This window comes from Chiloscyllium plagiosum, unplaced genomic scaffold (genome assembly GCF_037043375.1).
Source record: "Chiloscyllium plagiosum isolate Xiang-an unplaced genomic scaffold, Cpla_swu_hap1 HiC_scaffold_12, whole genome shotgun sequence".
Classification (NCBI taxonomy): Eukaryota; Metazoa; Chordata; class Chondrichthyes; order Orectolobiformes; family Hemiscylliidae; genus Chiloscyllium; species Chiloscyllium plagiosum.
Genome location: NW_028270150.1, coordinates 37,713,953 through 37,836,600, shown reverse-complemented (window position 1 = coordinate 37,836,600; position 122,648 = coordinate 37,713,953). Strand labels below are relative to the sequence as shown.

General features: G+C 43.3%; 1 pseudogene across 1 annotated transcript; it reads right to left on the bottom strand.

The window, feature by feature from the left end:
* Positions 1 to 21,499: 21,499 nt before the first annotated feature.
* LOC122555274 (NXPE family member 3-like) lies at positions 21,500 to 90,093 on the bottom strand (annotated as a pseudogene). Its single transcript, XR_006313221.2, has 6 exons — positions 89,798 to 90,093; positions 86,770 to 86,960; positions 73,883 to 74,668; positions 60,173 to 60,246; positions 48,934 to 49,143; positions 21,500 to 25,913 (listed from the first exon to the last, which is right to left on the bottom strand). The product of XR_006313221.2 is annotated as an NXPE family member 3-like (transcript).
* Between the last annotated feature and the right edge of the window lie 32,555 nt (positions 90,094 to 122,648).

The window sequence follows — 122,648 nt, the reverse complement described above, 5'->3', positions numbered from 1 at the left end:
ATAGACCACATCTACTGGGTTTCCCTGGTCTAACCTACTTGTTACCTCTTCAAAAAATTCCAACAGGTTTGTCAGGTTAAGCTGATTGGCCTATAATTTTCCATCTTTTGCCTTGATCCTTTCTTGAACAAGGGGGTTACAACAGTCATCTTCCAATCATCCGGGACCTTTCCTGACTCCAGTGACTCTTGAAAGATCTCAACCAATGCCTCGCTATTTCCTCAGCCACCTCTCTCAGAACTCTAGGGTGTATCCCATCGGGCCCAGGAGATTTATCAATTTTAAGACTTTTTAACTTTTCTAGCACTATCTCTTTCGTAATGGCAACCATACTCAACTCAGCCCCATGACACCCTTTAATTTTTGGGATATTACTCATGTCTTCCACTGTGAAAACTGACGCAAAGTACTTGTTAAGTTCTCCTGCTATTTCCTTATCTCCCATCACTAGGCTTCCTGCATCAGTTTGAAGTGGCCCAATGTCTACTTTTGCCTGTTGTTTGTTTCTTATGTACTGAAAGAAACTTTTACTATTATTTCTAATATTACTGGCTAGCCTACCTTCATATTTGATCCTCTCATTTCTTATTACACTCTTTGTTGTCCTCTGTTTGCTTTTGTATCCTTCCCAATCTTCTGATTTCCCACTGTTCTTAGCCACTTTATAGGATCTCTCTTTTTCTTTAATACATTTCCTGACTTCCTTTGTCAGCCAAGGTTGTCTAGTCCCTCCCCGGTTAATCTTTCTTTTCTTGGGAATGAACCTCTGTACAGTGTCCTCAATTATACCTACAAACTCCTGCCATTTTTGCTCTACTGTCTTCCCGGTTAGCCTCTGCTTCCAGTCTATTTTAGTCAGTTCCTCTCTCATGCCCTCATAATTACCTTTATTCAACTGTAACACCATTACATCCGATTTTGCCTTCTCCCTTTCAAACTCCAGACTGAACTCTACCATATTATGGTCGCTACTTCCTAAGGGTTCCCTTACTTTAAGATCTTTTTATAGAGTCTGGTTCATTGCAAAGCACTAGGTCCAGAATAGCCTGCTCTCTTGTGGGCTCCATGACAAGCTGTTCCAAAAAGCCATCCTGTAAGCATTCCATGAATTCCCTTTCTTTAGATCCACTAGCAACATTATTTATCCAGTCCACCTGCATATTGAAGTCTCCCATGATCAATGTAACCTTGCCTTTCTGACATGCCTTCTCTATTTCCCGGTACATGTTGCGTCCCTGGTCCTGACCACTGTTAGGAGGTCTATACACAACTCCAATTATGTTTTTTGTGCCTTTGTGGTTCCTCAATTCCACCCACACAGACTCCACATCATCTGACGCTATGTCATTCAATACCATAGATTTAATTTTGTTCTTAACTAACAAGGCAACCCCACCCCCTCTGCCCACCTCTCTGTCTTTTCGATAAGTTGAAAAACCATGGAGGTTTAACTGCCAGTCCTGATCCCCTGTAACCAAGTCTCTGTGATGCCTACTACATCATAATCATTCACTATTATCTGTGCCATTAGTTCATCGGCTTTGTTATGAATGCTACGAGCATTCAGGTAAAGTGCCTTAATGCTAACTTCCTTATCATTAGAGATGTTGGAAGTCATATGTCCTAAGTTATCCTTGCTTTTTACTGCATTCTCAGTCTGCCTCAATTTTAAATCCGCCTGGAAACATGCTATCCTGCTGCTTATCTTGCCATTTACCTCCATACTCCCTGTCGCTTTCACTTTCCCTTCCCCCCAACTCAGAAGTTTAAAGTCCTACTGACCACCCTATTTATCCTCTTCGCTAGAACATTGGTACCTGATCGGTTCAGGTGGAGACCATCCCAACGGTACAGATCCCCCCTGTTCCAAAACTGATGCCAATGCCCCATGAAGTGGAATCCCTCTTTCCCACACCAATCCCTTAGCCACGTGTTTACTTGCCTAATTTTCTTGTCCCTATGCCAATTGGCACGTGGCTCGGGCAGTAATCCGGAGATTATGACCCTTGAGGACCTGTGCTTCAATTTCCTGCCTAGTGCTTCGTAATGCCCAAACAGGTCCTCCACCCTAGTCTTGCCTATGTTGTTGGTACCAACGTGGACCACAACAACTGGATCCTCCCCCTCCAGCTCCAATATCCTTTCAAGCCGGTCGGAGATGTCTCACACCCTGGCACCGGGCAGGCAACACACCATGCGAGACTCCCGATCCGGCTTGCAAAGGATACTATCTGTCCCCCTAATTATAGAATCCCCTATAACCACTACTTGTCTATTAGCTCCCCCCTCTTGAATGGCCTTCTGCACCATGGTGCCTTGGTCAGTTGGCTCATCCTGTCCAGAGCCCTTTTCCTCATCCGAACAGGGAGCAAGAATCTCGTACCTGTTGGACAAGGTCAAGGGCTGAGGCTCCTCCACTCCTGAACTCCGGTTCCCTCTACCTGCCTCACTTACAGTCACACTCTTTTGTGCCTGATCACTAGCTGAATGTGAATTACTTAATCTCCCAGGTGTGACTGCCTCCTGAAACAAAGCATCCAGGTAACTCTCCCCCTCCCAGATGTGCCGCAGTGTTTGAAGCTCAGATTCCAGATCATCAACTCTGATCCGGAGTTCTTCCAGCAACCAACACTTGCTGCAGATGTGGTCACTGCCGTTCACAATGGGATCAGCCAGCTCCCACATCATACAGCAACAGCACATCACCTGCCCAGCCATCTCTGCTTAGTTAGTTAATTACTTACTTTGTACAAGTATGAGTTAGAATACCTTCTAATACCTCTCTGCTATAGTTTTTCTTTTAACCCTAAATAAGGACTTGATGTATATACACACAAAAAAAAACGAAGTAAATTTTTAACTAGTCCCTGGTAAAGAAATAAAAATCCTTACCTTAAAAGAAAAAGCAGAGTAGTTAAGAAGGTTAGAGGAGGAGGGTGGGTGGGAGTTACTACAGGTGTAGAATCTCGGGTTTAGCCGTCTTCCTGACTTATATACTCACTTTTCCTTCCCGGCTGCCCCTCTGCTTGCCGTCACTTCCTCTGCTGCTCCCGCTCTTTCTGTGGAGAGAGAGTAAAAAAACACACCGCTGCCCGCTACAGGTAAGCAATTTTAAACAAACTGTCTTACCTTTGCTGTAGTCTCCCGGGTTCGCTTTTACTTCGACGCTGCTCCCACTGTTTGTTTAAATTCCCCACAAAGGGAAACAACCCCTCCCCACCCCCCCAATCAGGCTTCACAATTGTACCACCAACATTTCCCGTTCCACAAAGTGAACTGGTTTGATGATTCCTTCCCTTTCCACCCTCCTGATTTCTGCCTCTACCTTTGCCTGTAAGGCAAATGCCATTGGGTGAAACTTGCAGAATCATGGAATTGCTTCCTAGTCAACACGCAAGGTGATCTTGGCTCCTTTGGTAGTCCCTAGACCTTCCTGAAAAACTTCCAGGTATTTAATTGGGACTTTACTCAGGCAGCCATTTTCTAATCGAAAAATGTTGAATCAACCCCAGTGAATCTTTCTCAACTAATTTTGCCTCATCAGGCTTGAGTCTAAGCCTTTTACCACAATCAGTGGTGACTGATCCAGTTGTTTCTCTTATGAGACCAGAACCAAACCTGTACCCTTTTCAAAGTTGCCTCATTACCTACCTATCCCACCTCTGTGACACCCCTTTCACCTGATTCCATCCCCATTCAAACACCTATTGTTCTGGGAGAGCTTACAGTTGCTAAAATATCCTGGAACAGACTGGCATCTGTGGCACCTCTTTAAAAGGTGGCTCTGCACCCAGACAAGCACTGTTAGTCCGGATGTGACCTGCACAGTTCCTGATATTTGTCTGGACATAGAGGAAAGTTTGGCACCAGGCTTTGCAGAAGTGAACTGTAGGTCCCAATGGATGGGGTGGTGCGGGGGTGAAATGTCCTGTTACCCCAGAACAAGCAGAGGAGGTTACAATACCAGACTATGCCAGCCTCAGCTGAGGTTGCCACCTGGGTCAGTGTGGTCTCAGTGATCAAGAGGGATATATAGAACTGTGGGAAACTGTCGGTTTTTCATGCCTCAGCATGTCATCATCTTCTTTCTGATATTTCACATTCACTCTATCCACCTCCCACTAAGGATCATGTTCTACTGTTCTATTACCTGAAACATCTGCCCTTCTCTCACTACCACCCCACAACAACTCTCCCTATAGCACTAATGCTGCAAGTCCTCAGTGCTGCTTACTCACCCACCCAGGTCACCTTCCACCTGCACCAACATGAACTCCAAGGGGACTGGCATTATTGCCAGATTATTAATCCAGGGACTCAGCTAATGTTCAAATCCTGCCGTGGCAGATAGTGGAATTTGAATTTCATAAAAAATACTTGAAATTAAGAATCCACTGATGACCATGAAACCATTGTCAATTGTTGGAAAAGCACCTCTGGCTCACAAATGTCCTTCAGAGTTTGGAAGACAGACAAGCTCCCCTGGTCTGGCCTTCATGTGGGGGCGTGTGTGGTGTGGATCGGGACTGCGAGCCCAGAGCTGTGAAATAGATTAATTTCTCTTTTTGTTTAATATATACTATTGTGGAAGGACTGTTAATCTAAACTTGTTATTTTTTTTTATTTTTCTATTCCTTTTTTGAAGAATCTGTACTAGCTGCCTCAGCACCTAAGATGGAGCCATAAGTGGGGACTTGTAAACTTTTCACTGTATTCATGTGACTACATGTGACAGGAAAGCTAATTCAAATAGGAATGGGCAATAAATACTTGCTTAGCAATGATGTCCTCATCCTGCGAATGAATAAGCAAAAAGCTGTGCCACCCATTTTCACCTCCTCAGTAACCAGCTTCTCTTATTCCAGGAAGTGAACAGCTGTTGATGGGATCGAAAGAGTTAAGACTCGTAATGTGCTGCCAGAAATTCAGCTCCTCACCCGTCATGTTGACAGCACCCGACTCTTGTCTACTCTGAGAGCAGGCTGACTGTCTCCCATTCCCTGAATTGTTATTGGAGTTTGCCCATGACTTACTGTGCCAGGACCCCATGACCGAAGGCTACCTTTGATTGATTTGACTGAAGACTACTGACAGCCATGACCAAGCTTCCTGACTTTGTGTCTGAATAAATTGACCAGGCAATACAGAAGTACTCAACCATTTACCTCAGGTTGAGGGGGGCAGAGCACAGAAAGGCAAGTAAACAGCCCAGAGATGTGGCCTGGTCATGCCCAGGAGCTGGGTGTATGTACCTGAGTGCACAGACTCCTTGCTGCAGGATTATAATGATAAGTTAATGCCAGTGCATTAAGGTGTGCAGTATTGAATATCGAGATATACTGTAAATGGATTGGAAATATGAGGGTTCTTAGAGTCTAATGCTTTCAGATATCAACGTTCATGAAAGTGGGGCCAGTGCCCTGGTCACCATAGTCTAGTGATCAGTGGTCAGAATATTGTGTGCTCTCAGATGTTGGTGTCTGGTGTCTAACACAGAGTTCCTTTGGAGCAAACAACAAGTTTAACTTGCTCCGACTTGTTATGGACCAGGCCCGACACCTCAAAGCATTTTTAGCAGGTGGCCCAGACCCTAACTTTGCAATTTGATTTATGTCAGTGTATAGTGGATTTTCCCAGAGAGAATTAGCTGGTCAGCCTACTTAGTGATTAAACTAAACAGAATTTATTTAGAAGATTACGGAATGAAACACAAAGACCAAAAAATAGAATACCAAAATAACTTATCCTATCCGAACATGATAGCTATCCCAACTTACTGATGGTGTTCTAATACACTTGCACCAATCCCAATAAACACCCCTTGGCACAAAAGAAAAAAAATGAAACAACGTCTCACAGGTTCAAAGTCAGAAGAGAAGACAGAGTGGCAGCTTCTCACAGAGACTGCAGCTTAACTTAACCTGACTAATCGAAACAACTACGCAGATAGCCCTCCATTTCCATTTGATTATACCGTTTTTTTTCCAAGCCTTCTGCAGAGTCATTATCCGTTGGGTATAAACAAACAGGGCCTCATTAAACTATCTAAACCCAGTCTAGTTAGAGTCTGACCAATTACCCCCTCTCTGGAAAAAAAACTCAAGGGTACAGTAATCCTTGAGAAAGGACCAGCTTTGTCATACCTCCCCCCTTAAAACAAATAAACCATCATTATCCAAAGATGGCTTCATTTTTCAAAACCCCCCAAAAAAGAGAGGTTAGTTCCCTAAGATACACATATACACTCACTGACATTCACTAACATGCACAACTACATTCAGATTCAGTCCGTGGCATTCCCACCACTGAATGCCTTTGTATCTCATTTCAGTCTCAACAATGCATCGGCAATCATGTTTTCTCAACCTGCCACATGCACAATGTTTAAATTGATGGCTGTACCAACAAGCTCCACCTAAACAGTCTGGCATTTTTGTCCTTAAATTTCTCCATTAAATACATCCATTATTGTTAACAAATATTGATTCCCATTTTTTGTTTGAGGTTCATGCAATCAATTAAGACTCTTGTTAAAGATTCCTCAACTGCTGGAATAGATATTAAAGATTCAGGTTTTATTACTGCCTGTGGTTTTCCAGTTACCTGATATGTATGACATGTCTGGCAAAATTCAACTACATTCATGTGCAGTCCAGGCCAGTAAAAATGCCTTTTATTTTAGCCTGTGTTTTCCTCACTCTTAAATGACCTCCAAGTGTTGCTCATGCACCACTCACAGCACCTCCTTTCGATACCCCACTGTCAATATGATTTGATGAATTTCTGCCCATTTCTCATCTGCCTGACTATGCAATTTCTAACACCATTTTTAAGGTCATAACATTCAGGGATACATTCAGATTCCTTCTCTGTATACGCCTTTTGATATAACTGCTATACATTTTCAAATTTCTGCTGTAACTCAATTAATTTAGCTGAGCTAAAAATGTCTGTATGGTTATCTAGTTGCTTCTGTTTTATCTCAACCATCTGATCAAACAGACCCTCTGCTAATGCCACTTCAACTGCCTTATCTACACTCTCTGATCTCTCCTGTTTCAACTGATGACTTTGTGACCTTGTTACTACACAGACAGGAAAAAATTCAGGATGTGTGTCCTGCATTATTTCAGTTGCCTGAGTTTCCACTGGCTTTTCAACCATAATAGCAAGCACTCTTACCAGTGAATCAAATATATCATTAGGAAGGACAAATTATATTTCTGGAACTGAGAGTTTGTCCCGTACTCCAACCACACATTCTCCACTCTTTTCTGGACACTCTAACCTCACTTTACATAATTGAGGCTTTTTGTCTCACCATGAGTTCCTGTTACTAATACCTTTTCTGGCAATAGTCCTTCAGAAGTACTTACCTCCTCATCTTTCAGAATCATAGACTGAGAGGATCCTGTGTCCCTTAACATTGTAACCTCTTTCCCTGCTACTGCTGGCCGATGTGAATAAACTACCTTTGTAGGTATACCTTTTAAGCAGATCTGCACTGGGCTTTCTGTTACCAATCCAACATAACTCCCAGGCTAGTCCTGGTTTCCTACATCCGGCTTTCCAGTGCTTCTCCTAGCCCACCAACACTGTGATTTTGTGTGCCCTACTTTACTGCAATGAAAACACCGGAGCTTTTTAACTTCTTTGTCCCCTTCAAGGGTTTCCTTTTTACCCTGTGGTAAGTTATCCTTATGACTTTAACTGAGATCTACCTTTCCCTTTCCTCATGAGGATTTCTCTTTGCCTCAATTTCTATCCCTCATGGACTGAAATTGATTCTGGAAGCCAAACGGTGTTTTATAGATCAACTCATAATCATCAGCCACTTCAGCTCCTGACCTTGTTGTTTTAACTCTTTGCTCATCCACATGAGTTTGCACATGAGTTTACATCAGGAAGTGAATTTTTGAATTCCTCCAAAATAGTTATGTCTCTAAGACTGTTGTAGGTTTGCTCTATTTTTAACGCTTTTATCCACCTGTCAAAATTACTTTGTTTGATCCTTTCAAACTCAGAAAGGTTTGACCTGCGTCCCTCCTTAGATTCCTGAAACATTGTCTGTAGACTTCTGGTACAAGCTCATATGCACTTAAGATGGCTTTCTTCACCTTCTCATATGCCCCAGATGCCTCCTCTGATAGTAAAGCAAACACCTCACAAGCTCTACCTACAAGTTTTGAATCAACAAAACTCACATGGTCACTGGCCACTGCATTTGTTTAGCTGTTTTTTTCAAATGAGATGAAAAAGGCTTCCACCTCCTTCTCATCAAACGTAGGCAATGCTTGAACATATTTAAACAGTTTCTCACTAGGCTTCTGACTACCAGGGGCTTGCTCATCCTCACTGTCTTCAGTCTTCATCTCCATCCTTTAAGCTGACTCTCCTTTCTAAGTATCATTTTCTGAAGATCAGACTCTCTCTTTTTCCTTCTCTTCTGCTAAAGCCTTTCATACATTTTCTTTCTCGTTTGCTTTTAATCGTAACTCAAACTGTTTCATTTCTGCTGCCCTTTCCTTCACTCACCTCTAACTCAAGCTGCTTAATTTGCATTTGAATTATTGGTGTTTCCAGCAAGTTTAAATGCTGAGCTATTGTTGCAATCATCTTTCTTCGCGGATGGAGGTAGCTCCAACTCCAGCTTCTCTGCTAATTCTCGCACCTTTTGTAAAAACCCCCAAGGTCACTTCTTCCGCCTGCAGAAATCTCCTGATAACTGAAAGAGCCATTGCTATCCCAAGCTGTGTTTACCCAACCAAATCAACGTCCAGAATAAAGACACTAACACCGACCACACACTGCCTCCGAGTCAAAACAATTTGGGTTGTTTCAATGTAATCACTTCTCATTTTTCTAAACTTCAGAGTGTAGAGCCCCAGCTTGCCTGGCTTTTGTTCATAAGACCATAGCTCCATGCCAGGGATCATCCGAGTAAATGTTCTCTGAACTGCCTCCAATGAAACAATATCTTTCCTGATAGAAGAGGAAAATTACTCACAATATTCCAGATGTGATCTCACCAGCACCTTGTGGTAAGACTTCCCAACTGTTTACTCCAACCTGCTTGAAATAAGGTCCATCTTGACTACTTGTTGCTCCTGTGTGAAAAAATTATGTATTTCATCCACAAGTAGCCCCAGGTCCCTTTACTTTGCAGATTTTGGCAGTTTTTCTGCACTTCATTTCTCTATCAAAGAGGAGAACAAGCCAAATAGATCAACAGAGAGAGAGAACAAAGGAATGATGTAATGCAAGAGAAACAGAGTGATGTTTGCAGAAGAATGGTTTTTCTGTCCAAAGCAATTGGGTAGAATTGGTCAAAACAATTCTGCCGTGAGATCAATAACTAATTAATTTATTTGGTTGCCTCTGAGTAAATTATTTTAAATATCACATCATGAACATTGATTTCATTACGTATTTCCTCCGCATTGCCACAGAGTGATTTTCAGTCTATGTTCACTCAGTCAGACTGAAGTATTCCTCACAGGGGGGACTGCTAAATCTGTCACAGTTTATTCTCCCCAGTCTCACCTTGAGACTTTGAGATCAGACAGACCAGCATTGGCAGAGCACCAGGAACAGGTCAGCAGTCTGACTGCCTCTTTATTGGAGAATGGTCCAGAAACCTAAGGTGAAGATAGGTCAAAGAACAACAAGTTGTTCACAGAATAAGTGTAGGTAAATTAATGTGATATAGGATTTATCAGTCGTCTGTGTTTACTGCAAGGTGCCTCTGTACGATTTAAATGCTAGTCAACAGCCATAAAAATCTGTGGTTTTGTTTTGCATTTTGCTGACGAAATTGCTGATTCCTTCCAGTTTCATATCTCTTCACATTAGAAATATTGTGGTATGCATCTTGTATCTATTGTTTTCTATTTTAGATCTCAATATATCGTACCTTGGCAATCCTATCAAGGTGAGTCCTAATCTTGCTGTGAACTTGGAGAATGACATTGTGGGAGAATATCACCCTCATGGCCCTCCGATCCAATCCAGTGCTGTCTGGAATTGGCTGGTTGGGCCATGTCCAAAAAGTCCGCGGGTACCTTGGACGAGTACGCCGCCACCATCGCAGATTTTATCAGCAAGTGTGTGGAGGACTACATACCGAGGAAGTCAATCCATGTGTTCCCCAACAGGAAACCCTGGATGAATCAGGACATACAGAACCTGCTAAAAACCAGGCATAAGGCCTTCAGATCAGGAGACTCATTCAAATATAAGGAATCCAAGTATGACCTTCACAGAGCCATTAAGACAGCCAAGGATCAATAACAATTCAAACTAGAGACCTAGATAGACACACAACGACTATGGTAAGAACTGAATGACATCACAGGTTCTAAAAAGAGACAGTGCAAGATAGCAGATGATGACACATCCCTTCCATATTGTCTCAACGCCTTCCATGCTCATTTTGAGCAGAATTTCAGCGGGGAGGTAACAGCTATTCCGACAATTCCTGATGAACCTATTCCAACATTCACTGCATCAGAGGTCAGATTAGTTTTCGTTCGTGTGAATCCAAGTAAAGCAATGGGACCAGATGGAGTACCAGGCCGTGCACTCAGAACATGCGCAGATCAACTGGCAGAGGTCTTCTTGGACATCTTCACCCTCTCCCTGCAGCAGGCCACTGTCCCTGCCTGTTTCAAGAGGGCCATCATCATCCCAGTGCCTAAGAAGGCTCATGCAGCATGTCTCAATGACTACCATCCAGTGGTCCCACCTTCGGTGGTCATGAAGTTAGGGCCACTGGGCAGTAGTCATGAAGTGCTTTGAAAGGCTGGTCATGGCATTAATCAACTCCAGCTTCCCCACTACTCTTGACCCACTCCAATTTGCCTATCAAACCAACATCCACATCAGATCACTTGCTCCTCACTCCTCCCTAGAACATCTTGACACCAAGAGCAGCTATGTAAGAATCCTACTCGTTGACTACTGTTCAGCTTTCAACACTATTATCCCCTCGAGACTGATTACTAAACTCAGTGATCTCAGACTAAGCCCCACTCTCTGCAACTGGATCCTCAGTTTCCTGACCCACAGGCCCAATCTTCATCCTCACTAACACTCAATACTGGAGGCCCCCAGGGATGCGTACTCAGCCCCCTACTGTACTCACTGTATACCCATGACTGTGTCGCCAATGCCCCAGACTATTTTCGTTTGCAAGTTTGCTGATGACACCACCATAGTCGGTCAAATCTCAGATGGCAACGAAACAGACTACAGACGGGAGGTGGAAGACCTGGAAAAATGGTGCATTGAGAACAACCTAACTCTCAATGCTGGCAAAACCAAGGAACTCATTATTGACTTTTGGCAGGATGTTACTCATGCGCCCCTACACATTAACAGCACAGAGGTGGAACGAGTGAAGAGTGTCAAGCTCTTGGGAGTGATCATCAACAACAAGCTTTCTTGGACTCTTCATGTGGACACACTGGTTACAAAGGCCCAACAATGTCTCTCCTTCCTCAGGCAGCTGAGAAAATTTGGCATGACGGCGAATACCCTTGCCAACTTTCATAGGTGCGCCAACGAGAGCATTCTGTCTGGATGTATCACTACCTGGTATGGCAACTGTACCATTCAAGATCGGAGATAGTTACAGAGAGTGGTGAACTCAGCCCGGACCATCACAAAGGCCAACCTCCCATCTATAGAATCCATCTACCAGGCCCGCTGTCAAGGAAAGGCCACCAGCATTCTCAAACATCCATCCCATCCTGGCAATGCTTTTCTACAACTTGTTCCATTGGGGAGAAAGTACAGAAGCCTGAACACATGCACCAGCCGATTTCATAACAGTTTCTACCCTCCTGTTGTTAGAATACTGAATGGACTCACAAACTCTTAATATTCGCCTATACCTGTGTTTTAGTTTTTGCCGCTGTTTACCTATTATTTATTTATCTATGCTATGGGAGGAAGAATGACAAGTTCCTGCATAAGCAATTCAGGGTGTTAGATAGAAAATTAAAAAGCAGCACCTCGAGGGTAGTAATCTCAGTATTACTCCCATGCCATGAGCAACTGAGGCTAGGAACAGGATCAGAGTAGATCTCAACACATGGCTAAAGAGCTGGTGTATGGAGGAGGGCTCCAGATATCTGGGTGTTTGAGATCTCTGCCAGGGTAATTGGGACCTGCACAAGAAGGACGAGTCACACCTAAACTGGAGAGGCACCAATATCCTGGCAGGGAGCTCAGATAGTGCCACTTGTGAGGGTCTAACTAGTGTGGCAGGGGGGTTGGGAACTGGAGCAGCAGGTCAGCAAATACAAAGACTGGAGAAGAGCTTGAGACTAAGGCAAATATAGCTAAGAGGAAGAGCAGTCAGGAAGGGATTGCTAAGCTCAGCAGAACTGGAGGCTTGGACTGTTTGCTTCAATGCAATAAGTATAACAGGTAAAATGAATGAACATACAGCCTAGATTAATGCATACAATTATTATGCTGTTACTATCACAGAGACAGAGTTGATGAATGGACAGGATTGACAGCTTAACATTCTGGGATTTCGATGTTTTGGGTGAGACAGAGGAGGAAGCAAAAGAGATCATGGAATTGCATTACTGGTTCGGGAGCATATCGTAGCTGTGTTGGGGAAGGATACCCTGGAGGGATCTTGCAGCAAGGCATTATAGATGGAGCTAAAGGAATAGGAAGGGTACAGTCACCATGCTGGGATTGGACTACAGACCTTCCAGCTGCCATTGGGAATACAGAATGGGATCTGTGTCAGATTCTGAAAAGATGAAAATACCAGGGTTCTTGTGGTGGGTGAGTTTAATTTCACCCGTACTGACTGGAATGTCCATGGTGCCAGGGATTCAGATGAGGAGCAATTTGTTAGGTGTGTCCAGGAGGGTTTTTTTTGAAACAGCATGTGGATGGTCCAACAGGGCAGGGGCTCCTTACTGGAGCTGGTATTGACAAATGAGCCCAGTCAGGTGATCAAGAGCTTAGTGGGGGACAATTTGGGAATAGCGACCAAACTTTCATATGGTTTGGATACTTTTGGATAATAACAACAGTGAATCAGTGTTAAATTGGGGCAAGGTCAACAAAAGCCAAATTAGGCAAGAATTGGAGAATTTAGTTTGGGAGCGACTGTTCGAGGGTAAATCCGCATCTGACTTTTAAAGACCACTTGATTAGAGTGCAGGACAGGCATGTTCCTATGAAAATGAAAGATGGAATGCAAAATTCAGAAATCTTGGATGACGGAAAATTATCAGGTTAGTGAAAAAAGGAAGCATACCTAAAGTCGAGGCAACTATAAACAAACAAAATCCTTGAAGAATGTAGAGAAAGTAGGGAGAGCTCAAACGGGGATTAGGAGGGCTAAAAGAGTCTATAAAATGTCTTTGACCAGCTGGGTTAAGTACTTTACATCGATATTCACCAAAGAGAGGGACGTAAGAGATGTTGATGCCAGTGGAAAGTGTGTAATACTCTCAGGCGGGTCAACATAATGAAGGAGGAAATGTTCGTGAATATTAAAGTAGACAAGTCCCTACGGCCAGATGGGATCTATCCCAGGATACTGTGGGAGGTAGGGGAGGTAATAGTTGGGGCCTTGACAGATATCTTTGCATCCTCTTGGGCCTCAGGCATGGTTCCAGAGGTGTGCATAATGGTCAGTGTTCCTTTGTTAAAGAAGGGAAACAGAGGTAAGCCAGGTAATTACAGGCCAGTGAGCCTGACATCAGTGATGGGGAAGCTGTTGGAGAAGATACTGAGACATAGGAACTCTTTACATTTGGTGGTGAATGGGCTTGTTAGTGATAGGCAACATGCAGTTGTGCAGGGAAGGTTGGTTGAGTTTTTTGAGGAAGTGACAAGAATGATTGATGAGGGAAGGGCAGTAGATGTTGTCGACATGGACTTTAGTGAATCATTTGATAAAGTACCTTATGTCAAGCTGGTACAAAAAGTGACATCTCATGGGATCAGGGTGAAATGGTGAGATGGAGACAAAACTGTCTTGATCATTGAAGATAGTGAGTATCAGTGGAAGGGTGCTTTTTGGAATGGAGATAAATAACTAGTGCTGTTCTTCAGGGATCGGGGCCTTTTGTTGTTTGTAATAAATATAAATGATTGGGAGGAAAATGTAGGTGGTATGATTCATATGTTCGCAAATAACACCAAAATTGGCAGAATTGTAGATAGTGAGAAGAATTGTCAAAGCATACAGCAGGATATAAATAGATTGTAGATTTTGGGAAAGAGATGGCAGATGGAGGTTAATCTGGACAAATACGAGGTGATGCATTATGGAAGATCAAATTCAGGTGCGAGTTATACAAGAAATGGCAGAATCCTTAGGAGCATTGACATACAGAGTGTACAGGTACATGATCCCAGGTGGATAAAGTGGTCAAGAAGGCAGAAAGCACTCTTGCCTTCATCACCAGCAGCATCCAATAAAAAGGTTGGCAAATTATGTTCCAAGGGGATCTAAGATGGCAGCGATCTAAGAAGATCGCACTGCAGAGCTTCGCCTCGCAGCAGGAGCAGGACGATCCTTTAACCCACCCAACCCAGGTCATCAAGATTTCTTGGGGTGTTGGAAAGATTGTGGAGCCCCAAGAAACATTTAAAAATTGACTTACCTGTATTTTCAGCTGTCCAGAAATGCCTAAAAAGGGAGGAGGAGCATCCGAGGCCGGGTCTACAGCCCAGCCTGCAGCAGCCTCCGAGCCGATTACTCTCCAGGACCTGGTGAACCAGCTCTCGAAATCTCGATGTTGGGGAAACAGATTGAAGAGAAACTGGCTCCAGTCTCTCTCATGCTGCAGAAGCATGAGCAGCAGCTGGGAGACCTGGAGAAGAGGACGGATGAGGTGGGGCACAGGGTCACAGTGGTGGAAGCTGATGCCAGTTCATTCAAGGAAGAGATCCAAGCCCTGAAGACGCAGGTTCGTAATTTGCGTGACCAAGTGGATGATCTTGAAAACAGGGGCAGGAGAAAAAACATTCAGATCATCGGTCTGCCCGAGGGTAAGGAAGGTGAGCAGCCTGCGGAATTTGTTGAAGATTGGCTTCCGAAATTCCTTGACATGGAGACTGGCATGAGAGGATTGAAGATAGAGAGGGCTCACTGGGTCGCAGCGCAGAGGTCGGGTCTGGGTCAACGCCCTCCTCCTTTCCTAGTGCGATTCCATCATTACTGGGATAAGGAGAGAGTCATGGAGGCCTCCAGACTCCAAGGGAAGGATCCAAAGGCCCTAATTTATGAGGGGTCTAAGATCATGTTTTTTCAGGACTTTTCAGCGGCAGTGATCCAGAAACAAAAATCGTATGATGGTGTCAAGAGAAGATTGAAGGAGCTTGGGATTCAGCAGTGCTTCGGATCACCTTAGATGGATCCATGCATCTCTTTGACACATCGGAGAAGGCAAGAGACTTTGTGGACAAACTAACCTAATTTAGACAATTGTAGTATGTATAAATATCATTGCTTGGGTATGTGTTTATCATTCTGTAAAAGAAATGGAGGAAATCCGGTTGGAGCTTTGTTTTTCCCCTTTTTTTTCCTCTATTGATAATAATTTGGTTCAAACTATGTCTGGCGGTGGTTAAGATGTACATTTTAAATTTCTAAGTTAGGACATACCAAAGGATGAGTAGGATATTTATTCCCTTTTTTTTTATAAAAGAATGTTTTTTTTTATTCATATTGATATTCTATGGGGTGTTTATTCTTTTTAGCTTGTGCTTGCGATGTGGCTCTAGCTGGGAGAAGTGAAGGTAGTTGAGATGGTTAGATGCCTATTTATGGGCAGTTCGGGATAGGTAGTTGCCCCCTCCGGGCAGGGGGTGAGTTCCCCGACTCAGTGCTATTGGCGCTTTATATGTTGGTTTGATTTCTGGTTTTTGATTTTTTATTTTTAATAACTTTGTATGTTTGTTAAATGTAGTGGTTTTATTTTATGAAGTTTTTATATTTGGTGGACCATGCGACACTAAGGCTCATCAATTTGTGGTTCGGGTTCCTCCTCTCTGGAATTTAAATGTAATTGCAGAAGATTATGGTTAATGATTTGAATAAATGGTGTACCTGGAATATCAAGGGAAGTCACTCACCAATTAAGAGGAAGAAGGTACTCTTGAGTCTTAGAAAGGAGAAGGTGGATATTGCTTTGTTACAGGAGACACATTTGGATGACAAGGAGCATCTGAAATTACAGCAGAATGGCTTTGACCGAGTTTATTTTTTATCATTTAATACCAGAAGTAGGGGAGTGGCTATATTGGTTAGGAAAAATGTCTCATTTAAATTGTTGGAATGTGTTAAAGACACATACGGGAGGTTTGTAATTCTTAAAGCCTTGATAAATGGTGAAGAATATGGCATTTTAAATGTTTATTGTCCCCCAGCTCATCCTCTTAAATTCTTGATAGATGCTTTTTATAAACCGATAAGTCTCAAGTCTCAGCACATCGTTATAGGGGGAGATTTTAACTGCCTCATGGACCCCACAGTAGACAGGTTGCCTAAAGGTCCCTCGATATCCTCTGCACAAACTAAACAATTATTGGGTTTGTGTGGGGAATTAGGGTTGGTGGACGTCTGGAGGTGTCTCCACCCTACGGGTAGGGATTTCATGTTTTTCTCCAATCCGCACAGATGTCACACGAGGATTGATTTTTTTTCTGACCCCTGTGGTAATCCTGGATCTGGTGGCATCCTGTACAATTGGTAATATTGCCATCTCTGATCATGCTCCAGTGTACCTCATGGTTAAAATTAAGTGGATTCAAGGTATTGGTGAATGGACCCCTTTATTCTCATGGATAGCAAGTTTGTGGAGTATTTCTCTAGGGAATTTCGGGCATTCCTAGACATCAACATAGGCTCGGTTGATAGCTCATCTGTTCTCTGGGAAACTGTCAAAGCTTATGCCAGAGGGTTAGTTATTTCATATTTCACAAGTAGGAAGCGGCAGAAGGGTGAGCAGCAATGTCTCCTTGAAGCACGGTTGAAGGCAGCCGAGAAGGCCTATTTAGACAGACCCTCATTGGTCAAACTACAGAGGATTATGGCACTGCGGTCTGCACTAAATTCCGTGCTCATGCAGATGGCAAAGAAGAAGCTGGCTTTTGCAAAGCAAAGGTTATACGAGCATGGTGACAAGTCAGACAAATACTTAGCATACCTTGCCAGAAAGACAAGTGCCCCACAAACCATTACAGCGATTAGGGAGGGGTCTGGGAACCTAACATGTGATTCTAAAAAGATTAATGTGGCATTCCAGAGATTCTACTCTAAATTATATCAGTCTGAGAATTGTGAGGAGGAGCATGTCAAAATGGAATCCTTTTTTAGAGATCTGAACTCCCGGGTGTGACTCCTGAACAACTGTCCTTTCTCAATGCCCCATTATCAGAGCAAAAAGTGAAGGAAGCTGTGAGGCAGCTTCAGAGTGGAAAGGCGCCCGGTCCTGATGGAATTCCCAGTGAATTCTATAAGGAATTTATAAGTATACTGTCAGGCCCAATGCTGAATATGTTTAATGATTCATACAGTCATGTTTGTCTCCCACCATCTCTGAGAGAGGCCAATATTTCACTTATCCTTAAAAAAGGGAAGGATCCGGAAGACTGTGCTTCATACATGCCCATCTCGCTCTTAAATGAGGACCTTAAAATCCTCTCTAAGGCTCTTGCGTTAAGGCTGGAGACTGTGTCACTTCTATTATTAAAGAGGATCAGATGGGCTTCATAAAGGGTCGCAGATCTGCCAATAATGTTAGGAGGCTGCTTAATGTAATCCAAGCATGTCAACAGCAGTCAATACAGGGATTGGTAATTTCTTTAGATGCAGCGAAGGCATTTGACCGAGTTGAGAGGCCGTACCTTTTCTATACTCTAGACCGGTTTGATCTGGGCGAAGTTTTCATAATTTGGGTAAAGGTTCTCTACAGTGTACCTCTCACGGCGGTCATTACCAATGGGGTACGATCAAGCAATTTTAATATTTCTAGGGGCAGACGGCAGGGCTGTCCCCTTCCACCATTACTTTTTACGTTGGTGATTGAACCGTTGGCAGAGGCCATTCGTGGGGATCTCAATGTATCAGCTCCAGAAGTGGGGTCAAAATTACATAAGATCTCGCTGTATGCAGATGATGTTCTAATTTTCTTGACAAATCCAGCAGTCTCAGTGCCTTGCCTGATACAATGCATTCACACGTTTGGCGCTTTTTCAGGGTATAAGATTAATTTTGCTAAATCAGAGGCTATGCCTATGGGTGGTCTTACAAAAGAGTTGGCTCCTGAGTGACTATAGATTCCCATTTAGGTGGTCACAGGGGGGTTTGTGTAATTGGGCATATTCATTACTCCAGTTCTGGATTGGCTGTTCAAAGCCAATTTTACTCAATTATTTGAAAAAATTAAACAAGATCTCCAAAGATGGGAGGCACTTCCAGTCTCATAGTTGGGTCGGATAGCACTTACTAAGATGAATATTCTCCCTCGTTTGCTATACCCTATATGGATGCTCCCCCTGATTTTCAATAAACAAATACTCAGGAGACTGAACAGTTGGTTCAGCTCCTTTATCTGCCGGCCCCTCATTAAATTAGCCAAACTGCAGTTGCCTCACAGATTGGGGGGAGTAGACCTTCCGGACATTAAAAATTACCAATTAAGCTCGCTTTTGACCTACGTTTGGGTTTGTGGGGACCCTCTTTCAATATGGCTAGATATCAAATCCTCCCAGGCAAGGTGCCCCCTTAGCAGTTTGCTGTTTTTGGACAAGGTGAGGACAGTTAGGGAATATTGCCATAACCCAATAGTCATCAATACTGTTAAAGCATGGAGGGCAATTCAGCAGAGGGACGGTAATATTGGCAAAACATCTTTGTTTACACCTTTAGTGGGTATAAAGAGTTTTCAACCAGATATGATAGATTCAGGATTTAAACGTTGGGCAGCTCGGGGTATATCTTGCATGGGTGATTTATTTGAGGGAGATGTAATGATGTCCTTTGATCAGTTAGTATGGAAGTACGAGTTACCTAATAGAGACCTCTTTCGTTTTTTTCAAGTTAGGGATTTTATTCAAAAAAAAGCACAGTTTTGACTGATCCCTACAAATCTGACATAGAAAGAGGGGTACTAAGGGCTAAGAGTACACTCTCTGTCAGTACTCTATATCACCAATTGGGGAGTGCCACCTCAGATGAGTCTGATCAACTCTGCAAGATGTGGGAAAGAGAGCTGGGTGTTGAAGTTTCTTCAGAGGCATGGGAGGATATTTGGGAGAATGCAAGGAAGATATCAATTTGCAATAGGACCCATGCTTTACAGTTGAAGATTCTCCACAGGGTCCACTTAGCCCCAGACCGTTTGTCAAAATTTAAACCAGGGTTATCTTCAGCATGTCCCAAGTGCAAGGTCTGTACGGGTACTCTTACCCATTGTCTTTGGTCTTGTGACAGGCTTCAAACATATTGGAGCGCTGTGGTGGGTGCAATGGAGAGGAGTTTAGGTGTAGGGGCAGAGAAGGACCCTATTTCGCTCCTTTTGGGCCTACCCATTGTATTTCCTGCAGACTCGCATAAGGCAAAACTTTTCAATGGTCTCACATTCTGTGAAAGGAAGAATACCTTGCTAAGTTGGATATCAGAAAAACCCCCAGGCCTGTCGGGTTGGCGGAAGATTGTTATGGAGCATATTCCCCTGGATTTTCTCACAAATATGGTACACCACAAACTGAGAGTTTTTACAGGACATGGCAACCCTTTTTGAAATACCTGGATACAGATTTATCTGCCACACTAACAAGGGCTTTTATATAGCCGTAACAATTGTGTTTCATCAGTCCAATATCCAGGGAGGAGGAACTGTGAATGTATGAGTGTTTTGTTTTGCTGGGCTGAGTTATTACTATTTATTTGTTTGTTGTTAGCTATTTAACTAACTAAATAAATACCTAGTTTAGGTTTTTTTAAATTTTATACTTCTCTATATATGTTTATACATTCATATAGGAGGGTGGGTTGGGGAATGTTTTTTATTATTTGGGTTTAGTTTTGTACTATTTTTGTACTGTTTTGAATTGCATTGTTTTGTATTTGTTGTAATATTTAAAAATCTATTTTTTCTTAATTTTTTTTATAATATATTTTTATTATGTTCCAGCTGTACAAAACTGTAGGTAGGGCACATTTGGAATATTGTGTACAATTCTAGTCACCACACCACCAGGAGGATGTGGAAATTTTTGAGAGGATGCAGAGAAGATTTACCTGAATGTTGCCTAGTCTGGAGGGTTTTAGTTATGAGGAAAGCTGGATAAACTAGGATCGTTTTCACTGGAAAGACAGAGGCTGAGGGGCGACTTGATAGAGGTGTCGAAAATTATGAGCATCATAGAGTGAATATCAGAGGATTTTTTCCAGGTTGGAAAGGTCAACTACAAGAGGGCACAGGTTAAAGGTGTGAGGAGAAAAGTTTAGGGGAGAAGTGTGGGGAAAATTTTTCACAGGGTGTGGTGGTTACCTCGAACATACTACCAGTGGAGTTGTTGGAAGCAGGCATGTTGGCAATGTTTAAGGCATTCCTTGATAGACACATGAATGGGAGGTAAACAGAGGGATAGATATCACACATGGGCAATAAGTAGCAGATAAGGAACAGGAATTGGTGCAGGCTTGATGGGCCAAAGGGCCTGTTCCTGTACTTTTTTCTGATGTATTGTATTTTAAATGCATCACCTCACACTTTTCAAGATGTTCCACCTCATCTCCCTGATAATGTGAAAAACTATCAGCTATGAACTCTAGAACCAATCAAGTGTCCATTCATTCATCTTATCACCTGCCCACCCACCTCTAGACCTATCAAATCAATTGCCTACCCATCTAAGCCCTTGCCACTTTTACACTGTAAGTCAGGTGGACAATAGATTTCAATTTGACTTAACCTTTTTTAGGTCACTGTACTGAACACAAAGTCCAAGATGCAATTTTGTACTCGCCTTATGCTGAAGAAGCCATTTTTGAAACTGCGTAATTACATAACCTAAACACAACACATATATACTAACCAATATGGTATAATTAGTAAGCAGACAGAAACAGGAATCAATAACTCGTGTATCTCAATAATGTATGATTGAAGAATAGGTGATTAGTTATTAAGGCTGGGAATATACCAATGTTTGTAATTTAAAAGTATTAATTTGCTGCTTCAAGCTTTGCTGTAGGAAAGGGAGCAGTCAGATATCATTGACAGAAAACATTGTGCATCCAGTCTTTGTGCTATTACTTTTGAAATATTCAGGTATAGGCTCATCAGTCCCAAAGAATTTGTCAGCTTTTCATCCAGTTGATTTCTCCAGTATTTTATCTTTTCTCATATTAATCTTTCAAGTTTCACAGATACATTAAAACTTCCCAATTCCAATAATTTCTTTGTGTTATCTACTGTGAAGAAAGACACAAAATACTTCAACATCTCTGCGATAAGTTTACTAGTAAACTAAATCTTGTTGCAGAATATAAGATCCAAAATAACATATTGCTCAGAAAACTATCAGAATGCCTTCTGATATTCTATCTATCCATATTGACATTGCATAGAAGACTAAGCCACTTTCAATGTATACAGGCTGAACTTTACTTTCATGCAGAAGATTACCATTTGGAATCCACCTTTGTGACAACAGTTAAAGTCTATTAAAGCCAATATAAACAAAACAGTTATTTTATTACAGATAACAACAACAGTATGTTATGACAAAGAATGAATTATTTGAACAAAGTAAAATACATTTAATTGCAAAAAATACTCCTCTGATAAATGGATCCTAAACCAGACAGTGAATTATAAAACAAAATACAAATTGTTTTCTTGATAATCATTTATTTAGATTGCAGCATCATATGTAGTGGATTAATGCTGCAACAAAATCTTGTGTAATATTAACAAAAATCCATGAAACAAATTCAGCCAACTTAAAGCAGATTAAATCAGATGGACAATGGACAGTTGTCAAAGGAGATCTAGAATGAAAGACTTAAACCCCTAAGGGACTTACTAATTTAAATGAAAGCTTGGTCTTTCAGACTGATTCTTCATTCCAGCCCCTGTGATATCAGCAGTTGTGGAAGGCCTTAAATGTAACAGTGGGCATTGTGTGCTCCATCTTCAAAACCAGCTGGACATGGACATAACCATGGAATAGAGGTTGGCAGCCTCATGGAATGCCCTGCACCATGGCCTGCTGCCTGAATCTGTTAATGACTACCTTGGGCAGAGACCCAACAAGAAGTTCTCCAAGTTGCTCTTCCCTCTCCATGTCAGGTGACCGCAGAACTGGAGCATGGGGCTGAAGTGCAGGTTCAATTTGAGGAGAAACTGCCTAGGACCGTGAACGAGGAGCTGCAGCCTCACACACCCAAAATGAAGAGTCTGTGCACTCCTCAAGATTGAGGAACTGTCCCTTGGAAAATGCTGAAATTACCGAATGAGAAAGTGCCTTCACCCCTGTGGAGGAACGTTCAAATCAATATGCTATTAACCTCCCTGGTTGAATATTGCCAATATTAAAAAGACAATTGTATCTGTGTTTAAATTCATATTTATTCTAGATAGTTACAAAAGTCAATTGGATAAAGATTATAGGAGCGTGTTTTTCCAGTATAGGGAAGCAATGGGCTGCCGCTACATTGGAATGATTTCTGGACACAGCCCAGCTTCTGGCTGGCTGCACACACACACACAACATGGAGTTTAACAGCAAGTAAGACCAGCAAATGTTACAGTTACCTCCAGCTCTGAAAGGCAATCCCTCTCTCTCAAAAGAAGCTGGAATTACATACAGGAGGACGCTGCTGAATACCAGTGTGGTCACTGCAAATGAGGAAATCAAGAACCAGGACACAGAAGGTTCTATGCTAGCGTCGGTGGGCAGTGGATAGAGACCATGTTGCCCAGGAGGTCAGGCATCCTCATGGAATACCTCTGAAATGAGTGGGTGCAGGTATCGAGGATCATCTCCACATACCTCCAGCAATACAGCAGTGGCAAGTAAAGCACTTAAACACAGTGCAATACAGCCATTCACATTCTTCCCTTTCCTGCAGGACCATTCACAAACAGCAGGGAGCAGCAGAGAAGCAGTGGAATTCAGTACTACTTTTTTGTCTCAGTTCGATGAAGGAGATGGTGTTCAGCATCATAGGAATGCTGTGCCAGAGACAGTGGCATCCAGTGTCAGCAGGTCAATTCATGATGATGAAATGTTACTGCCTTATGGCCCTTCTCACTGCTGCCTTACCCTCATTCTGTTTCTGGCATGGTGTCCAAACTGTTGATGGTGTGACCCTGCACCTCCTGCTTTGCACCCAACCATCCCCCTTCCTCACTTCAACCCTCCCTTCTCATTTACACTTTCAGATACAAAAATAACACCAACAACCCAGTCCCAGCACATCCAGGAGGAAGAGGAATAGTTTGAATCAGCTATGCCATTCCAATACAGCTACGTTACTGGCCAACAGTGTGGAAAATTGCCCAAGTGTGTCCTGTACACAAAATGAAGGAGAAATCAATCTATTCTCAATTATCAGCAAAGTGATAGAATGTGTCACCAGCAGAGCTATTAAGTCCCACTTTCCTCAGCAATAACCTGCTCACTGAAGCTTAGTTTGGACTCCACCATGACCATTCAGCTCCTGACCTCATTACAGCCTAGGGTCGAGCATGGATAAAAGAGCTGAATTCTAGAGGTGAGGTGGGAGTGACAGCCCTTAACATGAAGGTCACATTCAACAAAGTGAGGCATCAAGGAACCCAAGCAAAACTGGAAGGAAAGGGTATCAGGGGGCAAACGCACTAATGGTTGCAGTCATACCTGGCACACAGGAAGATGGTTGTGGTTGTTGGAGGTCAGTCATCTCAGCTCCAGGATATCTCTACAGGAGTTCCTCAGGGTAGAGTCCAAGGCCCAGCTACCTTCAGCTGCTTCATAAATGACCTTCCCTCCATCATAAGGTCAGAGGAATGATGTTCACTGATAATTGAACAATGTTCAGTACCATTCATGCCTCCTCATTTGCTGAAGCAGTCCATGTTCAAGTGCAACAAGACCCAGACGATATCCACACTTGAACTGACAAGTGGCAAATGACATTCGTACCACACAAATACCAGGTGATCTCCAACAAGTGATAATCTAACCACACTTTGACGTTCAAATAACACTATCATTACAATACCCTACTATTAACTCCTAACCCTAAGAATACAAGAGCAGTTCAGAACCAAGGAATTCTACAGCGAGTAACTCACCTCCTGAATCCCCAAAGCCCTGCCTGTCATCTACGAGGTCAAGTCAGCAATAGGATGGAATACTTTCCGTCTGCCTGCAGTTCCAACAACACTCAAGAAGTAACACCACTCATCACAAAGCATCCCACCTGCTTGAAACCACATTCACAAATATTCATTCCCTCCACCACCAACACTCAGTTCTGGATGTGTGCATTATAAGGTGCACTGTGGAAATTCACCTAATGATAAAATTCATTTAAAGATCTTTAGAATAGCACATTCCAAACCCCCAAACACAATCATTTGGAAGAAAAAGGCAGCAGATACATGGGAACATCAACACCTACAAGTTCCCCTCCAAACCCTTCCTATTCAGACTTGGAAATATATCGCCATCCCTTCAGTGCTGATTTGTAAAATTCATGGAAATCACTCCCTAGCATATTGTGGGTCTACTTCCAGTACATGGACTGCAGCAGTTTGAGAAGGCAGCTCACCACCACCATCTCAAGGGCAACTTGAGATGGCAATAAATGCTGGGCTTCACAATGACGCCCATGTCCCATAGGTAAATAAAAAGAGAGAGACAATAAACCACACAAGGGATGTTGAGGCACTATGGCTTGATCTGTGGGACTGACCATAACTGGGAGATTCAACAGAATCGGGATCAGTACAGGGTGAGCTGCTGAGCAGGAGTGGACTCCAAACAGACCAAGGGGAGGGGGCTTCAGGTGAATCAGCTCACTGTTGGGGTAGGTCACAGACGGGTTCTGTTGGAAAGAACTCTTATAGGAGCATTGGTGAGCATACTCACTGAGAGACTTGGCATACTGGCCTTCTGGCACTGTCAAGGCTTCTGGAGAATACAGAGGACATCGTGCAGACCTTAAAGTCTCTCCATTCCACCAGGAATGTGGAGGCCAATTCCATGACAGAACTCACATTCCCAGCTGTAATGGAAGTTTCTTTGCTGCTTTCTTAGTGCATTATCTCAGGTGACATTAACCCATCTCTAAAGAGGGTAAACATTGTGAAACAGTGTTTATCTTTGTATAGAAGGGCACACATATGAAAGAAACACATCTATTTCATTCTTTATAATAATTCTCTCAGGATGTATATTGTGAGGAAGGTAATGTGCTATTGTCATCTCTCAGGCAACTACAAATACCACATTGATGCCTGTGAACATCACTGAATCAATCAATCTGATAAGCGTACCAGTCACTGTAATAGGTAACGATCTGTGGGGGGTTTTCCCGGACATTGACCTTCTTTATTACAACCAGTGTATCCATACTCCTGTCGAGTAACTGGAGAATTGATCTCCTGATATTCTGTATTCTTCTAATGTAAACTTCGACAGGAATAGGGGTGAAATGGCCGTTAGGGTAATAGCTATAACTGTGTTTTTCCCTCCTTTAATCTCGTCCAGTTTACTTGAAATGAGTTGTAAGTGCTGGCTTGCAATGGTACTGAATTGGATTGGAGGACCATGAGGGCGATATTCTAACATGATGTTGTTCTCCACATTCACAGCAAGATGAGGACCCACCTTGATAGGATTGCCAAGTTCCAATCTCTTGAGATCTAAAATAGAAAACAATAGATTTAAGATGCTAAACCACAATATTTCTACTGGGAGAAAACATTATTTTCAACAGTAAAATTCATAACAAGGCCACATATTTTTATGATTGTTGAGTAGGACATAAATCATACACAGACACCTTGCAGTAAACACAGAAAACACATTTATTTCTCCCTGTGGTTTCCTTTTATATTTTAACTTTCGTTTTCCATTAATAGTCTGTGCTTTTCTGCAGTTCTGGTCTCCTTATCTTAGGAAGGCTGGTTGTGCTACAGAGGGAATGCTGCGAAGCTTTCCCAGACTGATTCCTGAGATGGCCAGACTGATGTATGAAGAGACATTGAATCAGTTTGGATTGTGTTCACTGGAGTTCAGAAGAATGAGTGGGGATCTCAATGAAACCTCCAGTATTCTAGGAGGACTAGATAGGGTAGATGCAGGAAGCAAGTTCCTGATAACAGAGGAGTCCAGAATCAGGGATCGCAGTCTAAGGACACAGGGTAAATCATTCAGGACTGAAATGAGGAGAAATTTCTTCACCTGGAGAATTTGCTGCCAAAGAAAGCAATTAAGTCCAAAACATCCCATGATTTCAAAAAGCTGTTAGATATAACCCTTGATGGTAAAGGGATCAAAGGGAATGGAGTGAAAAGCAGAGGCTGGTTCTTGAGTTGGATAATCAGCCATGATTATAATGAACGGTGGAGAAGGATCAAAGGGCTGTGGCCTACTTGTGCTTTTTTTTCAATGATGTGGATGTGTCGATGTTGGACTGGGGTGGACAAAGTCAGAAGTCACATGAGGCCAGCTTATAGTCAAATTTATTTGCAATCACAGGCTTTCGGAATGCTGCTTCTTCATCAGGTGAAGTCAAATAAACCTGTTGGACTATATCCTGGTGTCGTGTGACTTCTGACATGTTTTCAATGTTTCTCTGTAAGCTTTCTCTGTTCCCAGTCAGGAAGAGGACAGTGTTGGATGGGGAAAGGAGATAGTGGCCCAAGAGCTTCGTATAAATAAGAGTAACTCGAAACCTGAACTGGGAGGGGAGGTAATGCACAGTGAAATAGAAGAAAAATCATTGCTGGTCAAAACGCATAGGCTAAAGAGAACTAACTCATGGCCTGCTATTGGAACATTAGCTGGAGCAACGGGATGGAACCTGGGAGAAATTGAATGAGAAGCAGTGAGGAGGCCAACCCAGAGAAATTGTGAGAGTACACTGACAGGTGTATTGCTGCTAACAAATTGGATGTTTACTAAAGAACCAAAAGTGTTCTCAGAATACATGGATGGAATTTTATAACATTCAACTATCCAATTGACTCAACACCAAAATGATTTGCCATTGTTCGAATGTTTCAGTGTGAAACAGCATCACCTGGTCCTTGAACAAGCTCCACATTTCAATTGTGCCCATCCCCTGCAGTTTTAGTGAAGTCAGAATTAAGATTTCAAGATCGCAAGAAGGCATGGTTAGGCAAGAAGTTGGTTTGAAGTGTGTCTACTTCAATGTCAGGAGCATCCGGAGTAAGGTGGGTGAACTTGCAGCATGGGTTGATACTTGGGATTTCGATGTTGTGGGCATTTCAGAGACCGGAGAGAGGGTACAGTGAGGACAGGAATGGTTATTGTGGGTGCCAGGATTTAGATGTTTCAGTAAGAACAGAGAAAATGGTAAAAAAGGGGGTGGGGTGGCACTGTTAGTCAAGGACGTATTACAGTTACAGAAAGGATGTTTGAGGACTCCTCTGCTGAGGTAGAATGGGCTGAAGTTAGAAACAGGAAAGGACAGGTTACCCTATTGGGAGTTTTCTACAGGCCTGCGAATAGTTGCAGTGATGTAGAGGATAGGATAGCAAAGATGATCTTTGATAGTAGCAAGAGTGACAGGGTAGTTGTTATGGGAGCCTTTAAGTTTCCAAATATTGACTGGAATACTATAGTTCAAATACTTTAGATGGGTCAGATTTTGTCCAATGTGTGCAGGAGGGTTTCCTGACACAGTACGTAGACAGGCCAACAAGGGGCGAGGCAACATTAGATTTGGTACTGGGTAATGAGCCCAGCTAGGTGTTCGATTTGGATGGGGTGAGCAGGTGAGCACTTTGATGGCAGTGACCATAAATCGGTTATGTTTAATTTAGTGATGGAAAGGGATAGGTATATATTGCAGGGTAAGAGTTATAGCTGGGGAAAGGCAATTCTGACGCAATTCAGCAAAATTTAGGATACATAGAATGGGGAAGGAAACTGCAGGGGATGGGCACATTGAAATGTAGAGCTTATTCAAGGACCAGCTACTGTGTGTGCTTGATAAATATGTATCAGTTAAGCAGGGAAGAAGTTGTAGAGCGTGGGAGCTGTGGTTTACTAAGGAAGTTGAATCATTTGTCGAGAGGAAGAAGGCAGCTACAAGGTTGGGATGAGATGTGATGCCTCAGTTAGGGAGCTTGAGAGTTACAAGTTGTCCAGGAAAGACCTAAAGAGAGCTAAGAGGAGCCAGGAGGGGACATGAGAAGTCATTGGCGAATAAGATCAAGAAAAACCCTGAAGTTCCTATAGCTTTATCAGGAATAAAAGAATGACTGGACTAAGATTAGGGCCAAACAAACATAGTAGTGTGAAGTTGCACATGGAGTCAGAGAAGATAGCGGAAGCGCTAAGTGAATACTTTTCATCAGTATTCACACTAGAAAAAGATAATGTGGTCGAGAATACTGAGATACAGACTACTAGACTAGATGGCATTGAGGTGCATAAGGAGAAGGTGTTAGCAATTCTGCAAAGTGTAAAAATAGATAAGTCCCCTGGGCCGGATGGAATTTATTCTAGGATTCTCTGGGAAGCCAGGGAGAAGATTGCCAAGCTTGTGGCTTTGATCTTTATGTCGTCATTGTCTACAGGAATAGTGCCAGAAGACTGGAGGATAGCAAATGTTGTCCTTTGTTCAAGAAGGGGAGTAGAGACAATCCTGCTAATTATAGACCTGTGAGCCTTACTTTGGTTGTGGATGAAGTGTTGGAAAGAGTAATGAGAGATAGGATCTAAAGATGAATAAGTTGATTAGGGATAGTCAACACGGTTTTGTGAAGGGTAGGTCGTGCCTCACAAACTTTATTGAGTTCTTCGAGAAGGTGACCAAACAGGTGGATGAGGGTAAAGTGGTTGGTGTGGTGTATATGGATTTCTATAAGGCATTTGATAAGGTTCTCCATGGTAGACTATTGCACAAAATATGGAGGCATGGGATTGAAGGTGATTTAGCAGTTTGGATCAGAAATTGGCTAGCTGAAAAAGAAGACAGAGAGTGTTGGTTGATGGGAAATATTCATCCTGGAGTTCAGTTACTCGTGGGGTACCACAAGGATCTGTTTTGGGTGAACTATTGTTTGTAATTTATATAAATGACCTGGATGAAGGCATAGAAGGATGGGTTAGTAAATTTGCGGATGACATTAAGGTTGGTAGAACTGTGGATAGTGACAAAGGATGTTGTAGGTTACAGAGAAACATAGATAAGCTGCGGAGCTGGGCTGAAAGATGGCAAGTGGAATTTTAATGTGAAAAAGTGCGAGGTGATTCACTTTGGAAAGAGTAACAGGAAAACAGAGTCCTAAGCTAATGGTAAGATTCTTGGTAGTGTAGATGAGCAGAGAGATCTCGAAGTCCATGTGCATAGATCCCTGAAAGTTGCCACTCAAGTTGATAGGGTTGTTAAGAAGGTATACTGTGTGTTAGCTTTTATTGGCAAAGGGATTGAGTTTTGGAACCATGAGATCATGGTGAAGCTGTACAAAATTCTGGTGCGGCCACATTTGGAGTATTGCATACAGTTCTGGTCACCACATTCTAGGAAGGATGTGGAAGCTTTGGGAAAGATTCAGAGGAGAGTTATTAGGATGCTGCCTGGTATGGAAGGAAGGCCTTAAGAGGAAAGGCTGAGAGACTTGAGGCTATTTTTGTTAGAGAGAAAAAGGTTGAGAGGCAACTTAATTGAGACATATAAGATAATCAGAGGGTTAGATAGGTTGGACAGTGAGAGCCTTTTTCCTCAGATGGTGATGGCTAGCACGAGGGGACATAGCTTTAAATTGAGGGCTGAAAGATATAAGACAGATGTTAGAGGTAGTTTATTTACTCAGAAAGTAGTAAAGGTATGGAATGCTTTGCCTGCAAGAAAGTTGCAGTTTTTGTTCATTTTTATGTGTTCCAGGGATGTGGGTGTTACTAAGTCAGCATTTCCTGCCCATCCCTCCTTTCCCTGAAGAAGGTGGTAGTGACTGTGAGCTGTTTTTATTTCTGTTTTCCAGTGATCACGGCTCTTTCGATTTTTATTGGGTACACTATCAGTGCTTTGAGGAAGGAAGCTCCAGTATTTTGCTCCTGTGACTTTGACGAAATGGTGACATATTTCAGTCAGAATAATGAGAATTGAAGGAAACTTACAGGTTGCGGTGTTTCCATTTAATTTCTGCTTTTGTCCTTCTAAGCAGTTGAGTTTGAGAGTGTGGAGGATGATGTCAGAGAAGCCTTAGTGAGTACAAATGATACACATTGCTTTCACCAAGTGTCATTGGCTGACGGAATGAATGTTGATGGTGGTGGGAGTCAAGTTTCCTATGAGTTGTTGGAGGGCATAGAACATAGAACATTACAGCACAGTATAGGCCCTTTGGTCCTCGATGTTGCACTGACCTGTGGAACCAATCTGAAGCCCATCCATACTATGTTATTCCATTCTTGTCCATATGCCTATCCAATGACCATTTAAATGCCCTCAACTTAGTAAGTGTGGAATATTCCTGACTTGTGCCTTGTAGATGATGGACAAGTATTAGAGAGTCAGGAGGTAAGTCTCTGACATGCTTTGAAGCTATACTATTTATATGGCTGGTCTGATTCAGTTTGTGGTCAATGATAGTCACCAAGCTGTTGATGGCGGGGGATTCAGTGACGGTAATAACATTGAAATTGAGTCCTGGTGAATTGATTAAATAGGAATGTAGACAGGACTCTAAAATAATTAGATCTGAAGAGGGATCAGGAGGAGAGAATAAATTTGGGAACAAAATAGTCCAAGGATATGCGGCTTTTGAAACAGACAGGCAGGAAGGGAAGGGTGGTGAGGTAACTTTGTTAGTAGGAGATAAAATAAGTACAATGGCAGGACATGCTGTTGGATTGAAAGCTGTCGAAGTCATTCAGGGGAAGGTAAGAAATAACGAGGAGAAGAAGACACTGGTGATAGCACTCCATTGGTTCCCTAGCAGCAGCAGTAGCAGCAGCTGTTCTGTGGGACAGAGAAGAAATCAAGAGATAATGAGTGTGTGTAAAAGAAGGACAGTTTGCATGTAGGTTTGGAAAATTGAGTTGGCAAAGGTAGTCACAAGGACGAAATCATAGAATGAATTCAGGATAGGTTCCTGCAATATAATGTTATGGATCCAACCAGGGATCAGGTTATTTCTGATCTGACAATGTGTAATGAGGCAGATTTAATAAATGATTTCAGAATAAAAGACTCCCGAGAGAACACTTATCATAACATGGTAGAAGTCAGCATTCAGTTTGACATTGAGAAACTTGGGTCAGGAACACCTGTGCTAAACTTAAACAGCTGCAGTCTGTGTGCTGTAAGTTGATCCACAATTCCCTTATGGAGGGATTTCCCAGAATTTGATAAAACAACACTGAAGAAACGGCGATATATTTCCAAGTCAGGCTTGGAGGGTGGTGGTGTTCCCATGTATCTGCTGTCCTTTTCTTTCTAGTTGGAAGTGCCTGTGGTTTTGAAAGGTGCTGTCTAAGGATTTGTGAAGCATGTCTGCAGTGTATCTTGTAGATAGTACACATTATTATTGCTGGCTGTTGATGTTGGAGGAAGTGGAGGCTTGAGGATGTGATGCCAATTAAGTGGGCTGCTTTATTCTGGATGGTGTCAAGCTTCTTGAGTGTTGTTGGAGCTGTATCCATGCAGGCAAGTGAGGAATATTCCATCACACTCCTGACTTGTGTCTTGGGTATTAACAGAAGTAATCAGAGAGATAGTGGATGCACTGGCACTAATCTTCCAACAATCCCCAGATTCAGGGAAATGTTTGGAAAATTGCCAATGTGACACATCTATTTCAAAAAACAAAGAGGCAAAAAATAGGTAACTTTCAGCCAGTTCACCTTGACATCGTGGTCAGTGATTTTCATGGAAGGGCCCTTGTGGTAGTTTTGCCAGGCCTCCAGGAAGATTGATGAAACAGGTATAAAGACAAAAAAGTGCAACATTCAGCCCCATGTATTTGGCTGTACTGTGAATACAACTTTCCCGAAATCCTGGAATGGAACTTAAATCCATAGCTTCTCACTCAGGGGCAAGGGAGCTGCCCTTGCACCTGTAGTTCTCTATTACCTAGGATTAAGGGGCAAAAATAATCCACTATATTAAATCCAATCTCAGACGAAAATGTATACATTAAAATATTAAGAATCAAATTATACTTATGTAGCACCTTTCAACGATTCTGAGAAAGCTTATAAAGTAAGATTCATGCTCATAAGACAATATTAGTACGTATGGTCAAGACGTTGGTAAAGATGAAGGTCTTAAGCACATCTTAAAGGGAGAAAGTGACATATAGAGATTGAGGATTATAAGAAAGTAGTCCTGGGCTTAGTGCCCATGCAGGTAAAGGCACAGATGCTAATAAAGGAGCATTTAAAATCAGGGATTTCCCCAATAGACCACTGGTTGATGAGGTCATATATCATAAAGGGTTGTGAAACCAGAGAAAGTTACTAAAATAGAGAGGACTAATGCCATAACGGAACTGAGAACAAGGATGAACTTTTTGTTAAAGATCAATGCAGTGCAAAAACACCAATTAATGTAGGTCAGTGGTCGCAAAGGGTGATATGTTAATAGTCTTGATGTGCGTAAGGTCATCAGTAGTAGTTGGCAGCCTCAAGTGTAAGAAACAAATATATGAGAGACCAGTTAGGAACACACTGAAATAGTCAAGCCTAGAGGTTACAACATCATAACTGAGGGTTACTTCACCAGATGAACTAAGGCAGGGACAAAGTCAGGAGCTACTGTGGAAGTGAAAATAGACAGTGTTAATGACAACATAGAAATGTAGGAGGAAGCTTATCTCAGAGTTTAGTAAGACACCAAGGTAATGAATGATAGATTTAGTTTCAGATAGTTGACCAAAAGAAATGTCTTCAATTTTCCAAATATTTCATTAAAGGAAATTTCTGCTTCTCAAGCACTGTATGTTAAATAAGCAGCCTGACAATTTAGAAACTGTGAATGATTTGAGAATGGTGCTGGTGAGCTGAACATGGGTTTAGTCAATGTATACGTGTAAACTAATGATGTGCACATGCATGTTTTCACTGAGGGACAGCAGGTCAATGAAATGTCGCAGGGAGCCAAGGATAGATCCTCCATAGTAACAGTGTGGGAGCAGAAACAGAAGCCAGTGCAAAAGATTGTGATGTTATGGGTAACTGTGGCCCCATGGCTAACAGTTGAAGCCCAACAAGCATGATCGTAAATTATGCTAGGTTTACATAAAGACCAGATCAGCTTGCTGTGAAATGAAGAAGTAAAACCAGACTGCTGACAGGAAAAATGGCAGTTGCTAAAGGTTATTTGGTTGCAAAATGGTATAAAATAAGACTGATAAGAGGAACCATGGACACAGATGTCTCCTGTCTTGCATAACTCTTGGACAATGAGCTCAAAACTATGAGAATCTTGAGCAAGGGAATGGGACATCAAACAGTCTTGAAGTAAAATGCTATAAAAGGCACATCAAAGAAATTGACAGTGACACCACAGCATGAACTCAAGACCAGCCACTGCAAAGAGGAAACTCTGAGCTCAGAACTCCGAGAAGAGTACAACTGATCAGAGGGAACCTGGTCAGTTAATCTCGTAGAGTAGCATCGAGATTCTAATTAAACAGATGGAATAATGTATTAATTGTATGCTTTCTGAGAACGTAAGGGTTCGTAAGAAAGAGGAAGTTGCATTAGATTCTAATTTAGTTGTCTGTTTTTCATCTGTTACAAAATTTGTGACCTGATTGGAAAATGGGTCAATATTGCTGGCATCCTTGGGTGAGCTGGACCAGAAGTGACTGAAGTTGCTCCGGGACTCAAACCTCATATATCTCAGTCACCCAGTCTGAGCCTGAATAAAAAGGAAAATATCCTTCATGCTGGCCAGGAATTAAAGTGGATGATGGGAGCAAAGTAATTGATTGGTGCTTGGATGATTACACCAGTTATTTTCCTGGTGTGATAGATAAACTGCAGTAGTTGAGGAACTAAGTTAGTTGATAAGGGAGGGTAAACTCTAGAAATCAGCCTTGAGGAGTGTGCCTCCTGTGCATTGACCTGGAAGGGTCAGGTGGGAATTTGGCGAAGGAAAACTGCCTTTGGGGGACAAGTCCCCTTGATGCAGAGCAGAGTTGACGGACCCCAACCTTCGTCATCTCCCATGCCTCTTTGACAAAGATTAGATTATTAAGTATTTAGAAAATGGCAAACATTTACCCTGAATCATAAGTGGCACAACTGGGTCAGATGTCATGGGAGACCACTAATGGATCAGGACTCATAGGAGAAGAATATGTGGCACGATGGCTCAGTGGTTAGCGTTGCTGCCTCACAGCGCCAGGGACCTGGGTTCGATTCCAGCCTTGGGCAACTGTCTGTGTGGAGTTTGCACGTTCTCCCTGTGTATGCGCAGGTTTCCTCCGGGTGCTCTGGTTTCCTCCCTCCAAAGATGTGCAGGTCCGGTGGATTGACCATGCTCAATTGCCCATAGCGTTAGGTGCACTAGTCAGAGAGAAATGGGTGTGGGTGGGTTACTCTTCGGAGGGTCGGTGTGGACTTGTTGGGCCAAAGGGCCTGTTTTCACACAGTAGGGAATCTAATCTAATACACAGAGGAAGCTCAAGGAGAGCAGGGAAGCACAGTCCCCAAGCTCAGTAAGATCATAGCAATAGCCAGTTCCTTGAAGAAATTATATAAAGAGGAGAAAAAAAGTTTAAGTTAAAATAGTGGTGGAAAAGGATAGACCAGATTAGATTACTTAGTGTGGAAACAGGCCCTTCGGCCCAACGAGTCCACACCGAAGCGCAACCCACCCATACTCCTACATTTACCCAACACTATGGGCAATTTAGCATGGCCAATTCACCTAGCCTGCACATCTTTGGACTGTGGGAGGAAACCGGAGTACCCGGAGGAAACCCACGCAGACACGGGGAGAATGTGCAAACTCCACACAGCCTGAGCCGGGAATTGAACCCGGGCCTCTGGCACCGTGAGGCAGCAGTGCTACCCACTGTGCCACTGTGCTGCCCACTAATGGACAAACTTCCATGGACAAGCCAAACAAAGACATGCACGAGAATTCCTAGAAGCATGGCATTCCAACCAGAACTCTATCAACAAACACATCGAGTTAGACCCCATCTACCACCCCCTGAGAAAAGGAACAGGAAGTGACTTCACCACAGGAAATAACATCACCACAGGAAATGACATCACCAACCCAAAGAAACCCTAACATATAAATAGAAAGCAGGAAGTTTTAGCATTGCTTTGTATGAGGTCCACTGAGATGTTACCTCATACGGTAATGAACTGTCTGGAAATGAACCTTTCAGCTCAGCGAGCAAACCTACATCCAAAACCTCAACCTGAGGTATGAATCTTCTCAAAACTTGCAAAGGTAAATGGATGGCTGGAAAATGGGAAGCCTTCAAATATGGGATAACTATGGTCCAGACACAGTATGTACCTGTTAGGGTGAAACGCAAGGTTGGTAGGAATAGGGAATGCTGGATGACTCAAGAAATTGACACTTTGGTCAAGAATAAGGAAGCATATGTCAGGTATAGACAGCGGGGCTCGAGTGAGTCCCGAAAAGAGTTTAAAGGCAGTAGGAGTATACATAAGAGAGAAATGAAGAAGAGGGCAAAAAGGGGAAAAGACACAGCTTTGGCAAATAGGGTTAAGGACATTCAGGACAAAGGGCCCTTAAAGAGACTAGAGAGAGAACAGGGCCCTTAAAGAACAAGGCCCCCTATGTTTGGAACTATGAGAAATGGGGTGTTACTAAATGAGTATTTTGGATCAGTATTTACTGAGCATAAGGATATGGAAGATAGAAAACTTGGGGGAAAAAATAGTGACATCTTGAACTTGTGGTTATGGGTATGTTTGCTGAGCTGGGAAGTTAGGAGAAAGTGAGAACTGCAGATGCTGGAGATCAGAGCTTAAAAATGTGTTGCTGGAAAAGTGCAGCAGGTCAGGCAGCATCAAAGGAACGGGAGAAAATTCCTGAAGAAGGGCTTATGCCTGAAACATCGATTCTCCTGTTCCTTTGCTGCCTGAACTGGGAAGTTTAGATTAGATTAGATTACTTACAGTGTGGAAATAGGCCCTTCGGCCCAACAAGTCCACACTGACCCGCCGAAGTGCAACCCACCCATTCCCCTACATTTACCCCTTTACCTAACACTACGGGAAATTTAGCATGGCCAATTCACCTGACCTGCACATCTTTGGACTGTGGGAGGAAACCAGAGCACCCGGAGGAAACCCACGCAGACACGGGGAGAATGTGCAAACTCCACACAGTCAGTCGCCTGAGTCGGGAATTGAACCCCGGTCTCTGGCGCTGTGAGGCAGCAGTGCTAACCACTGCCCACGTTGATCTGCAAATGTTTCGTTCCCTGTCTAGGTGACACCTTCAGTGCTTTGGAGCTTTCTGGGAAGTGTTGTAGCATTGTGTCTTCTAGAATTTATTTAGTTCTGTTTCTGCTGCTTCCAGAAGACACAGTACAGCAGCCCTTCACAGGAGACTCCAAAGCACTGAAGGTGTCACCTAGACAGGGGATGAAACATTTGCAAATCAACTTCCCAGTTCAGCGAACATACCCATAACCATGACAACTGGCACCCGAGCTAGAAATCTTTACACAAAGTTTGACCTTGAAAAATGTCCACATTACAGAGGAGGTGGTGCTGGATGTCTTAAAATGCATAAAGGTGGATAAATCCCCTAGAGTTGATCAGGTGTAGCCTAGAACTCTGTGGGAAGCTAGGGAAGTGATTGCTGGGCCCCTTGCTGAGATATTGTACCATCGATAGTTACAGGTAAGGTACCAGAAGACGGGAGGTTGGCAAATGTCGTGTTACTATTTTAAAAATGTAGTAAGGAAAAGGCAGGGAACTATAGACCAGTGAGCCTGATATCGGTGTGGACAAGTTATTGGAGGGATCCTAAGAGGCAGGATTTATATGGATTTGGAAAGACAAGGACTGGTTAGGGATAGTCAACATGGCTTTGTGCATGGGAAATTGTATCTCTCAAACTTGATTGAGTTTTTTGAAGAAGTAATCAAGAGAATTGATGAGGACAGAACAGTGAACATGATTTATATGGACATCAGTAAGGCTTTTGACAAGGTTCCTCATGGTAGACTGGTTAGCCAATTTAGATCACTGAGAGAATACTGAGAGAACCAGCTATTTGGATACAGAACTGGCTCAAAGGTAGAAAACAGAGGGTCGTGGTGGAAGGTTGCTTTTCAGATTGGAGGCCTGTGACCAGTGTTGTGTCAGAAGGATTGTGGTGCTAGGACCATTGGTTTCTGTCATTTATATAAATGATTTGGATGTGAACATAGGAGGTATGGTTAGTGAGATTGCAGATGACACCGCAATTGGAGGCACAGTGGACCGTGATGAAGGTTACCTCAAAGTACAACAGGATATTGTTGAGATGGGACGAATGGGCTGAGGAGTGGCAGATGGAGTATAATTTAGATAAATGTGAGGTGCTGCATTTTGGAAAAGCAAATCCGAGCAGGATTTGTACACTATGGTAAGGTCCTCAGGAATGTTGCTGAACAAAGAGCCCTTGGTGTGCAGGTTAATAGTTCTTTGAAAGTACAGTTGCAGATAGATAGGATAGTGAAGATGGCATTTGACACACTTACTTTTATTGGTCAGTGTCTTGCGTATAGGCATTGGGAGTTCATGTTGTAGCTATGCAGGGCATTAGTTAGGCCAATTATAGAAACCGTGTGCAATTCTGGTCTCCCTGCTATAGGGAGGATGTTATGAAACTTGAAAGGGTTCAGAAAAGATTTACAAGGACGTTGCCAGGGTTGGAGGTTTTGAGCTACAGGGAGAGGCTGAATAGACTGGGGCTATTTTTCCTGGAGCATTGGAGGCTGAGGGATGACCTAGAGATTTATAAAATCATGAGGGGCACAGATAGGGTGAATAGCCAGGATCTTTTCCCTGCAGTGGGAGAGTCCAAAACTAGAGGGCACAGGTTTGGGGTGTGAGGGGAAAGATTTAAAAGGGATCTAAGGAACAAAGTTTTCACACAGAGGGTGTGTTTTTAATGTAATGAGCAACCTCAGGAAGTGTTTTAACATTTAAACATTGAAAAGGGATCTGGATTGGTGTATAAGTAGGTAGGGCTTAGAGGGACATGAGCCAAATGCTGGTAAATGGAAGTAGACTAATTCAGGATATCTGGTCGGCATGGACGATTTGTACCGCAGGGTCTGTTTCCTCGCTGTTGAGCTCTATGACTCGATGACTCTAAAGGAGCAATTAAAAAGACAAAATAGGAAAGTACGTCCAAAAAGGTCAGAACAGCAACGAAGGAATCGGGTGAATTTAAACACACTGGAGTACTCAGTTTTCTCGCTGATAATCTCAGCCATTGTGGTGAGCCACATAAATGTCAGGTAGTGGCAGCAGATGATCAGAAGGGACCATTTGTGCCCAACCAAAAAGAAAGAAAACCTGAACCAAAGGGCGAAATGGGTCAAATGACAAAACTCTGAAAGTGTTTTATTGGGGGAATCCTCTGCAGTGAAGGACAGAAGTAGGAAAACTGGATGTGGTATGTATGTAACTGAGTTTCAAGGTAACGCTGTGGCAGAAATAACTTTAAAGCAAACAGCTGCAAGGAGTGTTCAAGCTGCCGAGCAAACAGTGGTAGCATCTGTGCTTAGTCATCCCGACAAGATCCTCCACTGATGGGTATCTATTCCGAACAAGGTATACATATGCAGGAGTCTGACTGACTTCCTGTCACTGAGGGAAGCAAAGGATTTGTGTCAGCAGACAGGACACCCCTGCCACCCACAACCCTCTTCAAACATATTACTCAAACAACCCAGGAATAAGCATATGGGATTTATCAAAGTAAAGACACACGACAAATCCTTCCCTGCTGGGAACATAAGAGTGGTTGAATTGGCAAAACAAGGTCCCTGAGAGAGAGATCTATGTCAAGCCCCCTGAACAGGCAAACAAATAAATACAGTCACTGTCCAACAGTCTCAGTTTGAAGATTTTACACAAGCTCAAGGCAATAACAATGGTTGAAAACAGATCTGAAAGGGAACACACTTTTCATCTTCCAAGTAGAAGATACAAACTGAGGATACATGGTAGGTATGGAACCATGCTGTCCATCACTAATAAGTCCATTTGCTTCTAAATCCATATGAACCCTAACTGTAACCAAATAATATATCAATGCCATGATGCCTAGGTCACCCAGGGGTGAAAACAATCACTGAGCAAATTCAATTGCTGGTGACTTAATGTGGGAAAGGAAGTGAAACATTGAGTCGACAATTGTTTGGTATGTCACCAGAATAACCTGGATCATTATGATAACAACAGGGAATTAAGACACAAGACCAGCAATTGGACCCTGGAACTACTTGTGAATAGATGAAATTAGATCTTTGCTACCACGCAAGGCATAACAAAGAACAATACAACACAGGAACAGGTCTTTCAGCCGTCGAAGTCTGCACCGACACATTTTGCCTTCCATACTAAAACTGTCTTCACTTACAGTATCCATATCCCTCTATTCCCCTCCTATTCATGTATTCGTCCAGGTGCTTCTTGAATACTGTTATTGTGTCTGCTTCCACCACCTCCTCTGCAATGCATTGCAGGTGCTCAGCACCCTTTGTGTGAAAAACCTGCCTCATCCATCTCTTTTGATCTTCCCCCTTGCACCTTGAAACTTTGTCCTCTAGTAATTGACCCCTCCACCCTGTGAAAATTCCTCTTAATTTCCACTCTATCCATGCCATTCACAATCTTACAATCTTCTATCAGATTGCCCCCTCAAACTCCTGTGTTCCAATTAAAAAAAACTCAGTCAATCCAACCTTTCTTCACAGCTAAAATCCCCCATACAAGGCAACGTTCTGGTAAAACCTTTTCTGTACCCTCTCCAAAGCATCCCATCTTTCTGGTAGTGTGGTGACCAGAACTGTACGCAATATTCCAAGTGTGGCCTAACTAAAGTTCTATAAAGCTGCAGCATAACTTCTCTCTCCTTATCCTCAGTGTGCTTTCCAATGAAGGCAAGCCTTTTTTACTACCTCATCTACCTGCGCTGCCATCTGCAGTGACCTGTGGATCTGCACGCCTCTCTCACTCTGCAAGTCAATACTCTGCCATTCACTGTATAATTTCCACCTGTACCTGACCTTCCCAAATGCATCAACCTACATTTGCCTGGATTAAACTGCATCTGCCATTTTTCTGCCAGGCCTCCAACTGGTCTATATCCTGCTGTATCCTCTGACAATCCTCCTCACTATCTGCAACTCACCTGCAAACTTACTGATTAGGCCAGCTACATTTTCATCCCAATCATTTATGTAGATCATGAACAGTAGAGGTCCCAGCACTTATCCCTGTGGAACACAATTAAACACAATCCCCCATTCAGAAATGCATCCTTCCACTGTTACCTTCTGTCTCCTATGATAAAGCCAACTCACCCTGATACCATGTGACTTCACCTTTTGTACCAGTCTGCTATCAGGGACCTTGTCAAAGACTTTACTGAAGTCCATGTAGACAACATCAACTTTTCCCTCGTCAATCATCTTTGTCACCATCTCAAAAATCTTAATCAAGTTCGTGTGGCACAACCTCCCCACATAGAACCATGCTGCCCATCACTAATAAGTCCATTTGCTTCTAAATCTGTATGGATCATGTCCCTGAGAGGCCTCACCAATATTTTTCCCTACTGTCAACATGAGACACACAGGCCTTTAATTTCCAGGATTATCCCTGATGCCCTTCTTAAAGAATGGATTTAACATTGGCTATTCTCCAGTCCTCTGGGACCTCACCTGTGGCCAAAGATACAAAAGCATGTGTAAATATATTCTGGCTGTCATTGATTCCCTTTAATAAATGGGTTGAAGTATGGCTCACTGAAACTAACCGAGCCAGAATAACAGCCAATATACTGGTACAGAACGTATTCACTAGATAGGAAGTCCCATGCAGTATTGGATCTGATCAAGACAACCACTTTATTGTCCAAGTTATGAAAAATTGTCAGAGATTTCACACAGAAATAAGTCAGAAATTTCACACCGGTTACCATCTTCAGTCAAGTGGGATAATGGAAAGAATGAACTGGACTGTACAATAAAACAATTCAACATGAAATGTAGTTTTGCCCTTCATCCTAATGCTGGTAAATAATACTGGATCAAGATCCATAGGGTTTACTCCACACATCTGAAGGATAGGGCTTCTTATGAAGCTCTCCTGGGACTTGATCTTTCAGAGCCTGAAGTAGTGGTCCTTGGTCATGAGAAAACTCTGCACAACGTTCAAGCTGTCCAAGTGGAGATGGCCATTAAATTAAGACAGGAGAAGAAATGTAGTAAAGCATATTTTGATGTTAAGTAAAGCCTGTCAGATATGATATAGACAATAAGTCAAGTTCCAGATCTATCAACTAGGTACATTGTTTTTCCCAAAATATTCTGAGCCCTCATATATAATGGTTAAAGCAAGCCTGTTAGTCTACAAGTTTCTATTGGACTCAGGCAAGACTGGATGGTACATTCCTGATCAAGGGCTCCTGCCTGAAACATTGATTTTCCTGCTCCTTGGATGCTGCCTGACCTGCTGTGCTTTTCCAGCACCACTCTAATCTAGACTCTGATCTCCAGCATCTGTAGTCGTCATGTTTCCCTGGATGGTACTATGTCAATCAAATGAAGCTGTATGGCTCTCAAAGTAGCCATCAGGATCACTTATTTTTGGATACATGTGAAACGATGCCGACTCCACATTATGCTTTACCTGTCACCACCTGCAGCACCACCTCAAGGAGGATGGTTACCATTGCACTTGCCTCAAAATTGGAATTCGGAAAAAAGGCCCCAAACACAAATGTCTAATCCAATAGCTTGGTTTTAAAATCAGGTCCAGCATCTGCTGACCAGATACAGATAGTAAATTTAGTTTGCTCTTTAGCCAACTAACCTTACAAGTACAAAAATTGTAAATAAGAGCAGATATGTCCTACAGGGAGCCAGATACTAGTGAGATGAAATGGAAGCTTATGATGATCATCAACTGTGTGTCACAAACCATAGTTGCTGCCATCTAGAGGAGCATCACCACTAAGATCCATCAGAACCAAATGGAGGATTGTGGTACAACCTATTGAAAGATGGAAACTGGGAAGATGGACAGTTAGACATCACATTGCAAAAGGAGGTGGAAATGGAGGGATATGGATCTGAGATGAGTGTGACCAGCAACAGAGTTCAGAATTTGAAATAGAGGCAATTTCCATCCAAAGGTTTTGTTAACTTGAGAAAGTAATGCTCAAATTGGAGTGAAGAATGATATAGGAAGTCAGGTGGAATGCACAGGTAGTGAAGGAATTGTAACCCTTAAGTTTGGGACCCCTTTAAACCCACAAAATCAGAAGAGGTGTGATATGATTGATTTTTGTCTCTTTAAAATGCTCAACAGGGATTGTAAGCAATGAAAGGATAGAAGAATCCAGAATAAGCCACCACCCTTCAGATTCCCCACTGACCACTTCACTTCTGGCCCTGGAAACTTGTCCTGACACCACGGGACCACAGAGCAGGCTAGTCATGAAAGAAACCGGTAAGGTCCTGTATGACAATTCCACCGTGAATTGGTGCCCATAGAACTAAACATAACTGGAATCCAGATGCCCAAGTGGTGCCCCTCCCAAATGAGAAATTTGTATGCCCCATCTTACCCAAGTTCTGCTTGAACAAGAGACTGAGAGAAATGAAAAAGCAACAAACCAGAGCCAAAAGGCCGACAGGAAAAAGGGGCGGCACGGTGGCACAGTGGTTAGCACTGCTGCCTCACAGCGCCGGAGACCCGGGTTCAATTCCCGCCTCAGGCGACTGACTGTGTGGAGTTTGCACGTTCTCCCCGTGTCTGCGTGGGTTTCCTCCGGGTGCTCCAGTTTCCTCCCACACTCACCAAGATGTGCAATTCAGGTGAATTGGCCATGCTAAATTGCCCGTAGTGTTAGGTAAGGGGTAGATGTAGGAGTATGGGTGGGTTGCGCTTCGGCAGGGTGGTGTGGACTTGTTGGGCCGAAGGGCCTGATTCCACACTGTAAGTAATCTAAAAAAAAAACAGTTTAATCAATGATGTAGCAACAGCTTCTGGAGCAGTGAAGTACACTGTAAATATGCTTGATTTACAGAATTTAAGACAACAAACTCAGAACCCTAACCAAAAAAGTTAAACAAATCTTAGACAAAATAAATAACAGTGGCTAAAGAATGATAAGAGAGGGTTAGAGGAAAACCAGGTCGTAAATCAAACAGTTAAAGTATTGGAGAGACATGCTAAAACTACTAATCAAATTATTATGGATAAACTAGATGATGATGTCAGACAGCAGAGTGCAGAACCCTGTGCAGCATCTGTGGTAACTGACGGTGGAACAATTGAGGGAAAATCTTGTACAAGCTCGTCAGGGAAAGGTCCATCCTGGGTTAGCAATGAGCAGCTAAGAGACCTGAACAACAGGGGAACACATCCAAACATGCTGAGCTGTCAACTTCGGCAGCTGACCAGAGTTTGTTTTAGAAATAATTGTGGAGGAACCTGAGAGAAAGTCCTGGGAATGGTACTAAGACTCACAATGATCCCTAGCGAAGAATTTGGGTTAAATGTTTCTGAGTTGGAAAGTACAGATTTTGTTATGGAAAAAATATAGATGGGGCACAAGAACACTCTACCATATGTTATTGAAAAGGAAGGGAAAGTTGTAGGTCCTACATTAGCTAGGTGTCAACAAACAGACAAAATAATTATATGCCCTTACCCTGTATAGCCCAAGGAACAAGCTCTGTGTGGTTTGATGAAAATTTAAATTGCATGATAGAAGCCAGGAACATTAACACTGACATCACAAAGATGGCCTATAAAGGAAAATGGGAATGTTGTGTCTGATTAAAAGGAACATCAATGTGCTGCACAAACATGCCATGTTATGAATATCATCTTCTCCTTTCTGTATATCAAATGATTGAAATATAGAAAAGAAACTGTGTTTGCGAAAAGGGATAAAATAAGACTGATAAGAAGAATCATGGACACAAATGTCTCCTATTTTAAAAAAACTCTTAGACAAATGAGCTCAGAACTATGAGGGTCTTGTATGAGGGAACATGCCATCAAACAGTCTGGAAGACTGGGTAAAAACAAATAAAATAAGGCAATTTGAAACCAACTTTTGCAAAAAGGTTCAAGAGTCAGAAGACGACAAGTTGTCAGAGTGAACCTGGCCAGTTCAGCACATACGGCGGTATCTAGATTCTAGTGAAACATTTAGATAATGCACTGATTGTATGCTTTCTAAGAGCTAAACAGTTAATAATAAAGAGGGTTTTTTTTAGTATTTGACTATCAATCCTTTAACTCTCAAAATTTGAGACCAGAATAGGAAAAGGGTAAACATGATTCTCTGGCTACAATTAGAGAGATAAGAATGGAACCAAGTGACACCAATGTCCCAGTAAATGACAGCATTGGAGAAAGATGGTGTTGCCAATCGTATCAAAGGTCACAGGCAGGTCAAGAGGGAAGGGGGGGGACAGCTCAGGGAAGGACATTGACCTTTATTGCCTGTTCTGGACGATGTGTGACACCAGACCTACAGTAATATTGACTCTTAAATGCCTGTTAAAATGACTTAACAAAACATTCACATATGCCAAATTGCTAAAGAAATGTTGATTGAGAATAAAACCAAGTGATACTGGTGGTGGCTAACAGATGAAAAATATCACAAGTAATTTGGTGATGGGAAACAATACATTCAGTTGTGTGCAAGAGCTCTTCTGGATATTAAAAAAAGAGAAAAAGGGAAAAAGAGAAAAAAAAACCAAATGGCCTACCTGACATCAACTTTGACACCAGGAACACCAAGGGCACACCCTGAGTACTTCACAAAATCTTCTTCAGTACCATTTTCTGCTGAAGTTGTCAGAGCTGTCCTACAGAGAAATTATTACTGAAAAGGTCAAGATTTGTTCCCTGTCCCTAATGCTTCCTTTGAACTTCTAGGTGCTAGAGGTGGAGGGTTTGGAAAGTGTTATTCAAGTTATTTTGTTAAGTTGTTGCAGTTCATCTCATATATGTACACAATGGCTGTTGTGGTGTGCCAGAGATGGAGGGAGGGAATCTTTACCTTAGTGATGGAATGTCAATCAAGCAAGCTGTTTGGCTTGAATGGTTTAAAATCTCTTCAGTTATTGTTGGAACCAGGCTCATTGAGGGATATGGAGAGTTTGGAAGATGTTGTTAGATAAGACATGATGAATTATTGCAATGCAAATTGTTGAAAGTAAACACACCTGCCACTGTGTGAGGGTGGTAGAGTGAATGTGGTGGATCAAGTATCGATCAAGCAGACTATTTTGTCCTAGATAGTGCCAAATTTATTCAGTATTGTTGGATCCACACTCTTTCAGGGAAGTGGAGTCTATTCTATCACACTCCTGACATGTGCCATGTAGATGGGGGACAAGCTTAGGAAGTTGAGAGATGAGTCACTTAAGACAGAATTCACCGCCTCTGATCTACTCTTGCTGCTTCAGAATTTATATGCTGAGTCCAGTTAAGATAATTTTCAATATTTTCCTCAGAATATTAGTCTTGGGGTCTCCGTAATGGTACCTTCATCAAAAGTCAATAGGAGATGATTAGATTCAGTCTTGTTGGAGATGGCCATTGCCTGGTATATGTGGAGTTCCATTATTAGTTGTCACTCAACAGCCCAAGCCTAGATGTTGTCCAGCCTTGCCGTGTGGTGACAACGACTCAGTGTTCTAGGGAATGGTTTGCTCCAGTTCCTACTGACTTCAGTTGTATCTTGGTCTTCTTGATATTACACTTGGTAAAATGTTGCTCTGATTTGTAGGCTTAGTTACGCTTACATCATCACTGGATTTCAGCTCTTATCTATTCAATGGAGAAATGCATCTAAGAATGATTGATTGGTGAGGCCAAAGTCAAATGGGATTTTCCCTCACAATCCACCATAGGGCCAGTCTGCCAAAATATATCTCTCACTACTCAGTCAGTAGTGGTGCTGATGAGCTATTCTCAGTGTTGATCATTGAAGTCCCACACTCAGTATACATTCAATGTCATTCCTTCTTTTCAGTGTTGGAGGAGAACTGATTCATCAGCTAATGGAAGGCAGGACATGGTAATCACAGGGCATTTCTTTGCCCATTTTTGACCTAATGTCAAGAAACTTCATGGTGCCTGGTCAATATTAAGGATTGCGTTCCTCATTCAAATTCTGATGTGAGCCAATTATAAAATCACAGTTGGAAAATTTCTGCTGACATATCTTCATTTACGGTGTTATCCATGCTATATACAAAATGATAGATACAGACAGACAGGTGAATAAATACAGGGATAGGTAAGTAGACAAGCAAGCAAACTGACAGACAAATTTATCCAGTCTAAAATCCTGTAGTATAATGAGAATGCACTAATGGAATAATGATGCATTAAATGATGTAACTCTGACATCTGCAGTCACATGTACCATAGGGCTTTGTAAGATAAAAGAGAAAATGCGTCTTTCAGTTGTGCTAGCTCATTACAACCCAATAATGGTTGTAGATGCACCTTTAATAGGAATAAGCATCCAGTACTCATCTAGTTTGAGGATGACAGTTGGAAAAGAGAAGTCCATTTCACATCAGAGAGTTACCTGAAATGGAATGGTGTTATGCAACTACTAAAGAAGAGGCTTCAGCAGTCACATGGAATATGGATATTTCTCAGGTTATCTACTGGGTTTGAAGTTCCAAATTGAGACAGAGCACACAACTTTAGTTATGCTATTGGATTCCATGGAGACAATCAAAATGCGGTCAGGGATCGAAAGTGTCAGACTCTGGTTGATGAAATACAATGTATGATATTCAAAAAACCCAGGAGAACCAAAGATCGCAGCTGCAGCATTATCTAGTGTTATAGTGAGTCAAGCTGATGCAGAAGGTTTAACCTTTACTGAGAAGGGAGAAACATTTCCATCGGTCTGTACAAATTCTCTGCCCACTTTGGGAAAGATGTTACAGAAGTTTCAAAAATCTCAGGAGGCAGATGTGGAATTCATTCAAAACAGGAGGGTCTGTCTGGATGGTTGGTTAAAACACAGTCCAATAAACCAGCTCTTACACCAATATCAAGAACAGAAGAAGCATTCGGCCACAGTAAATGGTCTTCTCATTTTCAATCACATGCTGGTAATACAAGAGCGCGTGAGGGAAGGATTTCTTTGCAGATTTCACAAAGGGTCTTAGCAATATCCAAGTGTCAGGCTTATCCACAATAGTCTGCATGGTGACCTGGCATTTTCAAACATGAAGAATTTGATATCATGCTACTGTACATGTGAAATCAATAGTCTGACACCAACAGTACTTTGTTATCTTCTAGTGTCCCAGTCAGGTCATGGCAAAGATTGGTACTAGATATATTTGACTTTCAACAAATGCATGTTTGATCAGGTCAGGGTACTTTTTTTCAAGTGGATAAAAATGTTTATACATAACTCCACCACAGTGGAGACTGCGATCAAAGCACTAAAGACAATTTTTCCACATGAAATTGTATCAGACAACAGTCTATACTTTGAATAAAGAGTTGAAGAGATTCCCAGCAAAATTAATAACCAATCATGGCATTAGCTCCCCTCTTCATACACATGCCAGCGGAGAATTAGGGAGAGCAGTGAATGTTGTTACTGATCAAAGACAGCGATTGGAATTTAGCTGTATTGAATCACAAATCAACATTTTTAACTAATGTATATTTATCAGCAGAGTTTCTTATCAACGGAAAGTTGAAAGCAGCGATCCCAATACTACTGCAAGACCTTAGACCAAACATCACATCTCAAGGCCATGGGATAAGAGATATCAAAAGCATTGGTATAACTCCATGCATACAGTATAGAATTAATCCACTTTGCTATCAAGCCTGGATCAGATGGGAAATCAGAAGTTACTGTGCTCAGAAAAGCAAAATCACCATGAAAATACATTATTCAAACTCCAGTAGGAACATTCAGAAAGAACAGAAAAATTGAGATAATGAGAAGAGACTACATCAAATACCTTGCAAATGGTAAAAGAGGTTACTAAACATGGCTGAAAATGTGTTGCTGGAAAAGCACAGCAGGTCAGGCAGCATCCAAGGAGCAGGAGAATCGACGTTTCGGGCATGAGCCCTTCTTCAGGAATCCTGAAGAAGGGCCTATGCCCAAAACATCAATTCTTCTGCTCCTTGGATGCTGCCTGACCTGCTGCGCTTTTCTAGCAACACATTTTCAGCTCTGATCTCCAGCATCTGCAGTCCTCACTTTCTCCTACTAAACATGGCTGTCAACTACGTAGTTGAACTTTCTTCAGGAAAAATGAAGAAAAAAGGAATAAAACATGACAGTAATAACATACTCCTAATTACTGGCCTGGTTTTACTGATTATCTGATCAAAATCTGGGAGAATGTGAAAAGCAGCACAGTTTCAATCCCAATAATGCTAGATTTTGGATACTAACTGTACACAGCAAACGGACAAGAGACATGACCTCACCTGGCACAAACTGAGTCAAGTATTCAAACCACTGTCACATGGTGGAATCTCCAGGAAGGTAGACAATTTTTCTTTGGAGGCATTCTTTAATTTTTGCAGGAGTGTCAAAGCGGTGAATATTGCAGATCGTTGACATCCACTGGTCCTTGTAATAAAAACCAGACGGTGATACCAGGGGCTGACTCCGGATACATTCTCCAAGACCTGGAGCTGAAAATAAAAAGAAACAAGGAACAGCTAGATGATGTGCTATATCTTCAATTGTCAACACATTTCTCACTTGTTATCAAGATAATGACAATCCTCCCAGGGCCATTAGCTGTTGCTACAGGAAGTACACAAGTACAAGAAGAAAAATAATCTAAATAATATTCTGAACAAGTCTGTGTCAATGGGTAAATGCACCAGCTGGTGTGCCACTGAACTATCATGATCAGGAGATCCCACCTCTAAACCTCTGTTATCATGATAATGGAACCATTAAATAGGATTCATTTAAAGAACATAATCATGTTTCATTAAATATCACATCCAGTAAACATGGCTGTCAACTAGACCATTTGTCTTTGACCAGAAATGATGATGAATAAAGCAAAGTATAGATGAAACTAAGAAACCACTCCTGACATTTAACTATTGGCTCCTTTGGATTAGTTGTAGACAAGCAGGAGGCTGGACGAACACAGCAAGCCAGGCAGCATCAGGAGGTGCAGATATCAATGTTTCGGGTCTGGGGTGGGTGTAGGGTCTCTGTAGAAAAAGTGGGTGGAGGGGGCAGGGTGGTGAACTGGGGATAAGTGAAGACAGATAGAGGGAACAATCTGCTTAGTCAATGGGAGGAATTAATCTGGTTGGTGGCAAGGAGCAGTGGAAGGGAGGGGGGAGGGTCTGGGAAGGGAGTTGGAGGAAGGGAAGGGAGATTATTTGAAATGATGCTGCCCGACTGCTGTGCTTTTCTAGCACCACTAATCCAGAACTCAATGTTAAGTCCAGTCCAAACACCTTGCACTACACGAGCAATAAAGATTAAGCAAGACATGGCATATTATATCTATTACCTTTATTTATGAATCTAAGCAATATGAACTATTTCTTGAATGGCTTTCAGTTAATTATTTTTTGAATCCAGAACTACAGAGTGGACATGTTGCACCATTTTGTGTAACCTCAGAATATGTGACAGCTGAAGCTGTATTCAGCATTCTCATGACATAAATATTTAATTTGAGAACAGTAGGAACAGATTCTAAATGTTCAGTAAAATCCATAACTGAAATTGCAGTCTTTAGGTCGAATCTTAAAGGAGGCTGAAGTGCATGGGCTCTGATGAAAACTGTGGCAGAATCATGAAAGGTCCAGCGAGGTCGACCTCAACATCGGCAGCAGCTGCTGCATTCTTTCAAGCATCTGTTAGATGTCAAAACAAGTTTCTCGCTCAGTAGTGAGAGGTTGTCTATTAAAGGGGACTATTGCCTTTTAATGACCTTATCAACTGCAGATTACACCCTGCTAATGTGCAGGTTTATATCTTATCACGTGGAACAAGTAAAATTGATGAGGCAAGTCTTCAGCATGGAGTTCGGAGCAGGCAGCTGGCAACTTCAGCTCGATGTTTGCTCCATATTGGACACCAGGCACTACCAACTCAAGGCACACTCCATGGGCAACAGCACCTGTGCCCCTTGGCACAGACATTGGCATCCAACATGCACCAGCCTCCAAGAACCCTCAAGGCACATCTTTGATCCATTTACACTATGTTTCTTTGATCCAGTGCTGCACCTCAGAGGAATACAGTGACTATGATTGAAGTGTTGCAAAACAGGATGCTGTTTGCTCAGAAATAAGCACCGAGCTCATGGAGCGAACCATGCTCCATCTCTGGTTTGTTTGCTTGCTCTCTTAGTGATCATTCAACCTACCTGGACATTCACAGCATCTCTGAATTGCATTGTCTTGCCGCGTTTTATTTTCCGTGGGGAGTTCATTGGGATTAGTCTCCATGCTGTCCCAGATCCATGGGACTTGGGGTATTGTGCATGAAACACAGAAAGCTAACACACAGGTTCAGCAAATAATCAGGAAGGCTAATGAAATGTTGGTTCTTATTTCAAGGGGATTGGAGTATAAGAGTAGGGAAGTCTTCCCACAACGTACAAGGTGCTTGTGAGACCACATCAGGTGTACTGTGAGCAGTATTAATCCCCTTATTTAAGCAAAGATATTATTTCATTGGAGGCAATTCAGAGAAAGTTCACTAGGATGATCCCTGGTGTGGAGAGATTGTCTTATGAGCTAAAGCTAAATAGGTTGGAGCTCTACTCACTGGAGTTTAGAAGAATGAAAAGTGATCCCATTGAAGCATAAAGGATTTTTAAGTGGCTTGACAATATTAAGTGCGGCACAGTGGCTCAGTGGTTAGCACTGCTGCCTCACAATACCAGGGTCCAAGGTCCACTTCCAGTCTCGGGCGACCGACTGTGTGGAGTTTGCACATTCTCCCCGTATATGTGTGGGTTTCCTCCGGGTGCTCCGGTTTCCTCCCACAGTCCAAAGATGTGCAGGTCAGGTAAATTGGCCATGTTAAATTGCCCATAGTGTTCAGTGCATTAGTCAGAGGGAAATGAGTCTGGGTGGGTTACTCTTCAGAGGGTCGGTGTGGACTTGTTGGACTGAAGGACCTGTTTCCACACTGTAGGGAATCTAAAATACAAATCTAAACACAGACAGGATATTTCCTTTCATGGGACAGTCTAGGAACAGAGGGCATAGTTTCAGAATAAAGGGGTGCTAATTTAAGGCTGAGATGAGACAGAATTCTTTCTCTGGGAGAATTGTGAATCTTTGGAACCCTTTGCCACAGGGTGTAGTGGGGGCTAAGTTAGATTCTTGATCATTAAGGGAATCAAGGTTTATAGGGAGAGGACAGAAAAGTGGATGGAAGGAATGTTGGATCAGCCATGATCCAAATGAATGGCAGAATAGGCCTGAGGGCCCAAATGGCCTACTCATGAGTCATGGGGATGTACAGCATGGAAACAGACCCTTCGGTCCAACTCGTCCATGCCGACCAGATATCCTAACCTAAACTCCCCCCACCTGCCAGCACCCAGCCCATATCCCTCCAAATCCTTCCTATTCATATACCCATCCAAATGCCTTTTAAATGTTGCAATTGTACCAACCTCCACAACTTCCTCTGGCAGCTCATTCCATACACGTACCACCGTCTGTGTGAAAACGTTGCCCCATAGGTCTCTTTTATATCTTTCCCCTCTCACCCTAAACCTATGCCCTCTAGTTCTGCATTCCCTGACCCCAGGGAAAAGGCTTTGCCTATTTACCCTATCCATGCCCCTCATAATTTTGTAAACCTCTATAAGGTCAACCCTCAGCCTCCGATGCTCCAGGGAAAACAGCCCCAGCCTGTTCAGCCTCTCCCTATTGCTCAAATCCTCCAACCCTGGCAACATCCTTGTAGATCTTTTCTGAAGCCTTTCAAATTTCCCAACATCTTTCCAATAGGAAGGAGACCAGAATTGCACACAATATTGAACAGTGGCCTAACCAATGTCCTGTACAACCGCAACATGACCTCCCAACTCCTGCACTCAATACTCTGACCAATAAAGGAAAGCACCAAATGCCTTCTTCACTATCCTATCTATCTGCGACTCCACTTTCAAGGAGCTATGAACCTGCACTCCAAGGTCTCTTTGTTCAGCAACACTCTCTAGGACCTTACCATTAAGTGTATAAATCCTGCTAAGATTTGCTTTCCCAAAATGCAGCACCTCACATTTATCGAAATTAAACTCCATCTGCCACTTCTCAGCCCATTGGCCCATCTGGTCCAGATCCTGTTGTAATCTGAGGTAACCTTCTTCGCTGTCCACTACACCTCCAATTTTGGTGTTATCTGCAAACTTACTAACTATACCTCTTATTTTCACATCCAAAATCATTTATGTAAATGATAAAATGTAGAGGGCCCAGCACCGATCCTTGTGGCACTCCACTGGTCACAGGCCTCCAGTCTGAAAAACAAACCTCCACCACCACCCTCTGTCTTCTACTTTTGAGCCAGTTCTACATCCAAATGGTGAATTCTCCTTGTATTCCATGAAATTTAACCTTGCTCACCAGTCTTCCATGGGGAACCTTGTCAAATGCCTTACTGAAATCCATATAGATCACATCTATTGCTCTGCTCTCATCAATCCTCTTCGTTACTTCTTCAAAAAACTCAATCAAATTTGTGATACATGATTTCCCACGCAATGTTGACTATTCCTAATCAGTCCCTGACTTTCCAAGTACATGCACATCCTGTCCCTCAGGATTCCCTCCAACAACTTCCTCACCACCAACATCAGGCTCACTGGTCTATAGTTCCCTGGCTTGTCCTTACCACCTTTCCTCAACAGTGGCACTACGTTAGCCAACCTCCAGTCTTCTGGCACCTCAGTTGTGACTATCGATGATACAAATATCTCAGCAAGAGACCCCTGAATTACTTACCTAGCTTCCCTCAGAGTTCTAGGGTACACCTGATCAGGTCCTGGGGATTTATCCACTTTTATGCATTTCAAAATATCCAGCACTTCCTCCTCTGTAATATGGACATTTTTCAAAATGTCACCATTAATTTCCCTACAGTCTATATCTTCAATCTGTTTTTCCACAATAAATATTGATGCAAAATACTCGTTTATTATCTCCCCCCTTTTCAGCGGCTCCACACAAAGTCTGCCTTGCTGATCTTTCAGGGACCCTGTTCTCTCCCTAGTTACCCTTTTGTCCTTAATGTATTTGTAAAAACCCTTTGGATTCCCCTTAACTCTATTTGCCAAAGCTATCTCATGTCCCCTTTATGCCCTCCTGATTTCCATCCTAAGTATACTTCTACTGCCTTTATACTCTTCCAAGGATTCAGTTGATCTATCTTGTCTATACCTGACATATGCTTCCGTCTTTTTCTTAACCAAACCCTCAATTTCTTTAGTCATCCAGCATTCCCTATACCTACCAGCCTTTCCTTTCACCCCACCAGGAATATACTTTCTCTGGACTCTCGTTATCTCATTTCTGAAGGCTTCCCATTTTCCAGCCATCCCTTTACCTGTGAACATCTGCCTCCAATCAGCTTTCGAGAGTTCTTGCCTAATACCATCAAAATTGGCCTTCCTCCAATTTAGAACTTTAACTTTTATATCTGGTCTGTCCTTTTCCATCACTATTTTAAATCTAACAGAATTATGGTCGCTGGCCCCAAAGTGCTCCCCCACTGACACCTCAGTCACCTGCACTGCCTTATTTCCCAAGAGTAGGTCAAGTTTGCACCTTCTCTAGTCGGTAAATCCACATACTGAATCAGAAAAGTTTATTGTGGACACTTAACAAATTCCTCTCCATCTAAACCCTTGACACTATGGCAGTCCCAGTCAATGTTTGGAAAGTTAAAATTGCCTACCATAATCACCTCATTATTCTTACAGATAACTGAGATCTCCTTACAAATTTGCTCCTCACTTTCCCTCTGACTATTAGGAGGTCTATAATACAATCCCAATAAGGTGATCATCCCTTTATTACTTCTCAGTTCCACCCAAATAACTTCCCTGGATGTGTATCCGGGAAGATAATCCCTAAGTACAGCAATAATGCTATCCCTTATCAAAAACGCCACTCTTCCTCCTCTCTTGCCTCCCTTTCTGTCCTTCTTGTAGCATTTTTATTCTGGATCACTAAGCTGCCAGTCCTATCCATCTCTGCGCCACGTTTGTGTAATTGCTATGATATCCCAGTCCCATGTTCCTAACCATGCCCTGAGTTCATCTGCCTTCCCTGTTAGGCCTCTTGCATTGAAATAAATGCAGTTTAATTGATCAGTCCTACCTTGTTCGCTGCTTTGTCCCTCCCTGCCCTGACTGTTTGACTTGCCTTTGTTCTCAATTGTACCAGTCTCAGATTGAAATCTTTCCTCACTATCTCCCTGGGTCCCACCCCCTGACCTTACTAGTTTAAATCCTCCTGAGCAGCTCTAGCAAAACTCCCTGCCAGTATATTAGTCCCCTTCCAAATTAGGAGCAATCCGTCCTTCTTGTACAGGTCACTTCTACCCCAAAACAGTTTCCAATGACCCAAAAATGTGAATCCTTCTCCCATACACAACTCCTCAGCCATGCATTCATCTGCTCTATCCTCCTATTCCTGCCCTCACTAGCTCGTAGCACTGGGAGTAATCCAGATATTACTACCCTTGAGGGCCTCCTTTTTAAATTCCTGCCTTACTCTGTCATCTCCCTTCAGAATCTCAATCTTTTCCCTTCCTATGTCATTGGTTTCAAGGTGTACGATGACCTCCTTCTGGTCCCTCTCTCCCTTGAGAACATTCTGCACCCTCGCTGAGACATCCTTGATCCTGGCACCAGGGAAGCAACACACCATTCTGATTTTTCACTGCTAGCCACAGGAATGTCTGTCTGTACTTCGGACTAGAGAGTCGCCTAACACAATTGATCACTTGGAACTCAACATATCTCTCATTCCATTAGAGCCAATCTCAATACCAGAAACTTGGTTGTTTCTGCTACGTACCCCAGAGTGTCCAACACACCCTACATTTTCCAAAACAGCTTACTTGTTTGAAATGGGGATAGCCACAGAAGACTCCTGCACTCCCTACCTACCTCTTTTACCTTTCCTAGAGTTAACTCACCTCTGTGACTGTATCTGAGACTTCCCCCTCCTTCCTATAACTGCCATCCATCACATGCCCTTGCTCTTGTAAATTGTCATTGCCTCTACCTGTCTCTCCAACCGATCCATTCAATCTGATAGGATTCGCAATCAACAGCATTTATTGCAGAAATAGTCCTCAGGAACACGTAAACTCTCCCTGAACTCCCACATCTGACAAGAAAAGCACATCACTCTACTAAAGGCCATTTTTGCTTCTTTCAATCTACAGACCCAGAAAATAGCACTGTCTTATTGCTCTACAAAACACTGCTCCAGGTTAAATTAATATAAATAATTATATTTTAAGTTTAAATAATTATATTTTAAGTTTAATCAAGGGACATAGCTCAATAAAACATATAAACAAGAAAGAACCCACTCTACTCACTGCAGACTTATTTTAAGGCCGCACTTAAAATCCACTTATCTCCTTCTGTGCTATGACCTTTCCCAAACAGGTTCCTCCAAGATCAGTTGTGAAATTCACTGTTGTTCCTATTTCTTATGGTCTGATTGTCTTATCTTGACTATACCTATTCTGGGCTGTTTTCCTTACAGAATGAGAGGGGGGTAGGTATTATACATGAGGAAAATGAGTTGCACTTTTGTTGCAAATTGGGAGGCATCTTGTGAGTGAGTAAGGAGTGTAGAGAACAAGCAGAGTTAGCGGTGCCAGGGTTGAGGTGGGTGAGAATGACTAGAAGAGGATGTTGTGGGTATTAGAGAGGGTATTAGTGTTTTGATGGGAGTTGAGTACAATAGCAGATATAGAGTGAGTGCATGGAGAGAAGATGGAGCAGTGGAGAAGGTCACTGACTTTCTTCCTATTTGCTGTACATTCCTCCAGGTGGTTGAGACTACAATAAGCTAGGTGGCGATTTGGAGCAGACTGCAATGTCTGGTGTTGTGACCTCTTTTGCAAGTCCTTGGGCAAGAGGACAGCCCACCTCCTCACCACGGCAACAACCAGGACCTCCAATTCCACGTCCATAAAGTGAAGTGCCAGTTTTCCCTTTTCTGCCATGTCTGTGGCCAACATCAAAAACTGCAGGAAGACACCAGACTGAAACCACTTGTCTGGTGCATAAATGTCTGTTAAAGATAGTGCTATCCCGAGGGATTCCAGTCCATTGTGGGGTATCCTGGCAGTAACATGTTGTTCTGGGTACAGCGAGTAGTAGAATGGGAATCAGATGAGAGAGATGTCACAGATACAGGGCAGGTAATAAATGAGGCAAGTTTGGTCAGATGAACAGGAATACCTCACTCAACCGAGAGGAGAAAACATTCTGAGAAGCTGAACAAAACTGACAGCCAAAAGCAAGGCACGATTCAGTCCTCCATTTATTTTATAGTGCAGGCCCCTTCCTGAACTACAGAGGGATTATTGGCAGGAGCTATGCTATTGGCCTGCTGAGATCCCTCATTCCTGCTCCTGAGACACAGATACTTTGGGAATACTATCATTTGTTGCAGGGACAGAAACAGATGATTGCAGGTAAGCTGCCTATTCTCTATCCTTTGTCCATACAATGTCTATGCCTATTTCATAGCAGAGATAGTGCAGGGAAATGGAACAAAGTCTGAGCCCAACATTATTATATTTTTCTCAATCAAATGGTGGGATTCTCCATTTGGTTTCAAAGAGCACACACTAGGAGCAGATATATATATAGAAAGCACAAATTATAACAAATCCTGAATTTAAATTGTTTTATTTTATTCAAAGATTGTTGTCATGTTTATTAATCAGCAAAACCAACCCTCCATGTCGAGCAGTACAATTCCAGTATCAAATGCTGTGAAAAATGCTCCACAACATGAGAAACATTGTGATATAGTGGTGAAACGTGTCAGCATGAACACAAAGAGGGTGTAGATCTTAATGCAGTTGGATTACATCATCCCCGCCTGGATTATCTGAATGTTCATCTTCAGTGAGAGTGTTAAACTGAAGGTCGTGGATAGACAGCCCATTTACTCTTCATCTCATTTTACTTCCTATTGAAGACAGCACTTGGATACAAGTGATGATGTTTCTATAGAAGTACTTCATTAGCTGTACAGCACTTTGAATCATGGAATCCCAACAGTGTAGAAACAGGCCCTTCAGCCCAACAAGTCCACACTCACCCTCCGAAAAGTATCCCACCCAAACTCATTCCCCATTACTCTACATTTATCCCCTGACTAATGCACTTAACCTACACATCCTTGAACATTATGGGCAATTTAGCATCGTCAATTCACCTAACCTACACAGCTTTGGCATTTAGTGGTTATGAAAATGGCTATATTAATATATGGAGTGTATGTTCCCAATGCAATAATGGCCAGTAATCTGTCTGTGACGTGTATCTCATCCAGGCTGTAATGTCAGCATAACATTAAATTTTAACTGGTTTAAGATCTGGATCCGGAAAACACAGCAACCATTATAATTAGTTTATAATTTTCTTAATAGGAGAGTCCCTGGCTTCAGTTAAAAGAAAGCTAATGAACAGCTGGTCAGCTCCAGCTCTTATATTACAATCCCTCTAAAGTTGGAATGAAAGTTTAGCTGTTCCAAGTCTGATGACATAGAATGAAATGTCGTAGTTCATTGTCCTTAATGAACATTGCACATAAGGTAATCAATTGGAAAACATGGATGATTTACTGGTGGTGGTTAAATAATGGAAAAACAAATACCATGAGTGGTTTAGTGATGGAAAAATAGTTCACTTGTGTGAAAGAGTATTTCTGGGTATTAAAATAAATTAAAATGTTATCATTGGGATGTTCATGTGGTGCAAAGGTAGTGTCCTTGCCTCTGAGCTAGGCACTTGTTGCAGAGATGCGTAACAAAATCTTTGAAAAGGGAAACTTATGAAATGCTGTAGTTCAGACTGTCTGAGGACTAAAGGGATTCTTTTTTAAATCTCATTTTCATACCAGAAATTGAAATATATAAAACTTATCAAAATAATCAAGTCTTCACCATCCCACATAATGTAAAATAGCATGGACATTAATAAATGCTTCATGTTAAACATTTTGGATGAGGATTAGTCAGACCTGGCTGTACTGAGATCATATATTTATGCTGTTTAAGTCCTACTTACTGTAAATAAAAAAAGACTTACTGTAAATAAGCAAAAACTTAAGAATATACATGGGAAACTAAATTACACTTTATTTCAAAAAGTTACAAATTCTTGCCTATTTACAGTAAGGGATAATGCTAGCATTCTCCTAATTCATGTTTACTCTCATATACCAAGCCTCCAACATAATAGCCAGTTATAGGGGTAATTAGAAACCCCAAAAAAAAGGAGATAAGAGTGCAATGCATGGGAGAGGTTATTAAAATCTCCAGCACAGACACTAATAGGACAGAGTGTATGGAAAGGGTTAACAATCAAACTTCAAGTACAGTGGACAAATGAATGACAATGATAAGAGGGATGGTTAAAACAGGACTGAAGGTATTATCATTGAATGCACGCAGCATAAGAAATAAGGTAAATGAGCTTGTGGCGCAGATCAAAAATGTCAGATATGATGTGTTGGGCATCACAGAGAGGTTGCTGCAAGGGGATGATTTGGGAGCTGCAGAAGGATTTGGACAGGTTAGGAAAAGGATAAAGAAATGGCAGATGGAGTACAACATGGGAAAGTGGAAGGACGTGCACTTTGGTAGGAAGAATAGAGGCATGGACAATTTTCTGAATGAGAAGATAATTCAGAAGTCTGAAGTGTAAAGAGACTTGGAAGTTCTTGCCCAGGACTCTCTCAAGGTAGACTTGCAGGTTGAGTCATTCATTAGGAAGGCAAATGCAATGATGGCAATTATTTTGAGAGGACTTGAATATAAAAGCAGAGATGTACTTCTGAGCCTCTATAAGGCTCTGGTCAGGCCACATTTGGAGTATCATGTGCAGCTTTGGGCCCCATTATCTTAGGAAGGATGGACTAGGCCTGGAGCGTGTTCAGAGGAGATTCACAAGAATGATCCCAGTAATGAAAAGTTCAACATGTGAGGAACGTTTGAGAGCTCTGGGTTTATACTCAGTGGAGTTTAGAAGGATGGGGGGGGGAGGGGGGGGGATTTAAGTGAAACATACAGAATACTGAAAGGCCTGAACACAGTAGATATTGGAAAGATGTTTGCATTGGTAGGAGATACTAGGAACCGAGGGCAGAGCCTTAGAACAAAGGGAAGATCTTTGAGAATGGAGATAAAGAGAAACTTCTTCAAACGCCTTCAGCCAGAGAGTGGTGAATCTCTGGAATTTCCTGCCACAGAAGGCTGTGGAGGCCAGGCCATTGAGTATATTTAAGACTGAGATAGATAGTTACTTTATTGTCAAGGAAATCAAAGTTTATGGGAAGAAAGAAAGAAAATAGGTTTAAGAAACTTATCAGCGATGATTGAATGGTGGAGCAGACTCAATGGGCTGAATGGCCTCATTTCTGCTCCTATGTTTTATGGTCTTAAATCTAATTATCTTACCTGATTGAGATGAGGGCTCCACCGTTATGTACCCTGGTGTTATGGGTGGTATGGACTGCTTGATATTGACACCACTGTAAAAATAAATACATCATAGGTTAGTCATTGTAATAATGACACAACAGGAGATCACCCAAAAGTACTTTCAGCAAGAGTCAATAGATGTGAAGTTGGAAAAGTACAGCAGATCAGGCAGAATCCAAGGAGCAGGAAAGTCAACGTTTCGGGCCAAAATCCTTCATCAGGATTGGCAAAGGGTTTCCACCTGAATCTTTGACTTTCTTGCTCCTCAGATACTGTCTGACCTGCTGTGCTCTTCCAGCTTCACATCTCTTGGCTCTGGCTTCCAGCATCTGCAGTCCTTAATGTCTTCAGCTACCCCATTCTTCAAACCTACAGAAACAATTTAAATTATATTGCCAACATTTTCAGTGGGGAACCAGGTAGATGCAATGTGAGTATGCACTTAGAGAGTGGGTGAACAGCCCTGAGATGCTCTTTGGTCCAGTCAATAAAGTGATGCTTGTCCCTGCACACAGAGTGTCCTTGCCACAGCATTGCCATTAAAGTACAAAGTGCAGCATTAAGGAGTAGAAATGTACTGTAAGTAGATGAGAAAAGTGCTATATTGAAGTGATGAGCCTGGGACAAATCAGATATCAATGTCCATGGAAACAAGCTGCCTGTGACTGTTGTCCATACAACAGGCAATGAGATGTCAGTAAAATAAAATATTGGAACAGGAACAGGTCATTCAGCCCTTCGAGTGAGTATATCATTCACATGATCATGGCTCATCATCTAATTCATGCCCTGTACCTGCTTTCTCCACATATAGTGTCATTAAGTCATAAAGATATACAGCACAGAAACAGACCCTTCAGTCCAACTCGTCCATGTCAACCAGATATCCTATCCTAATCTAGTCCCATTTGCCAGCACTTGTCCCATATCCTTCTAAACTCTTCCTATTCATATACCCATCCGGATGCCTTTTAAATGCTGTAATTGTACCAGCCTCCACCACTTCCTCTGGTAGCTCATTCCATATACGGACCACCCTCTGTATGAAAATGTTGCTCCTTAGGTCCCTTTTATGTCTTTCCCCTCTCACACTAAACCTATGCCCTCTAGTTCTGGACTCCCCCACCCCAGGGGAAAGACTTTGTCTATTTATCCTATCCATGCCCCTCATGATTTTATAAACCTCTGTTCTCATTGGAAAGAAGAAGGCTAAGGGGTGATTTGATAGAGACATACAAGATGATCAGAAGATTAGATAGGGTAGACAGTGAAAGTCTTTTTCCTAGGATGATGACATCAGCTTGTATGAGAGGGCACAACTGCAAATTGAGGGTTGATAGATTTAAGACAAATGTCAGAGGCAGGTTCTTTACTCAGAGAGTGGTAAGGACGTAGAATGCCCTACCTGCTAAGGTAGTCAACTCAGCCACATTAGGGAGATTTAAACAATCCTTAGATAAGCACATGGATGATTTTGGGATAGTGTAGAGGGACGAGCTGAGAATAGTTCACAGGTCGGCGCAACATCGAGGGCCGAAGGGCCTGTTCTGCGCTGTATTGTTCTATGTTCTATGTTCTGTGTTCTATAAGGTCACCCCTCAGCCTCCAACGCTCCAGGCAAAATAGCCCCAGCCTATTAAGCCTCTCCCTATAGCACAAATCCTCCAACCCTGGCAACATCCTTGTAAATCTTTTCTGAACCCTTTCAAGTTTCACAACATCCTTCCAATGGGAAGGAAGCCAGAATTACACACAACTCCGATACTCAATACTCTGACCAATAAAGGAAAGCATACCAAATGCCTTCTTCACTGTCCAATGTAATTGTGACTCTACTTTCAAGGAATTATGAACCTGCACTCCAAGGTATCTTTGTTCAGTAACACTCCCCAGGACCTTACCATTAAGTGTATAAGTCCTGCTCTGATTTGGTTTTCCAAAATGCAGCACCTCGCAGTTATCTAAACTCCATCTGTCACTCCTCAGCCCATTGGCACATCTGATCAAGATCCCGTTGTAACCTGAGGTAACATTCTTCACTGTCCACTACATCTCCAATTTTGGTGTCATCTGCAAACTTACTAACTATACCTCTTAAGTTCACATCCAAATTATTTATATAAATGTCAAAAAGCAGCAGACCCAGCACCAATCCTTGTGGCACTCCACTGGTCACAGGCCTCCAGTCTGAAAAACAACCCTCCACCACCACCCTCTGTCTTCTACCTTCAAGCCAGTTCTCTATCCAAATGGCTAGTTCTCCCTAAATTTCATGACAGCTAACCTTGCTAACCAGTCTCCCATGAGGAACCTGATCGATTGCCTTACTGAAATCCATATGGATCACGTCTACCGCTCTGCTCTCATCAATCCTCTTTGTTACTTCGTCAAAAAACTCAATCAAGTTTGTGAGACATGATTTCCCACACACAAAGCCATACTGACTATTCCTAATCAGTCCTTGCCTTTCCAAATACATGTAAATCCAGTCCCTCAGGATTCCCTCCAACAACCTGCCCAATACTAAAGTCAGGCTCACCGGTCTATAGTTCCCTGGCTTGTCCTTATCATTTTTCTTTAATAGTGGCACCACGTTAGCCAACCTCCAGTCTTCTGGCACCTCACCTGTGACTATCAATGATACAAGTATCTCAGCAAGGGGCACAGCAATCACCCGCCCTAGCTTCTAGGGGTACATGTGACCCGTTGATTCATTTAGTCCTAAAAACTATATCTGCATATTTCTTGAAAGTCTTCAATGTTTTTCCCCAACAATTCCCTGTGGCAGAAAATTCCATTGGCTCACGACTCTCTGGGTGAATATATTCCACTTCAGCTCAGTCCTGACAGACCTATCCCATATCCTTAGACCATGACCCTGGTTCTGGATTCTCCAGTCATAGAGAACATCCTTTCTACATCTACCTTGTCTAATCCTTTTAGAATTTTATCATTTTCTCTGAGATCCCCCTTCATTCTTTTAAACTCTAGTAAATATAATCATTACTAATCCAATTTTTCACCACATGTTAGTCCTGCCATCCCAAGAATTGGTCGGGTAAACAGCTTTCCTCACTTAAGGAGCCCAAAATGACCAACAATATTCCAGGTATAGTCTTACCAATGCTGTATACAGGTTCAGAAATCCCTGCTCCTGTAATCAAATTTTCTCACTATGAAGGCCTACATATCATTTGCTTTCTACACTGCCTGCTATATCTGCCTGTTTCCTTTCAGCAACTGGTATACAATAGCACCTAGATTTTGTTCCTCAATCTATTGCTATTCAGATAATAATTCACCTGCCTGTTTTTGCAACTGAAGTAAACAACATCACATTTATCCACATTATCCTGCATCTACGATGCATTTGTCCACTGACTTAACTTGTTCAAATCACACTGAAGCTTCTCTACAATCTCCTTACAGCAAATCAACCCACCCTGCTTCAAGTCCTCTACAAACATGGAGATTTGGCATGTAGTTTCCTCAACTGAATCATCAGTACATATTGTGAATAGCTGGAGTTTAAGCACTAATCCCTGTGGTGCTCCACTAGACACTTCCTATCACACAGACATAGACCCGTTTATTCCTAATTTTTATTTCCTGACTGTCAACCAGTTCTCAATCCATCACCTTCAATATTTCTTTCACTATTCAATCCATTTCAGTACATGACTGCCAATGCCATGCTCTTTAATTTTATATGTTAAGGTCTTATGTAGGACCCTATCAAAAGTCTTCTGAAAATCCAAGTAAGCAACATCCATTGGCTCCCCTTATCCAGTCCATGAGTTGCATCCTCAACAAATTCCAGCAGCTTCATCAAGCACAACTTCATCCTCATAAATCCATGCTCACTATATCCAATATTGTCACTATCTTCCAAGTTCTCTTGTATTACATCTTTCATAATGGACACTAGCATTTTTCCCATGACCAATGTCAAGCTAACCAGTCTATAATTCATTGTTCTGAGGAAGAGTCTGAAGAGGGAGATGGCATGGGGCAGGGTGACATGAGGCACACGGACATACAAGATGGCCGCTGAGCCATCAGTTGGCCAAATTGACACACAAGATGGCTGCCGGATCACAATATGGAGAGAGAGGCTGCACTGGAACTGACAAAAACTATCGAAACAATCAATAATTCTGCAATGATTGCTATAAACAAACCAGGTTACAAAGACAATAATCTCATCACTGACCTATTGTATCACAAGATGTATAAAAGTTTCTAGACATGTGCTCTGGGTTGAGAGAAGACTCACAGCTGACTGCTGTGCTGTTGGTGTCTTTCTCTCCCTGGAGCTCCGGTATTTCCTTGTGCAATAAACTCTGTGATTGAACCCCGATTCTGACTCCGAGACTGGTGTTTTTCCCTACAACAAATCACTCAACCTGAAACATTAACTCTGATTTCACTCCACAGATGCTGCCAGCTTTTCCAGTATTTTTGTTTTTGTTTCTAATTTACAGCATCCACAATTCTTTCAGTTTTTACAATGCATTGTTTTCTCTCTGCATCCCTTCTTACCTAATGTGGTTACATTAACTCCCCTTGGATTCATAGAAAATATTCCAGAATCTGTAGAATTTTGCAAAATGACTACCAATGCATCTGTTATTTCTAGGACCACTTCTTCTTGATGTTTCTAAGCTCAACTCAGATCCTACATCACCAGAGTGAATACCCTTCCTCACAATCACATCTCTAAAAACTGAAAACCTCTGCGTATACAGTCCTCATTCATGGTCACGTTTCAGCCATGTCTCTGAAATCCCTGCCATACCATTGCCATTTACATTTATCTGTGTCACTAATTTATCCATTTTATTGTGAATGATTAGCGCATCAAGGCACAAAACTTGAAGGCTGATCTTTTTTGTGTTCTTCATCTCAATTACAATGGTCCTGCTCAATCTCGTCCTTGAATTCTCTGCCTATCACATTTCTTATTTCCCACTTTGTCTTTTGTTTTGGTCCTTATTTCAATGCTATGTGTCTCCCTGTAAGGGTTTCTATCCACCTGCCCTTTTAGTTTTAACCCTCCCCAACCACATTTGCAAATACGTTCCCTCAGGCATCAGTTTTGGTCCCACTCAGATATATCTCATCCGACTTGTACTGGTGCTACATTCTTCAGAACAAATCCCAGGAATCAGAAAAAAAGCCCACTTGCACTAGCTCTCCAGATGTGTGTTCATCTGATTTATCCTGCAATTTATATTCTGATTAGCACACGGCAGTGACAGAAATCCTGAGACCACTATGTTTGAGGCCCTATTTATTAAACCTGCTTCCTAACTCCCTATATTCTGCTTTTAGGATGTGATCACGTTTCTTCCTTATGTTGTTGGTACCAATGTGTACCACAACCACTGGCTTTTTTCTCTCCCACATTAGAATGTCAGTTTCCTGGTGTCCAAGTTGAAGGTCTGGAGGAGCAAGCAGCAAGCTGGACCCACTCGGACTTTCAAGTCGGAATCCTCAGTGTCTGGTTTCAAGCCAGTGAGTGAGAGAATGGGAGCCTGCACATTAATGTGTGAATAATAGGTGATAATCCCCATGAATGATTACAGATTAGGGAGAATCTCATTTTTAAATCCGCACTTGCTTGGAAAATGTGACTTTTTTTGTCTCAACATTAAGAAAGGCCTCATTTGACATCTTATCTTAATTTCCCAAATTTCTCACAATAGCCCATGTTACAAAGGACCTGGAACAATTCCAGCTCAGAATCTTTAGCCTTCTGTACTTGTAAATTTAAAATTCTTTTCTCCATTTGACTCATTTTGCAAACATTTGAAATTTACATGTGTTCACTTGCAGTATATAAGGGCTGTCTTTGGAAATAAAGCGTATGATGTATGGAATGAACTTCCAGAGGAAGTGGTGGATACGGCTACAGTTACAATGTTTAAAAGATATTTACAGAAGTGCACGAATAGGAAAGGATTGGAGGGGTATGGGCCAAACACAGGCGGGTGGGGCTGGTCTAGTTTGGGATTATGGTCGGCACGGACTGGTTGGACCGAAAGGTCTGTTTTTGTGCTGTTTGACGCTGTAGCACTATGACTCTATGACTGTATGACCCTCTAAGAGCTTCGCAGGCAAATCAACCAAGTGTCTGGGTGCTATTGTATGACCATAGGCAAGAGGTACTCTGCAATGTAACATTTGAAGCCCAGATTACATCTGGAGACTAATGAGTACTACATATATCAGTTCAGTTTATTTAGACATCTTCAAATAAATGGAATTGATATATCTCATTTGTGTTACATTTAGATAACACAAGAATATTCTAAGGGATATTGTCCAACATTTTCCAAGGAAGTGCAAGCTGACAGCATTTTAGTAGCAGTAGAGGTTGCAGAGCTAATGGACGGGGTGAAATATTGACACAAAGGATGTAAACACCAAGTGTACTTCAAGTCAATAGGTTGCCTGATCCAGGAGCCCCGTGTACCAGGTTACTAAAGGACATTGGGGTGGATATGGATGAAGGCTTCCTTTTCTTCTGAGATGCAGGCAGTGACCAGAGGGTTAGAAAGTAATAAGAAGTATTCAAGAAAGAGTTTCAAAAACTCCCAGTAACTGCAGATCAGTCAGTTTAACATCAGTAGTGGTTAGGTTTTTAAGAGCAATATTTTGAGGTAATAAAGGGGAGACAGCACAGGTTTGTTCACTAATTCGTTTATTTTTTAATGGAGCAACAGTAAAGTTAATAAAGGCAAAACAATGCACATTGTCGCTATGGAGTGTGAATAATCCCTTGACAAAGTGCCATATTAAAATTGGGTCTCAAAATTAAGGCGGACAGAACAGGGCAGGAGGGTCAAGGTCAGCTTGGATTCAAAATTGTTTCAGGAGAATAAATCATGAGTCAAAGCAAATGTTTGTTTTTTTTTAGAATGAATCTTGGGAAATACTTGAGTCCTTGAACAGCTGGTGCTGGGACAACTGCTTTTCTTGATACACTGGCATGAAAGACTTGGATACTGGAATAGAAGGCAAGATTTCAACATTTGCCATCATACTAAGGGAGTGAAGAAGGCACTTGATACACTAGCCGTTATTAGTCAGTACATTGAGTATAGGATTTGGGAGGTCATATAGCGGCTGTACAGAACATTGGTTAGGCCACTTTTGGAATACTGCACATATTTCTGGTTTCCTTGCAATAGGAAAGATGTTGTGAAATGTGAAAGGTTTCAGAAAAGGTTTACAAGGGTGTTGCCAGAATTGGAGGGCTTGAGCTATAGACAGAGGCTGAATAGGCTGGAGCTGTTTTCCCTGCAGTGTCAGAAGCTGAGGGGTGACCTTATAGAGGTTTATAAAATCATAAGGGGCACGATTAGGACAAATAGCCAAGGTCTTTTCCCCAGGGTAGGGGAGTCCAAAACTAGAGGGCATATGTTTTGGGTGAGAGGGGAAGTTATTAAAAGGGATCTAAGGGGCAACTTTTTCACACATTAGGTGGTGCATGTTTGGAATGAACTGCCAGAGGAAGTGGTGGAGGTTGGTACAATTACAAAATTTAAAAGGCATCTAGATGGGTATATGAGAAGGAAGGGTTTAGAGGGATATCGGCCAAATTCTGGCAAGTGGGAATAGATTTATTTAGGATATCTGATCAACATGGATGAGTGGGACTGAAGGATCTGTTTCTATGCTGTACATTATCTATGACTCTTCGACGGTGAGGATAACAACAAATATGACAGGACAGAAATAGACAAGCAAAATGGGCAAGGCAGAAGTGGGTACTGCAGATGCTGGAGATTAAAGTCAAGGTTAGAGTGGTGCTGGAAAAGCACAGCAGGTCAAGCAGCATCCGAGGAGCAGGAAAATCGATGTTTCGGGCAAAAGCCCTTCATCAGGAAGCTTTTCCAGCACCACTCTAATCTTGAAGCAAAATGAGCAGTCAAGTATCCTTTCTATACCTTACAAGGAATGGGAAAAGACAACATGGACTAAATGGCATGGTTCTAAAGAACATCAATGGACAGAGAAATATGGGACTGCATTTGCACAGATCTTTTGAGATGAAAAAGCATATTGAGATTTTGATTAGCAACATGAATGGGACCTTGGGCTTCATAGATAGAAGTGTTGAGCACAAAAGAAGCCAAATAATGCTGAAGCTGTACAAACTCTGGTTAGATGTGATTAAAATATTGCATCTGACTCTCAACACACTTCAGAAAGGATTGTTTTAACCCGTTACATGGGTGGTTGTGCATCACTTGGTGAGAGCAGCATTCATTATTCCATTGAAATTGTACCAGAAGCAGGTAGCAGTGAACTGCCTTCTTGAAAGACTGTTGTCCTTGAGGTATAGAGACATACGCAGTGCTGTTAGGAAGGGAGCTCCTAGTGAAAGACAGTGAAGGAATATAATTCCAAGTCAGGATAATGTGTGGCTTTGAGATGAACTTGCAGGTCGTGTTGTTCCCATGCACCATGCATCAGCTGTCCTTCTAAGTGGCAGAGTTCCTGGGTTAGAAAGACACTGTTGAAAACGTTGTGATGAGTTTCTGCAATATATCTTGTAGATGGCACACACTGCTGCCACTCTGTGGCATTGAAGGTGGTGGATGCGGTGCCAATCAAGCAAGCTACTTTGTTCTAGATGGTGTCAAGTTTCTTGAGCAGTGTTGGAGTTACACCGATCCAAGCAAGTCACTTTCTTGTAGATGATGGTCAGGCACTGGGAAGACAAAATGTTACACACCACAGACTGTCTAGCCCCTCACTTGCTCTTATTGCCAAAGTATATATATATATAGCTGCTCTAATTCAACTTCTGATGAATAGCAACCCCACATCCCCATCCTTGAATTTTGACAGTGGAGAATCAATAACAGTTATGCTATTGAACATCAAGAGACATTGGATTGTTGGATATAGTGTTTGTCTGGCACTTCTATGACAAAAATATCATCTGCCACTTTATCAGCCCAAGACAGATGTTTGCCAGGTCTTGCTGCAGATGGACATTGACAGTGTATGAGGAGTCATGGATTTGTGCATTCATTAGCAAACATCCCCTGTACTGATCTTATGAGAGAGGGCCATTGATGAAGCAGTTAAAGATGATTGCACTTAGAACAATATGTGACAATGTTGTCGCGTTAAAAAGGTTATTACATCCTGGGGTTTTTTTTAAGAGAGGTTATAAAGGCACAGGTTCCGAACTGGCTATAGGAAACAACTTAAGTAAATAACTTTTTTTTGGTCTAAAGGAGGCCTTTAGTTTTTTATTTAAAACAATTGCAACAATGGAAAGGGAGTGGACAGCTCTCACAGACCAGCCTTTCTTGTTTTATTTTAGCTGTAGCATCAGAAGCTGTTCAAGTCCCAGAAGAGTTGGAAGCCTCAGTAAATGATTCCCAGCTGCTTCTATCTCTGAAATCTCTCTTGGTATTGTTTCCTCCTGGACGGGAGAACTGCATATAAGCTCTGTGACAGAACTGACCTTTTTCCCAGGAGCATGTTTGTGGGATGTTACTATATTGGAACAGTTAATTAGTAATAGTATCTGTTATTCCATTAAGGTTTCCAATAGTTAAGATAATATAAATTCCTCTTTCTTTTGTTCATATTTTAACTGTAATGTTTAAATAAATTGTGTTTTGCTTAATGTCAAGTATTCGCATCACATATGGAACTTGCATTGCACATCTTCCTTTAAAATAAAAAAGGTTAGGCTCTAGGTTACCTGCTTAAAATATCAGGAGAATACCACACAACCCTGCCATGGCAACCTCTGCAAGACATGCCAGATCATCAGCATGGATACTACCATAACACATGGGAACACCACCGACTGCGTACACGGCAGATACTCATATGACTCAGCTAATGTTTACCTCATGCGCTGCAGGAAAGGATGTCCCAAGGCATGGTATATTGGCGAGATCAAGCATGTTCAAAGGCAGTGGATGATTGGACATAACACAAGAATTGCCAGACAGGCATGCTCCCTCCCATTTGGGGAACGCTTCAGTGGTCAAGGACATTCAGCCTCTGATCTTCAGATAAACGTCCTCTAAGGCAACCTTTGAGATACACTAGAAAGCAGAATTATAGAGTCAAAGAGTCATAGAGATGTACAGCATGGAAACAGACCCTTCGGTCCAACCCGTCCACGCTGATCAGATATCCCAACCCAATCTAGTTCCACCTGCCAGCACCTAGCCCATATCCCTCCAAATCCTTCCTATTCATATACCCATCCAAATGCCTTTTAAATGTTGCAATTGTACCAGCCTCCACAACTTCCTCTGGCAGCTCATTCGATACACGTAACACCCTCTGTGTGAAAATGTTGCCCCTTAGGTCTATTTTATATCTTTCCCATCTCACCCTAAATCTGTGCCCTCTATTTCTGGACTCCCTGACCCCAGGGAAAAGATGTTGCCTATTTACTCTATCCATGCCGCTCATAATTTTGTAAACCTCCATAAGGTCACCCCTCAGCCTCCAACCCTCCAGGGAAAACAGCCCCAGCCTGTCAGCCTCTCCCTATACTTCAAATCCTCCAATCCTGGCAACATCCTTGTAAATTTTTCTGAACCCTTTCAGGTTTCACAACATCTTTCCGATAGGAAGGAGACCAGAATTGCACACAATATTCCAGCAGTGGCCTAACCAATGTCCTATACAGCCGCAACATGATGTCCCAACTTCTGTACTCAATACTTTGACAAATAAAGGAAAGCATACCAAACGCCTTCTTCACTATCCTATCTACCTGCGATTCCACTTTCAAGGAGCGATGAACCTGCACTCCAAGGTCTCTTTGTTCAGCAACACTCCCTAGGACCTTACCATTAAGTGTATAAGTCCTGCTAAGATTTGCTTTCCCAAAATGCAGCACCTCACATTTGTCTGAATTAAACTCCATCTGCCACTTCTCATCCCATTGGCCCATCTGGTCAAGATCCTGTTGTAATCTGAGGTAACCTTCTTTGCTGTCCACTACACCTCCAATTTTGATGTCATCTGCAAACTTACTAACTGTACCTCTTATGCTTGCATCCAAATCATTTATGTAAATGACAAAAAGTAGAGGACCCAGCACCGATCCTTGTGGTCACAGGCCTCCAGTCTGAAAAAACAACCCTCCACCACCACCCTCTGTCTTCTACCTTTGAGCCAGTTCTGTATCCAAATGGCTAGTTCTCCCTGTATTCTGTGAGATCTAACCTTGCTAATCAGTCTCCCATGGGGAACCTTGTCGAACACCTTACTGAAGTCCATATAGATCACATCTACTGCTCTGCCCTCATCAATCCTCTTTGTTATTTCTTCAAAAAATTCAATCAAGTTTGTGAAACATGATTTCCCATGCATAAAGCCATGTTGACTATCCCTAATCAGTCCTTGTCTTTCCAAATACATTTACATCCTGTCCCTCAGGTTTCTCTCCAACAACTTGCCCACCACCAACATCAGGCTCATTGGTCTATAGTTCCCTGGCTTGTTCTTACCACCCTTCTTAAACAGTGGCACCATGTTAGCCAACCTCCAGTCTTCCGGCACCTCACCTGTGACTATCTCTGCAAGAGGCCCAGCAATCACTTCTCTAGCTTCCCATAGAGTTCTAGGGTACACCTGATCAGGTCATGGGGATTTATTCAATTTCAAGACATTCAGCACTTCCTCCTCTATAATCTGGACATTTTGCAAGATGTCACCATCTATTTCCCTACAGTCTATATCTTCCATATCCTTTTCCATGGTAAATACTGATGCAAAACACTCATTTAGTATCTCTCCCATTTTCTGCGGCTCCACACAAAGGCAGCCTTGCTGATCTTTGAGGGGCCTTATCCTCTCCCTAGTTACCCTTTTGTCCTTAATATATTTGTAAAAACTCTTTGTATTCTCCTTAATTCTATTTGCCAACGCTATTTCATGTCCCCTTTTTGCCCTCCTGATTTCGCTCTTAAATATACTCCTACTTCCTTTATACTCTTCTCAGGATTCACTCGATCTATCCTTTCTATACCTTACATGTTTCCTTCTTTTTCTTAAACAAACCCTCAATGTCTTTAGTCATCCAGCATTCCCTATACCTACCAGCCTTTCCTTTCACCCTAACAGGAATATACTTTCTCTGGATTTTCATTATCTCATTTCTGAAGGCTTCCCATTTTCCAGTCGTCCCTTTACCTGCAAACATCTGCCCCCAATCAGCTTTTGAAAGTTCTTGCCTAATACCGTCAAAATTGACCTTTCTCCAATTTAGAACTTCAACTTTTAGATCTGGTCTATCCTTTTCCATCACTATTTTAAATCTAATAGAATTATGGTCGCTGGCCCCAAAGTGCTCCCCCACTGACACCTCAGTTACCTGCCCTGCCTTATTTCCCAAGAGTAGGTCAAGGTTTGCACCTTCTCTAGTTGGTACATCCACATACTGAATCAGAAAATTGTCTTGTACAGGCTTAACAAATTCCTCTCCACCTAAACCCTTAACACTATGGCAGTCCCAGTCTAGCTGAGGAGAAACTGATAGCCAAGTTCCATACCCATGAGGGCAGCCTCAGCAGTGATCTTCGTTCATGTCGTGCTACATGTAATCCCACCGAAGTATTCTGAACTTGTAAAATGTTCCTAACGGTTCTGTTTTGACACCATCACCTTGGTAACATGTTATGATCTTTCTACATTAATTAGAACACAGTTTTGGATTACTTGTTACTTTGGTTAGACTCTTGTCATGTGACTGTTATACTTAACATATTCGTTCAGCCATTTGGTTTGCCTCTAGCACCATCTGATTTTTGATTTTTTGTAATTATTTCTCTGCCTTAATTAATCAGATCATGGGTCATCCTTTCACTTGCTATTTACTCACACCATCTGACACTTTTGATCACCTGCAGAGACTTATTATTCAGTCTGTCATCACTCCACTCACACCATTGGTACTATCTTTTGACACTTTTAACAACGTGGAATTATGTTTCAATTATCTCTCCACATATAAATTTAGTGCAGCTTGCTTTTCTCCACTTCATGGAGCAGCACTCTGAAAGCTTGTGATTTCAAATAAATCAGTTAGACCTGATGTCTTATGACTTCTGACTCTGTCCACCCAGGTCACTCCATCACAGCCAGAAAAACAATGGTTCATTTAAACGTCACCAGATTCAAAGTCAAGTCATGTACAATTCTGTATATCCCTATTCCCTCATCGCCACTGGGTCAAAATCTTAAAACTTCATCCCTAAAAACACAAATGCAATTAGAGATGGCTAATAAATGGTGGACATGACAGAAATGCCAACATCCCATGGATGTATCATAGACAATTCGCACTCTAAGACTGAGATGTTAATCAATTTTATGGACACTGCTAACACCATAATTGGGAATATCTCAACTTTCTCAGAGGATACTCTATGATAACTTGTTCTTCAATTTTCAACCTTTTACAGTGAACATGCATCTGAACTTTCTTAAATTAATGAGAGCTACAAATCAATGTACCAGCAGAGGTTGTAAATACCGTTATGTTCCACAAAGTACCTCAGGTTCAACTTTTTAAATAATATTCCACTGTTGGGAAGTTTTGTTCTATACTTGGTGTCATAATTATAATTTGAGTCAGGAAGAAAGTTGGGAAAACAATTATAAATAAAAGAACATTAATTGACGTACCTTTGGAAATAATGGTTCTCTTCTCCAGTTAAGAGATTTTTCTCATAATCTCGTTTAGAATGGTTGATACGAGCAGAGCATGGAAGTTTCTTTGGTTTGTAACAGAACCAGGGCTCGCCAGTCCTGGGATCAGTAAAGTTAGAGTGGCTCAGTTTGAGGCAAATATAGATTTCACACAGTGGTCTCTGAAGCACCCTGATAATTGAAGGTACTTTTTAAATACACTCTTTCTGGCTATTCCTCACGCAGTCTTTTAAGTGCTTGGATCCCTTCACTGGGACGAACTAATAAAACAGAAACTTCGACTTTCCCCGGCCAAGATAAGTCAAAGTTAATCTCATAAGTTCCATCTTGGTTGTCTATAACAGTTCCTGCAGAGCCAGCTTTTAAAGCTGGGGTGTGGATCCGAGCTTGGAGATAGTCACCCCCATATTGCTTTGGGTGACCTTCAAAGTCACTCATCTGCAGCATCACTTGTAGCTGATTTCCCACATAGAAAGTCTTTGCAGAATTTAAAATTACAAAGTGATTGTGTGATGGGTCACTGCTTTTCTGAAAGGGCACAGCAGAGTTGGGGGGTTTAGGCCATTCGATCATTTTCATAAGGAGCATTCCCTCTGACCTTTCTTCAGGGGTGAAGCTGTGAATCTGGTAGCCGCGCTGTACCAGCCTGTCTGTCCAATGGAGATTCCTTGTCTCCACTTTCTGCATCATGGCATGATTAAAATTTAGAACTAGATAACTTCTCCATTCGGACAGAGATCCAATAAATTCAAATACTTCATGCTATGAAAGAAAAAATATTTTATTGCATATCTTTTCCATTGCCATGTCACACATGTTGGTTCCCCGCAAACACCCTCCTTCAGTCAAATAAGAATATCACAAATTCAGTTCAGATCACAGGATTCTTTGGAATTGCAAAATCATAATTAATGAGTTATGTATTTCAATGAAACAGCAAGCATTAAATAAGTTATATTTCCAGACTGCAGCTCAGATTAGCAGAGGAAACAAGCCTTGAGAAACCTATTCCCAGACAGCTCAGTGAACATCTCCTGAAGGAGACCAGGCAAGGAAAGTTCCCAGTCGAGAGTGTGGTGCTAGAGAAACACAGCAGGTCAGGCAGCATCCGTGGAGCAGGAGAATCAACATTTCAGGCAAAAGCCCTTTGTCAGGAATGAGGCTTGTGAGCCGAGGGGTAGAGAGATAAAAAGTGGGGTCGGAGTCTGGGAAGAAGGTGGCTGAGAGTGCGATAGGTAGATGGAGGTCGAGGTAATGATGATTGGTCAGAGAGGAAGGTGGAGCAGAGAGGTGGGAGGCAAGATGGGCAAGTCATGACGGCGGTGCCAAGTTGGAAGGTTGGAATTGGGATAAGGTCGGGGAAGGGAAATGAGGAAATGGGTTGAAGAGTCCCGAGGCGGAAGATGAGGCATTCTTCCTCCTGGCATTGAGTGGTTTGGGTATGGCAATGGAGGAGGCCCAGGCCCAGGAGTGGAAGGGGGTGTTGAAGTGTACGCCCCCAGGGCAGTGGTGTTGTTGATGCAGGTGTCCCGGAGATCTTCTCTGAAGCGCACTGCAAGTAGGCATCCTGCCTCCGCAACATAGAGGTGACTGCATCGGGAGCAACGGACACAGTAAATGACATGTGTGGAAGTGCAGGTAAAACTCTGATGGATGTGGAAAACTCCTTTGGTGCCTTGGACAGAGGTGAGGGGGGAGATGTGAGTGCAAATTTTGCAATTCTTGTAGTGGCAGGGGAAGGTGCCGGGAGGGAAGGGTGGGTGGTTGGGGGGGGGGGGGGGGGGGCGGTGGCATGGACCTGACAAGGGAGTCGCGAAGGGAATGGTCTTTACGGAAAGCAGACAGAGTGGGGAGGAAAATATATCTCTGGTGGTGGGATCCGTTTGTAGGTGGCGAAAATGGCAGAGGATGATGCGATGTATATGGATGTTAGTTGATTGGAAGATGAGGACCGGGGAGTTCTACCCTTGTTGCAGTTGGAGGAATGGGACTTGAGGGTGGAGGTGTAGGAAGTTGATGAGATGTACTGGAGGGCATCATTGACCACTTGGGAGGGGAAATTGTGGTCTTTAAAGAAGCAGGCCATCTGGTGTGTGGGAAGTTCCCAGTTTAATTCCTAGTCTGTGTAGAGTTAGGCTCAGCTTTACTGAGATTGAGAGAGGAAAATATGGAATCGGTTTCAATTCCCAATCCTGAACACTGTCCAATGACTCACATTTGAACAGCACATGAGGCTTGAGATGCAGAACAGAACAGGGTTTCATTACAATACTCTCTTCAGGTCAAGTAACATGTAAGTAAGCATGATCTAAGTACCCAATATCACAACAACCTATCAAACTATGTATCCCAGCATAATCAGTTTTTGTAACTCTATCCATAATCTTGACAACTTCAGCAGTTTCATGTTCAGATAAGGGCATGGTGGCTCAGTGGTTAGCACTGCTGCATCACAATACCAGGGATCTTGGTTCAATCCCAGCTTAGGCTGTAGTCTGTGTGTGTGATGTTTGCATAGCTGTCCTCTGTCTGTGTGGGTTTCTGCTGGATGTATCAGTGTAATGGAAAATTAATATTTATTGTGAAATCTATAATAGCATGGTTTAAACAAAGAAGTAAAGGCCTGACTTTGCAAAGCATTTGCAGACAGACAGAAAAATATACCGACAGTATGGAATTACAAGGACAGTTAACTCTCATATCAACAGTCCAGGAATGAGAAAAACAACTACATATGTGGAAAATAATTTGAATGTTCCAAGCTCCTGGTCTTGAGACGTGATAAGGAAAGGCAAAGCATAGTATAAAGGGAATATGTGAAAACCCGTCAGGTGCCCCTTACATGAGGCACCTTGCCAATGTATTGGGTCAACTCTGCAGAATCCAAAAATAAACTTTTTCTTTGCTCTTGCTAGCATTTGAGTCGAGTTGATTTAATTTCCACGACAGTAAACTTGGGGGCTCATCCGGGATCCCGCGACTGGGTAAGATTCTGAAGATTCCCAGGAGGCATAGGCGCCAGTGCCTTGAAGGACTTTCACTTCATCTCGAATGCTAAATTGGCCACTTTTCGTGAGAGTGCTGAGAATCTATGGATCGCCCCGGTGCCAGGGTCCAAATAGAATAGGATCATAGAGTCATGACTTATGTAATCCTATATAGAGACACGTTTTAATAGAATAAATAAACCAGGAAGAGAGTCCAGTGAACTCTCGCGTGGTATTCGAGTAAAACTCAAGGAAAGGGATTGCCATCTCTGGAGTGCTTAAAAGACAGCAACTTTGAGGGTGGTTTTAGACTTGGATCCACCACTGGCTTTGTTGGACTCGCCAAAGACGTACCAGGTACGTGGTTTCTTGGTTTACGAAAACCAAGGCATTGAGGCGGACGCACCCAATGAGAGGGGACCTCCGGAGATGAAAGCAAGTCATATTGGCAATAAAGATAATGGTACCATGAGAGAGAGAGAGCTGAACACTTTTCCAGTAACACTGAAAATGGGCTCCAGCAAGAGCAAACAAAAAGAGGGTCCACAGAGGATTTGGAATGGTCAACCAAAAATACAATACACGCTAAATAATTACAGCCCAGAGTCTGTAAAGCAGTTAGAATTGTGGATCAAGGACTGTGGTTTTCTGGAGGGAGGAAGTTTTAGTAAAAAGCAGTTGGAAATACTGAGGTTACAGTTGGAGGAGAGAGAGAAGGAGAAACAGAAGGGAAAAATAGAACCTGTGAATTGGAGTGCTTGTAACGTGTGGAAGGCTGAGGCTGATATCAGAGAAAAGAAATCTCAAGTAAAGGATAGATCAAATACGCATACAAACACCAGCGCACATGCAGACGCACGCGGAAAGCAATCTAATGAAGCTGTACAGTGTCTTAAGTCTGTTTTAGATCCTGACCTTGATGACTGCCCTCCGAGACCTACAGCCCCCCTACGAGATCCGCCTGGCGAAGGTTCCATGTCAGCGGCTGCCGCCTCAGGGTCTGCTGGATCACCGATAGCAAGTCGCACCCACAACCAAATGAAGCAAGAAGCCCAAAAGGAAGATGGTCATGCCAAGATGGAGAGGCATCCAGGGCCTGTCCGCGATCACCCCATGATGGACGATGTGTGAGACGGCAAGAGTACTGGCATACAATCACCTAACTAGGTGGTTCTGCAAGCACCGATGGTTGAAGTTGCAGGTCCAGAAGGGTACCAGGGTTAGTCCACCGACCATGGGACTAAGTAGGATTTGGAAAGTGCCTATGGGTAGTTGCCTGACCCATACGAGGTTGGAAGTAATAAGTTCACTGAAGAAGTGAGAAAGTTCTGTACCGAGTTCCGTCCCACGTCACATGAGCTGAGACGTCTCCTGGGACGAAAACTGGGCGCCAATGTCACCAAAATCAAGTATAACTGGCCAGCCGCAAACGTCCATACCAGATCAACCGACCCGCAAGTGGAGCAGAACGGCGACTTTAATGATTTTGTTGCAGAGCTAGCAACCGCCTGTAGGGAGGCATTCCCAGTGCGAATGGACATGACCAAAATAGCAATGTGTAAACAAGAAGGTGAGAGTGTGTCTCAGTACCTTACACGCCTCATTGAAGTCCATAACACCCATAGTGGACTGACACCACCCGACGACATAACGGGGGCAGAGATCACGCCCCCTGAAGAACAGCACACCTGAGGAACAGCTTCATCAATGGAATGAAAGACAAAATAGCAAAGAAGTTAAAGGACACATGTATTACCTGGGACATGGGAAAGCTGAATTTGATAGAACAACATGTGATACATGCTGAAAAATTGCTTACCCATGAGAAGGATAAGTGGAAACTAAAGGTGGAACAACAAGCACATAAAGCTCAGCTTACTCTGATGCAAATGGTCGTCCAGCCGTTGGAGGGAGGTACTGTGGGAAAAGAGAGAGGCAGAGGTCTAGGTCACGGAAGTGGAAGAAGAAGCGGAAGAGGGGCTGGCAGAAGTAGATCTGGCAGGTGCTTTGTTTGTGGAGCAATGGATCACTGGGCAAGGCAGTGCCCGCACAGACAGCCTCAGTCAGTCCTGGAGGCTGGACAGCAGGGTGACTGACAGCAGGGTGACTGCCAGGGGAAGGCTGAGGTGAAGGTGGGCAGCCCACAAGGTACATTCTGGATTAGTAGTGCTGGAAGAGCACAGCAGTTTAGGCAGCATCCAAGGAGCTTCGAAATCGACGTTTCGGGCAAAAGCCCTTTATCAGGAAACAGGTAAGCCTCTTTCCTTTATGCTTGGCAACAAAGACTTGCTTATGCTAATTTCTTCTACTAACCTTACAGCACTGAAACACGTCCCACCTCCATATTGAGTGCTGAGATTGTGAAGCATGGACTATATTTTCAGTACAACGACAATGCATATAAGACAATGCCTACCTCTATGTTATACGTGGAAAGTATGCCAGTTACCTTTTTGGTAGACACAGGGGCAACATATTCAGTCCTTAAATCAAGCCAGTTCAGAGAGTCGGCGCAAAGAAAGATGAGTGGAAGGTTCCTGAACTCAATGGGTACATCAGGAGTCGTGCTATGAGAGAGATTTATCGCACCCCTATTGTGAAAACCAGTATTGGGGAAACATTCCAATTCTCATTTCTGTTATCGGAATTCGGTCCTCTAAATTTCATGGCTCGGGATCTCATAGTGAGACTGGGGTTGGATTTGCTCAGTACTCCGACGGGCTTGCAGGCAATACAAAAAGAAGATTTCCCAGTGCAGGCTATAAAATATGACTCATGACCCCTGATGTATGTCTATGAGTGGCGATTAAGCCAGAGAGCGCTAAGTTCAGTGAGTGATTCATTCGCCCTAGAAGCAAGTAACCATGTTAAACCTATTAACATCAATTTTCAGGCTGGGGATATGCTACACTGCACAGCACACATTCACCGCGATGGCCCTGCCGGATCATATAAAAAGGTTTGGTTCAGGAGATTGGTTAAACCAGATCAGTTGTCACTGTGCAAATGTTATTGGAATGATCACAGGTGTGCAGTCAATGTGAACTTATCTAAAGTATCTGTGATGGCAAGTTGACCCTAACTTTTTGATGTGGAAGGCTCTTTTCCTCACGTGTCACTGGTGAAGGCGTCCAGCGACAGGTGGCAGGATTTGAGACCAGGGGTACTAAAGGTACAAAAAAATGAAAGATTGGGTCTTCAGGGACGATGTGGATATCTGATTCAATGCAGATATGCGGACATATAGGAAGAAGCTAAATTGGGCTAACTCAGGCAGATAGAGCATTCCAAGTAACCCCAGCTAGCCCTGAGGAGCCTAGGAGGGTAGTCTGGTGTTTCCCTAAGGCAGAAGTCTAGGACCCAAAATTAAAAACGGTCCCTACTGAGTTGTGGGCAAAAGGCAAACATGATGTGGGGCTCATACAAGGCTGTGAACCCATAAGAATAACCCCAAAGTCTGAGTTTCATCCTTGCAGAGCACAATACCCATTAAAACCCAAGGCTATAGAAGGAACTACTCCAGTCTTTGAATCCGTCCTAAAGGCTGGGGTGATAACCCCCATTTTTCCGGTCAAAAAAGCAAACATTCCCGGTGAACCGGAGGAAGGGAAGTTTGTTAAAGACCTGCAGGCAGTCAATACCGCTGTTTACCCGCGGGCCCCAAATGTTCCCAACCCGTCTACTATATTAGCTCAAATTCCACTGGACAGTAATTGGTTCCCTGTTGTGGATTTAGCAAATGCCTTCTTTAGTGTAACGTTACACCCAGATAGGCAATTCTGGTTCACTTTTTCATTTAAAGGGAAATCGTATATTTTCACGTGACTTTGTCAAGGTTACTGTGATTCCTCACCATATATAATGAGGCTCTACGCAGGAGTCTGGAGACTCTTGTTTAACCCCGGGGTCAGCGCTTCTGCAGTACGTAGACGATTGCTTAACAGCAGCTCTGGCAGAGGAACAATGTGAGAGTGATACCCTTGCGCTGCTCTGCCATCTAGCAAGGATAGGGCACAAAGCTAGTCTCACAAAGCTACAATTTGTGCAACAACAGGTGAACTTCTTAGGTCACTTGATATCTGAACAAGGGAAGGCCATTGGTCAGGACAGACTTCAAGCAATCCAGCAAATTCCAAAGCATCACACGAAGAAACAATTACTATCCTTTTTGGGCAGATTGTTTATCCCACATTATGCAAATCTTGAAGCGCCCCCTAAGTGACATAGCCCATGGCAAAGGGATTGCAAAACCAGAGTCTGTTGCAGTGGACCCCAGAGGCTGAGAAGGCCTTTGTTGAATTGAAAGATGTGCTCCAAACTACGCCTACATTGGGGATTCCGAATGCAAACAAGCCTTTTGTACAAACGGGAGATGAGAAGCATGGATGCATGACATCTGTGCTGTTGCAGGATCATAGGGGGAAACTGACGCCAGCAGCTTATTTTTTGGCTAAACTAGACCCCGTAGTGGCAGGATTGCCGAAATGCCTGCGAGCCAGGGCCGCAACTGAAAAGGCTGTTGTAGCATCCAGGGACATAGTCGGCTATGGTCCCACATGCAGTATCCTTACTGCTTTCCGAGCAAAAGACAGCACACATGTCAGCAGCACATTGGCTCAAATACAATACTGTGTTATTGGAATTGCCTAACATTACAATAAAGCGATGTAACATCCTTAACCCTGCTAGCCTTCTCCTCACAGAAGGAGACAGAGACCCACATGATTGTGTCGCTGTAACTAATGAAGTTTGCAGCCCTAGACCAGACTTGCAGGATTCACCACTTCAGAATCCAGATGGGTGGATGGGTCAGCATTCAGGAGCAAGGAGACAGGCCCGAACTGTGTTGGATATGCTGTAGTGACTACCCATGAGGTAGTCAAAGCAGGATCACTCCCTTCTCATCTGTCAGCGCAAGCAGGAAACTGATTGCCTTGACTGAGGCCTGTAAATTGGTTGAGGAAAAGACAGTGAATATTTACACCAACAGCAGATACGCATTCGGGGTTGTACGTGATTTTGGAACCCTGCGGAAACACAGGGGCTTCTTAACCTCTACCGGAAAGCCCATCACACACCGTTGCCTGATTTCTGAGCTCCTAGAAACTGTCCTATTGCCTAAATCAATCGCTGTGTGTAAATGTGAAGCCCACACAAAAAATAACGATTCCGTTTCTCAAGGCAATGTGAAGGCGGACTCAGCGGCAATGACAGCAGCCCAGCAGCCGCCGAGTGATCAGTCTGACATGTGTATGACAAAAATTTGTCCCCCAACAGCAGATGTGCAGGACTTACAGTCACAGGCCATGCCAGAGGAGAAGCGTGAGTGGACAAGGGCAAGGTGCAGTGGGAGGGAAGGGGTGTGGTGTGGCCCCAATGGTAAACCCTGTCTACCACGATTGTTATTCCCATTCTACGCCAAACTGACACACGGTAAGGACCATGTGTCAAAAGGGGGGATGTATGACAGCATTTCAGCACACTGGTACACTAAGGGATTTCTTCATTATGCCGGGGAGGGGAATACAGATGAGTCAGGCAGCACACCCCCAACTCTGAAGACCTTTTGAACGTTTACAGATGGATTTTATTGAACTAACACCTAGCGATGGGAAAAGGTATTGTCTAACAATAGTTGATATGTTTTCCAAATGGGTGGAAGTGTTCCGCACGTCTAAACAGGATGCCAGTGCAGTATATAGTTGTCCAGGGATCCCTGTACTCCCAGTGACCGGCACTTAGTAGTAGCCACTACTGCTGCAGGAACACCTGACACGGAAATAGGTATCCTATTATAAAGGAAGGAGGTGCCAGGGCATAGGTAATATTATCCAAGATTCAGAAGAGTGATGAGGGAACCTGGTGGTGTGGAATAGATAGATCCTTCTCCGTCATCTATAGGCACATGAATATAGTGGTACAGTCGCCCCACCGCTGCCGCCCCTCCCCCGCCCGAGATGCTGTGCAGAAGGTCCTACAGAGATAGTAGCACCAGGGCACAGCAACCAACCAAACCAGATCATGGACCTAACCCCAAGCAGGGCAGAGGGCATTAATGTCACATCCGAACCCGGAAGGAGTCGGCCAAGGCTTGGGAGCGAGTCTAACTCGGTAGTGTAATTGGCCCTTCATGAGATAAGTGGCGTAAATGCGACACCAGTAGGTTGGGAGGTGTGAAGGGCCATCGCTAGATGTGAAGGGAACACAGCATGTGCTTTGGTCCTAATACAACACCAGAGATTAGATGTTGGCTACCCTTGTTGAATATGTTTGCACACAGCCCAGCAGTGGACTGCTGAACAAATCACAGAGAGCCTGGCAAGAAATGCTAGCTGCCTGCTTCCACAGGCGGCAACTAACCTGACCCTGATAGGGGGAGCAATTAGGGCAAATCTCGTGCCACCACCCGAACTCAAGGCTAACTGCAGTCCCAATGCTGACACGCTGCTGACCACAGCCTTCCATATAGTGAAAGGCAGGGGAGAAACATGTATTCGCACAAATCAGGGGAGACTCCATTTGGGGATCTCCCAGTGTACTACGAAGCTGTACTTGAACAATGACTTGCTCAGCAATCTACACGAATGATACAATCATCAACATTACATGTTCCTTTATCAATAATCAGACCATAATGGCGGGTATAATGTGGGTCTATGGAGAGAGAGGGTACCACCACCTCTCTCAGGGATGGAAGGGGTGCTACTACCCCACGGTACTGTCCACTGGCACGACAGTGTTCGTCCAAAAAGCCAGTAAAGGGCGAACCCAAAGGGACATCCCATGGCACTGGAATGGGTACACACTCGCAGACCCCTGGACTACACCAGGAGCGAACATTGGATGGTCTATTCTTTTGGGAGCAGGGACAACAGTGGCAATAAACAAGATTAATGGCCTCGCATATAGTGTATTACTGTTCGCAAACGAAATGGAGGAAGGTCTACCACTCATTAATACTGAATTAACGGCAGTAAGGGAAGCAGTGATACAAAATCAATTAGTACTAGACATACTGACGGCCGAGAGAGGGGGCATCTGCAAAATATTAGGTACCTCATGCTGTTTTAATATTCCTGATGAGTCCCAGAATATCACTAGTGTAATCAATCATATGATGGCAGCAATATAACCACCTCCCCCAGCAGATGACTCCTCATTCCAGTGGCTCACCTTCCTTTGGGGAGGATGGGGGTATTGGATCCTACACGTTCTACTAGTTGTAGGACTGGTCATACTCATAGTGTTGTGTATAGGGCCCTGCTTGTGTACCTGCCTACGCCATTTGCTTATGAATGCAACGGGATACCAAATGGTAAAATGATCAGAGGCCCCACAGCAGGAAGATCCAATTGCATGGATCCCACCATACAGTAATGTTGAAGTGTGCGACTTGTGAAAATGGGCTATGTACAGGGCACACCGGAGCAAGTGAAGATATCACCAGAAAGCTTTGTTACAGGTAGATGGCGTCTGAGGAAAGGCCTGGTGCTCCCTAAGCGATTTGATGTATAGCTACCCAGCTCTGTATATTTCTTATGCCATGATTGTCATAAAATGACAAAAAAGAGGGGAAAGTAATGGAACATTAACATTTATTGTGAAATCTATAAAAACATAGTTGAAACAAAGAAGTAAAGGTCTAACTTTGCAAAGCATTTGCAGACAGACAGAAAAAATGTACCGACAGTAAGGAATTACAAGGACAGTTAACTATCATATCAACAGTCAAGGAATGAGAAAAACAACTCCATATATGGAAAGAAACTCGAATGTTCCAGGCTCCTGACCTTGAGATGTGATAAGGAAAGGTGAAGTATAATATAAAGAGAATATGTGAAAACCGTCAGGCACCCCTTACATGAGACATCTTGCCAATGTATCGGTTCGACTCCAAAAATAAACATTTTCTTTGCTCTTGCTAGCACTTGAGTCAAGTCGATTTAATTTCCACGACAATTAAGTTTCTCCTACAGTCCAAATATGTGTAAGCTAGGTAGATCAGCCATGGGAAATGCAGGATTGCAGGGATAGAATTTGGGCCTGGCTCTGGTGGGATGCTCTTCAGAGAGGGCTATAAACTCAACGGACTGAATGGCTTCTTTCTGCACTTCAGGGATCCTGTGATTCTGTAACTATTCTTATCAATGTGAAGTATTTTCAGTCAGCCATGTTTAATAAGCACCAAGAACTTTGCCACTAGTGAAATAATAACAGCTTGAACTTGCTGAAACTAAAGACAGACTGGAGGGCTGGTGATTTGTGAAGTTTAATCTCTTGGCACAGCGTTGGTTCTTTGATTCAAAGTACCTGTCTTTCTGGTTGCATCTTTTCTAAAAGAATAGAAAGCCAGAAGAAACACCTAAATATTATTTGCATTTTGTTAAAATTCTGTGGTGTGTAATTCTCTGTCTGAATCCCCAAATCCTGTCCCCACCTCCAAGATACGATGAGAAATATGGTGCAAATCTCAGAACAGTTCTCCAGAACAAAGCAGCCTATTCAACCAGAAACTCCTCCAGCATCTTCAATAATCACTCCCTCCAACTCTGGCACATCTGACTGCTATGTGTACATCTGCACGATGTACTGCACCAATTCACCAAGACCTATTCAACTCTTCCCTCCAAAGCCCCAACCTCAACCACCTTGAATTAAACTGGTTGCATGGGAACACTACTCTCTCCAGGTTCTCCAGAATGTCACACACTATCCTGAACGCACTGAGATGCTCCACCAGACATGCTACCTAAGGTACATCTACTCCAAATGGACTGCAGCAGCTAACTGAAGAAAGTAGATTATCACTGCTTTTTCGAGGGTAATTATGGATGGAAAATAGTGTGTTGAATAGGAGTAAAATGGAATGGGAGTGCGATGGAATACTACCCACTTGCCTGGATGAGTGCAGATCCAATAACACTCAAGAAACTTGATACCATCCAGGACAAAGCAGCCTGCTAGATTGATACTGCATCCACAAGCATTGACTCCCACTACCACCGATGCTCAGTAACAGCAGTGTGTACTATCTACAAGGTGCAATGGTAGAATTCACCACAGAACCTCAGACTACACCTTCCAAACTCACGATCACTTCCAACTAAAAGGATAAGAGCAGCGGAGATATGGGAACTCTACCAGCTTCAAGTTCCCCTCCAACCAACCTGGCTTGGAAATATATCACCGTTCCTTCAATCTCACTGGGTCAAAATCCTGGAATTCCCTCCTTTATGGTATTGTGGGTCAACTCACAGCAGGTGGACTGCAGCAATTTAAGAAGACAACTCACCACCACCTTCTCAAGGGCAAGTAGGGACAGGCAATAAATGCTGGCCAGCCAGTGCCACTCAATCCCACAAATGAATAATTTTTTTAAAAATAACATTGGCTTTCTCATTGACAAGCGTATCCCATGAATGAATGAAAAGGATTTGATCACTTGCTTTTTAAATGTAGCAGGGACATTATTGATAGTTTCTCACTCAGTAGGGGGATACCAATTCTGTTCAGAGTCCAATTGACCATGAGCCACTGAAGCTGTTATATCTCCCTGTAGCAAGTACTGAGAAGTAGAGGAGAGATATAATAACAAGATATCCTCACCAGATGAATTTGGAGCACCGACAAGCAAGTGGCCAAAGAGAGTGTGGCCAAAGATCTGGTACATTCTCACAATGCAGCAAGAATATGTGACCCAGCCTGGGAAATTTCCTCAACTCTATATTAAAGAGAAAACAAATAAACAATCATATTGGCAACTGAAGCATGTGATCCATGGGAGACAAACCATCCCATTTTTAAACAATCCTGTTTTGAACCTTGGCAAAAATGATTAGTTTACTCAAAAGTAGCTCATGACACCATTCCACAGACCTTTATATGAGATGAACTCAAAATCAGTGTCACAACCATCCCAGTCATCACAGCCATCATCACCACCAGCAGCAATCTAAAACAGGAATGATGTATGGAAATGTGGCGAACGTTTTTTTTATGACCTGTTCTTCCATACTGGAAGGTCACTGTGCATTAATATACAATCAACCTGTTCTGCATAGGGAAATCTGCAACAAAAGAATTAAATAAATTGAATATCACAAAATGAATGGGACATAGTAGTTTTCACTGAGAATCCTGAGTGAATATGATTTCATTTAATACCCTGGAAAATAAAGCTGGAGATTTGAAATAAGATATCAGAAAGGAGGCAGGTTTAAGCCAAATAATTGGAGAGCAGCCAATCTTTCTTCAGCTCTCTGCAAATTATTAACCTATAATCACTGAGAAACACAAACTCACAGGGCCAATAAACACTGATTGGAGGGTAGCAAATGGAGCAATTAAATGGATGTGATCGTCGGGGGAATGAGGAGAGCTTCTGAGGCACAGGAGCAGGGATGTTGGAGCACTGTCGCCTGATCAATGAGGGGGTGATGGAGGTGTTTCTAGACGAGGGCAGGGCAGGTTTGAAGAGCTCAGGTTCCAATTCTTTATACAGTCATATAGCACAGAAACAGACTCTTCGCTCCAACTCGTCCATGCCAACCAGATATTCTGAACTGATCTTGTGCCATTTGCCAGCATTTGGTCCATATCCCTCTAAACGATTCCTATTCATGTATCCTTACAGATACCTTTTAAATGCTGTAATTGTACCAGCCTCCACCACTTCCTCTGGCAGCTCATTCCATACATGTAACACCCTCTGCGTGAAAAAGTTACCCCTCCAGGCCCTTTTAAATCTTTCCCCTCTCAGCTTAAACCTATGCCCTTTAGTTTTGGATTCTCCCATCCTGGAAAAAAGACCATGCCCCTAATGATTTTATAAACCTCTCTAAGGGTTACCCCTCAGTTTCTGACACTCCAGAGAAAAGTCTTGGCCTGATCAGCCTCTCTGTATAGCTCCAAACTAGCAACATCCTTGTAAATCTTTTCTGAACTCGTTCAGGTTTAACAACATCCTTCTTTTGGCTGGGAGACCGGAATTTCACGCTTAATTCTAAAAGTGGCCGAATCAATGTTCTGTATAGCACTAACATGACATCCCAATTCCTACCTCCCTCTCTCACTCTCTCCTCTCTCTCTCACACACGCTCTGTCTCTCACTTTCTCTCAGACTCTCTCTCCCCCGTCTCTCACACACATTCACTGTCACTCTCTCTCACATGCACACACACACTCTCACTCTCCCTCTCACACACTCTCTCTCACACACACAAACTCACCCTCTCTCATACACATTCTCTCTCTCTCCCTCTCACACACACTCTCCCTCTCTCACACACACACATGCTCTCTCACCGTGTCTCTCTCACACATACTCTCTCCCACACATACACTTTCTCTCTCTCACTCACACACATGCTCTCTCACTGTGTCTCTCTCACACATACTCTCTCCCACACATACACTTTCTCTCTCTCACTCACACACACTCTCATTCTCCCTCTCACACACTCTCTTTCTCATACACATGCTCTCACAATCTCTCTCACACACACTCTCACTCTCTATCTCACGCACTCTCTCTCACAAACATGCTCTCTTTCTCTCTCTCATACACACACACTCTCTCACTCTCACTCTCACACACTCTCTCAAATACACACACACATGCACTCTTTCTCACTCGGCCTCTTCCACACACACTCTCTCACTCCCTCTCACACTTTCTCTCACATTCTCTCTCACTTTACCTCTCACAAACACACATTCTGTCTCACTCTTCTCTCTCCCTCAAACACACACATTCGCTTAGTGATGTTCTGGATTTTTTCTTTGGGCCCTGATCATTAGATACCCACAATGCATCTTTCCTTCTTGTTCAGATAAGATTTGACATCAATTCTTCATACAGAACAGCAACATTCACAGTGTGTGTGTGTCACATGATTATGTAAAGTTGTTACAGTATAAAAGTTATACAGTTATGGTCTGGATGTTGAGCAGTAACACTATGGGTCCTATTAATTATTATCTCATTGAGTTTTATTAACAAATCATCAACAAAACATATTCTCAGCAAAATCATTTTAATTTCCAATTTCTGTTAGTGGTTAATGTAATAATAAAATGCATACACACGTAAAAATACACTTCTTGGAAAAATTGGGGTTTTGCTTTTATTGTGGTGGGACCAAAGACTTTAGACAAAATGATGATACATAAGATACAAAAGTTTGAGAATTGCTGTTGATAACAGAAAATGAAAGGGTAAAATAACTACAGTGTCTTGGATGATTAAAGGAGTTGCTAAGTAGTTAGAGGGAAACTGTTTGCTCTGATGTGGTGTCCAACCGGGGACATAACCTTAATATTAGAACTAGACCATTCTTTGTTGATATCAATGGACAGTAATACACACAGAGAGGAATGGAAATCTGGAACTGACTCCCTCAAAGCCTGGTCGATCTCAGCAGTAAATGTTAAAAACACTCATATTATTTCAGATAAGTTTGTTAATGGCTTAGATCATCAAATTGGGTACATTGTTTATATTCCTTCTTTGACTCTGAGCATCCCTGTCAAGAGCAGAATTTATTGCCCATTCTTAATTGCCCCTGAGAAGGTGATGGTGAGTTGCTCTCCTGAACTACTTCAAAGCATGTGTTGTAAGTCCACCCAAGGTGCTCTTAGTGAGGGAATAAGAGAAGGTGAATTTTGATGAGGTGACAGTGAACGAAATGTCTTGTTATCACCATAACTCACATTATCAATATTCAGACTCCTACCATAGCAATCTCGCCAAAAAGCTGCATTTCAGGAAAACTTGACATGGATTCAGCTCCTCATTTGCTCTGAATGACCTTCATGTTGGAAACCGGGCACCATCCCCACATTCCCAGACATTCGCATCCAACATTTGCCTTAAACATTTACCACGGCTCATCAACTGTCCTACCTTTTAGTCTTCCTGTCGAGTCCACTAGGGCTAGATCCGTCCTCCTGTCAATGTAATTACCTTCTTTTAACTCCAGGTCATTTGTGTGGGACTTTCAATTTTTGACGAGTCATTGTAGTTTCTGTAACTGCTTCTAATCATTATTTCCTTCTGCCATGTCTGCTTAAAAAAGTTGAAATTAACACACAAATTTTATAAGATTAACTGCTCGCCATACCTTTTTGAGAAACAAGGAAATAAGAAGGCGGAATTCATGAGCCAAAAAACAATGACAAAAGTATGGAAATGATGACACGTTTTTCTTTGTACTTCGAAGCACGCCACCGCTTCCTGTTTTCAGCTGAAAACTTTAACTTGGTATTGGTCTGAAATTGCAGTTTTATTTATAGTACACTAATGGTTGTCATATAGAGCAACACCAGTAGATGGAGTGGTTAAAATTAGCAAGGAAATGCACAGAGGAAATAGAGTCATAAATCACAGAAACAGACCTTCCCGGTCTAACTCATCCATGCCGAACAGACATTTCAATACGGCCTAGGTCCTTTGCCAGCATTTGGCCCATATCCCTCCAAACTCTTCCTATTCATGTACCCACCCAGGTGCCTTTTAAGAGTTTTAATTGTACCAGCCTTCACCACTTCCTCCAACAGCTCATTCCATACACACACCACCCTCTGCATGAAAAAGCAATCTCTCAGGTCCTTATTTAAATCTTTTCCCCCTCACCTTAAACCTATGCTGTCTAGTTTTGGAAAACATTTTAATAAAAAAATTCTTTGCTGTGGCTTGTGTACCTTCTATAGTTCGATCTGCCTCTAGCTAGTCCCATGTCCTCAGAATCCCACACTAACTAGGCCATCACATTGATATAGAGGATGATGCAAAGTAAGAAGGTACAAATCATTTTGGAAAATATTGTAATAAGATTATACCTGGGCTGTTAATATAAACATAGTGCACACTCTTGATCTGTGAACATTAGCAAACCTTAGAATGTATGTACACAATGCAAAGGAGAGATTGAGAGGCATCTCTGGAACCTCAAATGGTCGACTTCAAATTCCATGTGATAAATATAGAAGACAAAGATTGTCTTCAACCAGCATCAATGATGAACTTGTTCCAGTATCTCACAATATCTTTACTAGTTTACCTCTTTAATTCGAAACATAAGGAAATTCTCTATTAGCCATCTTCAACTCACCACCTCCACCCCACATCCCCTTACCCCCATTTTGAGATAAATTATTCAGACATCTCCCAATCTCTGATTTTCTTATTATCACATAAAAACATGTCTGTCCTGAACTTTCTCTCCCTTAATACATTCTGAGATTTTTCTTTTGTACTACTGCTACTGTTTTAGTATCTACTTCTTTTCCTGATGCTTCCTTTTCTAAAGATTCCTTAAGCATTCCTACCATCTGCTATTCCTGCAATCAGTCTCCCACTTAAACAAAAAAAAAGAATAGTATAGCACAGGAACTGGCCCTTTGGCCCACCAAGCCTGCACCAACACATGACTCTTTCTAAACTAAATATCCCCTGCCTCTACGCATTGTGTATCCCTCTAATCCCTGCCTATTCATGTAACTGTCAAATGTCTCTTAAACATTGTTATTGATCTGCCTTCACCACTCCTCTGGCCATGCATTCCAGGCACTTACCATATTCTGTGTAAAAGATTTGCCTCTCACATCTGCATTAAACTTATCCCCTTTTACCTTAAACCTACGTCACCTATTAATTGATATTTCTACCCTGGGAAAAAACTCCAACTATCCATTCTATCTGTGTCTCTTATAATTATGTAAACTTCTATCAGGTCAATCTCAGCTTCCAACTTCAAATGAAAACAAGCTAAATTTCTCCAATCTCTCCTCATAGTTAATACCCTCCAAACCAAGCAACATTCTGCTAAACTGCTTCTGTACCCTCTCCAAAGCCTTCACATGCTTCTTATACTGTGGTGACCAGAACTGGACACAATATTCCAGTTTGTGGGATATTTGAGGGATCCCTCCAACTTTGAGGGATCTATGCACTTGAACACCAAGATCCCCCTGTTCCTCCATACTGACAAGAATCCTGTCTTTAATCCTATATTCAGCATTCCAGTTTGACCTTCCAAAATGCATCACTTTGCATTTACCCAGGTTGAACTCCATCTGCCATTTCTCAGCCCAGCTCTGCATCCTGTCTGTCTCGCTGCAGCCTGCAATAGCCCTTGATACTATCAACGGCACCTCCAACCTTTGGGTCATTTGCAAATTTACTAACCCACCCCTCAACCTCCTCATTCAAGTCATTTATAAAAACTAGAAAGAGCAGAGGCCCAAGAACAGAGCCCTGCAGGACACCACTCCCCTCCAGACAGAATACTTTCCATCTTACCCCTAACACTAGGGGCAATTTAGCGTGGCCAATTCATCTAACCTGCACATTTTTGGACTGTGGGAGGAAACCAGACCACGCAGAGGAAACCCACGCAGACACGGGGAAAATATGCAAACTCCACACAGTTAGTCGCCTGAGGTGGGAATTGAACCCGGGTCTCAGGCGCTGTGAGGCAGCAATGCTAACCACTGTGCCACCCATTTGTGTCCAGTTCTGGTTGCCCTACTATAGGAAAGATACAGAGGCTTTGGAGAGGGTGCAAAGAAGGTTTACCAGGATGCTGCATGGACTGGAGGGCTTGCTATATGAAGAAAGGTTGAATAAGCTCAGACTTTTCTCTCTGGAGAGAAGGAGGAAGAGAGGAGACCTGATCAAGATATACAAAATAATGAGAGGAATAGGTAGAGTCAATAGCCAGAGACTTTTCCCCAGGGCAGGATTGACTGGTACAAGATGTCATAGTTTGAAGATATTAGGAGGAAATAATAAAGGAGACATCAGAGGTAGGTTCTTTACGCAGAGAGTTGTGAATGTATGGAACGCATTGTCAGTTGAGGTGGTGGAAGCAGAGTCATTGGGGACATTTAAGTGACTGCTGGACATGCACATGGATAGCAGTGAGCTGAGGGGTGAATAGGTTAAGTTATTATATTTTACATTAGGATTAAGTTTCGGCACAACATCATGGGCCTAAGCGCCTGTTCTGTGCTGTACATTTCTATGTCTATGTCTATGTTAATCACTTTATGCTTTTCCAAATAGTCAAAAATCTTATCCCTTAGAATTCTTTCCAAAACCTTGTTGACCACAGATGTAAGACTGACTGGTCAGTAATTGCCAGGGATTTCCCTATTACCCTTCTTGAAAAGATGAACAACATTCACTGCCCTCCAATCCCCCGGGACGACTCCTGTGGAGAGTGAGGAAGCAAAGATCTTTGCCAGCAGCTTAGCAACTTCCTTTCTCACTTCACGGAGCAGCCTAGGATAAATCTGGTCTAGCCCTGGGGACTTAGCAATCTTAATGTTTGCCAAAATTTCCAGCACATCAACTTCATCAATCTTAATCTGGTCAAGCCCGTATCCCAGCTCCTCAACGTTCTCATTCACAACAAGGTCCCTTTCCTTATGAAAACCAAAGCAAAAAATTTATTTAGGCCTTCCCCTATCTGCTCAGACACCACGCACAAATTCCCTACACTATCCCTGATCGGCCCCACCTTCTCCCTGATCATTCTCTTATTCCTCACATATGAGTAAAATGCCTTTGGGTTCTCCCTAATCCTTCCTACCAAGCCTTTATCGTGTCCCCTCCTGGCTCTCCTCAGTCCATTTCTGAGCTCCTTTCTAGCAAACCTGTAATCCTCTAAAGCTGTGCTGGATCCTTGCTTCCTCCACCTTATGTGAGCTGCCTTCTTCCTTTTAATGAGAAGCTCCTCTGTTCTCGTCATCCAAGATTCCTTAATTTTACCCCTTCTCAGAGGAACAAATTTGTGCATCGCTTGCAACAATTGCTCCTTAAACAGTCTCCACATGTCTATGGAACAATTGCTCCCATTCTGCACTTCCCAACTCCTGTCTGATAGCATCATAGTTTCCTTTTCCCCAATTAAATATCTTCCCTAGGTAACTGCTCCTTTCCCATTCCAAGGATATGGCAAATGTGAGGCAGTTGTGGTCATTGTCACCAAAGTGTTCTCCCACCGTGAGATCTGACACCTGTGTTGGCTCATTGCCAAGCACCAAATCCAAAATGGCCTCTCCCCTCATCGGCCTGTCTATATACTGGGTAAGGAAACCCTCCGGAACACACATGACAAAAACTTCTCCATCCAAACCATCTGTACTAAGGAGGTTCCAGTCAATATTGGAAAAGTTGAAGTCACCCATAACAACAACATTGCTGCATCTGCATTTTTCCAAAATCTGCCGGCCTATGAGTTCTTGGATCTCCCTACTGCTATTAGGGGGTCTGTAGAAAATCCCCAATGAGGTGACTGCTCCCTTGAATTATAATTATATTTGTCACTTCCTCAAATTACTCAATTAAGTTTGTGAGACACAGCTTCTCCCTCACAAAGCCATGCTGTCTATTGCTAATGAGTCCATAAACAAAGAACAAAGAAGAACTAAGAAAATTTACAGCCCAGGAACAGGCCCTTCAGCCCTCTAAGCCTGAGCCGATCCAAATGTACTGTCTAAACCTGTCGGTCAATTCCTAAGCATTTGTATCCCTCTGCTCCCCACCTACTCATGCATTTATCCAGACGCATCTTAAATGAATCTACCGTGCCTGCCTCTACCACCTCTGCTGGCAACACGTTCCAGACACCTACCACCGTCTGTGTGAAGTACTTGTCGCGTGTATCCCCCTTAAACTTTCCATCTCTCATCTTGAAAGCGTGACCTCTCATTACTGAATCCTTCACCCTGGGAAAATGCTTGTCTCTATCCACCTTGTCTATACCCTTCATGATTTTGTAAACCTCAATCAGGTCCCCCCTCAATCTTCTTTTTTCTAATGAAAATAAACCTAACCTAACTCAACTTTTCTTCATAGCTAGCACTTTCCATACCAGGCAACATCCTCGTAAACTTTCTCTGCACCCTCTCCAAAGCGTCCACATCCTTTTGGTAATATGGCGACCAGAACTGTACACAGTATTCTAAATGTGGCCTAACCAATGTCTTGTACAATGTTAACATGACCTGCCAGCTCTTATACTCAATACCTTTTCCAATGAAGGCAAGCATACTATATGCCTTCTTGACCACTCTATCCGCCTGTGCAGCAACCTTCAGGGTACAATGTTCAAATATGAATAAATCCTGTCCTTAAGAATCTTCTCCAATAATTTCCCTATTACTGACAAAATGTCTGGCCTCCTTCCTATCGGAAGGATGTTGTGAAACATGAAAGGGTTCAGAAAAGATTTACAAGGATGTTGCCAGGGTTGGAGGATTTGAGCTATAGGGAGAGGTTGAATAGGCTGGGGTTGTTTTTCCTGGAATGTTGGAGGCTGAAGGCTGACCTTATAGAGGTTTTGAAAATCATGAGGGGCATGGATAGGATAAATAGACAGCATCATGAGAGTTGGGACATCCTTGATTTAGTCAAAAATTCCCCATCCTAAAACGGGTCCCATTTTGGGAATTAGAGTTATATTAATGAAGCATGCCCCTAACTGCAAGACCAAACCGGCCCAATTTGCTCAATATGTCCAAGGGTGATGCAAATGTAAATGCAGTGAAATTCTGGGAGTAGCCTGAATACGAATGGCTTTTGTGACAAGACTGAAGTATGTGCCTATCTGTCTGACGCATACAATTAAACAATATCAAGAAGCTCGATTATCTTTGTTTAACCCTATGTTTTTGCAATGTTTTCCTCCTGGAGTCACTGACAGGATCCAGACCAATAGTACAAACCAGTCCAGGGATTTCCAGTCGCAAATGAGGTGAGCAGTGGTTTTCTATTGGGATGGCCAGGACTGGACTAAACCCATGATGCAAGTTACAGGTAAAACAAATTATATCCAGTGCCCTCGTGACCCCAAATGCCATATGCCAGTGCTGATAGGGTTGATTGGAACCAGGATAGCCACTGGGGACAGAACCTGCCTCATGTGCCCATCTGACGACCACTGCTGGACAACCTTTTCCCAGGGGGATCCTGAAAATGGGAACATACAGGCCCCAGCATTTCACCCTTGAGACTGACAGCAAGACATCAAAACCCCCAGAGACAAATGCCCGGCCCTTGCATTAACTGTTGAAATGTGGTTTATGGGGAGTAATATGTCTTTAATGTTATCTCGGAACTGACGTTGGGAATCAACATTCTTTCATCCTATCAAAAGGAAAATCTACTAATATACACTGACTCTTCATTGTGCTTTTAATATGACCCACAATTTTGGAGCCTTGTGGGAACTTTGAAGATTTTTATCCCCCAAGGGGGCAGCGTTATAGTAATGCTGTTTTGTCCAATCAATCTGGCAATTGCAAGATGTTTGGCTCATGCTGAGGAAACTGATACTATTTCTAAAGTAGTGGGCAAATGGATGTAGCTGCCAAGCAGGCAGCCTTACACCCCAAACATCTGGTCCCATTGGGTCCCAGCAAAACTCGGTTGGGCACTGTATAAGGAAGGGTATGCCAGACCTGGGTAAGATGCAGAAATCACATGGGAAGCCGCTACTGAAGAGCACAAATTATGGCCTCAATAGGTACTCCCGCGATAAACCAGAATATGGGTGACCCCTCCTAGATTAGTTTGTGTTACTTCTTTGCTGCTGCCTATTTTAATTGATTATTTGTATATTGTATATACTTATATACAAGGAGGAAATGAATTATTCTTTATTACAATGGACAGTCCGCAGCCTCCAACCTTGCAAGGGTGGAGATGATAAAGATCGAACTTGACCTGCTGTGTGGACTTGCCATTGCCAGCATTGGTGCACAAGAAGGGCCAGTTAACCTGTGCGATCCTGAGCAAACAAAGACTGTGTACCAACTATGCCAGGGAGATGTCCTTGTGTGCCGAGAGACTGAATGTTAACAAGAATGACTATTGCAGTGGTCAACTGAATGAAAAAGATTGAACAGTTCATTTACAGAACAAGTATAAATGGTCTTTACCCTGTAATGATGTTGTGTGCCAGTTTGATTTCAATTGTACTATGGATATCCCTGCAAAGCCTTGTCACCTTTCAGATAGATCACGTAGTAAAAGAGACAAAGGGGGGGGGATGTTATCCTTCACTAGCAATTTGTTTCTAGAAACCCATAATAAAATATTGAGAGAGGATGAAGTAGTTTGTTACCCCCTTACTTCAGTAAGAGACTCCCTGACCCCTTTTATCCTTCTAAGTCCTAACATGGGGGTATAGAATAGTTGCTGAAAATGTGTTGCTGGAAAAGCGCAGCAGGTCAGGCAGCATCCAAGGAACAGGAGAATCAACGTTCCGGGCATAAGCCCTTCTTCAGAAATGAGGAAAGTGTGTTCAGCAGGCTAAGATAAAAGGTAGGGAGGAGGGACTTGGGAGAGGGGCTTTGGAAATGCGATCGGTGGAGGGAGGTCAAGGTGAGGGTGATAGGCCGGAGTGGGGTGGGGGCGAGAGGTCAGGAAGATGATTGCAGGTTAGGAAGGCGGTGCTGAGTTCAAGGGATTTGACTGAGACAAGGTGGGGGGAGGGGAAATGAGGAAACTGGAGAAATCTGAGTTCATCCCTTGTGGTTGGCGGGTTCCCAGGCAGAAGATGAGGCGCTCTTCCTCCAAATGTCGTGTTGCCATGGTCTGGCGATGGAGGAGTCCAAGGACCTGCATGTCCTTGGTGGGGTGGGAGGGGGAGTTAAAGTGTTGGGCTACGGGGTGGTTGGGTTGGTTGGTCCGGGTGTCCCAGAGGTGTTCTCTGAAACGTTCCGCAAGTAGGCGGCCTGTCTCCCCAATATAGAGGAGGCCACATCGGGTGCAGCAGATGCAATAGATAATGTGTGTGGAGGTGCAGGTCAATTTGTGGCGGATATGGAAGTGTCCCTTGGGGCCTTGGAGGGAAGTAAGGGGGGAGGTGTTGGCGCAAGTTTTGCATTTCTTGCGGTTGCAGGGGAAGGTGCCGGGAGTGCCGATATAGAATAGTTCTAAAGTATTTACAGGATTATGGACTTCCTCCAATAAATCTGCGCTATCCTATCCAAATTGCTGCAATGGTAAGGGATGGGGGTGCACTTATGTAAAAGTGTCTAAAATTATTCCCTATACTATGAGAAAATGTATAAGCCGTTATTGCTTCCCTGAAGGACTTTGCATCTCATGCGTATGCCTTAAGGAGGAATATGTCTCTATTACCACTGGTACTCAAACCCTTTGTGAGGTGGGTAAAAACACTCACCTCCATTATGATACCCCTAATAGCACTAATATTTTCCCAATTATTGGATGGGTAGAACTATTCTGGGATGTCGACCACGTCTCTTATCAAGAGACCCACCTCATTCGACTAAATGATTTTCAGCCTTTACATTCAGGACCAAACTATGTAATCATGGATTACCCAAGTACTCCAGGAAGTCGCAAAGAAAGGCCTGCTTCCTATTGGGAAAGTACCTCCATTATCCATACTAAACCTGGATTTATTTTTTCAATTATAATAAGGCATCTAACTACCTTGTTCTGAATAGAGCAAGTACTCCTCATGCTGTAGCTGTAGGAATACTATTTCCAACTACTGTTCCCTGTCCAGTTACCTGGCAACAAGACTCGAATTCCCTGTTAAATGTTCAGTTTCTACTGATTTTTGTGCAGAATGGAAGAATCTAAAGGCTCTATCAAACAGCAAAACTCACTCATTAGCATATGCAGCTTTTAGTGTTCTTTCCGTAGGAGGGTCTTCAGGAGTTATTAGTTATCAAAACCATAATTATCTCATTGTGGACTCACAATTTGTGAAATGAGCCAACTGCTGCCCTAATAGAAGGGGACATACTTTCAGACTTGCACCTATTTACCCAACAAAACCACTATGCTCTCGATTACATACTTGCGACGGAAGGTGGAGTTTGCACCATAGTCAAAGGAAAGTCCATCATGAGGATCACTAATCTTTTCGAAAACATTACTAGACATATAGATAACATCCACACTTTTGTCAACCAAATGAAAGAAGATGCAGGAAGGGGAGATTGGGATTTTGGCTCTGGTACAACTGGCTAATCAATATGGCTATGTATGCTAATATTGTTTTAGTTGGTCTTCTTGTTGGTATTGCTATTGTTAACTGTATTATTGCTAAAGTATTAGCCTCTATTGACAACATTGGTTCCACCCAGAAAATGCTTCTTCTCCACTTAAATCTAGATGAGGATTGTCTGCGCCTGGTTCCCCTTTGGAGGAAGAGAAAATATTGCAGTCTTTCGCTGCCATCAAATTGGCTGAATATGATCCATGCCTTTATGGTGTGGTCATAGAATGACCAAAGTGGGAATGAGGATCTAAAATTTGAAATTAGGCTGTTGTCAGAAGCAACAAGTATATGTAGATTTTTATTAACCACAAAATGGCTTTTCAATTTAAAATAACACATCAAAATGGCTGCAAGTAATGATTTGGCTCTGTGAACTTGAACTGATCCTTTGCTAAGTTGGTTGTATTTAGAGATAAGAGAAAGCAATGGAGTTTTCATAATATGAATCATAAGACAGTGATTTGGTATTTGAACTAACCTTGAACTGCTCAAATGGGATGGTGTCCCATGTAAATTAAGAACCTTTTCCTGGGGAATACCATTGGATTAACCTGCTGTATATCATGTCACCTTATTATATGTGATTGGTCTTTTCCTGTAATTAAAGCTGTACTATCTCTTAAAAAACATATAAATATTGTGTAATTTTTTAATGTGATTATGCAATTTCACCACGAAACTCAGAAGGTTTAACCTGAGCCAGCATAATATGGTGATGTTGGAGAGAGAGATTGAGATTGTGAATATGACACCGCACGGCTCTGACTGTGGATCTCAGAATACGGCAAGAGCAGCTGTCTGTGCAACGTTGAACATATCGGAGATACATACCTGACGTGTGATGTAAGTGGGATATTTATATAAATTCCAATATCATTTCTTTTAAACTTAGATTTTTGAAGCAGTGACATGAATTTTTCTGTGTGTCTGGAGGGATTAATAACTAACGTGTAAGTTTTTCTGTATTTGACTTGGCACAGAAGTAGCTTCCAGGACTGAAAAGGGCTTTTGTTCACAATAGGAGAGTTTTATGACAGGTCAAGGCAAATCATTGTACAGTAAGTTCTTGGTTTGAAATTTTGAGATTTTGCTCTTTTTGTGTTTAAGGAACTGAAAAGTTGTTTAAAAGAAACATTTTTTTAAAAAAAACTTCTCTTCCGCAGAAGACTTGGTCAAGTTGGATGTGTAAAGCAGTGCTCCTGAGAAAGGGAGAAGTCAGAAATTAGATCACCTTCGAGGAAGGAGCTTCCAGAACTGTTTGGGTAAAACCCTGAAGAGGTTATTTGAAACTGAGAATGTTTAAAGCAAGGTTTATAAAAGTTCCAGGAAGAGGTTCTCAGATTTTCCAGACTGTGAGAGCTGAAACCACAGTTAAATTAAGTTTATCAAGGCTTTACAGAAAGCAATTCTTCCTCTGATGTAAGTACAGTATAAGAGGCTCTTCTGGGTACTGTGCGAGGGAGGGCTTGGTTGTATTTTATCATTTGTTTCAAAACATTAAGTTTGTGCTATATATAGATAGATTGATTGATTTATTCTTTTTTTGGCTTAATATCCTTCTGTTTTATTGTTAAAACTAACCTGCAGCATTGTGTCCTTATATTTGAGTGAAGGACCATCTCGTTAAAACCAAACAAAACAAAGTATGACCTATAAAGCCAAATTTCAGTCTGGGATCTGAATCTTTCAGTAATAACATCAAGTGGGATCGTAACAATTTGGGGCACTTCCTGGGATTTTTAAAAAGACTGGATTTAAGAAGGATCTGTGCCTTCCTTTTGAATGTCATGGTTACAGAATGATGCTGTGACTAAAGTGAAAATTTACGACCCTTCAAGAGGGGCCTCAAAAGCTGTCATGGATAAAAGGCATTCTGTAATGGGATAGAGCAAAAGTTAGCTAAGGCCAAATTAAAAATCTTCATTCCTTCTCAGGTGATCTTTTATGTTATGTTGCCCTGCCCTGGCTTTTCTCAGCTTGAGGATGCCTCACTTATTTGTAATATGAAAATAAACCTAACCTACTCAACCTCTCTTCATAGCAAGCACTTTCCATACCAGGCAACATCCTCGTAAACTTTCTCTGCACCCTCTCCAAAGCATCCACATCCTTTTGGTAATATGGCGACCAGAACTGTACACAGTATTCTAAATGTGGCCTAACCAATGTCTTGTATAATGTATAATGACCTGCCAGCTCTTATTCTCAATACCCTGTCCAATGAAGGCAAGCATACTATATGCCTGTTCATTTCCCCATCCAGATGCCCTTTAAATGTTGTAATTGTACCAGCCTCCACCACTTCCTCATTCCATACATGTAGCACGCTCTGCGTAAAAACGTCAGATCGATGGGATATGCTGGGGGCTGTTCCCCTGAGAGAAGGGTGAGGATCAGAGAGGGAGAGAGTCAGGGAGAGAGAGAGAGTTGGGTCAGTTGACTAAAAACAAAAGCCATGGTTGCACATTTATTCAATTTCACTTCTTTTCACAGCAGTGAATTCTAATTGGCAACAGAGTATGGACTGAACATGTTATAATATCTGTACAAATCACCATCCTCCACACTTTCATAACCAAATCACACATACCAATCCGCTCCTTAAGTGGCTTTGTTGTAATGCTTCAACAATCATCTTGACAGAGTTGTTGGGAATTCAAACAAGGTAAAGACTTTAGTTTACTTTATGGGGGACACAGTTCAAGAAAGAGGCTGTTCATCAAGCAACAGTTCCTTAATATTTTAATTCACTTTGTCATATGACCTTAGGCTATACAAGGCAGTTACAGTATCAATGTTTGATTAAAAGAACTAACTCCGTCCCAGATTGGGATAAATGCTTTCCATTGTAGGCTAATCAACTTCCTGTTTTGCCCATGTCCAGTGACCATGCCCTTTGAAACTGCAAACAGGCTCCTATTTACAGTAATTATCGCTCTCTATAATTTTTAAGTTGGATTTTTCACAAACACTGTGATAATTGTGTCTCTTTGTAGAACTAAGTGGTTCATGTCTCCCCTATGTCTGAGCCATTCTGAAGTAAGCTTACATTCAATAATTTTGTTTTAAACCTTAAAGCCTGAATCAGTTGTCATCCGACACCAGTGGGTTTTCAATAGGTGTGCCGCAACAAAGTGAGAAGTGTGCTGTGAAACTTTCAGGAAGCAGTGCTGCTTTATCTGAGCACCAAGGCCTCTTGCATGCTTCTGATCTCATCTGGAGCCTCAGTGTCTTATTGAAGAAAGTATCTGCTAACATTCATCACTGGGCATGGGCAGGAGAAAGGAATTCCTGTCTGTGTGCCATGGGATTCATTGCTTGACTCGTTGAAGTGTGCCTCGATACTGAAAAGATTGGGAAGCATTGTCCTACACCAACCTCTCAAGCTGCTATGTACATACATACACATTTCTAGCTGTTGAATTAATTTCTATACCCATGGGCATTCACAGCTTGCGCACCCCCACACCTTTATCCCCACCCCCTCCATTTTCAGCCACTGGCTGTGCCCAAGGAAGTCATAATCTTTGGTGGTTCTTGTTCCTCATCCTGGATTCTTCTGGTGAGTCAGCAGATTACATTTGTGAGGTCCAATTACTTTGCATAGCTATAGCTCATACCTCCCAAAAAGCCCTACCATCAATGCTAGCAGCAACTCCACAGTCAATAGTGATTTTCAGTGGCACCACCACCAGTACATGGGAAGAAATTCTAATCCAGGGATGAGCATCCAACTTAATACCCTAGTCCCAAATCCTCAGCCACTGCCTTGCAAAATCCATTTCAGCCTCACATTCTCTACAGGTTGTTCAATTTCTAATTGGATTCACTGATATTGCTTCATTGCTGTCCAGGCCAATCCCTTCATTTTCCATAGACATTCCAGCAGTTTCAGGATTTGTTTCTCCTTGGGAAGTAGGTATCTCAGCCAGTCCTCAGTTAGATTATCAGTTATGTTCATCCACTTCCTATGGTTGTGTTGGGGGAGAGGGGAAAGTTGGGGAGAGGGTTGCGGGGAAGGGAGGGAGAAACGGTGAGGGAAGATGTTAGTCATCACCAAATGTCCAAGCATCTCTGGGATCTGGGTTGAAAGCAGAGACTTGAATTGCTCACTGAGCAATGGATGATACTGTACTGATATTGAGGTTCACTAGACTTCAAGCAGTATTCCTCTCCGACACATTATATCATCACTTTGTGGCAGCACTGGAAATCTCAAGAATATAATTTAAGGTGATAATTAAACCATATATCATTTTCATCCCTATCCCTAAGGGATGTGGGCAGACATTCTCTATTCCCAAGCAGCAAGCCATATGATTGGGTCAGTCCTTTATTGCTATCTCCTATGATCCTTGTAATTTTAAGTGTTTTGCCGTAACATTTAAATTCACATCAAATGTAAATTCCTTTTGAACAATGCTTTGCTGAATGTCATTTAAAAGTCAACGAGCTTGCTATATTGACGATTTTAATTCATTAGTAAATACAGATTAGCCCTTCGACAAATATATGTTTTAAAATTAATGGTTACAATTGAATCAGTGACTCTAGCGGTGCACAATTGGGCCATGTGTACATGTGCACTCAGTGGAGTTTAGTGGTTTCTCTCAGTCAGGTTACAAATATTAAACAGGTTGTCCAAAATGTGACAATACTCATAGTGGTTAGACAGGTTGACAGCTTGAGTAATATTTAATCTGACACAAGTGTAGCTATAATTAAGAATATAAAATCGAATGTGCAGGGGAGGATACTGTCGTCAGATTTAAACATATCAGCTTAAGTATAAAAGAAACCTTCATTGCTGCACTTTGGAACACTCAGACACTGCAATTCCCGATTCCCAGCTGTCCTGAGCTACTCCTTAGCCATTTGAGTTTGTTAACCGTGACAGTTATTCTCCACACTCATGATTGCAAGCTTTGTTCAAGTTCCTATAGAACAGGCCTAGTTGGGTCCCCTGGCAAGCCACTTGGTTCCTGTGCAATCACAAATTCCAAACGTATTACTAATACTGCTATTTCCTGATTCTGTGAAGAGAGAACATAGCAGACACCAGTCATAGAGTCATAGATTCATAAAGATGTACAGCACAGAAACAGACCCTTTGGTCCAAGTCATCCATGCTAACCAGATATCCTAACCTAGTCTAGTCCCTTTTGTTAGTACTTGGCCCATATCCCTCTAAGCCCTTCTTCCTACACACATACACATCCCCAGATGCTTTTTAAATGTTGTAATCGTACCAACGTCCATCACTTCCTCTGGCAGTTCATTCCATACACGCATCACCCTCTGCATGAAAAAGTTGCCCCTGAAGACCCTTTTAAACTTTTGCCCACTCACCCTAAATCTAAGTTCTGGACTCTGCCACCCCAGGGAAAAGACCTTGTCTATTTACCCTATCCATGTCCTTCATGATTTTATAAACCTCTATAAGGTCACCCCTCAGCCTCTGAGTTCTTATTTTTCTTTACACTCCTTGATCTGTGTACAGTGTTTCCACTGGTCTTTGCTTCCCACCCACACATGGACGTGTTACTGGTTATCATAAATCTGTAAGTTCTATGCCCTAGCTGAATGCTAAGCCAGGTTTTGTAAGTAGGACCCTTTATACAGTTCAAACTTTAATGATCATTGAATCTTCACTTTGACTATTGCAACTTCCTTCTGTCCCTCAGAGATTTTAAAGTACCCTTTCATGTTGAAGAAACATTCCAAACACAATCCTAATATGCATGTGTATGTTGATTCTTTTACCCCTGTTGCTCCCCTCCCCCAACCTTTTTAGAGGTTAAACTGGCACGATAGATTCTGAGATTTTTAGCTTAAACTGGCTTTTGAAATCATTATGTGGGATATTACAATTTCAAGGTAATTGGTTTGTTTAAAGTGCAAGTTGTTGAATCAGACTCCAGATCGCTAAAGATAAACCTGCCCAACACGTCCGGCACATAATTCAAATGGGCAGTGCAACATCCCGGGATCTGTTTGCCCTTTGTTGTATGATCTTGTCACCAGAAAAAGTCACTAAGTGGCAGGAACAAATGGGCGAGAGTGACAGAAAGGGACCGGTCCATACTTATGATGATTTAAGCGACAGATTCAAAGAGAACAATATGACTCTCACTATGCTTTCAGTGTTGCCCATGACTATGGCACCTTTTGGGAGCATAAGGGATTTTTAACCTCTACGGGTAACCCATTAGTAATGCTGTTTTTGTGCATAACCTCCTGCAGGCCTCACAGTTACCATCCAGCCTAGTGGTGATCAAATGTTCAGCTCACACTGTTGCTGCTGACAGAATCTCCAAGGGTAACGCGCAAGTAGATGCCGCCACCAACCAGGCAACCTTACACCCGGCTTTCCTGTTCCATTGGGCTCACAGCAACACCTCGTTACAAAATGTATGAGGACGGGTATACCAGACCTAGGTGAGATACATCACTTACGGGGGGGGAATGCCCCTGCAGTGGATCACAGACTGCGGGTCACAGATTGGGTGCACCCTTGACTTTCATACCAAACTGTAGGACAGGTCTGTGTTCCTTCTTTGCTTTTACCAATCTTGATGGATATTGTACAGAACTGTACACACCTAGGCAAGGAGGGAATGGTCAGCACTTTGCTACAAATCTGGTGGCACCCGGTTCCCAAAACAATGGCTGAGAAATGAGCCAAAGCATGCTCAGTCCGCAAAAAGACAAATGCTGGAAAAGGGATGCCCTGCAGTTCTGGGACTACTCCCTCGTCTGGTGGGCATTTCAATTGTCTACAACTAGATTTCGCAGAATTACCCAGGGTACAATGTTATAAGTATTCTTTGGTAATAGTAGATGTCTTCAGCAGATGGATTGAGGCAATCCTGACAAGGGGCAACACGGCTACAACAGTGGTAGAAATATTGTGGAGGGAAATAATTCCCCGTCAAGGACTCCCAGAGACAATAAGCTCAGTCAATGGGCCACACTTTGTGGCTAAAATTAATCAGTGGATGTGTAGGGAACTGGCAATAAAACAACAATTCCACTGCACTCACCACTCAAAAGCAGCTGGAGTGGTGAAACGAGCAAATAGTACCCTAAAAAAATGCTGACAAAGCTACAACAGGAAACAGGCCTAAGCTGGTTGAAGGTCCTCCCCTTGGGGAGAAAGTGAGGACTGCAGATGCTGGAGATCAGAGCTGAAAATGTGTTGCTGGAAAAGCGCAGCAGGTCAGGCAGCATCCAAGGAACGAAGAATCAACGTTTCGGGCATAAGCCCTTCTTCAGGAATGAGGAAAGTGTGTCCAGCAGGCTAAGATAAAAGGTAGGGAGGAGGGACTTGGGGGAGGGGCATTGGAAATGCAATAGGTGGAAGGAGGTCAAGGTGAGGGTGATAGGCCCGAGTGGGGCGGGGGCGGAGAGGTCAGGAAGAAGGTTGCAGGTTAGGAGAGCGGTGCTGAGTTCGAGGGATTTGACTGAGACAAGGTGGGGGGAGGGGAAATGAGGAAACTGGAGAAATCTGAGTTCATCCCTTGTGGTTGGAGGGTTCCCAGGCAGAAGATGAGGCGCTCTTCCTCCAACCGTCGTGTTGCTATGGTCTGACGATGGAGGAGTCCAATGACCTGCATGTCCTTGGTGGAGTGGGAGGGGGAGTTGAAGTATTGAGCCACGGGGTGGTTGGGTTGGTTGGTCCAGGTGTCCCAGAGGTGTTCTCTGAAACATTCTGCAAGTAGGCGGCCTGTCTCCCCAATATAGAGGAGGCCACATCGGGTGCAGCGGATGCAATAGATGATGTGTGTGGAGGTGCAGGTGAATTTGTGGCGGATATGGAAGTATCCCTTGGGGCCTTGGAGGGAAGTAAGGGGGAGGTGTGGGCGCAAGTTTTGCATTTCTTGCGGTTGCAAGGGAAGGTGCCGGGAGTGGAGGTTGGGTTGGTGGGGGGTGTGGACCTGACGAGGGAGTCACGGAGGGAGTGGTCTTTTAAGAACGCTGACAGGGGAGGGGAGGGAAATATATCCCTGGTGGTGGGGTCTGTTTGGAGGTGGCGGAAATGACGGCTGATGATACGCTGTACATGGAGGTTGGTGGGGTGGTAGGTGAGGACCAGTGGGATTCTGTCCTGGTGACGGTTGGAGGAGCGGGGCTCAAGGGCGGAGGAGCAGGAAGTGGAAGAGATGCGGTGGAGGGCATCGTCGACCACGTCTGAGGGGAAATTGCAGTCCTTGAAGAAGGAGGCCATCTGGGTTGTACGGATTTGGAACTGGTCCTCCTGGGAGCAGATGCGGCGGAGACGTAGGCATCGATGTAGCGGATGAAAAGATGGGGGGTGGTGCCAGTGTAGCTGCGGAAGATGGACTGTTCCACATATCCTACGAAGGTCCTCCCCTTGGCCCTGTTCCACATGAGGGTTACCCCTTCAAGTAAAACCAGTCTGTCTCCTGTTGAGGTGGTTTACAGGAAGCCCATGAGGACCTGGGATAATCAGACACACCCTCTCCCTCCCTAAGAGACTGGATATGAACACCCTGGGAGAGGAGGTGGGGGTGTACCTACAGGGGCTAACCAAATCTCTCCAAAGTTTGCATTCACAGGTATGCCAGGCTTACAGAGAAAGCGACAATCTGCCTGAAGGGGACTACCCCGCTGCTGAGCCAGGGGACTTCATCCTGATAAAGGGCTGGGAACGAAAAAAGCTGGGACCAAGATGGAAAGTACCATTCCAGGTGTTACTACCCTCTCCCACAGCTGTGAAAGTACAAAACCATTCTGTGGACACACAGAACCGACTGTAAAAGAGTCAGCGTGGAACCGACACCAACTACGGACAAAGATGTTTTTCATACTTGTGACCATGGTGAGAGGGGGCCTTGAGAAAGGATAAATCCCAAATTGACAGCCTTCAACATGATACCTTTTTGCATCGAGCCTCTCAGACAGCCCATGTAATGGGGAGAGACACCCACTGCTGGGTATGTGCCCACATGCCACCCCACTCGATAGGAGGAATCTCTTTGGGGCCTGTACCTTTTCGCTGGCACGAACTGGCCAAATGGCTACTGCGTCGAAGCCTTTCCAGTGACCTTGCTAACACCGATGATGTACAAGAGTGGCAGTCGGTAGAGTATAACCTGACCTCCTTCAGGGGCTGGTATCACCCTAATTACTGATGAAGGGCTCCCCTAACTACAACCAATCACATAGACCCCCCCTCCCTTGTAGTTCTCAACATCAACATCGACTACATCACCATTTGTTTCAGGTGGGAAGGGAAGCCCACCAAAGGCATTTATGTGGGAATGAGTGAATGCTCCTCTACCATCCCCTGGGTTGAACCTATTCAGAACTTAACAGAATATGGGTACTTTATATTTGATTGGTCCACCATCCCCAACAGAACTTCAGGCCACCTCTGGAATAATCCAGCTCCCAGGCTTTGGGTGGGGGGAGGGGGGGGCACTGCTTCCACCCTGACAGCTTAGACAGCACACACTTCATTTGCAGTTTGAAAGCCTACCCTAGGCTTCCCTCAGTTTGGGAAGGGTTGTGCTACATGGGGTATGTTGTACCTCGCATTCGAGTTCTGGGCAACCTACCGTCATTGCCGAGATCTAGAAGGTCCCACCCAAGTTCATCACCTGGGTGGGAATGTTCTCCCCACCCCAACAGGAATCTATTTACATTCCCAAGAAATTAGCCAGCTCAGGACTGTATGGGAAAGGGTCACCAATGATACGGCTAGTGCCCGATCTGAAATTAACACAGAAATACTTGCAGTTAGGACTTTGGCATCCAGAATCATTTGGCACTGGACTTCCTACTAGCCAAGGAGGGTGATACCTGTGCCATTGTTGGGGCAGAGTGCTGCACCTACTTCCTTGATGAGTTCATGAGCAACACTGACGTACATACATATTAAACACATCACACAGGAAATCTAGACTCTCCTAACTATCGACAAGGGGTTCAGCGACGGCATGGGAGTGTGGTCACTGGCGGGGGGGCGGTGGGGGGGGGGGGTCAGTTCCATGCTTTGTTTCTCTTTCAGGACACATTGGGGATGCAAGGGTTAAACAATCCACTGCCAAAGGACTTACTGCATTATTAACTAAAAGCCTGGACTCTTATAATACAGACAGACCATCTCAGTAGGGGAGATGCTGACTGTATCTCCTCGGATGCTGCCTGAATTGCTGTGCTCTTCCAGCACCACTGATCCAGAATCTGGTTTCCAGCATCTGCAGTCATTGTTTTTATCTCAGAAATAGAGTCTAGTGGAGCCATGCATGTGGATTCCCCCTGGAGCCCCAAATAGAGGGATTTGCCCTTTCCAGACAAGACTTATAGCCTTGGCCATAACCCTGTTAAACTGCCTCCCGCTCCCAATGTTTTGCTTCCCCTCCATATTAGCATAGGTATGTGAATCCCCACTTACAGCAGGCAAAACCCTTCTGCCTTAATCTCTTCCCATCAACACATAATCATGAAGAATACGATAATCAGTTTCTGTAATCCATTCACACGTTATCACAGGACATCGACATTCATTGAGCTTTGTAAATTCATAATTACCTACTTTAAACTATGTGATGACAATCATACATGTGACTGATAAACCTTTTGTTTAATTCCTATGAAATATGCTGTCTCTGTGTGTAGGGCAGAGATTCGTGGAGAAGTGCCACCACAAGCAGACATACGGCTACTTTAGAGACGCTTAACATCTCTCGCCGGCTGTCTGATAATAAGGCTACTGCTGTTGTACAGAAAACTTGAGTCGTCTGGATTTGTGGAACAAAATAGACATCAACAGTTCTACTCTACCATCTCCAAATTCGATTCTAGTTGACTATTCATCCAGCTGCCAAACTAACACCTTACCTAAAGGTGGTAAAGAAAGGTAAATAAAAAGGTGGCATGGTCTCACAGTGGTTAGCACTACTACCTCACAGCGCCAGGGTTCTGGGCTAAATCCCAGCCTTGGGTGACTGTCTATTTTGAGTTTGCACATTCCTCACTTGTCTACATAGGGTTCCTTCCACTGTCTAAAGATATGAAGGCTAGGTGGATTGGCCATGCAAAATTTTCCAAAGAGTCTAGGGGTGTGCAGACAAGTTAAACTAGCCATGGCAAATGTGGGATTATGGGGACAGGATTGGAGGGTGAGATACTTTTTCGAGAGTTGGTATAGACTCAATGGACAAATGGCCTCTATCTGTACTATAGGCATTTTAAAACCTACCCCTGTGGGACATCTGATTGTCCAGCTTCAAGGTCATTAGTAGGTAACCTGCTCACATTATCAATTGTCAACATGTGTTAAGAAATGAGATGGTTGATGGTCCACACAGGTAAAGGCTTTCATTGTACAATATGCATATGGGAATACAGCTCAAATGAGAACGTTTTGTTACATTTTTATACACTTCAGTATATACCATGTATCACATGACCATCAAAAATACAAATCAATTGTAGTATTGATGTTTCATTAGAAGCCTAGTCTAGTTTGCCATTGGAAAAAATGCGCTCCATTGGAAGCTCATAAAGCCCTGCATTGCTCATGTTGTTGCCTGTACATTTCTGAATTACCTTACAGCATCATCTTGCGAATCACCATCATCATCAGCAGTCAGGAATGTCACGACAAGGGAATATATTTTTAAGGTGAGAAGGGAGAGATTTAAAAAAGACATGAGGCACAATTGTTTTACACAGCGAGTGGTTTGCATGTGGAATGAACTTCCTGATTAAGTAGTGGATGCAAACACAGTTACAACGTTTAAAAGACACTAAATTAAGTACATAAAGAGATATGGACTCAGGAGCAGGCAGGAGGCACAATGGCTCAGTGGTTAGCACTGCTGCCTCATAGCACCAGAGTCCCACGTTCGATTCCTGCCTTGGGCAACTGTGTGGAGTTTGCACATTCTTCCTGTGTCTGCGTGGGTTTCCTCTGGGTGCACTGGTTTCCTCCCACAGTCCAAAGATGTGCAGGTCAGGTGAATTGGCCATTCTAAATTGCCCATAGTGTTAGGTGCATTAGGCAGAGGGAAATGGGTCTGTGTAGGTTATTCTTCAGAGGGTCGGTGTGGACTGGTTGGGCCGAAGGGCCTGTTTCCACACTGTAGGGAATCTAATCTAATTGGACGGGGCTAGTTTAGTTTGGGATATGTTCAGCACGGACAGGTTGGATCAAACTGTCTATTTCTGTGCTGTATGTGTGTATGACTCTATAACTCTTATGTCAACCTGCACAAATAATTATCATCTTTGCAATCAAGTGCATTGATTATCACACATTTCTTGAAAAAGTTGATGACAACCTCCATTTCGCCCCTGTTTCTGTTCACCTAATTCCTTTTTTAAGTGCCCCCCACCTCCTGCATTTTCTATATTTCATGAGGGCCTCTGTTGAACTTCTCCCTTTATAAAAATTTTTCTTTGTCTTCTTATCCAGACCTGAATATTCCCAAACATCCTCTGGGCTTGGAGCTGCTACACTTCACCCTAACGGGAACATGTTGGGCCTGCACTCGCTGCTTCCATTTCAAATAATCACCAAGCCCACCATCCCCCTCCCTGCTGCTGTTCTTTTGTAGACTTATCCAGAAGTAGCTGTTCCCAGTCTACTTAGGCCAGATCCTGCCTGAGTTAAAAATAACTTCCTTCCTCTAATGTCAAGATAACGCTCCAATCAGAGCCCCTCTGCTCAGCCTGTTCTTTTTGGTGCTTTTCTACTTTTCATTCTCTCTCTCAGCTGTCCCGGAACGGCATGTGGGGAATCCCAAGTCTCAGAGCAGCGTGTACGGCATCCTGAGTGCCAGAGCAGGACGTGGGGTAACCTGAGTCCCAGAGCAGTATGAGGGGACTCCTGGGTCCCAGATCATTAGCCATGGCAAATGTGGGATTATGGGAAGAGGTTTGCGGAGTGGATGCATTTCAGAGGGTTGGTGCAGACTCGATGGGCCAAATAGCCTCTATCTGCACTCTGGGCATTCTATGACACACCCCTGTTGGGCATCTGATAATCCAGCTTCAAGGTCATTAGTAGGTAAACTGTTCACATTACCAAATGTCATTGTGTGTTAAAAGATGGGATGGTTGTTGATCCACACATGTAAAGGCCTTTATTGTACAATATGCAGACAGGAATACAGCTCAAATGAGAAAGTTCTGTTACATTTATATACTTCAGTGTATACCATTTATCACATGACCATCAATTGTTCAAGCCAATTATAATACTGATATCCATTAGAAAGCTAATTTAGTTTGCTATTGGAAAAAAGTGTTCCATTGGAAGGCTCATAAAGCCCTGTGTTGCTCATGTTGTTGCCTGCACATTTCTGAATTAAGTTTCGAGCAACATCATGTGAATGACCATCATCATCGTCATCAGCAATCAGGGATTTCAAGACGAGGGGGAGTATTTTAAGTGAGAAGGGAGAGATTATAAAGACATGAGGCACAGAGGGTGGTTTGCGTTTGGAATGAATTTCCTGAGGAAGTGGTGGGTTAAACCACAGTTACAACATTTAAAAGACACTGAGCTAAGTACATGAATAGGAACGGCTTGGAGGGACATGGGCCAGGAGCAGGCAAAGGGGACGAGTTTAGTTTGGGATATGTTCAGAATGGACTGGTTGGATCAAACTGTCTATTTCTGTGCTGTACGTGTGTATGACTCTATAACTCTTATGTCAACTTTGGCCATATCATTGCACAAATAATTATCATCTTTGCAATCAAGTGTATTGGATATCACACATTTCTTGAAAAATTCAATGACAACTTCCATTTCACCTGTTTCTGTTCTCCTAATTCCTTTCTTAAGTGCCCCCCTGCATTTTCTATATTTCATGAGGGCCTCTGTTGAACTTCTCCCTTTGTTAAAATTTCTCCTGGCCTTCTTATCTAGTCCTGAATGTTCCTAAACATCCTCTGGGCTTGTCACTGCTACATTTCACCTTAATGGGAACATGTTGGGCCTGTACTCTTTGCTTCCATTTTGAATAATCCCCACCCCTATCCCTGCTGCTGTTCGTGGCTCAACACTTCAACTCCCCCTCCCACTCCACCAAGGACATGCAGGTCCTTGGACTCCTCCATCGCCAGACCATAGCAACACGATGGTTGGAGGAAGAGCACCTCATCTTCTGCCTAGGAACCCTCCAACCACAAGGGATGAACTCAGATTTCTTCAGTTTCCTCATTTCCCCTCCCCCCACCTTGTCTCAGTCAAATCCCTCGAACTCAGCACCGCCTTCCTAAACTGCAATCTTCTTCCTGACCACTCTGCAACCACCCCACTCCGGCCTATCATCCTCACCTTGACCTCCTTCCACCTATCGCATTTCCAACGCCCCTCCCCCAAGTCCCTCCTCCCTACCTTTTATCTTAGCCTGCTGGACACACTTTCCTCATTCCTGAAGAAGGGCTTATGCCCGAAACGTCGATTCTCCTGTTCCTTGGATGCTGCCTGACCTGCTGCGCTTTTCCAGCATCACATTTTCAGACCTGCTCATATTACCAAATGTCATCGTGTTTCAAGAGACAGGATGGTTGTTGGTCCGCACATGTAAAGGCATTTATTGTGCAATATGCACAGAGGAAAACAGCTCAAATTAGAAAGTTCTATTACATTTAAACACTTCCGTATATATCATTTATCACATGACCATCAGAAATAAAAGCCAATTGTAACATTGATGTCCATTAGAAAGTTGGTCTAGTTTGCTATTGGAAAAAATGTGTTCCATTGGAAGGCTCATAAAGCCCTGTGTTGCTCATATTGTTGCCTGAACATTTCTGAATTAAGCTTAGAGCAACATCATGTGAATGACCAACATCATCGTCATCAGCAATCAGGGATGTCAAGACTGGGGAGTGTATTTTTAAAGTGAGAAGGGACAGATTATAAAGACATGAGGCACAATTGTTTCTTGCACAGAGGGTGATTTGAGTGTGGAATGAATTTCTTGAGGAAGTGGTGGGTTAAACCACAGTTACAACTTTTGAAAGACACTAAGTTAAGTACATGAATAGGAACGGCTTGGAGGGACATGGGCCTGGAGCAGGCAAAGGGGACGAGTTTAATTCGGGAAATGTTCAGCACAAACTGGTTGGATCAAACTGTCTGTTTCCATTCTGTACGTATGTATGACTCTATAAGTCTATATCAACTTCGGCGATATCATTAATTATCATCTTTGCAATCAAGTGTATTGGATATCACACATTTCTTGAAAAATTCAATGACAACCTCCATTTTGCCCCTGTTTCTGTTCTCCTAATTCCTTCTTTAAGCACCCCCCTGCATTTTCTATATTTCATGAGGCCCTCTCTTTCCATTTATAAAAATTTTTCTTTGTCTTCTTATCCAGACCTGAATATTCCCAAACATCCTCTGTGCATGTAGCTGCTGCATTTCACCCTAACGGGAACATGTTGGGCCTGCACTCGCTGCTTCCATTTCAAATAATCACCAAACCCACCATCCCCCTCCCTGCTGCTGTTCTTTTGTAGACTTATCCAGAAGTAGCTGTTCCCAGTCTACTTAGGCAAGATCCTGCCTGAGTAAAAAAAAAACCTCCTTCCTCCAATGTCAAGATAACGGTAAAGTAGGACACTCCAACCAGAGCCCCTCTGCTCCGACTGTTCATTTAGTTACTTTTCTACTTTTCATTCACTCTCTCAACTGTTCTGGAATGGCACGATGGGAATCTCGAGTCCCAGAGCGGCACATGGGCTAACCCGAGTGTCAGAGCGGGAAGTGGGGTAACCCGAGTCCCAAAGCAGGACATGGGCTAACCCAAGGCATAGAGCGGGACATGGGCTAACCCGAGTCCCATACCGGGACATGGGCTAACCCGAGTCCCATACCGGGACATGGGCTAACCCGAGTCCCATACCGGGACATGGGCTAACCCGAGTCCCACACCGGGACATGGGCTAACCCGAGTCCCATACCGGGACATGGGCTAACCCGAGTCCCATACCGGGACATGGGCTAACCCGAGTCCCATACCGGGACATGGGCTAACCCGAGTCCAACACCGGGACATGGGCTAATCCGAGTCCCAGAGCGGGACATGGACTAATCCGAATCCAGCGCCAGGACATGGGCTAGCCCGAGTCCCAGAGCGAGACATAGACTAACCCAAGGCCCAGAGCGGGACATGAGCTAACCCGAGTCCCACACTGGGACATGGGCTAACCCGAGTCCAACACCGGGACATGGGCTAACACGGGTCCCATACCGGGACATGGGCTAACACGAGTCCCACACCGGGACATGGGCTAACCCGAGTCCAACACCGGGACATGGGCTAATCCGAGTCCCAGAGTGGGACATGGACTAATCCGAATCCAACACCAGGACATGGGCTAGCCCGAGTCCCAGAGCGGGACATAGACTAACCCAAGGCCCACACCGGGACATGGGCTAACCCGAGTCCCATACCGGGACATGGGCTAACCCGAGTCCCATACCGGGACATGGGCTAACCCGAGTCCCATACCGGGACATGGGCTAACCCGAGTCCAACACCGGGACATGGGCTAATCCGAGTCCCAGAGCGGGACATGGACTAATCCGAATCCAGCGCCAGGACATGGGCTAGCCCGAGTCCCAGAGCGAGACATAGACTAACCCAAGGCCCAGAGCGGGACATGAGCTAACCCGAGTCCCACACTGGGACATGGGCTAACCCGAGTCCAACACCGGGACATGGGCTAACACGGGTCCCATACCGGGACATGGGCTAACACGAGTCCCACACCGGGACATGGGCTAACCCGAGTCCAACACCGGGACATGGGCTAATCCGAGTCCCAGAGTGGGACATGGACTAATCCGAATCCAACACCAGGACATGGGCTAGCCCGAGTCCCAGAGCGGGACATAGACTAACCCAAGGCCCAGAGCGGGACATGGGCTAACCCGAGTCCCACACTGGGACATGGGCTAACCCGAGTCCCACACTGGGACATGGGCTAACCCGAGTCCCACACCGGGACATGGGCTAACCCGAGTCCCACACCGGGACATGGGCTAACCCGAGTCCCACACCGGGACATGGGCTAACCCGAGTCCCACACCGGACATGGACTAACACGAGTCCCACACCGGGACATGGGCTAACCCGAGTCCCACACCGGGACATGGGCTAACCCGAGTCCCACACCGGGACATGGGCTAACCCGAGTCCCACCACGGGACATGGGCTAACCCGAGTCCCACACCGGGACATGGGCTAACCCGAGTCCCACACCGGGACATGGGCTAACCCGAGTCCCACACCGGGACATGGGCTAACCCGAGTCCCACACCGGGACATGGGCTAACCCGAGTCCCACACCGGGACATGGGCTAACCCGAGTCCCACACCGGGACATGGGCTAACCCGAGTCCCACACCGGGACATGGGCTAACCCGAGTCCCACACCGGGACATGGGCTAACCCGAGTCCCACACCGGGACATGGGCTAACCCGAGTCCCAGAGCGGGACATGGGCTAACCCGAGTCCCAGAGCGGGACATGGGCTAACCCGAGTCCCAGAGCGGGACATGGGCTAACCCGAGTCCCAGAGCGGTGAGAGGGGAATCCTGAGTCCCACTACACTACCCGACACTGGCACCACCCCTCACCTTTTCCTCCGCTACATCAATGACTGTATCGGCGCTGCCTCGTGCTCCCACGAGGAGGTTGAACAGTTCATCCACTTTACCAACACCTTCCACCCCGACCTCAAATTTACCTGGACCGTCTCAGACTCCTCCCTCCCCTTCCTCGACCTCTCCATTTCTATCTCGGACAACCGAATCAACACGGACATTTACTATAAATCGACCGACTCCCACAGCTACCTAAACTACACCTCCTCCCACCCTGCCCACTGTAAAAACGCCATCCCATATTCCCAATTCCTTCATCTCCACCGCATTTGCTCTCTATCTATTTTCTCACTTTTCTCATTTAGCACTTCTCCTATCTCCTCAGATTCCATGCACAACTTCCCACTACTATCATTGATTGGCCCTAATCTTAATCTAGTCATTCTTTTATTCCTGATATACCTATAGAAAACCTTAGGGTTTTCCTTGATCCTATGTGCCGACGACTTCTCATGTCCCCTCCTGGCTCTTCTTAGCTCTCTCGTTAGGTCTTTCCTGGCTAACCTGTAACTCTCAACTAACTGAGCCATCACATCTCATCCTAACATTAGCCTTCTTCTTCCTCTTAACAAGAGATTCAACTTTCTTAGTAAACCACAGCTCCTTCAACCATTTCCACCCTGCCTGATAGGTACATACTTATCAAGCACACACAGTAGCTGTTCCTTGAATAAGCTCCATGTTTCAATTGTGCCCATCCCCTGCAGTTTCCTTCCCATCCTATGCTTCCTAAATTTTGCCTAATTGCATCATAAATTGCTTTTCCCAAGTTATAACTCTTGCTCTGTGGTATATACCTATCACTTTCCATCATTAAAGTAATCATAACCAAATTGTGATAATCACCAAAGTGCTCACCTACCTCCAAATCTAACACCTGGTTGGGTTCATTACCCAGTACCAAATCTAATGTGGCCTCACCCTTTGTTGGCCTGTCTACACATTGTATCAGGAAACCCTCCTGCACACATTGGACAAAAACTGACCCACCTAAAATACTACTAAATAGTATTTCCAGTCAATTTTTGGAAAGTTAAAGTCCCTTATAACATCTACGCTGTTACTCTCACTCCTATCCAGATTCATCTTTGCTATCCTTTCCTCGACATCTCTGGAACTTTTTGGAGGCCCATAGAAAACTCCCAACAGGGTGATCTCTCCTTTCCTGTTTCTAACCTCAGTCAATGCTACCTCAGTAGACGAGTCCTCAAACACCCTTTCTGTCACTGTAATACTGTTCCTGGCTAACAATGCCACACCTCTCCGTCTTTAACCATTTTCTCTGTTCTTACTGAAACATCTAAATCCTGGAACCTGCAATAACCATTCCTGTGCCTGCTCTCCCCATGTCTCTGAAGTGGCCACAACATTGAAATCTCAAGTACCGACCCATGCTGCAAGTTCACCCACCTTAATCTGAATGCTCCTGGAATTGAAGTAGACACATTTCAAACCACCTTCCTGCTGCCGGTGCACTCTTGCGAGCTTGAAACCATATTCCTGATCTCACTAGTCTCAACCTTCTGTATACTGGAGCTACAAATCAGGTTCCCATCGCCCTGCTGAATTAGTTTAAACTCATCCAAAGAGCATTAGCAAATGTCCCCCCCCAGGAGTTTGGTACCCCTCTAGTTCAGATGCAGACTATGCCTCGGTACACGTGACAATAAAATCAATTCAATTCAATTCCTGTTTGTAGAGGTCCCACTAACCCCAGATGAACCCTAATTATCCAGGTATTTGAATCCCTCCCTTCTGCACCATCCCTGTAGCCACATGTTCAACTGCTCTCTCTCCCTATTCCTTGCCTCACAAGCACATAGCATGGATAACAAACCAGAGATAACCCCTGTTGCTTCTAGCTCCAAACTTCCACCCTAGCTCCCTGAATTTCTGCCTTAAATCCCCATCCTTTATCGTACCTAAGTCGTTAATGCCTATGTAGACCACAACGTGGGGTTGCTCCCCCACCCCCTCAAAGATCCCGAAAACACAATCTGAGGCATCACGAACCCTGGCACGTGGGAGGCAACCAACCAACCGTGAGTCTGTCTCGTTCCCACAGAACCTTATATCTGTGCCCCCAACTATGGAGTCCCTAATGACTAATGCGCTGCTCCTCTTCCCCCTTCCCTTCTGAGCAATAGGGACACACTCTGTGCCAGAGACCTGTGCCGTACTGCTTACCCCTGCTAGGTCATTCCCCCCAACAATATCCAAAACGGTATAGTTGTTGAGGGGAATGGCCACTGAGGATCCCTGGACTGCCTGCCGGTTCCCTTGCTGTCCCCTGACTGTAACCCATCTGCTTTTTTCCTGCACCCGAGGTGTGACTACCTCCCTATAACGCCTCTCAATAGCCCCCTCCACGTCCCGAATCATCCAGCTCCAGCTCCAGTTCCCTAACCCGCAGATGAAGTCAGTGGGGATACTAGTGGTGACCCTTACCTCCCGTATTCTGCAGGAGGAACATTCAATTGCCCTAACCGCCTCCCCAATGTTCTAAATTCCCAAAGAGACTGCTCCCAAGGACCAGTGTGAGGTGAAGAGAATCCTGGTACAGCACAACTTACTTTGTTGCTGCTGAGTGCCGGTGAAGAGCAGACTGGAGGTTGGAGCAATGTGGGACAGTTGGTGGATTTGGGCCTGGAATGCTTGGAATTCCTACCGGACTGTAATGTAAAGTCTTTTCACAATGTTTATAGCTACCTCATTTCTAACTTGTTCTCAGGCACTGTAAGTAATGCTACTACTTTCCTTTAAATCCTCTTTTGTACAACTACTCTATTTTTTTACTCTGTAAGAATCATACCTAGGTACATGGTGATGGTGCCATTAAAAGGCAGCCAATGTATAAACTTCACACTGTACTTTTGTACTGGAGTACAACTGACATTAAGGATATTCATATATTCAATACCTTTTTTTTGGAGACCACCATTTTTCTTTTCCATAACAAAACTATAAATTGGTGTTGTAATCACTCTCCCAAGCCATCTCAAACCACCCATCTAGCTTTATTTCCCAGAATTCGGTCCAGCAGTAGAAAGTCCCTAATTGGACTTTTTATATGTTGATGTAAAAAGCTGTCCTAAAAACATTTCAAGAAATCTGGATCCAATTAATGTTGAGGGAGTTGAATTTCCCTAATATAATTATCCTGTTACAAAAGCAGAAGTTGCTGGAAAAGCTCAGCAGGTCTGGAACAGGCGAGGAATGGGTCTGGGTGGGTTACTCTTCAAAGGGTTGGTCTGGACTTATTGGGCCAAATGGCCTGTTTCTGCACTGTAGGGATTCTAAAACAAATTGTGTAGCCCTTACTAGTGGCGTGTCCAATGAGTAAACATGCTTTCCATGACATTCTCAGCCTCATGGATGCTCCATAGTGAATATTATGCCACGTCTCATCATCAGACCTTTAAGAGACATGCTTATTGTATCATCACTGCATCACAGTATGTGGTTTAGGATTATAAACATAGAACATAGAACATAGAAAAGTACAGCACAGAACAGGCCCTTTGGCCCACAATGTTGTGCCGAGTATTAATCCTAATGCAAAATAAAATAACTTAAACTATGCACCCCTCAACTAACTGCTATCCATGTGCATGTCCAGCAGTTGCTTAAATGTCCCCAATGACTCTGCTTCCACTAACACGGCTAGCAACACATTCCATGCATTCACAACTCTCTGTGTAAAGAACCTTCCTTAGACGTCCCCTCTATACTTTTCTCCTAATATCTTAAAACTATGACCCCTCTTGCCAGTCAATCCTGCCCTGGGGAAAAGTCTCTGACTATTGACTCTATCCATGCCTCTCATTATTTTGTACACCTCAACCAGGTCACCTCTTTTTCTCCTTCTCTCCAGAGAGAAAAGTCCAAGCTTAGTCAACCTTTCTTCATAAGGCAAGCCCTCCATTCCAGGCAGCATCCTGGTAAACCTTCTTTGCACCCTCTCCAAAGCCTCTGTATCTTTCCTACAGTAGGGTGACCAGAACTGGATACAATATTCCAAGTGTGGTCTCACCAGGGACTTATAGAGCTGTAGCAAAACCTCGCGGCTCTTAAACTCGATCCCCCTGTTAATGAAAGCCAAAACACCATATGCTTTCTTAACAACCCTATCTACTTGGGTAACAACTTTGAGGGATCTATGCACTTGAAACCCACTGTTTCTCCAAACTGCCAACAATCCTGTCTTTAATCCTATATTCAGAATTTGAGATCGACCTTCCAAAATGCATCACTTCACATTTATCCAGGTTGAACTCCATCTGCCATTTCTCAGCCCAGCTCTGCATCCTGTCTGTATCGCGCTGCAGCCTGCAATAGCCCTCAATACTATCAACGGCACCTCCAACCTTTGTGTCATCTGAAAATTTACTAACCCACCCCTGATCCAAGTCATTTATAAAAATGACAAAGAGCAGAGGCCCAATAACAGAACTGATGGGATACCACTCAACACTGACCACTCGACAGAATACTTTCCATCTACAACCACTCTCTGCCTTCTGTCAGCCAACCATTTCTGAATCCAGACAGCCAAATCTCCCTGTATCCCATGTTTCCTGACTTTATGAATGAGCCTACCATGGAGAACCTTATCAAATGCCTTGCTGAAGTCCATATACACCACATCCACTGCTCAACCTTCGTCGACCTGTCTTGTCACCTCCTCAAAGAACTCAATAAGATTTGTGAGGCATGACCTGCCCCTCACAAAACTATGCTGACTGCTTTTCCAAATAGTCATAAATCCCATCCCTCAGAATTCTTTCCAAAACTTTGCTGACCACAGACATAAGACTGACTGGTCAGTAATTGCCAGGGATTTCCCTATTACTCTTCTTGAAAAGATGAACAACATTCACCGCCCTCCAATCCCCCGGGACGACTCCTGTGGAGAGTGAGGAAGCAAAGATCTTTGCCAGCAGCTTAGCAACTTCCTTTCTCGCTTCCCAGAGCAGCCTAGGATAAATCTGGTCTGACCCTGGAGACTTATCAATCTTAATGTTTGCCAAAATTTCGAGCACATCAGCTTCATCAATCTTAATATGGTCAAGCCTGTAACCCAGTTCCTCAAAGTTCTCATTCACAACAAGGTCCCTTTCCTTAGTGAAAACCGAACCAAAAAACTCATTTAGGGCTTCCCCTATCTGCTCAGACTCCACGCACAAGTTCCCTTCGCTATTCCTGATTGGCCCTAACTTCTCCCTGATCATTCTCTTATTCCTCACATATGAGTAAAATGCCTTTGGGTTCTCCCTAATCCTTCCTGCAAAGCCTTTTTCATGTCTCCTCCAGGCTCTCCTCAGTCCATTTCTGAGCTCCTTTCTAGTAAGCCTGTAATCCTCTAAAGCTGTGCTGGATCCTTGCTTCCTCCACCTTACGTGAGCTGCCTTCCTTCTTTTGATGAGAAGCTCCACTGTTCTCATCATCCAAGGTTCCTTAAATTACCCCTGTCTCAGAGGAACAAATCCATGCATCATCATAACAACTGCTCCTTAAACAGTCTCCACGTGTCTGCTGTGCCCTTTCTGTGGAACAATTGCTCCCAGTCTGTACTTCCCAACTCCTGTCTGATAGTGTCTCACACTCGATCTTATTCAGATCACTTGATGTGCAACACTCTTGGAAACATATTCCTCTGTTGTAAGTTGTAGCTTAGTGTTAGCATTAACTCTTATGTACCTGAGGCATGTAATGTTTATATATAATAGTTAATTATAATAAATGTCGATCGGATTTTTCTTTATCATGAAATTCAAACTCACTTTACGGGAGATAACACAGGGACTAAGCAAATACGTACTTCGAAAGATGAATAAGATTTCCCAGTGTCTTTTTAGCATAATTTGTTAACATCACATTTATCACATTTCTGCAGTTTATCATCAATTATTGACAAAGGAATGAATACAGATTGGCCTGAATTAGGAACATAGGGGAGATGGCCATGAATTTGACATGTCAGTCAGTCGATGGTGCGTGCAGTTGGAAAGAACACAATGTTAGTGAAGGCAACTGACCAT